We start from the raw sequence: 117,126 nt of genomic DNA on the forward strand, positions 1-117,126 counted from the left end.
ACCGCCAGCCTTGATTTAACAAAAGGATGACAGATTTTGAGAAAGGGACATTAAAAATTGCTGCTTCAATAAAAACACTAAATTGCTTCACCTGCATGTATCTGATACTGAGTTGACATATACAATTTACATTTCAATCTTTTCTGTGTTCCCATTCTACTGTTTACAAAAAGTAAAACATCATTTATTCAAAAGCAGAACTGAAATGCCTTATATTACAGTGTATATAATTCAAACTATAACATGGGGATTTCTGCAGCATGAAAGTGGACAAAGGGGTATGATAGGAGAACATATAGTGAGGTTTTTTGTAGTTCCTTCGGCATCATACTCACTCATCTAAGCTCTCCTGACAGCTGTGCAATTGGGCTACTGTGTTGAAATGCTGCTACTCTGTGAGTTAAGGCAAAAAAAAAAAAAAAAAAAAACATTGCTAAAGGACACATTAACAATGGCTGATGAGGTATGGTAGAGTAATACTCACTTTTCAACACATCAGAACATCAAAACCGAACGATAGCCCCCAACATGACATTTAGGTTGCTGCTTTTTTGCCTTTTATTCAGTCCTTTAGAGTAGAAAAGGAAATGTGACAGATGACAAAAGCTCCGGGCCAGATCAAGACCAAGGACACAGCTTTGCAATATTCACCTCCACCAGAACACAATGACACGTGAGTTTGTTAAAAAGGGACTATAAATAAACCTGCAAGCTAATCTGTGCCATGTCCAAAGGAGAGAACACAGAGTTCAATTAGAAAAATGTGGATGGATTTTATCTTTGGGGTGTGTTCTTGTCTTTTAAATGTGTTGACTTTTAAGCACACACATTATACAATACTAATTTAGGGTTTGATGTGAAAGATTAAGTAAGACAGATCCTCTCCTTTAGTAAACAGTTTCATCCTTCACAGATTTTAATTATTAACTCACTATGAAAAAGTGAGCAATGAACCAAAACGCAATAAGTGTTTGTTTTTTTGTTTTACTTCACAATATATTATTAAATATTTCTCCTAAAGCATTTGCATTGCATATAATTTACATGTTTGTGATATTAATACACAGTAATTACATAACTGTTCATTTTTGTGTGTTGTTTTTTGTATAATGCAGAACCCTTTTAGATAAGAATCCCCAGAAAATAAAATAATCAGTGATATACAGTACGAGCAGACGTATGGACAGATGGTGTTGTTGCTTCACAGTTTGTATATTTTACTGTTCATACTATTACCAAACTGTTTCATTTCATCCATAGGGTTTACTCATCACTAGCATTTGTTACATAAGCTTACAGATGGGTTTGTTACAGTCCACGCTTTCTGGCTGGTTTAGTTGAAATTCAGTTCAATTTACAGACATATTCGTAAATTTTCATTTGAATAGCATTTATCAGAGCTCATCAAAAGGGTCCATTTCAGACAGGCTTCTGCTGTTGTTTGATATCTGTTTCTAATGTGAAGTCTTGTGTCACTTCAAGTCTGGTTTTTGTCACTTCACAGCTGTATGTGTCTTGAAATGACTCCCTGTCTTGTTTCCAAGATAATGTTTGGTCTCTGTGCTTAGTAGGTGGAATGAGAACCTGTCTGACAGGAGATTTGTCATGGATGTTGACCATGTACTGATGCTCCATCACTCCCTGGTCTGCTGTGTGGGTATTTGTGACCTTGCAGACCTGGACACGAGCTCAGATCAGCCTGCTCTTTGGAAATAATAACCACTCTCACAGAAATGGGTTGAAGGTTAGGACAGAAATCCAATAATAAACTTGGCTAAGTCTTTATTCTTGTATGCTGGTTCCTGCATTGATGTTCCTGATTTGTCAATAGATCCACTTTCTGATAGTGCTGACTTAGTGTTGCTGACGGTCAACAGCTTTGTACAGTAAATGTCAAAACCCGGTGGTTTCATTGACTGCCCTTTAGGCCCCACAGCTCCTGTTGATTCCAACAATGATTGTTATGTTTTTTTAATATTGTGACATGCTGAGGCAGACAGCAGAGTTAAATAGCTAAACTGTTGGAAACTTTTGATTTTCTATGTAGTTTTATTTTCAGCTAATTTCACACAAGTGAAAGCTTTATGTTTCCAGCAGGAGGCCTTGCAGATTGAAATCTGAGTTGTATATGAAACCACTTTGTGTACTTCAGGAATCCAAACTACATGAGTGTTGCTGAGTTCCATTACAAAGGTGGTCAAATCTGACAGTATTTTTGATTTAGGAAGTAGCTGCAATGAGAGGAGACATGAATATAGTCCAGGCAACGTCTCTGTTTTTTTTTTTTGTTTTGTTTTGTTTTTTTTAACTCCCTCTCTCTCATTCTGTCTCCCTCAAAACCAAATCCCTGTTTCAGCATGATTTGGTTTAGGCAACAGTTTGTAAGTGTTTAAGAGATATGATGAGTTTTTGACAACTTAAGTGTAGGTTTTCAACCCTGTTGGACTGGTGATGTTTGAAAAACATCACGAGGGTTGAGAGGTTCAGTGTTAGATTTGAATATAAAAGCCTAATATAATAGGTGATTATATTCATTTTAATGTAGTTGAAATTATAATATAACTGACTATGATAGCCACAACAGTGATTCTGTTGGTGTGCAATTACTTGAAAATAAGAATTGTTTGGGGGGGTTTGCATTAAATTTAGATGCTTGTATTCACAGAGAGCAAGTTGCATCACTATGTTTCTGCTCAGAACAGACATTCTCTTTTATTAAATTATCATATCTTGTGTTATTATGCATTACCATCATCTATGTATATCAAGTGTGGATCAGTTATTATTCACCAGAACAAACAAATCATACACTGTTTAATGTTTGTCATGTTTTTAGTGGACTGTAAGTAAAGAGTAAAGAATCAAGAGATTGCTCAGCATAAAACATAAGATTTTTATATGTATAAATGTCCAGGTATAACCCATTTTATGAAGTTGGTAAAAAAAGAAAATAATGTGTTTTAACTTAACCCTTTCATGCATGAATTATAAGAACCTAAGTTGAGTTTGTTTGTTTGTTTGTTTGTTTGTTTGTTTGTTTGTTTGTTTGTTTTGAGTGTTTTTATTCCTCCTTAGGCATGAAAAAAACAATGAGATTGAGGGTTTTTTTTTCATAGATTTACAAAAATGTCCACTCAGCTACACCATGAATTTTATTCTTGAAGCAAAGCATGTATTTAAAACCCAATATCATAAAGTGATATGAAAACAGTGAAATGAAACCATGTTTAATGCAGCTAATCTGATGTTTTCTCACATTTTAACATATTCTAATACTAGTTATTACTCACTTCATGGAGATAATAGGCAAAAAATAACAATTAACAATTGATTTCCACTCAAGAACCAATCAAGAACAGCAAAGTGACAGTAATGGTATGAACTGCAGTTTATGAGATGGTGCATAAGTGTCCACTGTGTTGGCTGATATGGAACTAAAACAACAAAACCCATGAACCCAGCTGGAGAAGAACTGTCCACTGGAGTGACCACTATGCATGAAAGGGTCAAATAGTCTTATATACCATCACCTTCATAAAATAATTGCCCAAGTAATTCTTTGACAAAAATGACTTTTTAGCCCAAATCATGAAATACTCCATTTCTAGCTAAGTTTTCTGTGTTTCTTCAAAAATCTGAAAAGATTACTCAGGCTTGGGAAGGTGATGAAATATCACTCTCAATTAAAGTTTTTCCCCTTTGCCTAATCATGTTAGTGCAACTTTAATCATTTTTACTGAGCTGTTAGATTAATGATGTTGTAACACCATGAGTAAAGTACTCTGCAGGGTTGATGATGATCCCAGCATTACAGAGCTATGACATAGAAGATGGAATGTTGATAATAGACTAGGGCACTGAACACTGTGGAGAGAAATGTGATGTGAATGGACATGTCATAGAAAAATTAATTTGACTGCTTTACGAGGTTTCTATACAAAATACTGCAGCATGCAAAGGAAACTCAACAGATTATATTTTAAAAAGATGGGAGAAAGAATTGAATATTGTTATATCATATGAGCAATGGGATAATATGTGTGAATCTGCTATTTCAACCTCCTCTTCAGCCTACTGGTGAGAATTTTGTTGGAAAAATTTAGTTTGGTTCTTTATAAAGCCAAATCCACAGTTTTGTAGAAACTTAAACGCTTCTATATGCTGGAGGGGTTGTGGGGACACAGAGGTAAACCACACCCACATTTTTTGGTCCTGTGTGAAAATTACAACTTTTTGGTAAGATGTTGGAATGAAACTAGAACAGATTTTGGGTTTTATATTACAGCTACCCACTTCAGTCAGGAGACCTTCCTGATGATGATAAATAATAAGTATCAGTCATATTATAGTATACAGTTTAGATATGCTTTGACCAGGAAGATTATTACTGTTAGGTAATGCACACAGAGGTGAGTTTCAGTAAGGGTGTTAGGTGTCGGGTTACATAAATATTTCTGTGTATTTATTTGGATTTGATGTTTTATTGTTGTATAGGTATGTTGTGTTTGTATATAGTGGTTTATATAGATTAGATATGGGGTTAGGGATGTATAGTTCATTGTGTTTTATAGACTGTGTGTGAATGGTTCCCTTGGGAAGGTAGTACATTTTCCCGCCACTGGAGGCAGCACTGAGTATAAAGCCTCGCAGTTGTCTTTGGGGTTTTTTTGGGACTTGGTTGGTGTACGGATGCAATATGTGTGTATTGATAAATTGCTTTCAAAAATCATTGAAAATAAAACCTGAAAAAGAAACCCTTTGAAGCACCTCAGACTCAAGTTAGTTTATCACTTCGTTGAAGCCTCGACTGTTCAGCCAGCCTTGACAAGGGTCATCGCTCATAAGCCACTTTTACATAGAGATCCCAGATTGCACCTTTTTTCCACCATTAGGCCCTTTCCCACCGCAGGAACTTTTGCAGGAACTTTCTGTATTACCCTGCACTTTCAAAGTACCTGGTGCGTTTCCACCGAAAATTACCCTGGTAACTGACCCTCCGCCGGCCCCGAATTTACCCCGAAGAAGTTCCTGGTATAGAGGTAGTACTTTCCAGATTACCAGGAACTTTAAGGGGCGGAGCTGTGTGCTGCAGAAGGCTGAGTGGTGGACTAGACTCGCAGCATTTCCGCATTCTGTTCACCGACAATATTTAAATAATTTAATTTCCACAAGTTTTGGATTTTGATAATTCAGAAAATGGACCAAAAGAGAAGTTACAATAAGTGGACGGACGACAAGGAAGTTCAGACGGACTTTGAATTGCCGACACGAAACAAGCGAGTAAAAGCTGTCGGAGCCAAAAGACACAAGCCTAAAGAAATACGAGAAAAGAACAAGAAATTTATGCAGGATTAAAAGAAAATAAAGGACCACAACAGTCGCAGTGGATCTGACTGTCGAACAAACCAATGGTCTGTATATCAGAAATATTCTGTTTAGTTGGTTCCATGCTGTAATAGTAGTCAGCGGCATCAGCTGTTTAGACAACAGTGAAGTCCAGTTAACCTAATGCTAATACTAATGCTAATGCTAACTGGTCAACAGTCTGACACTAAACCTAAATCAGAGAACTGGATGTATTCATGTTGTCGCTGTGAGCTGAACACTGATTCATTCTGTATGTTTGTGATTTCCACCTGAAATGGACCGGACGGACTCGCCTCTTTTTCTGAACCTGTGGTTCGTTTGTGTCCTGGTCCTCTGTCTACTGCTGTTTACAACGGCCCAGGTCAGACAGGTCACATCACACTGGTAGGAATCTGTCATCATGTGTTCTGTTATTCATTTTAGCATTTTTATTACTTTTACTGTAGGAAAGCAAAAAAGGGACCAGGACCATGGAGTTCCAGACCGGCTGTCCTGGACTAGCTGGACCAGACCCTGGTCCAAAAGCCTGAACCTTTCACATGTGTTTATTTCCCTTTTAATCTCAAGGCACATTTTGTTTTGTTTCAATTTTTAATAAAAAAAAATCTAACTTAATACTGTCTGTTCATTTACAAGGCATCAAAATATGAGTGTAAGTACTTTTATCGGTAATATGCTGTCAAATTAAATGCAGTCATTTGAGTAAATCTGTCTGACTTTAGGGTTGAACCTGGACTAAATCTGTAAAACAACAGAAATGAAACAGAACCATCCATCACGCTGAAAGTTAGATGTGATTTAGTTTAAGGAATGAGAAGTGGAAAATACATGTTCTACCATTTTTAAATACAAATTCAGGATATGTAATGATGGTTAACTTCATTTAAAATGTATTCCAGATGGATTAAGTGATTCAACAACCAGTAAAATATTAAACCCAAACTGTCCACTTCAGTACTGTGTACTTTTATTGAACTAGAGGTTAGTTTGTGAATGGACATGAACTGGACTACAGTTTCTATTACTGCTTCTTTATACATCATCAACCTGATTTGAATAAATTACCCTGAACTTTCGGGTGCGGTGGAAACACAGTTACCAGGAACTTTTTTACCCCAGAAAGTTCCTGGTAAATAAGTTCCTGGTAATAAAGTTCCTGAGCCTTTTGGTGGGAAAGGGCCTATAGACCGATTTACACAGCCAAACTAAAGGAGTAACAGAGGTGAGCCAGGCTCGACTTTTACACAGCAGACCTGCGTTCCGGAATCAAAGTTGCGGTGACCAGACTCTGCGTACGGTGGAACATCTGAACTTAATATATTTCTTAAGACTGTGATTAAAGAGCACCACCAAACACATCTCAAATTCTTGCATATCAAAGTGAACTGAATTCTACAGACTGTTTCTTGTTCAAATTTTGAAGTTGGCACAGATTTTACAATAAACTAATTATTGAACTGGAATGGATTATGGTACACTTTAAGTAACTGTACATATAAATGTGTTGTGGTATTTACGCTGTTAGTCCGGATGAATTGAATTTACTTAAAGAATTTGAGTAAACCATTTACCTTAAAAATTTTAAGTAATGAGTAATGGAAACTTGAGTGTATTAAACTTAAATGCTTGATTTAAATGGAATTACTGTTAAGTACAACACACTAAAGGCCAAATTAATTTAATTTAAACTTGTTGCATTGTCAATGCATCAGTAAATCATTATATTAACTTTCAATATTTTACAGTTTAAAGTTTTGAAGATATTACTCAAGCTAACATAATGTTATATGAATGTAATGTGGGCAGAAACCAGTTCAATGTCATTTGCCTGAAAGAACAAAATTTCCACTTTGGTCAAGCTTCTAAATATATTATTAACCAGGTACATGTGAAGCTGAACAGGAAAGCCATTGTTCAGCCTATGGCTCTCACTCATGGTGCAGCTCTACAAAAATACAAAAACAAACACAAAAAGGCCAATAAACATTTCCATACACACATTAAGTCAAAATGAACACTAACACCACAACCCCGCTGAACCCCTGCACATAGAAATAACACATTTTCAACAACATGCCCAATACCCACAATGCAATGCAGAGATAAAAAGGTGTGGTCGTGACCAAAACTTAGTGATTTAATTCCATTCAACTTAAACTTTTTTGTACTTTCGACTATGTCTACAAATTAGTAGAATATTCTCAACATTTTATAGTAATGTAATAAAACTTAAATCATTAAAGTACATTGTAATTAAAGCATTTTAGTAAATAAAAAGTCTGGGCTTATAGTATACTCAGTAATGTCTGAGTTGTAATTACTTAAAAAGATCAACACAAATTGTTGTCTTAATTATAGTTTTTTAGAATGAAGGAGATAAGTGAGGTGAAGCTAATTACACGCTGCAGTCTCATCACCACATGTCACTAAATACTGTATAGTGAGCATTTGTGATGGACTTTTAACAAATTAACACAAAACTTAGAGCCTTAACCAGGGGTAAAAAAAAAAACAAAAAAAAACGCTAGACACACTAAAGGCCAAATCTGAATAGCAAATGACAGTTGAAGAAAGGAAGTGTTACCTGTGGCTCAAAATGGTTATTTTTTTATCAGAATGTGGCAAATCATTAAGTAATCTAGAGATACAACATATGATTACAATGATATATATAAAAAAAAAATTAAAAAAAAAAACTTTGAGTAAAATAAAGCAAAAACAAACTCGGACGCTTTTATAAGAATTTCTGATGACAATATAAATAAAATTTATGTTAAAATAAAATAAAACATTTATTGCAATGATGTTTATTGCAATATAGAATTATAGAATTACATTATGATATTTGTCATTATTGTCTCATAGCCCAGATCCTGGTTAGTGACAAAACCCATGGATTTGCTAAAATGAACAAAACAAGAATTGTAATGTTAAGGTGATCAAGTTGATGACATCCTTGACTTTCAGCTCTTCCACAGAACCACAGGAAAAGGCCTCTTCCTGTTCCTGTTCTTGTGTGTAGCCCATGTGTCCATGTAATCTCGGAATACATACTAAGGCAGCCTCAAGACCTGCTGGAGACCCATTTAGCTGCCAGTAAAGCAGCATATATGATTATGTCCTCTAAATGTGATTTGTATAGAAGGGGAGATGAATTGCACTTGGAATGGTTCTAATTATGTTTTATGGGGGCAGCCACAACAACATCAGTGGGAATGTACTTCCCTTGCTATATTACATTACATTCTGCTTCAGTATGAATTATGCATACCATATAAATGTAAAAGTGGATTAAGTGCCACAATTAACAGAAATTAAATTAAGCTGGTAAAAGCTGCAAAACTACACTTCTCATTTGGCTGCTAGACTTACAAAACCTATATGTAAACCTAAATATGTAAACTAAATACTGCATTTTGTTGATGAAATATTCCATCTGGTTGTACAAAAAAGCACCATGAATGCAAAGTGCAACAAAAAACAGTAATATAATGTCATCTTTTATTTTATTTTTTATTTTTTTTAATAAAAGCTTTTGCAACAAATAAAGTGCATATTGGGTTGAGAGGATGGCTTTTTGAGTCAACTCTGTCATCTTTAGCAGTGCATTTCTAGCAAAGTGTTTTTTTTTTTTTAGAGAAATATCGATAGCAGCAGTGCTTTATAATTGGGCTTTATACATTCCTGCCATCTCTAAGGTACTTCTTAAACATCTGGTTCTGTCACAGTCAGTCTCTACTGATTATTTCAACAGACTACATTAGTCCATTTATTTTCCAGTCATGACATATAAGTCCTTGTAAAACAACCCAAAACTCAACAATATATTACTTTGATGGTACATAATCTTGAAGTTGTTTTAATGGTTTCTCAAACTCTGTCTAGCATTCATCTTGTCTCAGTCAGAGGGTTCTTCATCCCTGGAGTTCCACAGGGCCGACACCTCACATGTCAATTTGTTCAACACCTCAATGTTCCTCAAAAAGCGGATGGTGTGAGATTAGCGCAAGCAACACCAGAGCCCATTTTTAGCTGGCTATAACAAGTGGCACAATGAGAACAGATGAGACACAGCATGAGGAGCATGACATGGGCGAGTCAGAAGCAGTGCCTTAATAAAATCCCACCTGATGTCCCAGCCTCAAAATCCTGTACCTTGTTAAAATTTCCCGACTGAGCCCTTAGAAAAGTAGTTACATCTTCCTTTATCACTCCGTTATAGCTGTGCCTCTTGTTAGTGCTGTGGCCAGATACTGCCACACTGAAGAGCAGGCTCTTACAATAGACCTTGAATCAGAGTGTAATTCAAAGTGTTTAACCTTTTCATAAACAAAGCAGTGCATTCCATAGTGTCAGTGTGTGGAATTCACTGTTACTTCTGTGTTATTTTTTCCTTTCAGGGCATTGCACTTATTTGCATTTCACTCTGATTCTTTGCAAAATAAAGTGCATAAATCTTTTAAGTTTGCTCTTAAGTATTTAAACTGGAACACCACCTCTCAGCAGAATTTCCTTCTTAAGGCAAAGCCACATTTTTCTGCCAATTTAAAGTCAGTAATCCCTCCCACGCCCCCATCTCCACTGTAATTATACTGCATTGAGGTTTAAAAAAACACAAAATACAGTTTTAAAGAAATCTGCAACACAAGTAATTGCACAATTAAAATACAAGGCTAAGCACAGGTTATGGTCAGACAATTGTCCTTGCTCAAAGCCGCTTGTCTTTAATGGGCTCCGAATAGCCTTGTAATTAATTCAAATTATATTAAACAATACACCATTAAAAATTTCATGATGCAATTTTATTCTTTGTCTCTATCCAGTGATGTGCCCATTTTGACAGAAAAAAATGATGCTCAATTCTGCCCCCAAATTGATTTGACCATGCTTGGACCTGTTATGTCATTCTAAATGGATTTAAAAGAGCATTTTCTAGAGGATTAAAGGGCTGCTTGGTAAAATCCACTGCCTCTTGCAATGCTCTTTCAAAAGTCAGTTCATTTAAGAAGGTCAAAATACCTTGGAGAATCTGACTACCTGGGAATAAATGACTTTAAACTGTCTATATTGAGGATTTTTATTCATCTCAGAGAGGGTAGTTACATAAATGGCTCAGAAATTATTAAGTGTTGGGTCTCTAATATCTCCAAAGATGTTTTATTACATATACAGAATTTGTGTCAGACTTATGATTCACAAGATGAACTGCTTTAATTCAGTCTCACCAGAATTTATATGGAACTGAACTTCTGCCAAAGAAAAAAAAAAAGTGAGCGGTGGTCATTTGGTCACAGTCTGATTCCAAATCAAATTAAAGTTCCTTGTGAAGTTTACTTATGATTAAAGGGACTAAAGGTACATTTCCTACAAGTGTCTATAACTCCACACTATCCAAGTTTGGCCTCTGAGCAGGCAATAATCTTGTCAAAGAAATCCAATTAAATGCACCTGGATCCTGAGGAAACAGGGGAGACTGGTGCCTTTTAAAAAGCTATTTCTGTAAGCCGCAGGCTACCGGGGGCTACCGGGGCTACTGGGGCTCTGCTCCTAATAGTCTGAAGGAGCTGGGGTTTCCTTTCCCAACAAACAATACACTGACGTGTGTAGAACCATGTGCATGCCCATCAGATACTTCACATTGGAAATGATCAGTTCTTGAAGAAATGCAGTTCATACTGCATAAGCATAAAAAATAACCACAACATAAACTGCAATGAATGCAATGAATTGCAATCTCAAGATAAAATATATAGACAAAAGTAATGGGACAAGTTGAATTCAGGTGTTTCTTTTCTAACATAGGTCTGGGATACAAAACAATAATGACAAATGTCATAATATAGTTTTATATTGTGATAAATATTATTGCATTGCAATGGTTAGTTTTGTTTTGTTTTTTGTTATCTTTGCTCCCAAAATGCCTCAGAAATAGTTTTTACTTAATTTTTCTCAACATTGATTTTGATTTTTGTTTTTTTTTTTATCAATGAATCTTTGTGCTCTGACTTTAAATCATATTTTTCTACCACAACCAACCATCTTCTTCTTCACATCTCACTTAGGAAGAAAAATCCCCCATTAAGCTTTGAGGAAATATTGATGTTATGAGCTGTAGCCATGATGTGTCCCAATATTTTTGTCCATATAGTTTATAAACATCAATATTTCCATAAGGTTTAAAGGGAGATTTTTCTTCCTAAGTGGACAGCTTTTGATACATAAAATATAATTTTTTGTAACCAATTTTATTACACTCCTGTTTGAATTATAATCAGATCGTATTTTGGTGATAAATCAAATATTGTTCATCCTTATATTATTTAAGATATATCAGTTAAGATTTTTTTCTTTTTTTTACATTCAGCTTTTCTCTGTCAGTCATGCCTGCTACAATAATGTCGCAAATTCAGCTGAACATGGAGAAGTGAAAAATTTACATATTTTAATTCAAGACTTAATTTATACCTACTTTAGTGACACACGCATTATATGCATCCCATTATTATAGTGCTCTGAATGGTTATGCTCTTTTACATTTTTACACAGGTTTGCTTACAGCAGGTGTGTGGATGGAAAATAGAGGCTGTGTTGATGCTGGCGCTCTGCAACTGGTCCTGATGAGACAGTTAATTAAAAACAAGGAAGCATAATTTGAAGACCAGATAAATGAATATGGAGTCTTATCAGCATGGGTGGCTGGTGCTGGGGCACAAGAGAATGAACACATTCAGGACAAGTTAATAAAATTGAGAGTAGAAGTAAAATTTTGATTATATCATGCATGTATTGATTATTCATAAGGTTTCTGATCATAATGGTTGACTTGCATTTTAATATTTTCTGCAAATGATAATAATTATTTTCCAAAGGACAGAAATGATTGAGTCATTCATGAGAATCACAACCCAGCTCCTAAGTGGATGCCCAACAACAAATACAGTTTATTCAGCCACAGTGTAACTGCTGTATTGGTGCTTTCCATTACCTATGGGATGATAAGATGTGATTTGGTTAAATAACTGACTGTCTTTGTGGCTATTTGGATCACACACCACTAAAGCAAAATCAGATGGAGAAACTAGGTGGAACTGTGGTGTGTCGAACAGAACAAATATTGTGATATTTGGATCAGGTTAATCATCTGCTTTAGTTTTATTCATAAAATAAAACATGCTTAGTGTGAGTGTGACAGACCGCAGTGGGACAAATAAGAGTGAATGGTTGGATGTTAATGAATTTTTTATATAGATGGAGTTATAGAAATGCATTTTTTTACTGTTTTTTGTATGTTTTAGTTTTTATTAATGTCTGTTTTTTAACAACGTCAGCCTGCCCAGGGACTACAGGTGGAAATTAGCACTAGTGCTACAACCTGGCACACTACATCTCTCTTTTCTAAGGTTATTGTATATTGTGCATTGTCTCTGTCTAAATAAATAACTAAAATTAAATGAAATAAAATTATGTTTTACATCCCAATCCCCCCTATGAACCAGCTGATCAGATGCTCAAACCTACAGGATGATACTTCATGGAGTATGTAAGTATGAGGAATGATTTTACAACCCTGCAATGTTGCAATGTTCCCCATGACAGTCATTTCATTTTAAGTCCCCATGACTGAAAAGATGGAAAATAATCTCTAATAATCTAAGTGATATGGGATGGCACATATTCAACTCCCACGTATTTTATATTGCCAGGACAAATTTACAGTCTAATATTTAATGTGTTTTCTTCAGACAGATTAAAACATAATGGCATTAAACAATATTTCTCTGCATAAATTAATGTGGAAGTGAAATGGTGTCATTTTGCACCAATAAAAAAACACTATATAATATTTGTAGTGTTTTATCTGTGCAAAAAAAATGTCAAACATTACCACAGAGTAAAAATCTGTCATTTCAAGAAGTTGCAGACAGTTGCTCTTGTGGTCTTCAACATGACTGAATGGCCTTTAACACCCCCCTCCACCAATCAAAAGAAGAGGAAAAAAGAGCAGGGAAAGATGAATAAGGAATGGGGGAGACCAATCACCTCTGCGCTGAAGGCTTTTCTAAGCAATTGAAGCTGAAATACAATCACGATGTGGTGAGGTGTCAGGGTGTCACAGGAGGCAGCTAATTGAGGGCAGCCCCTTGTATGCCATGCAGTGATTAAGAGGGAGATGCCATTAGAGGATTGGAACAAGTTTAATTGGGTGTGTTGAATAACTTGATAAGTTTTGAGGCTCCTTTTCATTTGATCTTTACATTTCTAGTTATCTAACATGAATAATGGTCAAATTCTTATGATCATCTCCGAGGAAAGAGGAAGAGTATCCACATTAAGGTGATGCAACAAGGATGTCTGTAATTGGCCACAAATCAAAGCATCTCTTTTACATTTGCACCTGCTTTTTTTAATAGAATAGGCTGTGATGTCTCACTCTTTGAAGAGAAGGCTGGTTTTTCATTTGGAACATAGAGTTATAACTGGGTTTGTGACAGACAGGATCAAAACAAAAGACCTGCCGGAAAGCAGATTGCAAATTCTCTCGGTGAACAAAAGATCTGAAGGAAATGGTTACAACTTGTTTTTGTTTACTCTAATCCTGAAAAATGTCTTAATTTGTAATGTAGTTCATGCTAATTACACTGTATAATAAATATGTTACTGCATGGAAGTGTCTGAAAGCATTTGAAATAATTAGTTTTTTAATCATCAATAGTAACATTATTTTATCTGCAATCAATATTACTTACAATATAATGTACGATAAGCCTCAAATTTATTCTACATCAGAGTATAAGGGGATATTACTTTGTATGACGTGATGGTGTCTTCCTCTACAGCTGTCAAACCTGGAAAGTAAAACCAATTCACAGCAAAGGGATAAATTCACACATTTCCACAAAGAAGACACACACACACAAAGAGAGAGAGAGAGAGAGAGAGAGAGAGAGAGAGAGAGAGAGAGAGAGAGAGAGAGAGAGAGAGAGGATACACTGGTTTCCATAGCAATTGTTGGCACTGTCACATGGTTACCTAGAAACTAGTCCTGTGATGCCTCGCAATTTATTTGTTTATGTATGGCAAGTCTCCAGCTGTCGCTTACACAGAACAAAGCCATATCTTACCATTTCATTTCAGATAAAACACTGTCACAAATACATGAAAGGTCAAACTTTAAGATATGTTAAGTGTAATGCGAAGGGTAAAATATTCTTGTTTATCACACATTATGCATCTGAGTACTATCATTTTGTCTAAACAGTGGGAAAACATTGGATCACTTGCAGGTCATGAGGACCACACACAGGAAAAGTCAACCTCTGATAATCCGTTTTGTCCAGGTAGGTCAAAGATCAGAGCCTGCTTGCAACAGATTTATTTTATTATCGATATAGATATTATATATCATAGTAGATAAAGACTAAATGGAAAGTTATGCTGCAAAATCCATTCAAGTATGAACTGTGCAAAGAATTACACCTTAATAACAACAACAAATCTATGTGACAACACTTATCTATTTTTTCCACGATTTGATTTCCAGTTTTGAGGTGTAATGCATTATAACAACTTAAATTATATGACTCACATGAGAAGACTTGACAATGTCAGAATAAATCCCAGTGCAATTGCATTTTCTAGCCTTGCTATACTGCTATATAGAAACCCTGGCTTTTAACTGTGAAATTGCAGATTAGAACAACCAAACCATTTAATACGCTTTTCACCAATCCTGCTGACACTGATGAAAGGATAAGGTTGAAAAATGTCAGCCACATCACAGGGAAAAGCATGGGCAGTGTGAGAAAGAGAAAATTAAGCGTGTTTACATGACAGCAAGGGGCAAGAGATTGCACAGGATGACAAGAGGCTTTCAGCTCATTGGCGTAATAAGAACCCGACTTGATTAAAATCCCTCCTCCCTCTCATTGTCTAACTTTCTCCAATTCACAGATACTGGAAGTACAGTTCTCTGCTGAACAATTGTAAACCATAACTTCCCAATTGTTACTTTCACTTCAACAACAAATCTCAATCACAGAAGGCCATTTATTTACCCAATTTATACAACTGTGTTTAACGTATGTGCAGTTACCACTCTGCTTTGAAACAAAACAAATGCAGAATGATACAGAACAGCGAAACTGCATGTTCACTTTACACTCTGCTTCTCCTCAACTGTGACATTACCAAATCCTGTTTTAGAGTGCTCTCTAGTGTTCTGAAAAGAATACTGAACAGTGATTACAGTACACTGTCAGTGTCTGAACTGAAAATGAGACAGCGTTTGTCTCTCAAGCCAAAATTTAACAGTACCACAAGTTCTTGGCAATAAATCTGACAAGAATAACAACACAAGAGACTATTGTTATGACCTGGCTCAGAGGCCACAACGAAGAAGGGGAACACACCATAAATGAAGTTTAACACAAGAATGCTTTTATTAAATCAAATTAAGACAGATTAAACCAAATTAAACCAAATTAGGCCAAATTAGGAAAAGACAAGCTAAAGTATATTACAGAATGTAAATGAGTCATCAGTAATGTCAGTAGTGTAGGTGTGCATGGGTGAATGTGTGTTGATATGAATGTTGAAAAGTGCAGAACAGAACAAAACATTAAAGCAACACAACCAAACCAAGGGCTGAAGAAGCAAGGACCTGTGAGGGCAGCAAGCAGAGAGCGAGTGAGATCTGCAGGCAGACTATTTAAAGACAGAAACTCCTGGGCGCCACAAGAGTCCCTGATTTCCCCATCAGGTGCCTGTTAGAAAACAAGAGCTGGAATAACACATAGCACCTCCAAGAGGACCCCAGTGGCTGTAACACTATATATATTAAAAGTAACATAAACCTATCTAAAAACAAATTTAATTCAACAGACTTCCACAGGATATAAATGATTAATCCATGAAAGGTTCAAAGTGTTAAGACTTAAAACAACAAATGACAAATTAAGACATATCTGACTTCTGACCTCCAGCTATCAACTGACTCAAATGAAACTTCCACAGGCACTACAGTGTGGTAGTTCTGTAGACTGACAAAGGCGTGGAAGAGGGAACTACAAGCTTCCTTTTTGGAAATACCTATTTTCCAATTACCATTTTATATGAACAATAATTTAAGTATCTGAAATTTTCTAGATAAAGACAAAATCATCTCAGAAAACCAATAAATATAGCCTATAAAATAAATGGGAATGGATGTTTTTTGGAGCAGCGTTATGACGTCTGCTCCCAATTTTTCATCAAATCTGTAAAACCCGAGTGATAGCCTAAGTATCATGAATCCATTAGTCTTTATGTGATTACGCACCTGAATCATTTTCCTCACGGTAAACAACTTTGAAGTGTACTCCATCACAAGCTGTTTGTTTACAGACCAAACCAATATGTCACTTGGGCCTTTTTGGAAATTTTGTTGCGAAGTGCATTGTGGAAATGGGAATTCCCCGCAGCCGAAGTATGGCAGATACAAACACAGAAACACTTTCATTGTTACTTGCTGCTGTGGCTGCGTGGAATTCCGAAAAGGCTGGAGTGATGGTTTGGTGTCGGTTTGGTATGTAAACAAACAGACTGCTTGTGTTGGAGTACACTTCAAGTTGTTCTCCATGAGGGAAGTAATTCAGATGCATAATCAGTGAAAGACTGATGGATTTGTGATACTTGGAGTATCACTTGGGTTTTACAGATTTGATGAAAAATTGGTGACGACTGTCATATGCTGCTTTAAGATCTCTAATACTGGCAGGATAGCGCACAGAAGAATTTGAAGTCATTATATTGGAATTCTCAAATGTCATCTTGGTGGTCAGGCACAAACTAGTTACTGTAGAAAATTGACATTTCAAAAACACTCTCAGCACATAGCAACAAAATGTGAGTTGAAAACTTTACCCAGGTCCTTTGTGGAAAGGTCCCAAGACACAATTAAAAAGACCGTGACAACTGTTCAACACAAAATCACATCATTTTCTCATGGAAGCATGAAGATGCTCTTGCGTTTTGAACAGCAGCCGTACAAACTTCATAAGACGGCCGTAAGAAACTATTGCTCCCTCCCTCCACAAATGTCTACAAACACCAGAAATCGTATGAACCGGGAGATTCGTAAGAACCCATCATTCGTCAGAAACTTTGTGACTGAGGTGTCACTCCACAATGGAGTTACAACAAGACTGGTTGTCTTATTCCATTATTATAAAAGAAGTGTAATCATACTTTTCCAGGTCTCATTACTGTGAAATCACAGACATTTAAATGAACTCACGTGGGATCAGATCATTCCAGCCCTCACACATGGGTACACAGACCTTATACCACCCTTTTCTCTTTAGTCTCACCCACCATCTTTACGCAGTGGCAATATCATAGTCTATTAGGTTTATCCGAGATGCGATTATTGCTAGTTGAAAACTTTACCCAATACCCCGCCTTGCCGATCTGAAATATAATCGATAATGGCAGTCTTCGATGGTCTCTCAGGAGACTTAAAATACTGCTTAAAATAAAATGTTTTTAAAATGCCATGTCGGTGATGATGCAGGAACTAGTCAAACTGTGGAAAATTGCCTTTTCATAGATATTCTAGGCACATCGCAATAAAATGGTGTCTCCTATAAGAATGGGTTGGAAATATTGTATTATAAAGGCAATTGTCATAAGGCAGAGTGACGGGAAAGGGGCGTGTCCCATTGAGAACATGGGTGTAGCCATTTTTTCGATCCAAAAATGGAACGGTCCAACAATTGGCTGATACTGACCCACAACTGGATGACCTTACTCCAAAATGGAGTTACAAGACTGGTTGTCTTATTCCATTTTTTTAAGGAAGGGTAATTATACTTTTCCAAGGCTCATGTCTTGAAATTACAGACATTTAAAGGAACTGGTGGGATCAGATCATTCCAACCCTTACACATGGGTACACAGACCTAATACCTTCCTTTTCTCTTTCATCTCACCCACCGTCTTTGCATAGTGGTAGTATCGTAGTTTGTAAGGTTTATCCAAGATGCAATTATTGTTACTTGAAAATTTTACCCAATACTCCGCCTTACTGACTTGAAATATAGTCGGCAATGGCAATTTTAGTAGTCTCTCAGGAGACTTAAAATACTGTTTAAAATAAAAGATATCTGAAATATTATGTTGGTGGTGATGCAAGAACTAGTCAAACTGTAGAAATTTGACATTTCAAAAGCATTCTTGCCACATCGCAATGAAACAGTGTCTAATATAAGAATGGGTTGGACATATTGTATTTTGAAGGCATTAGTTGTCATATGGCAGGGTGACGATGGGAAAGGGGAGTGTCCAATTCAGAACATTGGTGTAGCCATTTTTTGAATCCAAAAATGGAACAGTCCAAAAATTGTCTGATACTTACCCACAACTGGATAACCTTACTCCAAAATTGAGTTACAAGACCTGTTGTCTTATTCCATTTTTTAATACTCATTACTTGAAATCACAGACATTTAAAAGAACTTGTGGGCTCACATCATTCCAACCCTCACACATGAGTACACAGATCTTATACCACCCTTTTCTCTTCAGGTTGACCACCATCTTTGCGCAGTGGCAGTATCATAGTCTATGAGGTTCATCCGAGACGCGATTATTGCTAGTTGAAAACTTTACCCAATACCCCGCCTTGCTGACTTGAAATAGTCGGCAATGGCAATTTTTGATAGTCTCTCAGGAGACTTAAAATGCTGTTTAAAATAAAATGTCTCTAAAATGCCATGTCGGTGGTGATGCAGGAACTAGTCAAACTGTGGAAAATTGACTTTCCATAGATATTCTAGGCACATTGCAATGAAATGGTGTCTCCTATAAGAATGGGTTGGAAATATTGTATTATAAAGGCAATTGTCATAAGGCAGGGTGACGTGAAAGGGGAGTGTCCCATTGAGAACATGGATGTAGCCATTTTTTGGATCCAAAAATGGAATGGTCCAACAATTGGCTGATACTGACCCACAACTGGATGACCTTACTCCAAAATGGAGTTACAAGACTGGTTGTTTTATTCCATTTTTTTAAGGAAGTGTAATTATACTCTTCCAAGGCTCATGTCTTGAAATTACAGACATTTAAAGGAACTGGTGGGATCAGATCATTCCAACCCTCACACATGGGTACACAGGCCTAATACCTTCCTTTTCTCTTTCATCCCACCCACCATCTTTGCACAGTGGCAGTATTGTAGTCTATGAGGTTTATCCAAGACATGATTATTGCTAGTTGAAAACTTTACCCAATACCCCGCCTTGCTGACTTGAAATAGAGTTGGCAATGGCAATTTTTGATAGTCTCTCAGGAGACTTAAAATACTGTTTAAAAATAAAATATTTCTGAAATCATGTTGGTGGTAAAGCAGGAACTAGTCAAACTGTGGAAAATTGACTTTTCATAAATATTCTGGCCACATCACAATGAAATAGTGTCTAATATAAGAATGGGTTGGACATATTGTATTTTGAAGGCAACAGTTGTCGTACGGCAGGGTGACGACGGGAAAGGGGAGTGTCCCATTCAGAACATGGGTGTAGCCATTTTTTGGATCCAAAAATGGAACAGTCCAAAAATTGTCTGATACTTACCCACAACTAGATAACCTTACTCCAAAACTGAGTTACAAGACTTGTTGTCTTATTCCATTTTTAAAGGCTCATTACTTGAAATCACAGACATTTAAAAGAACTTGTGGGCTCACATCATTCCAACCCTCACACATGAGTACACAGACCTTATACCACCCTCTTCTCTTTCGTCTCACCCACCATCTTTGCGCAGTGACAGTACAATAGTCTATGAGGTTTATCCAAGGCACGATTATTGCTGTTTGAAAGTTTTACCCAATACCCCGCCTTGCCGACTTGAAACGTATTCAACAATGGCAATTTATGATAGTCTCTCAGGAGACTCAAAATGCTGTTTAAAATAAAAGATTTCTGAAATATCATATTGGTGATGATGAAGGAAGGAGTCAAACTGTGGAAAAATTACATTTCAAAAACATTCTCACCACATTGCAATGACATGGTGTCTCTGATAAGAATTTGTTGGACATATTGTGTTTTGAAGGCAATAGTTGTCATAAGGCAGGGTGATGACAGAAAAGGGGAGTGTCCCATTCAGAACATGGGTGTAGCCATTTTTTGGATCCAAAAATGGAACAGTCAAACAATTGGCTGATACTGACCCACAACTGGATGACCATACTCCAAATTCCGTTACAAGTAGTGATGTTACAAGATGTGCCGAGGCTTCGAAGCGCGTGTCAACTAACGGCGTTTCCATGAAGCACGTATCGAGGCTAGCTTCATTTAGGGGCGGAGCCGAAAATTATGACGTCCGAAGCCTCGCTGTCCGGCTGTACCATGTGACTGCTTCAGCAAGTAGTTCAGAGGTGGTTCTATGTGATTCAGGTTTGACCGCAGAATAAACCCCCAAAGCTTCAGTTCAAAATGTGGGTTTTTGATTTGAGTTATGGTCAGTGCAGAGTTTGAACAAAGTTTGGATACTAGAGTTTGGATAGAGTTTATCTAGTTTAGAGATTGTTTGAAGAGTTTAGAGAGAGAGAGATCATTTGAAGATTTAGGAGAGTGAGAAGAGAAGGATGAGTAAGAAGATGGAGCCAGTGAAGAAGAGGAGGATTCCCCTGTGTGGGAATATTTTAGTTTGATAACTCCTAATAAGGTCAACTAAATCTAACATTATTTCAGACAAATAAGGTTTGCTTATATGGAGTACTGGGAGAGACAAAAAATTACTGTACCCCAATTTATGTAATGTTGTTCTTGCATTTTTGTGCATGCCAACATCTTCTGTACCATGTGACAGGGTGTTTTCAAACGCCGGAGAGGTTGTGTCAAAAAAAAAAAAAAAAAAAAAAAAGGATCACTTTAAACCAAAAACTGTTGAGAAACTGTTATTTCTGAATGAAAATAAATAAAATCTCCCCTGTTCTGTACATCATTGTCCAAGTTACACAAGCATGTTCAGTGTCCTCTTCCTAGTTCCACAAGCACTTTCACTGTCCTCTGCCTGTTTAAGTCATGACATTATCTTAAAGTGACAAAAAAAAATAAAAAATTATTACACAACCTCCCACATTTACTACCATTTGAGGGAAATTTACACACAGAGAATACATTAAAAAATATTTTATTATACACATATGTGATAATTTATGTAGAGAAATTATTTGGTCGTACGTTTTTTGTTATTCATAGTCATTCCACAGAGCCATAACAGACGCAAAAATTCAATGCATCACACATTCTGTGGTTCAGATCCAGCTGCCTGTGATTATACACATGGCCAGTAGGTGGTTTCGTGTGCACATGAAGCTTCGAGAAATGAACCCTTTCTCGAACCAACTGGCTCAAGTGGTTCAATGCCTCATGAGGCTTCATCTCACCATCTCTAGTTACAATACTGGTTGTCCTATTCCATTTTTTTAAAATGTAATTTTACTTTTCCAGGTCTCATTACTTGAAATTTCACACATTTAAATGAACTCACGTGGGATCAGATTGTTCCAACCCTCACACATGGGTACACAGACCTTATACCACCCTCTTCTCTTTTGTCCCACCCACCATCTTTGCGCAGTGGCAATATCGTAGTCTATGAGGTTTATCTGAGACGCGATTATTGCTAGTTGAAAACTTTACCCAATACCCTGCCTTGCTGACTTGAAATAGGGTCAGCAATGGCAATTTTTGATAGTCTCTCAGGAGACTTAAAATACTGTTTAAAATAAAATGTTTCTAAAATGTCATGTTGGTGGTGATGCAGGAGCTAGTCAAACTGTGGAAAATTGACTTTTCATAAATATTCTGGCCACATCACAATGAAAGTGTCTAATATAAGAATGGGTTGGACATATTGTATTTTGAAGGCAATAGTTGTCGTATGGCAGGGTGACGACGGGAAAGGGGAGTGTCCAATTCAGAACATGGGTGTAGCCATTTTTTGAATCCAAAAATGGAACAGTCCAAAAATTGTCTGATACTTACCCACAACTAGATAACCTTACTCCAAAATTGAGTTACAAGACTTGTTGTCTTATTCCATTTTTAAAGGCTCATTACTTGAAATTACAGACATTTAAAAGAACTTGTGGGCTCACATCATTCCAACCCTCACACATGAGTACACAGACCTTATACCACCCTTTTCTCTTTAGTCTCACCCACCATCTTTGCGCAGTGGTAGTATCGTAGTCTATGAGGTTTATCCGAGACGCGATTATTGCTAGTTGAAAACTTTACCCAATACCCTGCCTTGCTGATTTGAAACATAATTGACAATGGCAATTTTTGAAAGTCTCTTAGGAGACTTATAACACTGGTAATAATAAAAGACTTCTGAAATATCATGTTGATCATATAAGAACTAGTCAAACTGTGGAAAAATTACATTTCAAAACCATTCTTGTCACATTGCAATGAAATGGTGTCTAATATAAGAATGTGTTGGACATATTGCATTTTGAAGGCAATAGCTGTCATAAGGCAGGGTGAGGACGGGAAAGGGGAGTGTCCCATTCAGAACATGGGTGTAGCCATTTTTTGGATCCAAAAATGGAACAGTAAAACAATTGGCTGATACTGACCCACAACTGGATGACCATACTCCAAAATTCCATTACAAGACTGGTTGTCTTATTCCAATTTTTTTAATGTAACTTTACTTTTCCAGGTCTCATTACTTGAAATTTCACACATGTAAATGAACTCACATGGGATCAGATCATTCTAACCCTCACACATGGGTACACAGACCTAATACCTTCCTTTTCTCTTTCATCCCACCCACCATCTTTGCGCAGTGGCAGTATTGTAGTCTATGAGGTTTATCCGAGACATGATTATTGCTAGTTGAAAACTTTACCCAATACCTTGCCTTGCTGGCTTGAAATAGTCGGCAACGGCAATTTTTGATAGTCTCTCAGGAGACTTAAAATACTGCTTAAAATAAAATGTTTCTAAAATGCCATGTCGGTGGTGAGGCAGGAACTAGTCAAACTATGGAAAATTGACTTTCCATAGATATTCTAGGCACATCGCAATGAAATGGTGTCTCCTATAAGAATGGGTTGGAAATATTGTATTATAAAGGCAATTGTCATAAGGCAGGGTGACGGGAAAGGGGCGTGTCCCATTGAGAACATGGGTGTAGCCATTTTTTGGATCCAAAAATGGAACGGTCCAACAATTGGCTGATACTGACCCACAACTGGATGACCTTACTCAAAAATGGAGTAACAAGACTTGTTGTCTTATTCCATTTTTTTAAGGAAGCGTAATTATACTTTTCCAAGGCTCATGTCTTGAAATTACAGACATTTAAAGGAACTGGTGGGATCAGATCATTCCAACCCTCACACATGGGTACACAGACCTAATACCACCCTCTTCTCTTTTGTCCCACTCACCATCTTTGCGCAGTGGCAATATTGTAGTCTATGAGGTTTATCTGAGACGCAATTATTGCTAGTTGAAAACTTCACCCAATACCCTGCCTTGCTGACTTGAAATAGGGTCAGCAATGGCAATTTTTGATAGTCTCTCAGGAGACTTAAAATACTGTTTAAAATAAAATGTTTCTAAAATGTCATGTTGGTGGTGATGCAGGAGCTAGTCAAACTGTGAAAAATTGACTTTTCATAAATATTCTGGCCACATCACAATGAAATAGTGTCTAATATAAGAATGGGTTGGACATATTGTATTTTGAAGGCATTAGTTGTCATACGGCAGGGTGACGACGGGAAAGGGGAGTGTCCAATTCAGAACATGGGTGTAGCCATTTTTTGAATCCAAAAATGGAACAGTCCAAAAATTGTCTGATACTTACCCACAACTAGATAACCTTACTCCAAAATTGAGTTACAAGACTTGTTGTCTTATTCCATTTTTAAAGGCTCATTACTTGAAATTACAGACATTTAAAAGAACTTGTGGGGTCACATCATTCCAACCCTCACACATGAGTACACAGACCTTATACCACCCTCTTCTCTTTAGTCTCATCCACCATCTTTGCGCAGTGGCAGTATCGTAGTCTATGAGGCTTATCTGAGACGCGATTATTGCTAGTTGAAAACTTTACCCAATACCCCGCCTTGCCGATTTGAAACATAATTGACAATGGCAATTTTTGAAAGTCTCTTAGGAGACTTATAACACTGGTAATAATAAAAGACTTCTGAAATATTATGTTGGTCATACAAGAACTAGTCAAACTGTGGAAAAATTACATTTCAAAAACATTCCCGTCACATTGCAATGAAATGGTGTCTAATATAAGAATGGGTTGGACATATTGCATTTTGAAGGCAATAGTTGTCATAAGGCAGGGTGAGAACAGGAAAGGGGAGTGTCCCATTCAGAACATGGATGTAGCCATTTTTTGGATCCAAAAATGGAACAGTCAAACAATTGGCTGATACTGACCCTCAACTGGATGACCATACTCCAAATTCCGTTACAAGACTGGATGTCTTATTCCATTTTTTTTAAAATGTAACTTTACTTTTCCAGGTCTCATTACTTGAAATTTCACACATTTAAATGAACTCACGTGGGATCAGATTGTTCTAACCCTCACACATGGGTACACAGGCCTAATACCTTCCTTTTCTCTTTCATCCCACCCACCATCTTTGCGCAGTGGCAGTATTGTAGTCTATGAGGTTTATCCAAGACATGATTATTGCTAGTTGAAAACTTTACCCAATACCCTGCCTTGCTGACTTGAAACAGAGTTGGCAATGGCAATTTTGATAGTCTCTCAGGAGACTTAAAATACTGTTTAAAATAAAATATTTCTGAAATCATGTTGGTGGTAAAGCAGGAACTAGTCAAACTGTGGAAAATTGACTTTTCATAAATATTCTGGCTACATCTCAATGAAATAGTGTCTAATATAAGAATGGGTTGGACATATTGTATTTTGAAGGCAACAGTTGTCGTACGGCAGGGTGATGACGGGAAAGGGGAGTGTTCAATTCAGAACATGGGTGTAGCCAGTTTTTGAATCCAAAAATGGAACAGTCCAAAAATTGTCTGATACTTACCCACAACTAGATAACCTTACTCCAAAATTGAGTTACAAGACTTGTTGTCTTATTCCATTTTTAAAGGCTCATTACTTGAAATTACAGACATTTAAAACAACTTGTGGGCTCACATCATTCCAACCCACACACATGCGTACACAGACCTTATACCACCCTCTTCTCTTTCATCCCACCCACCATCTTTGTGCAGTGGCAATATCATAGTCTATGAAGTTTATCTGAGACGTGATTATTGCTAGTTGAAAATTTTACCCAATATCCTGCCTTACCAACTCGAAACATATTCGACAATGGCAATTTATAATAGTCTCTCAGGAGACCCAAAACGCTGTTTAAAATAAGATTTCTGAAATATCATATTGGTGGTGATGAAGGAAGGAGTCAAACTGTGGAAAATTTACATTTCAAAAACATTCTCGCCACATTGCAATGAAATGGTGTCTCCAATAAGAATGTGTTGGACATATTGTGTTTTGAAGGCAATAGCTGTCATAAGGCAGGGTGAGGACGGGAAAGGGGAGTGTCCCATTCAGAACATGGGTGTAGCCATTTTTTGGATCCAAAAATGGAACAGTTAAACAATTTGCTGATACTGACCCACAACTGGATGACCATACTCCAAAATTCTGTTACAAGACTGGTTGTCTTATTCCATTTTTTTAAATGTAACTTTACTTTTCCAGGTCTCATTACTTGAAATTTCACACATTTAAATAAACTCACGTGGGATCAGATTGTTCCAACCCTCACACATGAGTACACAGACCTAATACCACCCTCTTCTCTTTTTTACCCACTGGCCATCTTTGCGCAGTGGCAATATCGTAGTCTATGAGGTTTATCTGAGACGTGATTATTGCTAGTTGAAAACTTTACCCAATACCCTGCCTTGCTGACTTGAAATAGGGTCAGCAATGGCAATTTTTGATAGTCTCTCAAGAGACTTAAAATACTCCTTAAAATAAAATGTTTCTAAAATGTCATGTTGGTGGTGATGCAGGAACTAGTCAAACTGTGGAAAATTGACTTTTCATAGATATTCTAGGCACATCACAATGAAATGGTGTCTCCTATAAGAATGGGTTGGAAATATTGTATTATAAAGGCAATTGTCATAAGGCAGAGTGATGGGAAAGGGGCGTGTCCCATTGAGAACATGGGTGTAGCCATTTTTTGGATCCAAAAATGGAACGGTCCAACAATTGGCTGATACTGACCCACAACTGGATGACCTTACTCCAAAATGGAGTTACAAGACTGGTTGTTTTATTCCATTTTTTTTAAAATGTAATTATACTTTTCCAGGTCTCATTACTTGAAATTTCACATTTAAATGAACTCATGTGGGATCAGATCGTTCCAACCCTCACACATGAGTACATGGACCTTATACCACCCTTTTTTTCAACAAGGTTTAGTTATGTCCTGACTCCAACCCCCACCCATCTATACCCCTCTTCACACCTCTCCTGTGTGACCTCCCCTCTGCTGTTACTATCAACACCTCAGCTCCATTCACACCTTTCTTTTCTGTCTCCAACCCCCGCCCTCTTATGTCCTTCCCTTCATCCCCCCCAGGTCACCAGCCTCCCCCCTGCTGAGACCACCATCACCTCTGACACTTGCTCATCTCACTACACTCCCCCTCCCACAGAGAACCCCCTCCCGTCATCTCCCACCTCCCTCTCCATCACTATCGACCATGTGAGGTGGGAGTTCAAGACGACGAAGGCCAGGAAAGCCACAGGCCCAGACGGCATCTGCTCCAGGCTGCTCAGGGAATGTGCATACCAGCTCAGTTAGGTGGTTCTGTACCTGTTTAACCTGAGTCTCTGTCTAGAGAGAATCCCTGGCCTGTGGAAGACCTCCTGTGTGGTTCCATGGTGAGGGTTGTCCTCTGCCACCTCCGCTCCCAGGTGAGCTCTGCACTGGACCCTCTGCAGTTTGCTTACCATCCGGGCATCAGATCAGGTTGGATGCCGTCATCTACCTGCAGGGTCCTTTCTCACCTGGAGTGCCTTGGGAGCACTGTGAGAGTCATGTTGTTGGAATTCTCCAGAGCTTTCAACATCATTCTGCTTCTGTTGCTGCTGTGGGGGAAGATGGAGGAGGTAGGTGTGGACCAACACCTGGCTGCATGGACCAACGACTACCTCACTAACAGACCACAGTATGTGAGTGTAACCCTAACCCTGATCAATCATCACCAAAGTTTGTGTGGACATCTCTAGTCATGACCACTTTCATTTCTGTAAAAATCATGATAACCCCAATTTTATGGATGCAATCCGTGATAAGCCTTCTCCTCTCCATGGGTGCACATTATAGAGATTATAGAGCTGAACGTAGCTTAAAGTCTGAAAACTGAAGTCAATCATCACCAAATTATTTATGGACTTCTATAATCATGTCCACTTTCATGTCTCCAAAGATCAAAATGAAAACCCCAGAATTATGGATATTGTCCATGTTAAGCCTTTTCCTCTCCATAGGGACAAAAAAAAAAAAGTAACAAAGTTTAATCTTAGAGTATTGATTTTTTGTCATTCATTTATTGATTTTCTGAACCACTTTTTCCTCCTGAGGTTCACGGGGGTGCTGGAGCCTATCCCTGCACTGTACATGTCCATACACAATTTGGTGATGACTGATCACTGTTTTCAGACAGTACAACACTTCTGTGAGCCCAAGACCTGACTCATTACTACCCTCCTGTTATTCTTCCGCATGTAACAGAATAAAGCAATAAGGTAGAAGTTAGAGGAACACTGATATATGAAGTAATGTTAGTCAAATTATTAAAATATGACCAGCCTGTCTTTTATGTGTTTGGGATCATGTGCTGTCCATGGTGCTGAATTACACACTCCTGAAGAGAATATGCAGGGAAACACTGACCTACACTGTTAAACATAATAAGAGTTAGGAGTCATAATAAGACATCAGCACCATGGACAGCACATGATACCATCCATCCATCCATCCATCCATTATCCACCGCTTATCCGGGGCCAGATCGCGGAGGTAACAGTCTAAGCAGGGATGCCCAGACTTCCCTCTCCCCAGACTCCTCCTCCAGCTCTTCCGGGGGGACCCCGAGGCGTTCCCAGGCCAGCCAAGAGACATAGTCTCTCCAACATGTCCTGGGTCTTCCCCTAGGTCTCCTCCCGGCGGGACATGCCCGGAACACCTCCCCAGGGAGGTGTCCAGGAGGCATCCGAAACAGATGCCTGAGCCACCTCAGCTGGCCCCTCTCGATGTGGAGGAGCAGCAGCTCTACTCCGAGCTCCTCCCTGGTGACTGAGCTCCTCACCCTATCTCTAAGGGTGCGCCCAGCCACCCTGCAGAGGAAACTCATTTCGATTGCTTGTATCTGGGATCTTGTCCTTTCGGTCATGACCCAAAGCTCATGAGCATAGGTGAGGGTAGGAACGTAGATTGACTGGTAAATCAAGCGCTTCGCCTCTCGGCTCAGCTCCTTCTTTACCACAACTGACCGGTACAGCGACTGCATCACTGCAGACGCTGCACTGATCCATCTGGCACATGATACCAAACACATAAAAGACAGGCTGGTCATATTTTAATCATTTGACTTGACATCACATTACTTCATATATCAATGTTCCTCAAACTTCTATCTTATTACTTTCTTTTGTTACTTACAGGCTTAAAAATAACAGGAGGGTAGTAATGAGTCAGGTCTTAGGCTCACAGAGTCTCATACTGTCCGTAGAGGTGCCGCCTCTGTATCCATGGCCTCACCCATCAACGTCTCTGTCTTCTTCGGGACATTCTAAAATGCTTAATGTAAAAAAGCTTAAAGTAGCTTAATGTCTGAAAACAGTGATCAGTCATCACCAAATTATGCATGGACATCTCTGATGCTGGGATAGGCTCCAGCACCCCCACGACCCTCTGGAGGATAAAGCGGTTCAGAAAATGAATGAATGAATGAATAAATGAATGAATGAATTATTGACAAAAAACAATATTCTAAGATTAAACTATGTACTAACTAAATTGTTTTGTTTTTTTTAATTTGTGCCTATGGAGAGGAAAAGGCTTCACATGGACCATATCAATAAAATTGGGGTTGTCTTGATTTTTGCAGAGGTGAAAGTGGGTGTGACAAGAGATGTCCATGCATAATTTGGTGATGATTGATCACTATTCTCAGGCATTATTTTTTTTTATGTTAAGCATTTTAGAATGTCCCTCTTCTTCTGCTGCTGCCAGACCAAAACAGTGGCCACAACCACTTGATCTTCCTTTTCTTCGTATTGCGGCTGTAGCTGTAGAAGTTTCAGTTTTGTGGGCATTATTGCTGTCTTGAATGCGATGATCGCGACACAGGACTTTTAAGAGAGTACACAGCCACTGATTACATACTGATCTAAATATTCTGAAACTTTGTCCAATATGATTGCCTATAGAAGGCTATATAACATTTTCAAACGGTTGTATTTAACCCTTCTGCAGCCCTCATCTCATATTGTGCATACTACCCCCACCCCTACATTTTTTCAGTCAAGTTAGAGGCTCTGAATTTTTAGTTCTGTAACAATGTAGCAACAGACTGAAATGGAAACTGTATCTCTGGCTCCATCTTATGGCACTAATGAGAAAATACACACAATCAAAATACATTGGTATGGATGTGAGTCACTTCATCTGTTATTGCTCTGCGGGCCGCAGACTGCAGCCCCTCAGTCCTTATGTGAGGCCAAGTATGACCCACATCCCCTGTTTTTTCTCCAGGTCCTCCTCCTCCTCCCCTTCCTCCTTTGCTAGCCAACTTCCTTGTGTAGACTTACATCTTCCAAGCGTAGCTGGACTTGGCATCGCAAGCCACCCACATCTTGATTCCATATTTCCCTGGCCTGATGTGCATGTATTGTCTGAAGGGACAGCGACCTTTCAGATACGGGAAAAAAAATTTATACATTTGAATTGAACTGTTTTTTTTGTTTTTGGTGCAGTTTATTTTTTTTATTATTTCTCTCTTTGTTTTTCTTTCTTTCTTTCTTTCTTTCTTTCTTTCTTTCTTTCTTTCTTTCTTTCTTTCTTTCTTTCTTTCTTTATTATTTACCTTTGAAATTAAACAGTTGTTCATCCACTGCTACTTCGGACCCTGGGTTGTACAGGTACGACAAGCGCTAAACCCATTCACATTCATAGCTTACTTCCTGACTTCACCCCTAAACGAGCTGAACATTCAGCTCAGACTCACCGACAAAGCAGCATATTTGGGCTCAGCTGCACACCAGAAAACCACAGCTGAACCTAAATGACTGCTGTTATACCATCAAAGCATCATTTATAGATGGACTTGGACTCGTAACTGCGCAATATTCCCTGTGTGCTCCCGGACACACAACCACCATGTCTGATCTGTTTGTCTGTTGTACCCATGTCAGTCTAAGACTTGGTCCTAATTGTGTCAGTTTTCCGGCGTCGTACTAATGCACCTATTGTATCACAACCCCTTGTGTCAGACCCTCATGGACTTTATTCTCACTATATGTGGTCCCTGCTGTACATAGCTGCTCATGTCAATAAAGATGATGTTTTCTATTATTTCACAATTAAATTGTAAGGTTTTTCCACAGATATTTATTTCCTTTTATATTTCTTGAGGTTCAGTGAAACTTATGTTGAAGTTATACCACAATCTAAATGTAATTAACCTCTTGGAAGAACTTGTTAAGCTTTATAGTTTGGTTGCTTAAACAAATGAGTCAAGTTTTCTGTTTTGTAAAACCATCAGTAATAAAATAGAACTCAATTATCACACATAACTAATATAACTATGATGCATTCTAATCCATGAGGCTTATATGAAAGAAAATTTTACAAAAAATTTCATGTATGGAAACAATTTTTTTTAGATGTTGGAAGAGGTTTTACAAATATTACAGTAGCATTAGTTAACTACTTCCTTGCTGATCAGTTTACACTTAAATACTAAATCTACTGTTTCTAAGTCTACCGTTTGTTGTGGACGCCTTGAGAAACGTTTGAACTTTAACCCTCCATGGTGACTGAAGCATTTAAAAAAAAAGGATTTGTTTGACATTGATTGACCACGTAAACCTGGAGATATTATTAATAGATAAATAGATACCTTTATATGTTTTCATAGAAAAAAAAAATTTCCCCAAATTGAATTCTATTATTTTTGTGTATTTATGGGTCCAGTATGTTAATAACTGATACTAACTCTGGACAGCCTACTGGACACTAAAAGACACAATGGACAGGTGTGAAACTGTGTCCGCAGGTTGGACAGTAAGGCAAATACTGACAGGTTGTGTTGGAGCACAGGAATCTACTCCTCCAGGTCGAACAGACATAGTGACATTGAACAGTCGAAGGTCACTCCTCCTGGACGTGTCGCCAGTTCATCACAGGGCTGACATATAGAGACAAACAACCGATCCACAACTATGGGCAATTTTTTTTAGCTTTTTTAACTTAACCAATTAACTTATCAGTACATGTCTTTGGGTGGTGGGCAGAAGCCGGAGTCCACAGAGAGAACCCACCAGACATGTGGAGAACATGCAAACTCCATGCAGAAAGACTGTCGGAATCAAACCCAGGACCTTCTTGCTGTGAGGCAACAGTGCTATCCACTGCACCACCATGCCGCCCCTCTATCAATCAATCAAATTTAATTTATATAGCGCCACATCACAACAAAAGTTATCTCATGACAGAGAGAGGGAGGGAAAGAGAGTTTGGGGGAGGAGGGGAAAAGGGAGGAAACAGGGTTTGATAAATCCCTGCCACTGTAAATACATTTTAATAATATCTCTACAGTCCAATATATTGACAGGTTTGGCAGAACTTCAGAGCTCCTTATTCAAAACACAAATGATAATTTTAGGTCATTTTTGTAATATTTGAAAGTAGAAATACCAGATTTAGTCTCTCAGTAAAAATCTGTGAATATTACATATACAGGATGGTTAAAGAATAAGATTTTTATACTGTGCATGTTTAAGGTTGAGCTCTGTCTATATTCTTAATGTTCAGTTTACAGCAATACATCTTATTCCAAATGAACATATGAACATCTTGTGTGTGTAACATTACAGATCTGTGAGAACCATAAATCTGTGTGAAAAAAAAAAAAAAAAAAAAAAAAAAAAAAAAAAAAAAAAAAAAATATATATATATATATATATATATATATATATATATATATATATATATATATATATACAGGGTGAGGAAGCAAAATTTACAATATTTTGAGGCAGGGATTGAAAGACAGTGTATGACCAGTTAGTTTATTGAAAGTCATGAGAATTTTTTTGCCACAAGAAAATTTCCATAATAGAAAATGTTTTTATTCTATGTGTCCTCCTTCTTTCTCAATAACTGCCTTCACACGCTTCCTGAAACTTGCGCAAGTGTTCCTCAAATATTCGGGTGACAACTTCTCCCATTCTTCTTTAACAGTATCTTCCAGACTTTCTCGTAATAGTTTTGCTCATACTCATTCTCTTCTTTACATTATAAACAGTCTTTATGGACACTCCAACTATTTTTGAAATCTCCTTTGGTGTGAGGAGTGCATTCAGCAAATCACACACTCTTCGACGTTTGCTTTCCTGATTACTCATATGGGCAAAAGTTTCTGAAAAGGTATGGATAATAGTGTTAGGTATGATTATGACATCAATATATGTTTGGTTTCAAAACAATTGACGTAGTGCCTGCTGAGAAAAAACAACTAAATGTTCATTGTAAATTTTGCTTCCCCATCCTGTGTGTGTATATATATATTTATCTATCTATCTATCTATCTATCTATCTATCTATCTATCTATCTATCTATCTATATATATATCTATATATATATATATATATATATATATATATATATATATATATATATATATACAGTACAGGCCAAAAGTTTGGACACACCTTCTCATTCTTTGCATTTTCTTTATTTTCATGACTATTTACATTGTAGATTCTCACTGAAGGCATCAAAACTATGAATGAACACATGTGGAATTATGTACTTAACAAAAAAGTGTGAAATAACTGAAAACATCTCTTATATTCTAGTTTCTTCAAAGTAGCCACCCTTAGCTCTGATGACTGCCTTGCACACCCTTGGCATTCTCTTGATGAGCATCAAGAGGTAGTCACCTGAAATGGTTTTCACTTCATAGCTGTGCCTTGTCAGGGTTACTTAGTGGAATTTCTTGCCTTATTGATGGGGTTGGGACCATCAGTTGTGTTGTGCAGAAGTCAGGTTGATGCACAGCTGACAGCCCTATTGGACAACTGTTAGAATACATATTATGGCGAGAACCAATCAGCTAAGTAAAGACAAACGAGTGGCCATCATTACTTTAAGAAATGAAGGTCAGTCAGTCTAGAAAATTTCAAAAACTTTGAATGTGTCCCCAAGTGCAGTCGCAAAAACCATCAAGCACTCCAACGAAACTGGCTCACATGAGGACCGCCCCAGGAAAGGAAGACCAAGAGTCACCTCTGATGCTGAAGATAAGTTCATCTGAGTCACCAGCCTCAGAAATCGCAAATTAACAGCAGCTCAGATTAGAGACCAGATGAATACCACACAGAGCTCTAGCAGCAGACACATCTCTACAACAACTGTTAAGAGGAGACTGCGTGAATCAGGCCTTCATGGTCAAATAGCTGCTAGGAAACCACTGCTCAGGAGAGGCAACAAACAGAAGAGATTTATTTGGGCCAAGAAACCCAAGGAATGGACATTAGACCAGTGGAAATCTGTGCTTTGGTCTGATGAGTCCAAATTTGAGATCTTTGGATCCAACCACCGTGTCTTTGTGCGACGCAGAAAAGGTGAACGGATGGATGCTACATGCCTGGTTCCCACCTTGAAGCATGGAGGGGGAGGTGTGATGGTGTGGGGGTGCTTTGCTGGTGACGCTGTTGGGGATTTATTGAAGATTGAAGGCAACCTGAATCAGCATGGCTACCACAGCATCCTGAAGTGACATGCCATTCCATCCGGTTTGCGTTTAGTTGGACCATCATTTATGTTTTAACAGGACAATGACCCCAAACACACCTCCAGGCTGTGTGAGGGATATTTGACCAAGAAGGAGAGTGATGGAGTGCTGCGCCAGATGACCTGGCCTCCAGTCACCGGACCTGAACCCAATCGAGATGGTTTGGGGTGAGCTGGACCGCAGAGTGAAGGCAAAAGGGCCAACAAGTGCTAAGCATCTCTGGGAACTTCTTCAAGACTGTTAGGAAACCATTTCAGGTGACTACCTCTTGATGCTCATCAAGAGAATGGCAGGAGTGTGCAAGGCAGTCATCAGAGCTAAGGGTGGCTACTTTGAAGAAACTAGAATATAAGATGTTTTCAGTTATTTCACACTTTTTTGTTAAGTACATAATTCCACGTGTTCATTCATAGTTTTGATGCCTTCAGTGAGAATCTACAATGAAAATAGTCATGAAAATAAAGAAAATGCAAAGAATGAGAAGGTGTGTCCAAACTTTTGGCCTGTACTATATATATATATATATATATATATATATATATATATATATATATATATATATATATATATACATATATATATATATATATATATATATATAATAAAATCGATCGACATTATCTTCTCAACTCATAAAAGAACATTTCATCCTTGCTGTATCATAAATAGATCCAAAATCATCACATTCACAGTTATCACTTGTCAGGAAAATTTGTAATCTGAAAAGTCAGACAAATATAGTGGAACAAAAGGAATAATATCTGCCTCTGAGATACAAAGGACAAGTAAAAATACCTCAAATTTCTTAATAAATACTGTATAATGCAGTATTTATAGGTCACTCATATTATGACTATGTACTGTACAATATGGAAAGGCCTGAGGATTTCCACTGACATTATATTAAATATATATGCATGTCATGTTTTTGCACATTTGAATGAAAAATTGACAGATGTTTACTGGTTTTTAAGGTACATCAACAACTCAAAAACACTTAACTATGTTTGAGAACCAAAAAAGGAAAAAAGCTGTTCCCTTCTGGTTAAAAGAATAAATCCCACTGCAGCCAAAGATAAGCTCTTTTTTGTCTGATAAATGCTTATTCTCTTTGAGATTTCATTTTTCCCCACTGCTGTTCACAAATACACATTTTAAAACATCCACATGATTCTAAAGCAGGTTCACCAAAAATTGTCAAGTTTCAATAGTTTCATCTACAGCTTGTACATGAGAAAATAAACTTTAAACTCAAAGTATGAGCTCCAAGGCCATACTTAGATTCATAAGACCCATTCTTACTATGGAAGACTAATCCCAACGATTTTTTCCCAAAGTGCAGGATTCACAGTCATTATATCACATCACCTTACATTACGGTCAGTTTACTTTGGTTCATTTAGCTTTTACATCACCTTTAAAAGAAACAACAGTACCAGTACAAATATAATGCCACTTTGTCACCTTTTTCTTATCCGGTCAATGCAGTGACAGGTAGATAGCACATTGTAACACACTGATCACAACTGTGAACTGCCCACTTTTGTGACATAAACCTGGCAGGCACTTACATATCTGGGACAAGGTGCACAAAGTAAAGAAGTATAGCATTAAACCAGTCTTTTTAAATACAGTTAAATCACATTTTAACCCCACTCTTGATGAAAGTTAATTTTGTCACACCACAATGTTGAACTCCAGTAATACCTCCAAGTTAGCTTTTTAAAAATGTACAAAATTATCCTCTGACAAATTTAAGGGGCAGCCTCAACCCATCTCTGTAAGAGATTTAAAGGTTCAATTATTATTATCATCACCATATATTATTTAGTGACACCTAGAGTTTGCAGATTGCAATTGACTGAAAACACAAATTAAAACTCAAAGCCGGTTATTTTGGCAAAATAACACTATGCCTAATAATCTCCATAGCCGATAGTTTACAGCTCTGTTAGTTTAGCTCTGTTTTTAGACAGAAAACAGTCACAGTGCAACAACAAATCACCTCTACTGTATACTGTGCACTTTGTGTTGCACTTTGTGTTGAACTGTGGATCCACAAATGGCCAAATTAGCAAAGATAATAACATCACATAATAATAACTTAATACCTTCATAATCCTCATGCTCAAACACACCTGTGTAGAAGAAATACTGCGATTGCAGCATCAAAGTCCTTTCTTTTCATTTAGAGCCCTCATTAGAGCTATTCTTCTGTTTCCTGGTGATTTAGTTAAGGGATGTAAACATTATAAATATGCCATAGCAGGTGACTGTAATGCAGTGGCGGCTGCTCGTCTTTCAGACAGGGGAAGCTCATTGTCGGCTTACATAAAAAAAAAAAAAAGAAAGAATTAAGAAAATGCTCAGTGACCTTATCGTACCAGTAGGCGTCTTTCCCAGGGACTGGACCAGTGTCCTCTCAATATCCATCAGAGCTAGGCTGCTTAGATTGCCTTGGCACATTGTGTTGTGGGTGTAAGACTTCAGCCTTTTTAAACTACAGATGCTCCTTTCACTCCGACCTAGCCGACAGTTTGACTGATTTAACTATCTACAAAACGATATTAAACTCGAAAAAGAAATGATTAAATTATGTAACTGAAACAAGAAAACGCTGAAATTATGTTAAATTGAAACAAGGAAGTACAATGAGTGGGTTTTATTTACAGTGCAAGAAATGAACGAGTAATTTCGTAGTGGTTTCTCTCTCGATTTCACAGCAGAATGTGCGACGGTATTAAACTGAACTGTGTCAGTGAAGGAGTAGATCTGAAAACAGCTGTCAATCAAACGGGATTCAGCCTTTCGACCGATCCTCCAATCAGCACGTGGGATTCTGGCGTCCAGCCCGGCCAAGCTCCGCCCACAGCTCCATTCACCCCCAGAGACGCCCGGCGTCCGGGGGCGGGACAACATTGTGGTATTTATCCAATTACCATCCAGTTTTGACGCAATCAAAAAAACTGTTCCACTCAGTCCCATTGAAGCCCATAGTCGCCCGCAGTCTACGGACAAATGCACTGAGCAGAGATCGAATGAGAAAACAGCGCAACGGGAATGGATGAGAAGTGAACAACATCGCGTCCATTGGTTTGTGATAAAGCTGATTCTGAACGAACTCATCTTTGAGATGAACGTGTTCTAACACATTTATAGTCAATAAAATGTCAACACAACTGAACATATTTAACCATTTAATTTTCGTAATTTTAGGGGAAGCCGGGCTTCCCTTGCAGTCTATGAGAAATCGCCACTGCTGTAATGTACCTTAACAATGGATGCACCTTTACATGGCACTTAAAAATGAATTATTGTGTATTTCTGGCAAAACCTGGACTTAAAAAGTATGTGTAAAGATGTTAGCTTGACTGAAAACATGTTCTGCACATGTACTAGCGCTCTGCACCACATTCAGACACCTCTGGGTTGATGACTTGGTAGCTCACTATTGACTATTGTTGTGGTCTGTGATGTCATAGGTCAAAGTGCATATTGCCACCTATCATAGCCAGTGTTGGAGAAGCTACACTATATTGCCAAAAGTATTGGCTCACCCATCCAAATAATCAGAATCAGGTGTTCCAATCACTTCCATGGCCACAGGTGTATAAAATCAAGCACCTAGGCATGCAGACTGCTTTTACAAACATTTGTGAAAGAATGGGTCGCTCTCAGAAGCTCAGTGAGTTCCAGCGTGGAACTGTGATAGGATGCCACCTGTGCAACAAATCCAGTCGTGAAATTTCCTCGCTCCTAAATATTCCACAGTCAACTGTCAGCTGTATTATAAGAAAGTGGAAGTGTTTGGGAACGACAGCAACTCAGCCACGAAGTGGTAGGCCACGTAAACTGACAGAGCAGGGTCAGCGGATGCTGAGGCGCATAGTGCGAAGAGGTCGCCAACTTTCTGCAGAGTCAATCGCTACAGACCTCCAAACTTCATGTGGCCTTCAGATTAGCTCCAGAACAGTGCGCAGAGAGCTTCATGGAATGGGTTTCCATGGCCGAGCAGCTGCATCCAAGCCATACATCACCAAGTGCAATGCAAAGCACCGGATGCAGTGGTGTAATGCACGCCACCACTGGACTCTAGAGCAGTGGAGGTGCATTCTCTGGAGTGACCAATCGTGCTTCTCCATCTGGCAATCTGATGGATGGGTCTAGGTTTGGCGGTTGCCAGGAGAACGATACTTGTCGGACCGCATTGTGCCAAGTGTAAAGTTTGGTGGAGGGGGGATCACGGTGTGGGGTTGTTTTTCAGGAGCTGGGCTTGGCCCCTTAGCTCCAGTGAAAGGAACTGTGAATGCTTCAGCATACCAAGACATTTTGGACAATTCCATGCTCCCAACTTTGTGGGAACAGTTTGGAGCTGGCCCCTTCCTCTTCCAACATGACTGTGCACCAGTGCACAAAGCAAGGTCCATAAAGACATGGATGACAGAGTCTGGTGTGGATGAACTGGACTGGCCTGCACACAGTCCTGACCTCAACCCCATAGAACACCTTTGGGATGAATTAGAGCGCAGACTGAGAGCCAGGCCTTCTGTCCAACATCAGTGTGTGACCTCACAAATGTGCTTCTGGAAGAATGGTCAAATATTCCCATGAACACACTCCTAAACCTTGTGGACAGCCTTCCCAGAAGAGCTGAAGCTGTTATAGGTGCAAAGGGTGGACCCACGTCATATTGAACCCCATAGACTAGGAATGGGATGTCACTGAAATTCATATGCGAGTCAAGGCAGGTGAGCAAATACTTTTGGCAATATAGTGTACTTTGCAAGCGTAGGTACAAGTAGTTCAGCGTGGCAGTGGTTCAAACAAACTACAGCTAGAAAAAGTAGTTTTAACAACAGTTTTTTTAATTTTCAGCTTTAAATTGAGAATGTACTGAATGTACTAATGTAATGTGGTGTATATAAAACAATATATGGCCATGGCTGGGGCAGCACAGTGTTATCACGGGTGATGCTGGCAGGAGGGTTGTCCAATGTAGTGACGACCCCATGACATAAGTAATCATCATACTTTTGTGAAGCATTCCAGTGCTGCCAGGGTAAGCCAATCAGAAACACCTTTAGCTATGACATCATGACATGATCATGCCTTCAAAGCAACTCAGGATGACAGAAAAAGGGACTGTCTTGAGTTCAACGGTGAAAGACAATTAAGATTACAAAAAAAAAATCTAAAAAAAAGCCAACTTAATTTTATGTTGTTGCCTGAAATTGTAGTTTGTAAATTGGGTAGAGTAGTTCAACTACTTTTTGGGGTAATTTTTTGTAGTTTAACTACTTGACACGGCACAAAATTTGAATGTAGTTTAACTAACAGCAAGATACAGCAAAATGTAGTTAAACTACATAGTTACATGTAGTTTAAGTCTCCCCAACACTGATCATAGCAGAGGCGACATGATTTCAACAATAATCAATTGCATTTAAGTGCATGTAGACTGAGACAAAGACAAGAGTCCAATTAAAAAGCTTAGCAGATCAATGGTTATGAATATGATTGTGCAGAATTCTTAAAAAACAAAGAAAGAACCCATCCATGTGGAAAAACATCCATGTTCATGTGGAAGGGACAATACATGACACTGTAACAAAATGAAAACCATACAATCATGTGATACATTATTGAATATAACTATGAATATCATAATCTTAACTTTAGGCTTATTTTAAAGTTTATTGCAACATCATTTAAAATTCAGCCATGATTATGATTAAAAACATACATTTGTTGGTGTCCATGTTTTTTTCTCATGCAAGACACATTCCAAGTTTCATTCAACTTTATGCAGATGAAACAGTCATTTACTCACATGGTAACGGTATTTCACAAGTTGCTTAGGATCTCACACAGTCCATGGTCCATGTCGCAACAAGGTAAACCTTTTATAGGGCACTCATAGAAATACTCTGAAATCCAATATTTCAACCTTAGTTTGTTACTGGAGGACCTAACGAGACTATTATTTTGTGAATTTTTTCAAAATTTTTTTATTGTTATAAAGTGTTATAGTATCGATATACTACACAGGTATTGCAATTTTTTTCAACATACAGTTACTTTGATCTAAAATCAACATCTACAGTACAAGAAAGGCACTGTGCTTCTGAGTTTTCCAGGGGACCACATGGAGCTACTGTTTCCCACATTGTCCCAGGTGAACCCTGAGCACCCCCTGACTGTGCAGCTGCAGTAGGAGGTTGAACTCAACAGGCATGGCATGAACTCCTTTTACCGGTGGTTTGTTATCGTAGTAGTGGTTATTGAGGGGTTGGAATCCGTGTGGGTGGTTACTGAAGGGCCAAAAGCCATACAGGTGCACATTGGAACAAATTTCCAACGCCAGGCTAACCATCATTAAACCAGTGCTGGGCCGGATTGCCTTCAAGCCCTGTGTACGCCAGAACTCGTCTAGACTCTGGAGGTACTTGGGGTTGAAGAAGACGGTCTGAATGGGGATCTCAAAGTCTTCAATGGTGTAAAGAGCCCGCAGGCACACAGGAGTGTTGACAGTATAGGAAAAGGCAGGAAGGAGCAGCATGGAGTTACCATACTTATGCAGACTTTCCACAAATGGACGGCGATGTCCTGATAGAGACCCATATCTGAAAATAATGTGGTTGAACAAACATTCACATCTTTTACTGACATAAAAGTACCTATCTCTCAGTCTCTTCATTACTACTAATACTACGAATGCTTTTGACTGCTTCCTTCAGGTGTCTAAGGGCATTTTCATGCAGCATACTCGAGTCCGTAACATACTTGGATACATTCACAGCTTTCCCACAGATGTTGCGTTCACAAGCCCTTAACCCTAACCCGAGCTCGAGTACGAATGGGTGTTACAGGGCCGAAACAGTCGGTGGCAGTGTAGAAGGAATTCTGTCGCTATCCAACAAACGTGGAAGTCAGAAGAAGACAAACCCTTACGTCATCAACCGAGTGACTGTTCTGTTCACAGGCAATACTTTTCTATCTGTTAGCCTGTTTGAGGCAAAGTGAAGAAGAGCGACCTTCGTTGTCCCTGATATATCACAGAGTGGTTCGGTCAGTAAGGTGAGCCTGTGTCACACAGATCTGAGGCTTTTTCAGGAGACAACGTGGTCTCATGGTCTCATGTTGATTAACTCACTTCGATTGTTGGAATGGTGATTAGGTCACATTCGGTTTCGGGCACGGATCGCATTCACATGACAATGTATCGTGCCAAAGTCTTGGCAGTCCATACTCAGGACTACCTTCTCAACTGGACTTGGGTACAGTACTCAAGCACGGAACGGTTGCATTCACATGGATTAAATTAAGCGGACTTTGGTGTCCAGCATATTCAGAGTGTATTCACACCTGTCTTGTTTGGTCCGTTTAAAACAGACCAGAGTTTGTTTTCTCCCTTGGTTCAGACCTTTTGGGCTGGTGTGAATTAAAAACCACCGAACTCTGTTCCGGACCAAACAAGCGAGCCGAGACCCAGCTGACGAGGAGATCTCAGCGTGGTTCCATACGAACCCTGGTGCAGTTTGTTTGAGGTGTGAAAGCAGCCCGGACCCGATCCGACACAGTTGGGGTTTTTTGTACCTAACGAGCTCCCATCGTGTGTCGAGCATTATGGACAACAGAGGTTTACCAGAGACCAGAGAACCGCTCAGAGTGAGAATAGGATACGAAGCTGAAAATGAGCCGTGGTCAAACTTGGAGCTCGGAAGAGACATCTTGGAAGAGACATCTTTTGGACACCTGGGCAGATGTACATATAACACAACTGCCAAATTTTTTAAAAAATTTAAAAATTTGGTCCAGACCAAAGCAAGTGAACTATCAGACTTTCCTGGTGTGAATACACCCTCAGATACGGACTCGAGTACACTGTGTGAAAACGCCATAAATCACCTCTTTGTTCTTCCTCTTTGCCTCCTGCCTCGCATCTCCATCTTCATCATTCCTCTACCAGTATATTCACTAACTCTCCTCTTAGTCTCTTTAAAATACAACCAAAAAAAAAAAAAAAAATAGGAGGAAATAATGGGCACAGCATTAAAGACTCACAAAACATATAAGTGGCCTCTAGGTTCTATAGGAAAAAGTCAGGTTTAGAGTGATTTCTGCTCCCATGACAACAAGTAGTCCAAACAATAAGAAACACTGGACATGTGTTGAATGAATCCTTGTAAAACAATTGAATATCAGTTCAGTAAATTTCACATGGTCTGTACAGAAGAGTTCGAGACATGTTAAGTACAACAGACAGACACACTAAACACTGAATATTTCAATCTGGGTTTTTTTTTCCCCTGAAATTCTTATTTTTAATGCAATTTCTGTGGTAGACTGAGAAGTGTGTACATACATTATATAATATCATTATACTCTTGCTAAAACAACAAACCTACTTGGGGTCTACAACATTTACACAGTATTATATAACAGAAGTAGTCACTGTAGTGGAATGGCCCCTGATTTTCTATTGTATTTTATGCTTTTTCATTAATATCCATTTTCAATTCCAGTTTCAGATGAAAGTACAAAAGCCAAATTGCATAAGAATTTGCAATAACATACAATATATTGAAACAAAATACAATCTTATGTATAGTATGTGACAATTAAATTACTAATATCAGTATCAGTCCATTACGTTACTGTTGAAGCTGTTGAATGTGATTGAAATACTTTATGCATAAACTGGCTCAGAAGAAAAGAAGGGAATGTTTTGGTTAGCACTTCTGTTAAAAGTTTTTGGACTTTTTTAGGCATTTTTCAAACATTTAATAAAATGTGACCAGTTTACAATGAAAAATGCTTATTTTAATGGAGTGGTTACCAACTCCTACACATCTGAAATGGGAGCCAGAGACACACTGTGTCTTCAACTGTTATAGTTTAATCTGATCTGAATCATGTTGTATAAGATCATCGTGTCTTTGTGGTTCTGCTGTCTTTTATCTTCATCTAATACTAAAGTCAGCTTTTCATGAGCCCAGATAAAAACTGAATGAGCCATACTTGTAAGACTGCATAAAATAGAGATACTAAGTGATAAAAGGTACAAGTATATCAAATGTAAGCAGAGCACATGAGTACCATGAAAATCTGACTCACTTTTCAATAAGAATGCTTGGGTTTGCAGTCACAATTTCAGTCTTGCTGCCCACATGTGCCTTAAATTCATTCTCCACAGGAGGTAGGTTGCACCTATGATACATATAAATGTTCATTTTATTAGTTAAGTGTCATCATTATAGCAGTCAATTTGTGTCAACACTGCTCTCACCTGATGACAAACTGGGCTGAATCAATTGCCTTTCCACAGCTGCTGTTGGCCAGGATCCCTCCGCTTCCAACCACAGCACATGTGTCCCATGTTTTATTTGAAAACGGAGACTCCTAAAATCAACACAAAAATGTACACGTATTGGAGTTCAAATCATGTGTGACGCAAAGAGCTCTGCTAGGAATAATTATTTCTAGGTACCTGTTTCACCTTCCTTCTAAACTCAAATGCATGATTGCTTATCAGACACAGAAAACAACAAAAGTCTAAAGGACAGTGTTGTGTAAGTTATCTCCAAATTGAAATGCATTACAGATTACTTGTTACCGTTATTTAAAAGTAATTCCTTACCTTACAATATTACTGTAATGCGTTACATGACTCCTGTATTACTTCTGAGTTACATACAGATTCTCATAGATCATGCATGTGCAGTAGAACCTGACCCCCCCAATACAAGAGATAGGAGAGTCTTGGGATGCATACATTTGCACCCCGAAGTACATGTGAATGGATAGTTCAGTAAGTAAACGCTATGGGCTACAGTCTAAGGTCTACGATGTTTAAATCCCAGCAGGAATGCTTGCAATTTTTTCAACATTGTACATGTTCAAACAGGGGGCGTGGCACCGAGGACGCCGGTAAATAAATCCATAATTAATAAGGAATTCTGACTAGTCATAGAAACATTAGCTTACCCTGTCATTGCTGATCACAGGGATCATGCTAACTAGCTTCTTGAAAGCAGGGCTAGAGATAGTAATGAGCATATGTCCATGTCACCAGTGTACGGTCTTCTGCCATATTCACCCACTGGCTGAACACCAACAGGAAACAGAACTGTCCTGCCGTATTTTTTATTCCTTAAGGTGTCAGGGTCATGATGTTTGTTTTTTGTTTAATTTTCTTCCATTTGAGCAATTAAATTATGGCCAAAAAGTGTGTCGTAATGCAAGCGCTATTGAACATGTACTGTGTAAAATATTACTGAAAATTGCGTTACAGCAAAAAGTAATCCATTATTAATGTAATGGATTACTTTACAACACATTACTCCCAACACTGCTAAAGGATAGCATGTTAAAGTAACAAATGGTAGAAAATTCAATAGCTACACAGTCCTGAAATCCAAAATTACGTCACAATAATTTCAAGAAATAAGAGCAGACAGTAGTGACAGTAATTGTAACGCCTTATGGAAAGTTTTTCAGATTTGACACAGAAATTCAGTTGGACCCAACGATGAACTTATTAGTTTTGGATGGCCAAAGGTCAAGGCAGATGTGACATTTTCAACCACAACTTTAGCATGAACCCATAACAATGCATTGATGGGGGATGCATGTGATTGAACTTGGTTTACAGTAGACTGTAGCATGTAGCATCTGTTCTGCCTGGTACTACTGTCTACCTGTACATCTTGCTCCTGATAAAGAGTTAAGGATTTCTAATGTTTTAATGGCATAACATAAATATATCTATAAAATGTGCAGTTGTTATGGTGATTTGTGGTTTTACTGGGGCTGTTTTCTGTCTAAAAATAGTGATAAGCTAACCGAGCTATAATGTAAACTATCAGCTGCAGCACATGAATATTATAAGACAGACTGTCATTTTGAGCAACTCTAAAAATAACCACCAATGTAGTTTCAATTCGAAGAAAAAAAACTTGATGATACCAAAATACAAATCAATGAGTTCTATAATTGTCGGTGGTTTTGGTAGAATAAGTGTGTTTGGAGAGTTTGGAATATTAACTACATAGAACGCCTTTAGGAGAGACCTCACATTATTATTTTGTCCATGTTAAATAATAAAATCTAATTCAGTTACATGTTGGAAGACCACATACAAATGTTTGCATTCTAAAACAGGTTACATTGTGTCAAATTACTAGGCTCCCCCTGTTTTTTCAAAAATTTCTGATTTCAATCATCAGATCCAGAATAGAATAGAATAGAACAGAATAGAATAGAATAGAATAGAATAGAATAGAATAGACTTTATTTGCCATTTGCACAGATACATAGCAGTATAGGCACATTGGAATTCTTGTGCGTTTCCCTGAGTCAGAAAAGGGAGCTTGAACAAAAAGTAAATATATGATATGACAAAAAACAGACAGATATAAAACATTGCTAAAACATACAAGAAAACAGCTATTGTACATGCAGCTCAGATACACATTTGTAAAAATACAGTATTATATACAAAGAGGTAATAGTAATGATAATAGGAGTCCTAAGAGGTAACAAACAAGTTATTGCACATTTGAATTAAAAAGTACTATGACGTATAGCAGGTTATTGCACATTCATTTTAAAGTCCTAGTAGGTAGATCAGTTTATTGCACATTCAATTAAAATGCTGGGAGGTAGAGCAGGTTATTGCACATTTAGTTAAGAGCATGGTATTTGTCTTGGTATTGTCTGTGTCAGTGTGGGAGACTCGTGTCCTGGGGTACTTTCTAGCCTCCTTAATGTCTTGTGTCACGAGTCTGACTGTGGCTGGGAAGAAGCTGTTGTGGAGGCGGGTCCTGCAAGCGCTGATGCTCGCCGGCCTGCAGTGTCTGAGGTTGTAGATTGTAGATTACTTAAAGTGTAAAATCTATGTCAATTGTGACCAAGAGCGTGTCACACGAGCAGTAAGAAGTAGAGGTAAGATTGGGCCTAAAAAATCCAGCCCGACCCGATCCAGGCCCGCGGGTATTAAAGCCCGACCCAGCCCGAGCCCGACCAATTAACTTGATTTGCAGGCCCGAGCCCGAAGCAAACCCGAAATTTCATATTTTATTTGTGAGGACTCGGGAGGAGGAGGGGTGATTTATGATAACAAATTAAAGCCTGTCTTTTGTAACGAAATCTAAGTTAAACAAGACTGTATAAACATTTACATCTTTTATATTTCTGTGTCTGCAGAGGTTACATTAACCGACAATTTTCCATCATTGACGGATTTTTTTAAGAGTTGACGGGAAAAATTTAAGGCCGTCCGTCATTTTGACGGGTTGAAAATTGGGCCATAAACCACAGCAGCAGTACGTCCTTAAGAATCTAGCGCGGCACTTTAAGAGAGAGAGAGGCAGAGAGACAAAGAAGAACAATGACGGGTGGATAATAGACAGAGACAGGAAGGAGTTCTTTGAATTGTCATTGCAAGAGTTTAGTACAGTACGTGTTGTGATGAGGCGACTTCTGTTTTTTAGCGGACCACGGTCTCTCGTGGCCAAAACTACTCACGGTCAAAGTCAGCGAGAGAGAAGCCCGGCCCGACCCGACCCGAACGTAATGATTGACATTTTAGGCCTGACCCGGCCCGAAATTCAGGTCGGACTCGGGCTTAAGATCTTACCTCTAGTAAGAAGTGTTATTCTCTTACCAAATGTAAACTTGTTATGTGGTTGTGTATATCAGAGAAGAAACATGTGAGCAGACACATGGCTAACAGCACTACATGACCAGTGACAAACACAAGTAGCAGCTGTTGTGTTCCTTAAAGACAAGCGTCATACCTTCACAAATGTCTTGAAAAGCTCCGAGTTCACCTGATAGACCTTGTTTCTTTCACCATCATACACAAGCTTTGATCCCACTGGGGTGTTGGCCTGGGTGATAATGGCCTTGTCAATGCCATTGCACTTGGTCTTCAGCTGAGACCTAGGAACGACAAGGATTTAGTCACATAACAGAGGTGAGAGAATAAGAGGTCTAGAAACCATCCACTTCCATGTGCAAAAGGTCAGTTTAATGTAAAAAGAGTCTTGGTTCCTTTAGGTGAAGCCCCTCATTTCTATAACACACACAACCTTAAAACACGTTAAATTTAGACCACATGGTTGTAAGTTCCTTTGATGCAATGCACTTTTCTGCCTCTACTTCTCCTTCCACATGTATGGCTATTCTTCTTTCTTACCATACAAGAACAATAGAATTGCCATTTAGACACAAAAAAAAACATGTTTAAAAATTAGGCAAACATTAAGGGTGTTGTTGAAGATAGGAGCAAAAACATTTTATACTGTATAGAGTTAAACTGGGATGAATTAACACCTAAACAAAAGCAACCTTTACTTGTTGAAACACAGCAGCAAGAAATCACTAATACATTTTAATGATTTCTTGAATCAATATTAAGTATCACTAGAAGAAATATAACTATAAAACACTGAACAGACTTTGGAAGAGTAAGAAAATTACTTTTTAAAGTCACTGATTTCAATGATTTCTTCATAACTTCCACCTGGGCTTGATGGGTTTTAAAATATAAAGTTCAATGATATCTGGAAGATATCTACATGATACGCCCACACTCTGCTTTAATATATTATGTCAATATACTAGTGGATTTTTCACTCTTTCTGTACAGTTCTTGAATGCTAACAGTGGAAGTAAATAACTTGTGTTAACAAAATGACACTGATAGATATAGACCATTTCAGTGTTGGTAGACAGTGATGATGCATCTTGTGGGTGGGGCCTAACTGGTGGCAGAAAGTGACAGCTGTGGTGTCAACAGTACATGGAAGCCAGTGTCAGGAGCACGAAAATCAGGAGAGAGACAGAGTAATGGAAGGTACGGCCTCCTCTGATTATTTTAATGGTCTGTCGAGAGACAAGGTGTAGTACAAAGATAAGCTGACCATTAGCAGTGGGGTGAGGTCTCCTGATCCATACTCACTGTGGGCTCAGTGGGTCACAGAGCCAACCAAATGGACCAAGCTACAGTGGCCGGACATCTGTTTATATCTGGTTGAAACACCCAGCGTTTACACAAAAGAAAAACTCAATGCATACAAATTCCTCAATGCCTATAACTTTGTTGCACTGAACATTTTAAGGGTAGGAACACCATGGTAACTTGCACAATTCACAGGAGAAAACTTACATACACAGCCTGTGTCACTTTTTATTAGTGAACATTCTGTTTGACCCTTCAGTTTAAGTGCACAAAGAATATATAACAGGTTGGAATATAGAACAAACATTGTACTTTGTGGTCATGTCCAGCATATTGAATACTGAGATTTGTGTGATGGTTTCGTGTGTTGAGGACTGACGTGCTTCCTAGTCAGCAACACGGACACAAAACGCAGTTTTACAAGATGTGGGCGATCATCGACAAGTCGACCAACTATATACTGACAGCCAACTGCACTTGCATGGCTGGGTAAGTGTTGTTTAATGTACATAATGATATGAAATAGGCACTGCAGAGCCCAGAATTCCTCATGATTTCATCAGTCCAGTCCATCCATTTAATGACTTGTAACCATAAGCGTCTATGGTTTGCCTCAAAGGGCGTCTTCAACGACGGTATTCGGTAAAAGTGAAGGTTGCTTTTTTCAGCATTTCTATTCTGACAACCTACAGCACAACAAGACATTTTTCCTCCTCTTTTCTCTCTGTTCTCTCCGATCTCTCGATTTATCTCGGTTGATACACAGTGTTTTTCTGACACCAGATCACATGTGCAACTGTGGTGATGTAGACCATGTTGTCGACCCTGAAGTGGTCTATGAACCTCATGAAAATATGTTAAAATGTAAAGTAAGTCTACCAACATTTTGCAAGAGTTTTAGTGGATATAACATCTGCTCATGTTTTTTGGGCTCAGCAAAAAACCCTTTTCTGATTGTTCTTTGTGGGATCTTTTTGAAAATTGCAGTCATTCATTAAAGACAAATAATTTTTTGATCCCTTCTGTACGGTGGCCCAGAGGTGCAACAGGCCAAAAAATTATCCACTAGACGAAAAAAATTATCTACTACAAGAAAAAAAAAGAGAGAACAGCCTAAAAAAAATTATCCACTAGACGAAAAAAATTATCTACTACAAGAAAAAAAAGAGAACAGCCCAAAAAAATTATCCAGTATAAGAAAAAAAAAAAGAGAACAGCCTAAAAAAATTATCCACTAGATGAAAAAAATTATCTACTACAAGAAAAAAAAGAGAACAGCCCAAAAAAATTATCCACTATAAGAAAAAAAAGAGAACAGCCTAAAAAAATTATCCACTAGATGAAAAAAATTATCTACTACAAGAAAAAAAAGAGAACAGCCTAAAAAAATTATCCACTAGATGAAAAAAATTATCTACTTCAAGAAAAAAAAAGAGAACAGCCTAAAAAAATTATCCACTATAAGAAAAAAAAAAGAACAGCCTAAAAAAAATTATCCACTACATGAAAAAAATTATCTACTACAAGAAAAAAAAAAGAGAACAGCCTAAAAAAATTATCCACTAGATGAAAAAAATTATCTACTACAAGAAAAAAAAGAGAACAGCCCAAAAAAAATTATCCACTGTAAGAAAAAAAAAGAGAACAGCCTAAAATAAATTATCCACTAGATGAAAAAAAAAAATCCCCTATAAGAAAAAAAAGAGACCAGCCAAAAAAATTATCCACTAAAAGAAAAAAAAAGAGAACAGGCAAAAAAAATTATCTACTAGCCCAAAAAATTATTCACTATAAGAAAAAAAAAAAAGAACAGGTGAAAAAATTTATCTACTATGAGAAAAAAAAGAGAGCAGCCCAAAAAAATATCCACTATAAGAAAAAAAAAAACATCATCCACCTTTTCAATTACGGGGGCGCGGTTTACCCGAAAGGTGTCTTGCTTTAAAATTAAGACCACCACAAAAAATAAAAGGATAGGCTGAAAAATTTTAAGGCTTTCGGCTAATGTGGCTAATGCTAAGGAAGTACCCCACCGGAAGTGGAGGTCGTGCGCTAAAAAATAAAGTTATTTTAAAATATAGATATTTCCATTAATATAGTTTGCAAAGCAGTTAAATGATTAAATACGGTTCCAGTGTCTGCTCCAGGTTAGGCATGGGCGTTAAATGGTTAAGGTTAGGGTTAGGGTATGGTTGGGGTTAGTTTTCAGTGGTAAATGGCCCTTGGGTGCACTGTGTGAAGGTTCGTTGCTAAGCTAATGCTAACGCGAAAAGTTGACGGCAACTTTGTGTTATTTTATTTTGAGAGGAGGAGAAGAGGAGCTTCCTGTAGAGCTCCACTATCATGGCATCGCCCATTTGTTTGCAGGTAGACCTCTCCTCCTCAACTCAAACGGAGTGTCTTCACTAACACTAGATCAAGAAGGACATTTTGTGGAGATAAAGATGTGTGCCGTGGTACCGCAGTGCCTCGGCACCTGGCAACGAGCTGAGCTGTGGTACCGAGCCATGGTACGCGGTGCCGTGCTGGGGTACCTGGCACCGAGCCGAGGTGCCACGGTACCTCGCGGCACCAGCCGAGGTGCCACGGCACCAGGTGTCGGTGCCGCAATATGCACTTGCTGTCTCTCAACAAATGGGTGATGCCATGATAGTGGAGCTCCACAGGAAGCTCCTCTTCTCCTCCTCTCAAAATAAAATAATTTTAGAACTTCTTGTAGCGAATATTCATCAAAAATGATATTGAATGTCAGGCAGTTGAACAATTCAACACCGTAATCACACAATTGTTTACTCGCACTGGTAGTTCACATAGTTGCCGTCAACTTTTCGCGTTAGCATTAGCTTAGCAACGAACCTTCACACAGTGCACACAAGGGCCATTTACCACTGAAAACTAACCCCAACCATACCCTAACCCTAACCTTAACCATTTAACACCTATGCCTAACCTTGAGCAGACACTGGAACCGTATTTAATCATTTAACTGCTTTGCAAACTATATTAATGGAAATATCTATATTTTAAAATAACTTTATTTTTTAGCGCACGACCTCCACTTCCGGTGGGGTACTTCCTTAGCATTAGCCACATTAGCCGAAAGCCTTAAAATTTTTCAGCCTATCCTTTTATTTTTTGTGGTGGCCTTAATTTTAAAGCAAGGCACCTTTCGGGTAAACAGCGCCCCCGTAATTGAAAAGGTGGATGATGTTTTTTTTTTTCTTATAGTGGATATTTTTTTGGGCTGCTCTCTTTTTTTTCTCATAGTAGATAATTTTTTTCACCTGTTCTTTTTTTTTTTCTTATACCGAATAATTTTTTGGGCTAGTAGATAATTTTTTTTTGCCTGTTCTCTTTTTTTTTCTTTTAGTGGATAATTTTTTTGGCTGGTCTCTTTTCTTTCTTATAGGGGATTTTTTTTTTTTTCATCTAGTGGATAATTTATTTTAGGCTGTTCTCTTTTTTTCTTATAGTGGATAATTTTTTTAGGCTGTTCTCTTTTTTTCTTGCAGTAGATAATTTTTTTGTCTAGTGGATAATTTTTTTAGGCTGTTCTGTTTTTTTTTTCCTTATAGTGGATAATTTTTTTGGGCTGTTTTTCTCTTCTTTTTTTTTTCTTGTAGTAGATAATTTTTTTCATCTCGTGGATAATTTTTTTAGGCTGTTCTCTTTTTTTTTCTTGTAGTAGATAATTTTTTTCATCTCGTGGATAATTTTTTTAGGCTGTTCTCTTTTTTTTTCTTGTAGTAGATAATTTTTTTCGTCTAGTGGATAATTTTTTGGCCTGTTGCACCTCTGGGCCACCGTACTTCTGAATAAAGCAGTCACTTACACATATATTTATCAATTGAAACATACAAGTCACAAGTTGCAGTTTGTGGAAAAACTGTTGATATATAAGACTGAAAATACATCGCTGATCTTAAAGTTGAAACTTTTTGCTTTGAATTTTACTCCTATTCATACACACTAGTAATAACCTTTGACCAGGGGAAACGATTACATACTGAGTCCCAGTGACACTTTATCAAGAATAAATCACATTGTCACAATCACTTCATGAGAAGAGGAAAAAATATTTTATTCTAATTTTATAAGAAAAAAAGTGCATGAAAACATATAGATTCCATCCCTGAAATTCACTGAAGATGTCTCTCCAGTTTCAACATGACCAGACTTATGATTTTCACCTCTTTTAATATTTTTCAACTTGTTTGTGAAGACTGAGCTCAAATATACCAAAACTTGTGGCCATTTTGGTGTTGGTGAAGTGTATCACATGGAACAAGAGGTGTAGTTTAACACAAGACTAGATGTTTCTTTATTATTTTTACCACAACCTGCAACTTTTCGGCTCATGGAATTATCTTTAAAATTGACAAACATCATATGTGGAAATAGCCTCTCACCACTGAGCCCTGTTAACATTTTTTTCAAGATTAAATCGAATGTGCACTGAGGAAGTGGTGAGACTTCAGCTCTCTATGGCACAATATTTGAGGATCATTTTATTGCAGTTTATGATTTTTTAGTTTACCTGAATTTTTGGTAATTTACTTCCTGTTTCGTCCAGGTCTGAGAATAGTTCTTTAACACTTTATCAATGACTGTTCTGTAACACACAAACACACAGTTAGGTGGCGACATGCTACAGTTTGATAAATAGATAAAGACTAGACAAAGATAAAGATGTGAATGACTTCGCTCTCACTTGCAGCCATTACAGTTGTAAGAGGGCGCAGAGGGGGCTTTTTTCTCACTTTCCTTCTGAGCAGGTGCATTAGGAGGTTCCACATGACTGAAAATAAACAGAACAGAGGAGTAAAACATTGAGGCCCAAGATAAAACAGCTGTTCTAATGTACTCTTAACCTGGAATCCTCTTTCTGTTGTCAATGCCATCGTGATTCTTGTTTTATTGTTTATGTCAATACAGAAGGACATCCTGCCATAAGAGCACATGAAGTTGCAATGCATGTGTTATTTCTTTTATCCCAAGATCTCAAATCCTAACAGATCTCAGTGCTTTTTCTGGCTGCTCAGCTGTTGCCTGGCCGCACAACACTTTCCCCTCCTGCTCACTAATACCCTGCCTACCCAGGGATTAATTTGGAGTCTTAACATTCAATCTTTTTAAAAACCTTTCAAAAATTTGTTAAAAAAAAAAACTGCAAAAATTAAGAGAAAGGTATATGTAAAAAATACATTTGTGTGAATTTTAAAATGAATCGGTGAATAGTGTCCAGGAGATAAAAATCTCAGATAGTAGGATGGAGGATGGATGGAATTCCCAATATATCTATGTGTCTAATAAAAAACTTTTATCTTCTTGGGTGAGTAAAAGCATGCCTCCTCTGTTATCCATCTCCTTCTGTCTGCTTCTTGTTCAGACAAACCTTGTGTGCACGGCTGCTTTGTCTTTCCTCTCTGTCCTGTCTTTGTTTAAATCAGTCTTTTGCTGCTTTTCCACCTTTTCCTCTCCCCTTTGCACAAAAAGAAGACACTAACATGACTGCCCAGTACTGAATGAACTTGACTTGCATGTGTCAGGAAACACGTTCAACACCATCTCACAGAGTTTCTCAACACCCATAAAGTCTCACACACACAGTTTGATGAATAGATAAACAATGATGTAAGTGACTTCGCTCTCACATGTTGTCAGAGGACACAGAGGGGGCTTTTTTCTCACTTTTCTTCTGAGCAGGTGGTCTGTGAGGCTCCACATGACTGAGAAGAAACAGAACAGAGGAGTTAAACATATAGTCAAGAGATAAAACAGATGATCTAATTTACTCTGAACCTGGGATCCTGTTTCTGTTGTCATGATTCTTGTTCTGATTTTTACGTCAATATGGAAGAAAATCCTGCCAGTTCCAATGCATGTGTTATTTCCTTCATCTCAAGTCAAACAAAGTTGCATCATAATTTCATAAGTTGCAGCTTATGGTCAACTAATGTGTCTTGTGACTTCTGCATCTGCTGTACCTAAACACCCACACAAACACAACCATCATGTTTTGCATTTGTAGGACAGACGGATGGAGGGTCAGACAGACAGATATACTTTATTCATCTAAACTAGGAAACTATAGTGCAGTAGCAGCATGACACACAATAAAAATAGAATACAAGAATAAAAAATAGAACATGAGAGCAAACACACTATACTAAAGAAAATTAGAAGTACAAAAACAACTGGTACAAGAAATCTGGACAATCAAACAGTAAGGTGCAACAATGAACTGTTATGTGCAAATTAAAAGTGGAATTTTTCAGTGGGAAACATGCAGTGTTGGGCAAATTACTTTTAAAAAGTAATCAGTTATAGTTACTAATTACTTTCCCAAAAAGTAACTGAATTAGTAATGGAATTACTCCTTCATAAATGTAATTAGTTACCAGGGAAAGTAATTATTGCGTTACTTTTTTGGAAAAATCTTCAAATACGTAAAAGGAAACTGATTTTTGAGCATTTTTCACAGGCCAGTTGCATAGAGTAAAACAGCAGACAGGTACGTCATAACATGAGTTTGGTGAGGCTGGGGTCCACCAGGGCCCAGCTCTTCCACCACAGAAGTGCATATCTGCATTTATAGGAAGAAGATGCTCCTCCAGTTAATCCCACATCACTTTTTTCAGTCACTCCTCCCTGATCCAGCTGTAAATGCCTTCAGTCCAGTCAGTCGGACTCACTGATAACTCCTCCCTTAAATTAGCTGTGCACGTAGCTGCGTAGTTCAAGTGAATGTGGTGTGCTGCGGACCGCTCAAACTCGGACATGTCATTAGTCATTCAGGTGAAGGCAGCGTGGATAACTCAGATTCATCTGGCACACAGGTGAAGCATGAAGGCAGTGTGGGAAAGTTGAATATAAGAACGGCTCGTAAATGAACGGCTCGTAACGAATCGGTTCTTATCGTTCACTTAAAGCTATACCTACCGATGTGGCATTCCTCACAGCACTTAGTAAAAGTTTGAACATGAACAACCCGCCTCCCTCCAAAGCCCCGCCCCCTTCCCTCTGCCTAAGCTCTGAGGCTCCTCCTCCTCTCTCCTGATGCGCGATGGAAACAGGAGGAAGCAGAGGTGGAGGTCCGGTCCGTTTTGGCGTGTCCGCGGACCCCTCCCTCAGTAATCAGATGCATCATCCACCTGCCGCGGGCCCGCGGCTCCTGTTCCATCAGTAGACCTGGTCTGTGCAGTACTGGGTCAGTGTCGTCACTGCAGTGCCCAGGGGATGGGCGCGCGCACTGTGAACGCGCGGCCTCCGCGAATTTTCCGTGGACATTTGAGGTTTCATAGTCCATACAATTATCATCCTACATCATCTTACATTGTGTGACATCATGTACATGTACCTGTATGAGTTCCACCGTCATAAAAGCTGAGCTTTATGCAGACCTGCTCAGTCCAGTACAGCTGACTTCCGGACTTTTATCTCCATCCTTCATTCATCAGACTCCCGTTTGTGCCCCTCAGTCGTTGTTTCTGTTCATAAATCCGTTTTTCCCCTTCCACATGTGCATGTCAGTTCTATCCAAACACATCCTAGACAGTAGACTGTGGTCAGTGACAGGGGAAGCAGCGCGAGTGAAGCGTCAGATTCAGAGGGACACATATCGGATGTGACACGGAGATAATGGATCGGATGCTGGACGGCCGTAATAGATGATTGACAGGAGGCTCAGTCAGGTTCGGCCAATTATTTTACTCGGACCGACTAAAATGATTGGTCAGACTTTTATTAGAAATATATGAGAATTAAACATTTTTGAGTTTCAATACCTGGTGGATTTCTTTTACATTTTAGTTTGACACACACTTATTAGGAGCATTTTAAGATGACAAAAGAAAAGTGTAAAAATGCCACATCATACAGTATAGCTTTAAAAGAGCCGTTCAAAAGACTCGACTTGTCCATGAACGTCACATCTCTCATGCCTGGCTGAGCGAGCCAGGACGGATAACAGCTGTTAGATATCAGTGCTCAGTAACGCGCTACATTTCACTACCGGTAACGACGTTGTAACGTTTCAAATAGTAATTAATTAGATTACCCATTCCTGAAAAACATTTTTAACGCCGTTATTCCCAACACTGGGAACATATACGTAGGTAACATTAAAGTGCAAAGTGAAAATGATGTTTATGACCAAGGTTTTAACATCAGACAGAGGTGAGGTTATTGTCCAGTGAAATGACATGTGGCAGGAAAGATTTCCTGTATCTGTGTGTTCGACAGCAGAGCTGTAACAGTCTGTTGGAGAAGGTGCTTCGCTGTCTGTCCAGTGTGTGGTGCAGAGGGTACTCAACATTGTCCTTGATGGAGATCAGTTTCTTCATCCTCTTCTCCACCACAGTCTCAAAATTGCCCAGCCTCAGACTAACTACAGAGCCAGCCTTTTCATGATCCTATCAAGTCAAAAACTGCATTTAAACCACCAAAACGCTGTAAAATGCAGCGTTCAAATATAAAATGCTGTAAAATGCAGTGTAAATTCCCACAAAAACGCAGTTTTTTACGGCGTCATGTACTGTTTTAAGGGCGGCGCAAAAAGCACCATCTTATGATTCTTTAAAACGCCGTATTTTACGGCACTCTGTCACTTTTGACGGCGTAAAAAGTGGTGTTTTCTAATATTATTTTCATCTCCACCCCCTGGCTTTCACAGTCACTAAAGTTGAACTCTCATCAGCCAATAAGTAAAGAGAACAGACAGACCACACCAGTTCACCTCTGATCTCCTTCGCTGCTGATTGCATCTGTTTCTTACCTGCTATAAGAAAAAGCCTGTGCACGTGCACGGCTGCTGTTGTCATTCATATTTTCACACAGACTCACCATATTAAAGGGTGACTGACACCACTGGGACAGCCTCAAACATTTAATGTACAAAAGATTAATGTAGTTTAGTGCCCGAAAACTGCGATTAATCACTTCCAGATTTTGTGAGGACATCTCTAGTCATGCCCACTTTCACCTCTCCTGAAATCAGAATGAAAACCCCACTTTTATGGATGTTATTTGCATTAAAAATTTTCCTCCCCACCAGTGCACATTATAGAGAAAAAGCTTAACGTAGCTTCATGTCTGAATACAGCTATCAAACATCGACAGGGAAACAGACAGAGACAAACAGACAGACACAAACTGACAGACACAAACAGACACAGTCAGACAGACAATTTCTTTAACAAATCTGGTGATGAAAATTTTTAATGAAAATAGCATCCATAAAAGTGGGGTTTTTGTTGGATGCTATTTGCATTAAAAATTTTCCTCCCCACAGGTGCACATTATAGAGAATACAGACAGGGACAGACAGACAGATAGACACAAACAGACACAGACAAACAATTTCTTAAACAAATCTGGTGATCATCACCAGACTGTGTCTGTCTGTCTCTCTTGATGATTGATAGCTGTATTCGGGCGTTAAACTACGTTAATCTTTTGTACATTTAATGTTTGAGGCTGTCCCAGTGGTGTCAGTCACCCTTTCATCTGCATTTTACAGCGTTTTATATTTGTACGCTGCATTTTACAGCGTTTTGGTGGTTTAAACGCCGTTTTTACGGCGTGTTGTGGGAGTGGCAAATAGTGATAGAGATGGCCTGCCATACTGTGTCCACCTTCACGACCAAGCTGTAGTCGGATCTGCCCAGGAGTGGGGGTGTGTATGCATTGCTGGCATTAGCATACAGGACATCCACTGTTTTATTGTCTCTGGTGGGGCAGTCAACATATTGGTGAAAGTTATTTAATTTTTTAGTTTTGTCCAGTTTTGAAACACAACAGGAGCTTCTGCTACTTGTCGGCCTCCTGGCAAGGTACCATGTTGATCATGGTCTAAGATTTTTAAAGAATAGCAGTTGTGAGAGTCTGTGAATTTCTTCAAACAAACCAGTGAATAAACACACGACCAGACCTTTGACTCCGAGTTACATGTCAGTGAGAGACTGTTGTGTCTTTGCATGTCCACCGCATTCCTTTAGCTTGTACTTTAGCTGGAGAAGAAGCCGTTTTAGCGGTATTGTAACATGCAGTAAAGTGTAAAAGACTGCTAGATTTTGAAAGATCTGGAAAAAAAATGTGTGGACCATTTTTGGCTTAAGGTTTACAGGGTTAAAGAGTATGGTGCACGTTATTTGTTCATTATATTACATTCTGCTGCTCCTTACAAAGGCACTTTTACTGTTTTGCTGCTTTAGTTTCTGTCTGTGTAACATTCTATCGTCTGTCTTCATACTTAACATACTTTTTGCTTTTTTCAGCTGCTTACCTGTCAGATGAGATGAATGTGGTCAGCTCAAAATGCCTGAAAAATACCTCTCTAAATTAAAAAAATTAAAGCTGTTCTTCAACTGTTGGGAGTACAGATAAAAGAATGGGCTCTTTGTAAAGGTAACACCCTGTAGTTTGTACTATAGCAGTCGCTTTTGCCATTTATGTGACAGGTAAAAAGCTGCACACTTTTTTTTCCCCTCTCGTCTGAATTTTTTTGTGAAAACAAGGGTGTATAAAGTAGCATTTGGTAGGTTTGGACTGACATACACCATTTACCAACAGACCAATGTCTTGACAATTTATATTTCAAATTAGAGAGCTTTATCTGTAAAAATGTCAATTTTAGAGCATTTTTTCTGTGGTAATGTTTTTGCGTTTTACAGATGGACCATTTGGGGAATCCAAGTGACCAAATTTGGATAGGTTTGGATAATGTCTGGAGAAAAAAATGAATATAAATACAAATAAATAGAAATAATAACTCTATAATTCATATATTTTTATTTATATATTTAATATATGCAATATATATTTATAATATAAATAATAAAAAAAACTACAAGGGCGCATAATTTACAAACCAAAACAAGCAGCAATCAACATGTATTTACACTGGCTCTCTGCCACATGTACATACATCCCCATGTTAAGCAGCTCGTTGGCTATCCGCCTCAGATTCATCACATGACCTAATTTGTTGCAACAGCAGCGGCGTGAGCTGGGTGTGACCGTTTACATGTCTCTGACACTTGGTTGGATTTCCCTCCTGTCAGTAACCCCTGGGGTGCTTTAGGTTGGCCAAGTGAGATGTCAGTCAAAAGGTAACAAGTTAGTCTGTCAATCTTTATTGGTATCACTGGCAAAAAAAAAGTTAATTACAGAGGATCTTCTTGATTAGATCTTGATTAGAGCTGAATATGATCAACTGGCTGATTTTACATGCTTAGAGAGGTGAGGGAGGGGGGCCCCCCATTACTTTGCAGAGCCCTATGCAATGTGTGTAGTGTGCGTATTCGGAGAACCGGTACTGGCCGGTACTGTGTCAAATTAAAGCCTTGTTCCTTTTTTTTTGCTGTTCAACTTTGCAAGTGAAATACAAAGAGTTGAAAGAGAGCTCCTCAAAATGCAAAATCCACCAGGGGAAAATGAGTTAAACATAGGAAGGATAACAATTGCTCTATGTAACGATGATTCCTGTCATTTCCAATGATAAAGCAGGGATCCTTCCACAGGTAGAAAAGCTACTACATATAAAAGCAGAACTGTCACCACAAGTTGGAGTTGGAGTGAGGAAGAGATCATGCAACAGTGATATTTGTGCATTTCTATTAGTTTGAGTAGCATGTTATTGCTTTAGGTCATGTTCAATTTGCGCCCCCCCCATGGCAGGCATGTTTTCGACACACTCCCGACACGACTATATTTATTGTTGGGTTTTTTTTTTTTAAACACATTGTATTGTTTTTAGACATATAAAACACAGAAACAAGACCCCTCACCCCAACCCCTTAGACAGTACATGTCAGAGTTACAGACTTATACACACAAATGAAAAGACGAAAAAAAAAAACAAAAAACAATACACCAGTCATCATCCTTATACTATTACACTTTGTGTCATACAGAATTTGGGGGTTGCAAGGCTAAGCCTTCTTCCATTCAGAGAAATGTCTGCCCATCAATAGTAGATTTTTCAGATCTGCAGGTATATAATCTAAGAAGGGTGACCAAACTTTTAAAAATAATTTGTCCTTGCCCTTTACAACAGCTTATAACCTTTCATGAGGGAGGATATTAAAGATCTCTCTATACCAAAGTGTGACATTAGGTAGAAGAGTTTTGATCCAGTTTTGCAGTATGCACTTTCGATCAATTAGAAGGAGTTTTTTAAGGAGCTTATAATGTAATGCGGTGAGATCCAGGTCTCTAGAGGGAGGGCCTAGGAGGAAAACCCCAGGGTCTTTCTTAATTTTTATTTTAAATATCCCACTAACCACCTTTGAAATAAGTGTCCAAAATCTAGAAATAAGTTTACATTCCCAAAAATAATGATAATATGTCCCCCTTTCTAAGTTGCACTCGGTACACAGAGGAGAAATGGACTAATCAATTTTGTTTAAAACAGTGGGAGTAATATGCAGCCTATGAAGTATTTTGTACTGAGTTTCTCTCAGTTGGTTACAGGTAGATGTAGACCTGATCAGACGTATAGCTGCCTGCCAATCATCCTCAATATATTCATCAATGAGAGATGTCTGGTAAGTGGTATCTGACGGAAGAACCAAGGAGTGAGTAAAATGCTGCTATAAAATGTTTTCTGTTTTTGCACTTTAGAAGAAAATTTTCAACCTCACTGTAAGAGATATTAGACAAGAGAGAGGTGGTCTGTGAAGACACAAAATGTCTAATCTGTAAATACCCCAAAAAAATGGTGCTTGGGAATATTGCATGTCTCCTGTAACTGCTGGAAGGACCATAAGGTGTTATCCCTAAATAAATCGCCAAATACATGAATTCCCATGTCCCTCCAAGAGAGGACCATGGGTGAGCTGACACCTGCAGGAAAGTCAGGGTTTTGGGTTATGGGAGACAGTAAAGACTTCACATTTCTCCTTCCCAGGTATTTAGATATATCATGCCATATCCTGATACTGCTGTAAATGATAAGATTGCGTTTTACTTGTGGATTTATCTTTTTTGCCTCGTATGTGATTAAGCTCGATGGGGAATGAGGGTGGCAGGCCCAGGAATCAATACAGGCTTCTCTGCTAATTTATGAATGTAACCAAAGCCAAAAGTGGCGTGCATCACAGGCCCAGTAGTAGAACAATATTATACTAGGCATAGAGAGACCACCCATGTCTGTAGGTAATTGTAGTATCTTAAGCCTCTGCCTAGGTTTTCTGCCTCGCCAAATAAATTTGGAAAATGCCTTCTCTAAGTCTAGGTTGATCTTCTTTGATAAATACAGGGTGGGCCAGAAAGACTCACCCATCGGTTTTTCTTCACTATCAAGAAATGCTTGCAGACAAACATCACAGACATTGAACACAGTTTCTATACTTTATTCTCTGTCACCAAAAACATCTACATCTCAATATGGCCACCCTTTGCCTTTATCATAGCCTGGAGAAGACTTGGCACTGCCTGGCATGAGCGCCGCACTGTCTCTGCATCAAGTTTTGACCATGACTTCATCAGAGCTGTCTTCAAAGCGGTGACACTGCTGTGAGATACTCTTGAGACTTCCCTCTCCAGGATAGACCAGATCGCAAAGTCCATGGGATTAATGTCCGGACTTGATGGAGGCCACATGTTCTTGTCCCAGAAACCAGAAAAGTGTTGCTTGCACCAGGCCTGTGTGACATTGGATGTGTGTGCTGGTGCACCATCTTGTGTGAAGATATAATGGTTTCCAAACGCGTTGGTACACCAAGGCAACACTTTTTCTTCAAGCATTTGAAGGTACACCTGGCTGTTCACTTTCACACCCTCCTGAATGAAGACTAAAGGAGACTTTGAGCCATCAGAAGCAACAGCAGCCCATACCATGACTCCAGCTGGCTTCTGATGACGAAAATGGGTTCTGCGACCTTCGGGTAGGTGCTGTGCACTCCGTGCATAAACCCTGTCATTCTGGGTATTCACCACTGCCTGAACGGTGAAGATCTTCTCATCAGACCAAACCAGGACTTTGTCGGCGGCACTCTGAATCTCCTGCAGCATCATTGTCCCCCTGTCAAGCCGTTTTTTCTTAGAAGCAGCTGAAATCAGTTGTCTGCGTTGCATTTTTAGTGCTTTCATTCCGAGATCCTGTTTGACGATTCTTCTCAGTGACGTTCTTGAGATATTCATTTCCTTTGCTGTTGCCCTCATGCTCCTGCGAGGATTCCTTTGGATTCTCTTCCTCACCCTGTCAACAACACCTTTGGTCCGGACTGAACGTTTTCTTGCCAGTCTCCTTGTATCGTTTCATGACATTGTAGACCGTCTTTCGACAAACATTCACCTTTTCCATGATTTGCCTTGTTGTCAGTCCAGCCTCCTTCAAGGCCACAATCTGGTCGCGCTTACTCTTCGACGCCATACTCGACAATCATTAGGAGTACACAAATGAACTCAGGTACAACAAAACCTATGCCTTTTAGGGGGCACTACCCAAAATTTGATGTTTCTAGGACAAAAGCTGAGCAAGTAAAATAGAGATAAACAGTGGGTAAATCTTTCTGGCCCACCCTGTATAAAGGGAGCATTTGCAAAGGGTATAAAAGTCAAGGGAGCAGACTCATCTTAATCAGACTGATTCTACCAAACAGAGAAAGAGGTAGGTTCTGCCATCGCTCCAGGTCTCTTTTAACTGAAGTGCAAATTGGGGCAAAATTTAATTTTCGCAAATCCTTCAGGTCTGAGGACACTTTTATCCCCAAATAAGTAAAGCCGGATCTCGCCCATTTAAAAGGAAAACTCTCCCGAACATCCGTAGTATTTAGAGTTCCCAGTGGCATAGCTTCAGGTTTATTAAAATTTATTTTATAGCCCGATATATTACTAAATTATTAAAAATATCCATAATTGCAAAAATTGATAGCTGAGGTGAGGCCAAAAACACAAGGACACATCTGTGTACAAGGCGATTTTGTGTTCCTTATGTCCTATTGTTATTCCCTTTACATCGGTATGCAGTCGGATGGTTTCGGCTAACGGTTCCAATGCTAAGGCAAAAAGGAGCGGACTGAGAGGGCATCCGTGACAGACACCCCTTGCTATTGGGAAGAGTTCAGAGCGACGCCCATTAGTTATGACAATAGCTGTAGGTGAATAATATACAGTTTGGATCCATTTAAGGAAGCCCCCCCCCCAAACCAAATCTCCCCAGAACATCAAACAAATGTCCTCATTCAACCCTATCAAAGGCCTTTTCCGCATCTAAAGAGACGGCCAGTGCCTTCTGTTTGTATTGTGAGGTACATTGTGTAATGTTCAAAAGCCTTCTCACATTACTAGATGAATAGCGTCCGTAAACAAAGCCTGCCTGATCTGAATATATGAGTGTGGGGAGTAATTTCTCTAGTCGCTTGGCCAGGAGTTCTGACAAAAGTTTGCTGTCCACAGATATTAGACTGATTGGTCTGTAGGAACCACACGTCAGGAGGTTTATCCCTCTTCAGAATAACCGATATATTAGCAGTGTTTAATGTAGGGGGGAGAAAACCTCTATTAAAGGAGTCTAAATACATATCTGTAAGGGGGCCGACTAGTTGCTGACTGAAAGTTTTGTAAAATTCAGGGCCAAAACCATCTGGCCCTGGAACTTTACCTCCCTTGAGAGTGAGTATGGCTTGCAAGACTTCCTCCTTACTAATTGGCTTGCATAAATCTGCTTTCTGTACATCTGAAAGAGACAGTAGTTTTATTTTATTAAGAAATTTTGCCCTGGTCTCGGATGAGGCATGAGGGCATTCAGAACTATAGAGGTCTTTATAAAACATTTTCATTACTTCATTTATATCAGATGAAATGAGGTGCCTCACTCCATTTCTGTCTATGAGAGAAGGAATTACACTAAGCTCAGTTTTACCATGAGCAAGGTGAGCTAGTAACCGGCCTGGTATATTGCCTGATTCGAATAGTCTATGTTTGGCAAAAAAATCTGTGTCTCTGCTTTTCTGGTTAGGAATTGATTTAAAGCAGAATGAGCTGCATCCAGCTGTTTCGCCAAAAAGCTGCTGTAAGATTTCTTGAACTGAGCTTCCAGATCATCTATTGTTTTCTCTAAATCATGTAGGATATAATAGCCCCACGTATATATGCTTTGCCAGCTTCCCACAGCGTGGAAGGACTAATATCTGGGGTTTTATTTATAGAAATGAACTGCCGCCACTCAGATGTAATATACTCAGTAAAGGAATGGTTACTTAGAATGGTTATTTAGTAGGGTAGGGTCAAGCCTCCAGTGCCTGCAATCTGGATCTTTGTAAGGGGGAGAGACAGTCACACTGATAGGGGAGTGATCAGAAAGAAACTTGATAGTGATTGTACAGTTCAGTATTCTGCCCAAAACTGTCCTTGAAGACAAAAAGTAGTCTATTCTGGAAAAAACCTGGTGGGGGATTTGAGAAGAATGTATAGTCTTTATCTTGGGGGTGTAGCACCCTCCAAAGATCATATAAATCTAAATCTTTACAAAATTCGGCCTTTTTTGTACTTTTTTTGGAGAGGGTAGATTGTGTGTGTGTGGGGGGGTGTTATATCAATATTCGGGTCACATGTACAATTAAAGTCACCTCCTAGAAGTAAGTATGGGGAAGAAAATGTTGCCAAATCTGAAATAAGCTGTGGAATAAAAGAGGCTTTATATATTGTTGGGCCATAAATACACCCAAAAACATGTTCCCCATAAAGGTAGCCAGACAGAAGTACATAACATCCCTCGTTATCTGATATTATTTTATCGAGAGTAAAAGGTTATTGTTGTTTTTATTGTTTTTTAGGGTAGTTAATGTTCAGTGCATGTACTCAGCCGGCAAGCCATATCATCACAGGCTTGAGTAGGCAGAGCAGCCAACAACCAGCACACCCAAGACAGAAATGAGGCAAGATAGGCAGGCTACATGCTAGGCTAAATCTCAAAGATTAAGCCATGCAAGTCTAAGTACACATGACAGGTACAGTGAAACTGTGAATGGCTCATTAAATCAGTTACACAACCACCATTACCTAGGATTCTGTTAGCAAACTTCTGCTCTCTCTACAACAAGATGGATGAACTGAGAATGACAACATCCCAACGTGAGATCAGAGTGCTGTGCTCTGATTTTTACAGAAACCTGGACTACTGCAAGTATGCCAGGCTCGGCCATTCAGCTACAAACCCACTCCCACTACAAACCCACCCAGTCCGCACATCTGCCTCTGGTAAAAACAAACGCAGCGGTGTGTATCTGTACATTAATAACAGATGGTGTATGGACATAGTGGAAAAACACTGTTGTGTGGACATCGAAGTGCTGATGGTGATGTGCAGACCCTTTTATTTACCAAGGGACTTCAGTGTTGTGTTTATGCTGGCTGTTTACATCCCGCTGTGGGCCGGTCAAACCACAGTGCTAGGACTTCTGCACAACATCATCGGACACCGCCAACCTATTGCAACCCAATACATGAGCTTTCTGATGAGGAGAAACAACATTCTGGATCACGTCTGCAGCAGCATAAGGGATGTGTACAAAACTGTGCCTTGCCCCCACCTTGAACAGTCCAACCATATCTCTGTTTTCCTGTATCCAGCATACAGGCAGCTCCTCAAACAAGCCCCCCCAATAAGTAAAACTATTACAGTTTGGAATGAAGAGACTGATGTGCTTCAGGACTGCTTTAATGATACAAAGTGGGAGGTGTTTAAGACTGCTGCTTTGAGAGAGGACTGTTCTGTGGATTTAGAGGAATGCACATCAGTGGTCAGTAGCTACATAAGCATGTGCATCGACAGTATTGTCCCCACCAAGCGCTGCAAAATATATCCCAACCAGAAACCATGGATGAACTGTGATGTACGTTCTATGGTGCATGCACACTGCAGACCGATCAGTGGTCTGCAGTGTGTACACGTCATGTTTTAGTATCTGGTCCCCAGTCCTGGAACCTCGGTGGAGGTGATACCAAAAAAGTAGTACTGGGTACCAGATTCCAGGTCCTTTTTCGTAATGGAAGCGCAAAAAAGGCCGAGCCGAGTTGAGTCGAGTCGAGCCGATACCACGTAGTGGAAACGGGGCATAACACCCCCCCTCTGCCGCTGGGTCCTGGATTTCCTTACAGACAGACCCCAGGCAGTCAGAGTTGGTACCAGGACATCAGGCATAAAGACAGTGACCACAGGGACCCCCCAAGGCTGTGTGCTCAGCCCACTCCTGTTCATTCTCTTCACCCACGACTGCGTCCCCTCCCAGAGCAACACCTACATTATCAAGTTTGCTGACAACACAACCGTTATCAGGCTGGTTACTGGCAAAGAGGAAGCAACCCACAGGGAGGAAGTGGCTCAGCTGGTGTCCTGGTGCTAGGAAAATAATCTCCCCTTAAACAATGAGACGAGTGAGATGATTATCAACCCAAGGAGGAAGAAAGACCAGCATGCCCCACTGCACATCAACGGGACTCAGGTGGAGAGAGTGAAGACCTTCAAACTCCTCAGCACTCACATCAGCGAGGATCTCACCTGGGCTCACAACACACAGCATGTTGTCAAGAAGACTCAAAAGAGTCTCTTCTTCTCAAGAAAGCTGATTATCCTCGAAACTCCTCAGCAACTTTTACAGATGTACAGTGGAGAACATCCTGACATGTTCCATCACAGTGCAGTATGGATGCTGCACCATTCAGGACAGGAAGGCTCTCCAGCATTTCATCAAAACAACACAGTTCATCTGTTGAACTACCTTCCCACCACTACAGGACATTTGCATTACCCAGGTCTCAAAGAGAGCACACATTATCAAGGATCACACACACCCACAGCACACTGTTCACGCTCTTGCCATCTGACAGATGCTACAGGAGCGTGAAAACAAAGACAACCAGGAACAGTTTTTATTCACGGCAATCAGGCGACTGAACCACTGACTGACTGCAAGTCATATATGTACATGTCCTTGCATATTTGCACAACAGTAATAATATTTGCATTCAACATCTTACGACTGTGACAGTATTTTGTATCTTGCACAATCAATCAATGTGGGGGTTTTTTGCACCTTGATGCACTTACTCTTTGCACTGAGTACTTGCTTCATTTTATTCTACCTATCTATTTTTTCTTGCTTAGTGTACAGTTTATTTCCTTTATTTTGTTCTAGTTTAGTTTAAGTTGTTTTAACTGTGCAGTTTATTTCCTTTATTACTTCTGCCAAGGAGGTTATGTTTTCATCAGGGTTTGTCTGTTTGTCTGTTAGCAAGATAACTCAAAAAGTTATGGAAGGATTTTGATAAAATTTTCAGGAAATGTTGATACTGGCACAAGGAACAAATGACTAAATTTTGGTGATGATCAGGGGGTGGATTGATATGCCTTGGCAGAGGTCTGCACTCTCTGAGTGCTTTTCTAGTTTTAGTTCAGATTAGTTTAACTGTTAATGTTAGTCATGTGAAGGGAACTCGCAAAGCAAGAATTTCATTGCTTAGTACTGGTGTGTATATGACAATAAACTTCTTGAATCTTGAACGTTACAACACACTGCTACTTTAACTTTTACTTCACTGCATTTCCTAATTCGATTGCAAAGGCTACTTCTACTCCAATACAATACATTTTTAATGCACAGTATCAGTACTCATTAGAAAAAAATAAATTAAAGGAAGCTGGATCAGGAAGCTGATTTGTCATTGGGTCTAATCACATAATGAACAAGTGCAAACAACGGTCCATACTCAAAAAATATGATGATCTTAATGAGTATGACACATGTTATTTGTTCATTATATTACATTCTGCTACTCCTTAAAAATGCACTTTTGCTGCTTTAGTTTCTGTCTGTCTGTGTATCATTCTATCATCTGTCTTCATACTTAACATAACATAACAACAACATTTTTGCTAATAGTAGCCCTATGTGCTTACATAATTAAGGTTTTCAACTTCCAGTGGAGTATTTTCAAAGCGTGTTATTAATCCTAACAGATCTGAATGCTTTTTCCAACTGCTTACCTGTCAGATGAGATGAAAGTGGTCAACAGGGTCCACAGAAACAGGGCAGTGAGCAAGAAACCCAGGAGTAACTGCAAGCGCTGCCCCCTTATACTCCCCCTCTCCCACACTAATCCACTCATCCTCTTGTTCTAGTTCACCTTCCTCAACACTGCCCCACTACAGGTATATATCACCTTGTCGCTGTTGTTCGTTGCAATATCTACTGTTCCTCCTCCCCTCTCTGTCTGTAAACCTCACACTCCTACAGTTGCCTCACAAAGCTGGTAATTGTCTTTCTGGTTTAGCTGGTGTCTACCACATTAATGTAGCCCAAAAAATGCCACTGGGTGTGACTTGGAAAAATGGAATGGATCACTTTAATTTTTTCAAACACAAATGGTTATGCACTGTCACAAAAATAAAACAATCTGTAATACTCATCACCACATAGCGATAAGTTATTACAAAAAATAATAATAATACTTTGGTCATTCTTTGGTTGCTATTATTAACAGTGTAATCAAAAATGATTAAAAATGTATCTTTGAGTTTAAACCAATAGTTATCACAAATAGGCCACATAATAGATTTCACACATTTAACACATTTCTAAACAAAACTTTGCAGTACTTAAACTAACAACTTTAGTCAAGGTTAAGACTCACCTGTTCACTGCTGCCTTTGACTAAAACGCTTTTGACTTTTTAAATTTTATATTCTCCTTCGAAAGTCTGCACTGCAACTCTTACTTTAATATGTGTGTGTTTTTATATTTTTGGATTTTATGTGTTGTTTTCTTACTCACTGTTTTTAATCACCTTTTACATGTTTCTTTTATAATATTTTAAATGTGTTTCTTTTTCCCTGTCGTTGTATTTCAATGTCCTGTGTGAAGCACCTTGAATTGCCTTGTTGCTGAAATGCATTATACAAATAAATTTGCCTTGCCTTGCCTTAAGAAGTGCTATATCTGATTTGCCTATGTGTGCCAGCAGCCTGACCACACAGCACTGGCACGTCCAGGCACATGTGTAGCTAGGCCTCTGGTCTACCACTGTAGAATTCTGAAGTTTTAAGTGTAAAATTATAATCAAATGTTAGATTTTGTAAAAGGATCTCATTTTAAGTGGCATTAAATCCTGTTTCCTATAGTTTGTCATCTAAAAGTCTTAGATGCAAAGTAAAAAATGAAGATCTGCACTTAAGCAACAGATAACCTCAGATAATCTATAGCCCTTTAATTGCATCCAGTTAACCCTTTATAGAGCACTCATAAAAATACTCGGTTGAGAACTACTGGTCCACTCTAAAGTTTTTGCACAAACGGACGGACGGACAAACGGACAATGATCTGATGACAATATCCTGTGGGAAGATCGAGGGTGAAAACCGCCAGAAAGCCGGCACGAGGGAGAAACACCAAGCAGCAAACAAAGGAGAAGAACTTGCGGATAACAAAAACACAGTGTACGTGACAAAAATCATATTGTGGAAAAAAAGAAACGACTCCCTTCAGCACCGGCTGAGTCTGTGTCTGGCTGGAACATTCTGCCATAACGGGGTGAAAGAATGAGCTCAAATGCAACAACAAAACAAGAACCTGAATAACAAAAGAAACCCTGAAAGTGAAAATAGCAGAGCCCACAGTGCTGTCACAGGAAACCAGGGTGATGAGAATGTCCAGGTTATGGCAGAAGGAAGTGAAGTCAGAGTCCAGGTGAATCTGTGGTGAAGCAGTATCAGCAGCAGAATGTTCCAGCACCGCACCTGAGCAGAGGAGCCACTTCAGTAGGCTCCGAATGGAGATCTGACTCAGGTGTGGTACTAGCAGGTGAAGATAATTAATTAGTTGGAGGGAGGGGTCTGTGACAACACAGGATTACAGACATTTACTAATATGGCTCGAGGGGAGGACTTCAGCTGAAGAGCCACACATTCAAAAGTAGAAAAATTGCTGAAAGATAATTTTTTAAATTGGAAAGAGTTTTGGAATAAATCTGCCACTCCACCTCCTCTTCGATTCACTCTGGCTTCACTAATAAAACTATAGTTGGGAAGGGTTGACTCAATGAGAACAGCTGGGCTGTTGTTTTGATCCAACCACGTTTCAGTTAACCCTCCTGTATCCGGGTGTGCTTTTTAGGCACACTTTGCACTTCGTGTTAAAAAACTTCATATTATTTTTTACAATTTAAATAAGGTTAGAATTCAAAAGTTGTTCATTTTTGCATGATCTTTAAAATTCTGGCCACCAACTAAAATGTGCACATTGTAAACAAAAGAAAATTACAAGACTAGCATCTGTCTGCCAAGTGTGCCTAAAACACACTCTTTCTTCCATTATAACCACTGTTTTTGATCCCAAAGCCACAAAGGCATAAATCCTGCTTTTACTGATATCTGGGCTTCATTTGAGAGGTGAGGGTCTAAATTAATTTATTAACATTGTTAATGTTGCTGTTAATCTTTGACATATGCTAGGCTGCAAAGATCAAATATGAGATCAAACTTTTATGTAGAATTTTGAAAAACAAAACAAAACATATTTTGTGTTTTTTTTGCATCAAAAAATGTAGTGACATAATGATAAGAGATCGTTTAAAGGGTTAAAAAAAAAATCTAAAATGAATGATTATTTGATATGTATGATTAGGGCTGACCTTGATTAACAAAAATAAAATCAAATTAAAGCAGAAAAATAAATCAATATATAATATTTAATAGTTTGATTTATAGGTGTGCATTTTACGCACACTTGGTGACAGATGCTCATAGTTTTGAACATTTGACCTAGTGCCAGAAATAATAATGCAAATTAACCAATGTTGGATGAAAAAATCAAATAATATGTGATCCACTTTTTATGTAGTATATTGGAAAAAAATATTTTTGTGTGTTTTTGGCAAAAAAAATTGTTTGTTTACATTACAAACACGGCATTTAACAGGTTGAAAAATATGACAATTATTGAGTATTTGTTATTTTTTTATTTACGGCTCAAGTTGATGAAATAGAAAAAAAGTGTAAAAGAATTAAAAACAAACTGTATGAAAATTTTTTTGACATTATTCCACAAGTGTGCCAAAAAGGCACACTTTGTGCTTAGTAAGGGCCTCGGTGGACGGGATACCGGAGGGTTAAAAACATAAAATCAAGGTTGTGTTCTGTGATAAAATCATTGATTAAAAATGTTTTTTCCAGCCAACAATCTGATGTTGAGTAAAGCAAGTCTTAATGTCGTAGGAACATCCTCTATAATTGTTGGGACAGACTGTGATTCACAGGGAATGCTTTTTAATAACATTTCATCCTTGCTGTATAATAAATAGATACAAAATCATCACATTCACAGTTATCACTTGTCAGGAAAATCTGAAATCTGAAAAGTCAGACAAATATAGTGGAAGAAAAGGAACAATATCTGCCTCTGAGATACAAAGGACAAGTACCTCAGCTTTCTTCATAAATACTGTATAATGCAGTATTTATAGGTCACTCATATTATGACTATGTAGAATAAGGAAAGGCCTGATGATTTCCACTGACATTATATTCAATACATATGCATATTTTTGCATATTTAAATGACAAATTGACAGATATTGGCTGGTTTTTAAGGTACATCAACAACTCAAAAACAATTCACTATGTTTGAGAAACCAAGAAGGGGAAAAAAGCTGTTCCCATCTGGTAAAAAGAATGAATCCCACTGCAGCCAAAGGTTAGTGTTTTTTTGTCTGATAAATGTTTATTCTCTTTGAGATTTCATTTTTCCCCACTGCTGTTCACAAATACACATTTTAAAACATCCACATGATTCTAAAGGAGGTTCACCAAAAATTGTCAAGTTTCAGTAGTTTCATCTAAAGCTTGTACATGAGAAAATAAACTTTAAAACTCAAAGTATGAGCTCCAAGGCCATACTTAGATTCATAAGACCTACTCTTACTAAGGAAGACTAATCCCAAAGATTTTTTCCCAAAGTGCAGGATTCACAGTCATTATATCACATCACCTTACATTACAGTCAGTTTACTTTGATTCATTTATGTTTATGTTTACGCATTTGGCAGACGCTTTTTTCCAAAGCGACTTACAGGGGAAAACCAATTAAATCACTCAATCAATCAAATTTTATTTTATTTTAGCTTTTACATCACCTTTAAAAGACACAACCTAGTACCAGTACAAATATAATGCCACTTTGTCACCTTTTTCTTATCCGGTCAATGCAGTGACAGGTAGATAGCACATTGTACCACATTGATCACAACGGTGAACTGTTCAGTTTTGTGACATAAACCTGGCAGGCACTTACATATCTGGGACAAGTTGCACAAAGTAAAGAAGTATAGCATTAAACCAGTCTTTTTAAATACAATTAAATCACATTTTAACCCCGCTATTAATAAAAGTTAATTTTGTCACACCACAACGTTGAATTCCACTAATACCTCCAAGTTAGCTTTTTAAAAATGTACAAAATTATCCTCTGACAAATTTAAGGGACAGCCTCAATCTCTGTAAGAGATTTAAAGATTCAATTATTATTATTATCACCATATTTTATTCAGTGACACCTAGAGTTTCAGATTGCAATTGACTGAAAACACAAAGTAAAACTCAAAGCTGGTTATTTTGGCAAAATAACACTGTGCCTAATAACCTCCATGTGCTGCATCAGCTGATAGTTTACAGCTCTGTTAGCTTAACTCTGTTTTTAGACAGAAAACAGTCACAGTAAAAAGACAAATCACCTCTTCTGTATACTGTGCACTTTGTGTTGTCAGTAGCTGCAATAAAGATCTGTTTGGAATCAAACAAACAAGGTCAGAACTGTCACAGTTTAATCTGAACTGTGGATCCACAAATGGCCAATTTAGCAAAGATAATAACATCACATAATAATAACTTAATACCTTCATAATCCTCATGATCAAACACACCTGTGGAGAAGAAATACTGTGATTGCAGCATCAAAGTCCATTCTTTTCATTTAGAGCCTTCATTAAACCTACTTCTCTGTTTCCTGGTCATTTAGTTAAGGGATTTAAACATTATAAATATGCCATAGCAGGTGACTGTAATGCACCTTAACAATGGATGCAACTCGCTATAAAAGAAAAATCATACAATCATACAATCATGTGATACATTATTGAATATAATTATGAATATCATCGTCTTAACTTCAAGCTTATTTTAAAGTTTGTTGCAACATCATTTAAAATTCAGCCATGATTATGATTAAAAACACACACTTCTTGGTGTCTGTAGTTTCCTCTAATGCAAGACACATTCCAAGTTACATTCAACTTTATGCAGATGAAACAGTCATTCACAGTTTATTCACGTGGTAACAGTATTTCACAAGTTGCTGAGGATCTCACACAGTCCATGATCCATGTCGCAACAAGGTAAACCTTTTATAGGGCACTCTTAGAAATACTCTGAAATCCAGTATTTCAACCTTAGTTTGTTATTGGGGGGCCGAACAAGACTATTATTTTTGAGACTTTTTTTTTTTTTTTTACATTTTTTTATTGTTATGTAGAAAATCAAAGTCAGTGAAGTTACCATATTTGGTTCCTTACCTGTAAGTGGCAAAAAAGAAAAATAAAATAAAGAGCATTACAACAATATAAGCATTGATCCAGACACCTGTCAACATACCCATTATCACTGTGAACATCATTCCTTACATTAGTACCATTACAAAGCAGGTACACTCACTGTTCATGTTGAGGTGGACCTTACAGACCCTGTAGACCACATTTGACCTGAGATTGTTCCTTACTGTCCTCACTGTATCTGTTACTGTCACTGTCTTGTAATGTGAATGTATGCAGAAATTACCGAAAATAGTCACTTGCCCGATAAAGGATTGAATCAGTGCTACTTACAACTTAATGTAGGTAAGACACTGGCTATATTTTTCACAAGAAGTTACAAATTGTACCCTACTTTAAATATCTTTAAGTGTGATTAGACAACAAACTAACATTCAAATCACACGTCAAGAAAGTCTGTAATCAAGTCAAATTCAGTCTTTCCAATTTCTGCTTTATCAGGCCACAGTTATCAACAGAAGCTGCCAAAACGTATTTGCACACCATGGTACTGTGTCAGATTACATACTGTCCAACAGCTTGGTTATTAGCACACGTCACTACACACAAACCATTAGAGTCTCTAAATAAACACACAATAAAAATACTTGATAGGAAACCAATTCACTATCACCACTGCCCCATATTGCATGAGTATAACCTCCTAAGGTGGGAAAACATGATCAAACATACAACTTCATGTCTTCTCCTCCACTCAGACAGTTTGTAAAAATAAGAACAGCCTTATATCATATTTATTAAAAAACGGGGGAGCCAGAGGGGACAGCATAGTTCCACTGTGAAAAAGTGCATTTGGTCAGGCCTCATTTGCAGTTACAGCTGCACATGACTGAACTCTATTCCAGTGGCAATCAGAGAACTGACATCTTATACACCCATATATCCAATGAGTTTCAAATGCATCTAAAAAATTGGTACATTGATAACTGGAGCTGCCAACATTAGGATATTTTAGTCCTGTCTCTGGTGTTTTTTCTAATGTGTCTAAGTGCAATGTGTATTTTATAAAATGTTTTACTTACATTGTCTAATGTGTAATTAATTGCAAATTTTTGTATTGCAACACTCATCTTGTACTGGTCTATATTTGGGTATTTTAAATGTATATTTTTTCATAATCGCATGTTCATAACCTTGTGCTACATTTTAGGGTGACAACTTAACATCTGTCCAAGGACTGTGGATGAAAGATAGGCATTAAGCTAACACTAGTGCGTGTTCCCAGTAAAATATCTCAAACTGTTAAAATTTATCAAATGAGTGGTATGAAGATCTTATGACCCAAGCCTTGTTTTTGTGAAAACAGGAGTTGATAATGAAGTGAAACCCACTGATGGTAAATAGAAACACATAGGTCATGATTGTTTTCTACTGATGATACTGGGGAGTAAAAAGTCAGAAGGGAAAGAATTTTTGAGACTACAGTAGTTAATAATATCAAAAATATACAGTGATGAGGAGATTGTCAATAATTTTAATTTGTCCAGCTGAGGATTTAATGTTGAGGACTAAACAGGTTTTGTAGTAAAACAAATAAATGTTGATGTCTATCTGTAGCCATATTCAGAGTCTGTCTTTGTTAAACCAGCCTCTGAGAACCATAGTTTTTTTATACTCACTGTTTGTATTTATTGCTGCTCTTGCTGAGCCAACTGCATCAAAATTTCATTTTTGATGTAAAATCTGGAATGACAAATAAAGTGTTAAGTTTAAAGCTACGTTCAGACAGCAGGTCTTAATGCACAATTCGAATTTTTTGATGAAATCACATTTTTTTGTGTGCTCGTTCATATTACACATTAAAAGTGACTTCTATCAGTTTTGAGTATGAACTGAATGTGACATGCACAAAAGAGGTCCTGACATAATGCAGAACCACTAAGGCACACACACTGTGGAAGTAACACTCCTGGGACGCAGAATTGTGATGTGTGTCCCATTTCAATGACGTAAAAGTCTGATAAATGCAACTTGGCCGTTCAGGCTGAAGTCGCTTTGCAAAGTATCAGATACGTATCGGATTTAGAAACACATATGAAAGTAGTCTGGGTTGGATTTGAAAAAATCAGATTTGTGCTGTTCAAACTGTCTTTAACAGATCGGACACAGGTCACATATGGGCAAAAAAATTGGGTTTGGGCCACATTTGCCTGCAGTCTGAATGTAGCCTTAGTTTGTTTACCACATGAAAAATAGAGCTGACATCACCTTTGCTCATCTTATTTAACTTCTGTCATAAAATAACCTGTAATGCCTTGTTAAACAGTGAATGCTACATATTTTCCTTCAACAGCTGTCAGGATATTTGTCGGTAATGTGTGATAGAAATCATACATTCAGTGTGCAGGTATTGCAATTTTTTTCAACATACAATTACTTTAATCTAAAATCTACATCTACAGTACAAGAAAGGCACTGTGCTTCTGAGTTTTCCAGGGGACCACATGGAGCTACTGTTTCCCACATTGTCCCAGGTGAACCCTGAGCACCCCCTGACTGTGCAGCTGCAGTAGGTGGTCGAACTCAACAGGCATGGCGTGCATTCCTTTTACTGCCGGTTTGTTATCGTAGTAGTGGTTATTGAGGGGTTGGAATCCGTGTGGGTGGTTACTGAAGGGCCAAAAGCCATACAGGTGCACATTGGAACAAATTTCCAACGCCAGGCTAACCATCATTAAACCAGTGCTGAGCCGGACTGCTCTCAAGCCCTGTGTACGCCAGAACTCGTGTAGACTCTGGAGGTACTTGGGGTTGAAGAAGACGGTCTGAATGGGGATCTCAAAGTCTTCAATGGTGTAAAGAGCCCGCAGGCACACAGGAGTATTGGCAGCAAAGGAAAAGGCAGGAAGGAGTAGCATGGAGTTACCATACTTCTGCAGACTTTCCACAAATGGACGGCGATGTCCTGATAGAGACCCATATCTGAAAATAATGTGGTTGAACAAACATTCACATCTTTTACTGACATAAAAGTACCTTTTTCTCAGTCTCTTCATTACTATTAATACTACGAATGCTTTTGACTGCGTCCTTCAGGTGTCTAAGGGCGTTTTCACGCAGCACAGTCGAGTCCATACCATACTTGGATACATTCACACCTGTCCCACAGATGTTGCGTTCACAAGGGTGTGCCGTGGCCCAAGCTCGAGCATGAATAGGTGTTACAGGGCCGAAACAGTAGGTGGCAGTGTAGATGGAATTCTGTCGCTATCCAACAAACGCAATAGTCAGAAGAAGACAAACCCAAACTTCATCAATCGAGCGACTGTTCTGTTCACAGGCAATCAGTGGTGTAGTCTACGTGATACGCAGGTATACACCATATACCCACTAGAATAGGTCCCAGATTTCCATATAACCACTGAAAATTGCACAAAGATACATATCAGCATGGTTTTATGACATGCTTTGACTTTCCCAATCATAAATTTGCCTACTCTGTTACGAAGCAGACATTTCTGGACCATAGGGACTTCTGTCAGGCGTGACGTAGACCTGACGTTAGCTAATAAGGAATCAGTGAATGTACATGGTGGGCACGAGTCAACTACTTGAATTAGTCCAACAGCGTTTTACACTTTTGTTTCCTGTATCTGCGCTCTCTTTACTAAAGAATCCCATATAAGGCCATACACAGCTGCTTTACCTGATGGTGGGGAAGGGGAGCCTGCTGACACTACATCGTACAGTAACCGCTGTTGGAACAGCAGGCGATAGGCACATTGAACTCTATCTAAAACTAGCTAACTGGTGGTTTGGTTGAAATGAAGGAGGTGAGGCTGCTGCTGCTCTGTGTGCGTGCGTGTGTGTGTGTGTGTGTGTGTGTGTGTGTGTGTGTGTGTGTGTGTGTGTGTGTGTGTGTGTATGCGTGCGTGCGTGTGTGTGTGTGTGCGCGTTGTAGATGAGAACTGGACCTGACCAGCCTTGTGGAGAGTCAGACGAGGGAATTTAAAAACAGTCATCCTTAGAGTGGAGAAAGTTAGGTAAATACTAGACAGCATTTAAAGCTGATAGAAACAATTTAAATGTACAAAGTTAATGCTGTATTCAAATGTTAGTATAGTTAATTCATAAAATTGTTTATCAAAATGAAATGAATTCATTGTCATCTTAAAGGGCCATTAATTAAGACGCCATGTACACCATTAAATGACTAACTGATAGGTTGGATATAGTCACATAATTCGAGCTACTGAAAGAATGGAATTTTTGCCTCCGTTTGTCTATTTTTCTTAGCCATGGCTGAATATTGTAAAAAGTTCATTAACCTGTAAAGACCCAAACATCCATCAACAGCCAAACCATCTACTGATCTAAACTGTTTAATAACTGTTGATACATTAATCCTATCAATACATGTAAATAATTGGTGTAAAATGAAGTTATTCATCTTTTCATGGTCATTAGATATGACCCATTTGGATGTTCAGAGGCTCTGTAGTTACCATAGAAACACCGTCATCTTCTACAACATTGATTCACTAGTAAAACCATGACGCTGGATGGAGACACTTGTTTTATGTTCAGTTAATGGTATATTTTACTGAAAAAGTCACTTTTTTCTTCAGTTGTCTCTGTTTCTGATATAATCAACTTTAATCTGATCTTTTATGAGCATCTACATGATCATTAAATTAAATATTGGAAAATACCTGATTTACGCTGATAAAATACAAAATACAGAAAATAATATTATAAATTAATGGTGATAAATCACTAAGCAAAGGTTCGATATAGAGAAAATGTCATTTGAGAACTGACATAGAAGTAGTGCTGGGTCTTTATGGGTTAATAGGTTTTGGCCCTGTTCAACAGGTTTTGATGCTAATATGGATGCAAAAAGGACCACTTGTATGAAAATGTTAATTACTGATGTTTTTGTTTACCTCCAGGTTGTGCTATCTGCAGTGCAACAAAATCGATTGGCATCCCTACAGAGGAAAGGATGTCTACATCTGAGGAGCATACTTCTTTATTTGAAACTTATTTGTCTTGTCCAGCTGTTAATGACTGTTATACATCTTGTGTTGCTTACAATAGATTTACATTTAGATAAATACATAACCAGTCTTTCATGATCTCAATTATGTGTGGATTCATACTTTATGAGTTAATGAGTGTGGTGGTTCTTGTGTGGGGCTGTTTTAGAGCAGCTGCTACTCTGGGAGGTGTGCTGCAGGGTAGCTGTTGCTCTAGGATGCTGGGAGGGGAGAAATCTGAGTATACCCACTAGAACACAGGTGTCAAACATAAGGCCCGGGGGTCAAATCCGGCCCGCCAAAAGTTCCAATCCGGCCCGGGGGATGAATTTGCAAAGTGCAGATGATGTTAACAGTCAAGGGCGTCAAACTCGAAAATAATAACATAATAACCTTGAAATAATGACTCCAAATTTTCTTCTTGGTTTAATGTGAAAAATAATATGACATGTCTAAAACAATGGCGACACCAATTTTTTCCCTTTGATTTACTGCAAAGAACATTAAATTCTGATATCCTTTAAAAATAAAACGTCAATAACCTGAACAAATATGAACAACCTGAACTGTCTAAAGAAAAATAAGTGCAATTTTAACAATATTCTGCCTGTTTTGTGTCTTGGTAGATCTGATCTGTTAATGCACATGTATTAATCATAAGTTGAGGCATAATATTGATCAAATTTTTCTTCTTAGTTTTCTTCAGAAATTTCAATTTTTTCAGGTTATTCGGATTGTTTTTGTTTGGATAGTTTGTAAAATGTACGTTATCATAATTTAATATTATTTTTTGCATATAAAGAATTTGGAGTTGTCATTATTTATAGGCTATTATGTTCTTATTTGACTGGTCCGGCCCACTGGAGATCATATTGGGGTGAATGTGGCCCCTGAACTAAAATGAGTATGACACTCCTGCACTAGAATAAACTAGACTACACCAATGCAGGCAATACTTTTCTATCTGTTAGCCTGTTTGAGGCAAAGTGAAGAAGAGCGACCTTCATTGTCCCAGATATATCACAGAGTGGTTCGGTCGGTAAGGCGAGCCTGTGCCACACAGATCCAAGGCTTTTTCAGGAGACAACAGGCGCGCTGTCTGTGTTGATAAACTCACTTCCATTGTTGGAATGGTCATTAGGTCATGTCTGGTCTTGGGCATGGATCGCATTCACACGACAACGTACCATGCCGGAGTCTTGGCGGCTCGTACTCAGGACTACCTTCTCAACTGGACTTGGGTACAGTACTCGAGCGCGGAATGGTTGCATTCACATGGATTAAATTAAGCGGACTTTGGGGTCCAGCGTACTCAGATATGGACTCGAGTACACTGTGTGAAAACGCCCTAAATCTCCTGTTTGTTCTTCCTCTTTGCCTCCTGCCTCGTATGTCCATCTTCATCATTCTTCTACCAGTATATTTACTAACTCTCCTCTTAGTCTCTTTATTAAAATACAACCAAAAAAAAGAAGGAAGTAATGGGCACAGCATTAAAGACTCACAAAACACATAACTGGCTTCTAGCTTCTACAGGAAAAAGTCAGTTTTAGTGTGATTTCTGTTCCCGTGACAAGTAGTCCAAACAATAAGAAACACTGGATATGTGTTGAATGAATCCTAGTAAAACAATTGAATATCAATTCAGTAAATCTCACATGGTCTGTACAGAAGAGTTCGAGACATGTTAAGTACAAGACAGACACACTAAACACTGAATATTTCAATCTAGGTTTTTTTTTTCCTGAAATTCTTATTTTTACTTGCAATTTCAATGATATTTTCCTGCAGAGATTGAGAAATATGTATGTACATTACATAATATCATTATACTCTTGCTAAAACAACAAACCTACTTGGGGTCTACAACATTTACACAGTATTATATATCAGGAATAGTCACTGTAGTGGAATGGCCCCTGATTTTCTATTGTATTTTATGCTTTTTCATTAATATCCATTTTCAATTCCAGTTTCAGATAAAAGTACAAAAGCAAAATTACATAAGAATTTGCAATAACATACAATATATTGAAACAAAATACAATCTTATGTATAGTATGTGACAATTAAATTACATTATGTTACTGTTGAAGCTGCTGAAGGTGACTGAAATATCTTATAAGGAAATGTTTTGGTTAGCACTTCTGTTAAAAGTTTTTGGACTTTCTTAGGCATTTTTCAAACATTAAATAAAATGTGACTAGTTTACAATGAAAAATGCTTATTTTAATGGAGTGGTTACCAACTCCTACACATCTGAAATGGGAGCCAGAGACACACTGTGTCTTCTACTGTTATAGTTTAATCTGATCTGAATCATGTTGTATAAGATCATCATGTCTTTGTGGTTCTGCTGTCTTTTATCTTCATCAAATACTAAAGTCAGCTTTTCATGAGCCCAGATAAAAACTGAATGAGCCATACTTGTAAGACTGCATAAAATGGAGATACTAAGTGATAAAAGGTACAAGTATATCAAATGTAAGCACAGCACTTGAGTACCATGAAAATCTTACTCACTTTTGTACAAGAATGCTTGGGTTTGCAGTCACAATTTCAGTCTTGCTGCCCACATGTGCCTTAAATTCATTCTCCACAGGAGGTAGGTTGCACCTATGATGCATATAAATGTTCATTCTATTAGTTAAGTGTCATCATTATAGCAGTCAATTTGTGTCAACACTGCTCTCACCTGATGACAAACTGGGCTGAATCAATTGCCTTTCCACAGCTGCTGTTGGCCAGGATCCCTCCGCTTCCAACCACAGCACATGTGTCCCATGTTTTATTTGAAAACGGAGACTCCTAAAATCAACACAAAATGTACACGTATTGGAGTTCAAATCATGTGTGACGCAAAGAGCTCTGCTAGGAATTATGATATCTAGGTATCTGTTTCAGCTTCCCTCTAAACTCAAATGCATGATTGCTTATCAGACACAGAAAATAACAAAAGTCTAAAGGACAGTGTTGTGTAAGTTATCTCCAAATTGAAATGCATTACAGATTACTTGTTACTATTATTTAAAAGTAATTCCTTACCTTTCAATATTAGTGTCTCAGAATTGTAATACATTACATGACTCCTGTATTACTTTTGAGTTACATGCAGACTCTCACTGATCATATGTGCGCAGTAGAACCTGACCCCCCCCCCCCAATACAAGAGACAGGAGAGTCTTGTGATTTGCACCCCGAAGTACATGTGGATGGATAGTTCAGTAAGTAACGCTATGGGTCCCTAAACATCAATCTTAATTTTGCTTGATGTACTGTACATTGTACTGTGCTGTCAAATGACAATAAAAGCTATTCTGATTCTGATTCTAAGGTCTACGACGTTCAAATCCCAGCAGGAATGCTTGCAATTTTTTCAACATTGTACATGTTTAAACAGGGGGCGTGGCACCGAGGATACCAGTAAATAAATCCGTAATTAATAAGGAATTCTAACTAGTCATTAGCTTACCCTGTCGTTGCTGATCGGAGGGATCATGCTAACTAGCTTCTTGAAAGCAGGGTTAGAGATAGTAATGAGCATATGTCCATGTCACCAGTGTACGGTCTTCTGCCATAGTCACCCAGTTACTGAACACCAACAGGAAACAGAACTGTCCAGCAAATAAATTATGGCCAAAAAGTGTGTCGTAATGCAAGCGCTATTAAACACGTACTGAGTAAAATATTACTGAAAATTGCGTTACAGCAAAAAAAAGTAACCCATTACTATTGTAATGGATTACTTTACAACACATTACTCCCAACACTCCTAAAGGATAATATGTTAAAGTAACAAATGGTAGAAAATAGCGACACAGTCCTGAAATTCAAAATCACATCTACATAATTTCAAGAAATAACATCAGACAGTAGCGACAGTAATTGTAAGGCCTTATGGAAATGTCTTCAGATTTGACACAGAAATTCACTTGGACCCAAGGATGAACTTATTAGTTTTGGATGGCCAAAGGTCAAGGCAGATGTGACACTTTCAACCACAACTTTAGCAATTTACCCGTAACAATGGAATGATAGCAGATGCATCTAATTGAACTTGGTTTACAGTAGACTGTAGCATGTAGCATCTGTTCTGTCTGGTGCTACTGTCTACCTGTACTTCTTGCTCTGACAAAGAGTTAATATTTTCTAACGCTTTAATGGCATTATATACATACATACATACATACATACACATATATATATATGTGTGTGTGTGTGTGTGTGTGTGTGTATAAATATATATATATATATATATATACATATATATATATATGTGTGTGTGTGTGTGTGTGTGTGCCATTGTTATGGTGATTTGTGGTTTTACTGGGGCTGTTTTCTGTCTAAAAATAGTGCTAAGCTAACTGAACTATAATGTAAACTATCAGATCCAGTACATGAATATTATAAGACAGACTGTTATTCTGAGCTACTCTAAAAATAACCACCAATGTAGTTTTAGTTTGAAGAAGAAAACTTGATGATACCATAATACAAGTGTGTGCAAACAATGAGTTCTATAATTGTCGGTGGTTTTGGTAGAATAAGTGTGTTCGGAGAGTTTGGAATATTAACTACACAGAACGCCTTTAGGAGAGACCTCACATTATTACTTTGTCCATGTTAAATAATAAAATCTAATTCAGTTATATGTTGGAAGACCACATACAAATGTATGCATTCTAAATCATGTTACATTGTGTCACATTACTAGGCTCCTCCTGTTTTTCCAAAAATTTCTGATTTCAATCATCAGATCCAGAATAGATTACTGAAAGTAGGGATGCACCAATACCACTTTTTTCCAGACCGAGTACGAGTACGAGTACTTACATTTGAGTGCTTGCCGATACCAAGTACTGATACGAGTACTTAATAATCCCATTCCAGCTCTTAGTTCCTTTTGTAAATGTGTTTTATTGTCGTTATCATTAGTCTGACTGGAAAAAAGTGCTGCTACTGACATTTAATGTATTGGAATGAGTGTTTCTCAATTAATCCACCAGGGGGCTGCCACTCTTAATTAACCATATTGGACAAATACCCCGAAGAAGAGCAAAGTTTTTTGAGAAGAAGAAAGTCAGTAATAACAAACGTGGAGACAACAGAGGTAACACTAACGTGATACTAATATTGCAGCGTTTTCACTGGTAAGGTTTAACAGCTTGGCTTCAGCAGGTAGAGAAAAGACAAATGAGTGATAAGTTTAGTTTTCACTTCTGCTGGCGGGGGTCCACACCACTCCGTACCCCTCTCCCTCTGGGCACTCATCCGGCAGCACCTGGAAAACGGATGGAATGTACGCAAAGGATGGACAGAACGCTGCATCTGTATCTGTCTGTGTCTTTAACGTTACTGTCAGTAAGCGTTACTTTTATCACCATCATTTATTTGGTTAAATCTCCACACTCTCCACACATTATTCCACCGCCATGTACCTGCTGCACTGAACTGTGAATGTCACATGGCCGTAAGTGGTATCGATGCATTTGTATCGGATATCTTTTACGAATACGAGTACACACACTGAGTATTGGAGCCGATGCCGATACTCGTATCGGTGCATCCCTAACTGAAAGTGTAAAATCTATGTCAATTATGACCAAGAGCGCATTACAAGAACAGTAAAAAGTGTTCTTCCCTTACCAAATGTAAACTTGTTATGTGGTGTGTGTTCTCCCCCCGTCCTGTAGGTGTGCTGTGCCCGTTTTGTTTCTGTCTTGTTTCATGTAGGTGAAGCTGCTGATTGGTGGAGCGTGATTCCCCTTTAAAAATGGCCCTGGATCCATCAGTTGTCTCTCTCCTTGTCTACTGCCAGCTCCCAACTGTGTTTCCTGTGTGTGGTCGTCAGTCTTTGTGCCTTCGTGTGATAATTCATATTTGTAGGTAGTTGTAAATAGAGTTTTTGTAAAATGATCCTTTTTCTGGTAGGGGAGGTCGGCTCTTTTATTTTCACATTTTCTCCTGCTTTATCTTAGGGAGTTTAGGTTAGTTTTCTGTATTTTATTTCTTACATTTATTTTGGATTAGGTAATTTAGTTTGAACTGTGAAGAAGATATGTGTGTATATATATATATATATATATATATATATATATATGTGTGTATGTATGTTTTTTAGCTGCGCCCTCCCCTAACCCTTCTTTAGTTGTTAAAAAAAAAAAATATTATGAACTTTAGTTTTGACTGACTTGTGTGCTTGGGAGCTGGGACGGGAAAAAGTGTGAGCATACTATGTTCGCCCTGGTAAACCCCTAGGCTGTGGCGTAACGGGTTGTGTATATCAGAGAAGAAACATGTGAGCAGACACATGGCTAACAGCACTACATGACCAGTGACAAACACAAGTAGCAGCTGTTGTGTTCCTCAAAGACAAGCTTCATACCTTCACAAATGTCTTGAAAATGTCCGAGTTCACCTCTTGGACATTGTTTCTTTCACCATCATACACAAGCTTTGAGCCCACCGGGGTGTTGGCCTGGGTGATAATGAACTTGTCAGCGCCATTGCATTTGGTCCTCAGCTGAGACCTGGGAACGACAAGGATTTAGTCACATAACAGAAGTGAGAGAATGGGTTAGTTGACCATTAGCAGTGGGGTGAGGTCTCCTGATCCATACTCACTGTGGGCTCAGTGGGTCACAGAGCCAACCAAATGGACCAAGCTACAGTGGCCGGACATCTGTTTATATCTGGTTGAAACACCCAGTGTTTACACACAAAAAAGCTCAATGCATACAAATCCCTCAGTGCCTATAACTTTATTGCACTGGACATTTTAAGGATAGGAACACCATGGTAACTTGTACAATTCACGGGACAAAACTCACATACACAGCCTGTGTCACTTTTTATTAGTGAACATCCTGTTTGACCCTTCAGTTTAAGTGCACAAAGAATATATAACAGGTTGGAATATAGAACAAACATTGTACTTTGTGGTCATGTCCAAGATATTGAATACCGAGATTTGTGTGATGGTTTCGTGTGTTGAGGACTGACGTGCTTCCTAGTCAGCAACAAGGACACAAAACGCAGTTTTACAAGATGTGGGCGATCATCGACAAGTCGACCAACTATATACTGACAGCCAACTGCACTTGCATGGCTGGGTAAGTGTTGTTTAATGTACATACTGATATGAAATAGGCACTGCAGAGCCCAGAATTCCTCATGATTTCATCAGTCCAGTCCATCCATTTAATGACTTGTAACCATAAGCGTCTATGGTTTGCCTCAAAGGGCGTCTTCAACGACGGTATTCGGTAAAAGTGAAGGTTGCTTTTTTCAGCATTTCTATTCTGACAACCTACAGTCCAACAAGACATTTTTCCTCCTCTTTTCTCTCTGTTCTCTCCGATCTCTCGATTTATCTCTGTTGATATACAGTGTTTTTCTGACACCAGATCACATGTGCAACTGTGGTGATGTAGACCATGTCGTCGACTCCGAAGTGGTCTACGAACTTCATGAAAATATGTTAAAATGTAAAGTAAGTCTACCAACGTTTTGCAAGAGTTTTAGTGGATATAACATCTGTTCATGTTTTTTGGGCTCAGCAAAAAACCCTTTTCTGATTGTTCTTTGTGGGACCTCTTTGAAAATTGCAGTCATTCATTAAAGACAAATAATTTTTTGATCCCCTCTAAATAAAGCAGTCACTTACACATACATTTATCAGTTGAAACATACAAGTCACAAGTTGCAGTTTGTGGAAAAACTATGGATATATAAGACTGAAAATACATTGCTGATCTTAAAGTTGGAACTTCTTGCTTTGAATTTTACTCCTATTCATACACACTAGTAATAACCTTTGACCAGGAGCAACGATTACATACTGAGTCCCAGTGACACTTTATCTATCAAGAATAAATCACATTGTCACAATCACTTCATGAGAAGAGGAAAAAATATTTTATTCTAATTTTATGAGCAAAAAAGTGCATGAAAACATATAGACTCCATCCCTGAAATTCACTGAAGATGTCTCTCCAGTTTCAACATGACCAGACTTATGATTTTCACCTCTTTTAATATTTTTCAACTTGTTTGTGAAGACTGAGCTCAAATATACCAAAGCTGTGGCCATTTTGGTGTTGGTGAAGTGTATCACATGCAACAAGAGGTGTAGTTTAACACAAGACTAGATGTTTCTTTACTATTTTTACCACAAACTGCGACTTTTTGGCACATGGAATTATCATTGAAATTGACAAACATCATATGTGGAAATAGCCTCTCACCACTGAGCCCTGTTAACATTTTTTTCGAGGTTAAATCGAATGTGCGCTGAGGAAGTGGTGAGACTTCAGCTCTCTATGGCACAATATTTGAGGATCATTTTATTGCAGTTTATGACATTTTAGTTTACCTGAATTTTTGGAAATTTACTTCCTGTTTCGTCCAGGTCTGAGAATAGTTCTTTAACACTTTATCAATGACTGTTCTGTAACACACAAACACACAGTTAGGTGGCGACATGCTACAGTTTGATAAATAGATAAAGACTAGACAAAGATAAAGATGTGAATGACTTCACTCTCACTTGCAGCCATTACAGTTGTAAGAGGGCGCAGAGGGGGCTTTTTTCTCACTTTCCTTCTGAGCAGGTGGTTTGGGAGGTTCCACATGACTGAAAATAAACAGAACAGAGGAGTAAAACATCGAGGCCCAAGATAAAACAATTGTTCTAAGGTACTCTTAACCTGGGATCCTCTTTCTGTTGTCAATGCCATCGTGATTCTTGTTTTATTGTTTATGTCAATACAGAAGGACATCCTGCCATAAGAGCACATGAAGTTGCTTTATGAAGTTATGATATGAAATACAATGTGTTTTATTTTTTAGATCTTCTAGACATTAAGTGTATTTGTACAAAGTAATGGTATCGGATCGGTGTCGCCAATACCAGCCTGAATTTTACCACATCGGATCGGAAAGCAAATCCGTGGTATTGAACATCACTAACACAGTTTGATGAATAGATAAAGATGTAAGTGACTTCACTCTCACTTGTTGTCAGAGGACACAGAGGGGGCTTTTTTCTCACTTTCCTTCTGAGCAGGTGGTCTGTCAGGCTCCACATGACTGACAAGAAACAGAAAGTAAAACAGAACATGAACATGTGTGTGATTTTTGAAATGAATCAGGTGAATAGTGTCCAGGAGACAAAAACCTCAGATAGTAGGATGGATAATGGACAAAATTCCCAATACATCTATGTGTCTAATAAAAATTTTCAGTCTTCTTGGGTGATTAAAAGCATGCCTCCTCTGTTATTCATCTCCTTCTATCTGCTTCTTGTTCAGACAAACCTTGTGTGTACTGCTGCTTTGTCTTTCCTCTCTGTCCTGTCTTTGTTTAAATCAGTCTTTTGCTGTTTTTCCACCTTTTCCTCTCCCCTTTGCACAAAAAGAAGACACTAACATGACTGCCCAGTACTGAATGAACCCAGAGTTTGTCGCTTGACTTGACTTGCATGTGCCAAGAAACAGAATCAACACCATCTCACAGATTTTCTCAACACCTTTAAAGTCTGACACACACAGTTTGATGACTAGAAAAACTAGAAGCACTCGTAGAGCGCAGACCTCCGCCAAGGCAGATCAGTGCCCCCCCCGTGGCCCCCCCACCCCCAGTCACTACCAAATTTTAATCATGTGTTCCTTGTGCCAGTATCAACATTTCCTGAAATTTTCATCCAAATCCGTCCATAACTTTTTGAGTTATCTTGCACACACACAGACAGACAAACAGACAAACCAACGCCAACAAAAACATAACCTCCTTGGCGGAGGTAACAAAGACATAAGTGACTTTGCTCTCACCTGTTGTCAGAGGACACAGAGGGGGCTTTTTTCTCACTTTCCTTCTGAGCAGGTGGTCTGTGAGGGTCCCCATGACGGAAAAGAAACAGAACAGAGGACTAAAACACATACTTGAAAATGAGGGAAAGTGTTAATGTTGGATGCTTCTGTTGAAGTGTAACATGTTCATGTAACGTGAATTAACATGCAAGTTTTCATTTTTATAATAGTTCTTAATAATTAAACAATGATACTCTCATGTCTTGTATACTTTATGAAGTTATGATTTGAAATACACTATTTTTTTTTCTTTTCTGTTGTCAATGCCATCATGATTCTTGTTTCATTGTTTATGTCAGTACAGAAGGAAATCCTGCCATAAGAGCACATGAAGTTGCTTTATGAAGTTATGATATGAAATACAATGGGGTTTTTTTGGGGGTTTTTTTTTTTTAGATTTTCCAGACATTAAGTGTATTTGTACAAAGTAACGATATGGGATCAGTGTCGCTGATGACAGCCTGAATTTTACCAAATGGGATCGGAAAGGAAATCCGTGGTATCGAACGTCACTAACATACAGTTTGATGAATAGATAAACAAAGGTGTAAGTGACTTCGCTCTCACCTGTTGTCAGAGGACACAGAGGGGGCTTTTTTCTCACTTTCCTTCTGAGCAGGTGGTCTGTGAGGCTCCACATGACTGACGAGAAACAGAACAGAGGAGTAAAATAGATTATCTGACCTCTAATTTAGTCTGAGTCTGGGATCCTGTTTCTTTTGACATGATTCTTGTTTTGTTGTTTATGTTAATACAGAAGGAAATCCTGCCATAAGAGCTCTAGAAGGTACAATGCATGTGTTATTTCTTTCATCCCAAGATCTCATATCCTCACAGATCTCAGTGCTTTTACTGCTCAGCTGTTGTTGGACGTGTACCAGATGAAAGTGGTCAGCAGGGTCCCCAGAAACAGGATGGTGAATATGAAAGAGAAGAGTGACCTCCCCTCATATTGCCCCCTTCCCACTCTAACCCACTCCCTGTTCAGCATCTTGCCTTCAGGAAAACGCACCGGAGCCTCAGTGTCTGCTCCACAAGACTGTTGAACAACTCTGTCCATCAGGCTGTCAGGATGCTGAACACTGTCCATTACCTCCCCCTCTGCCCCCCAGCCCTGGACTGTAACCCACCCCCACATTTATACAAGGCCTATACGTGCTACTGTTATGGTCAAATCTGCTGCTATTTGGTTCCATTATGCACCTCCTCACCTCGTAACCGTTACTGTATTGCACTACTGCTGCTGTTGTAACCAGATTTAATATACAGTCACGGAAAAAATATTATTAAACCATCAAGTCATCAAAAACAATGGTTATGGAGTCAAGTACAACTCCTGTGTATATCATGTGACTAAAACAGACAGAAAAGAAACCATGGAATGCCTAAAAGCACTGTTTTGGCAGTACAATGCCATAGATATTGATGTAAGAACTTAAGTGATTTTGGTTATTATCAAGAAAACAATGGAAAATGGCTAGATATCAGCTCTTAAATTAAACTCTTATGAACTTTTTTTCTTGATACTATATTTATCCAAACAAATGTACCTTTAGTTGTACCAGGCATTAAAATGAACAAGAAATCGAAGAAAACAAGGGTGGTCTAATAATTTTTTCCATGACTGTATACCTACAATATTCTATTATAGTTTATCCTTTATGCCACTTATTTATTCATATTCTATTTTTACCTCTTTTTTTAATTGCATAGCATTTAATAACAAGGTGAGAGAGTAACAGTAGCTCCATTCTTTGTGTGTCCTGTGAAAAAAATAAAGTGAGAAAAAGGCACATGTAAAGAATGTGTGTGTGTGTGTGTGTGTGTGTGTGTGTGTGTGTGTGTGTGTGTGTGCGTGTGTGCGTGTGTGTGTGTAGTTTGAAAAGAATTAAGTGAATTGTCTGAGTTGAAATTTGCACAAAAAAAATTGTAATCCAAAAATTTTAATTCAGCTATCAAACTGACCACTGCACCTTTCCTTGTGATAAAGAACATGTGTGTGAAATGTGAAAAGAACTGAGTGACTTGGGTGAGAAATCAGCTGGACACAAAGCAGTACCTCCATTTTTTGTATGTCATGTGAATGTAGTGAACTGACAGTAAACAAATGAAAAATTCAGCAGAGCTTACAGCTGCACAACACATTTCCCTCCTATTCACTGATATCCTGCTCACTCAGGGATTAATTTTGAGTCTTAGTTTTCAGTCTTTTTCAAAATTTTCCAAAACTTTGTAAAAAAAATAATAAAAAATAAAAAATAAATAAAGGCACATGTAAAGAATGTGTGTGGAATTTTAAAAGAATCCACTGAATAGTGTCTGAGAAATTGGTTGGACAGTTTTTCTAAGTTGAAATTTGCACGAAAAAAAAAAAATTTAATCCAAAAATTGAAATTCATCCATCAAACTGAGCACTGGACCTTTCCTAGTGGTAAAGAACGTGTCAAATTTGAAAAGAATCGAGTGAATCAGATGAGAACTCAGCTGGACAAAAATCTCATATGGACAGACAGAATTCCTGGTATATCTATAAATTTATATGGTGTATTATACCCCTACCCTCTGAGGTGGGCAGGGGTATAATAAAAATCTTTGAATGCAGATCTTCAGTCTTCTTGGGTGAGTAAAAACATGCCTCCTCTGTTATCCATCTCCTATCTGCTTCTTGTTCAGACAAACCTTGTGTGTGCTGTTGTTTTGTGTTTCCTCTCTGTCCTGTCTTTGTCCAGGTCCGTAGTGTTTAAATCAGTCTTTTGCTGCTTTTCCACCTTTTCCTCTCCCCTTTGCACAAAAAGAAGACACTAACATGACTGCCCAGTACTGAATGAACTTGACTTGCATGTGTCAGGAAACACGTTCAACACCATCTCACAGAGTTTCTCAACACCCATAAAGTCTGACACACACACAGTTTGCTGAATAGATAAACAATGATGTAAGTGACTTCGCTCTCACATGTTGTCAGAGGACACAGAGGGGGCTTTTTTCTCACTTTTCTTCTGAGCAGGTGGTCTGTGAGGCTCCACATGACTGAGAAGAAACAGAACAGAGGAGTTAAACATATAGTCCAGAGATAAAACAGATGATCTAATTTACTCTGAACCTGGGATCCTGTTTCTGTTGTCATGATTCTTGTTCTGATTTTTACGTCAATATGGAAGAAAATCCTGCCAGTTCCGATGCATGTGTTATTTCCTTCATCTCAAGTCAAACAAAGTTGCATCATAATTTCATGAGTTGCAGCTTATGGTCAACTAATGTGTCCTGTGACTTCTGCATCTGCTGTACCTAAACACCCACACAAATACAACCATCATGTTTTGCATTTGTAGGACAGACGGATGGAGGGTCAGACAGACAGATATACTTTATTCATCTAAACTAGGAAACTGTAGTGCAGTATCAGCATGACACACAATAAAAATAGAATACAAGAATAAAAAATGGAACACAAGAGCAAACACACTATACTAAATAAATTAGAAGTATAAAAACAACTGGTACAAGAAATCTGGACAATCAAACAGTAAGAATAAGATAAGTAAGAAGTGAAAATAAACTGTTATATGCTAAATAAAAGTGGAATTTTTCAATGAAGAACATGTACATAGGTAACATTAAAGTACAAAGTGAAAATTATGTTTATGACCAAGGTTTTAACATCAGACAGAGGTGAGTTTGTTGTCCAGTGAAATGTCATGTGGCAGGAAAGATTTCCTGTATCTGTGCATTCAACAGCAGAGCTGTAACAGTCTGTTGGAGAAGGTGCTTCGCTGTCTGTCCAGTGTGTGGTGCAGAGGGTACTCAACATTGTCCTTGATGGAGATCAGTTTCTTCATTCTCTTCTCCACCATGGTCTCAAAATTGCCCAGCCTCAGACCAATTACAGAGCCAGCCTTTTTCATGATTCTATCAAGTCTGTTGGTGGCGCTGGCTCTGATGGTGCTGCCCCAACAAACAGCCGCAAAGAAGATGGCGCTGGCCACAACAGACTGGTAGAAGATCTCCAACATCTAGTTGGTCATGGTTAAGGTGTCTTTATTTGTCTCTTTTAGCAGAAATTTGTCTTGGACGGTAAGTGAAATAAAAGTGCAATGCATTATCACACTGGTTAAGAACAAAAGTGCAATGTACAAATTCAGCATTATGTATAAAAATAATGTTACACACGGTTATCTGGATGACCTTTCTGACTTCCTGTCTTTCTGTTCATCCTGGGTAATCTGCTCATTAATGAGCTTCACTGACAAAGGGATGAATGAGGGTTTGTACTTGTTGTGTTTACATAGTGGAACCTTGTACCTTCTTCCTAAGTTAAGTTGGGGTGCAGTGCATGAGAGGTATCTGATAAAATATTGTCTGTCTGTCTGAGGGTCATTTGTTCAAACAGGTCTTGGGGGGGGGGGGGGGGTGGAGGTGCTGGAACACTGATGACTTTTCCTGCTGTCTTTAACAGATTAAGTATCCGACCTTTTCACTTCAAAGTCAAATTTCCAAACGGGATCTCAGCTTCCTCTGCTCTGCTCATCTCCTTCTTGTTGGATTTTCAGTCCAGTGTGTTGCTGACCACCACCCCCAGGTATCTATAATCCTCCACCTCCTCCACAGCCTCCCCTCTGATCTGCAGTGACTGTGAAGATGTCCTCTTCTTCCTGAAGTCAATCACCATCCCTCTGGTTTTGATGACATTCAGCCTCAGGTGGTTCTGTTCAGTCCACTCCACAAAGTGGTCTGTCAGTGTCCTGTACTCTCCCTCCTCTCCCTCTCTTATGCACCCCACAACAGCTGAGTCATCAGAAAACCTCTGCAGATGACATGACCCAGAGCTGTGGTGAAAGTCTGTTTAAGGTGACGAGGAAAGGGGAAAGCCCAGTCCCCTGTGGAGCTCCTGTATCACTGACCACCACATCAGACAGAACACTGCCCAGACCGACAAGCTGTGGCCTGCCTGTCGGGTATCAGTAATCCAGGAGATCACTGAGCTGCTGACACCCATCACCTGCAGCTTCTCCCCCAGTAGCAGAGGCTGGATGGTATTAAAAGCAGTGGAGAGATCAAAGAATGTGGTCCTCACAGTGCTTCCCCCACCATCCAGGTGCATATGGGCTCGCTGAAGCAGGTTGATGGCAGCGTTGTCCACTCCCAAATGGGGCTGATAAGGAAACTGCAGAGGGTCTAAAAACGTCTTCACCTGTGGCCTCAGCTGGGCTAAGACCAGTCTCTCCAGGACCTTCAATACATGAGAGGTGAGAGCTACTGGTTTGTAGTCGACCAGGTCAGATGGAGCTAACTTCTTAAGGCTGGAACCAGACAGATCATCTTCTACACCACCGGCACTCTGTCCAGACTCAGGCTCAGGTTGTACAGGTGTTGCAGTACAGAAGACAGCTGGCTGGCACAGGTCCTCAGTGTCCTGGAGGAGATGCCATCAGGAACTTCAACTGGTGGAGTCTTTCCAGCTGTCCCTTAACCTGGCCTGTAGTCACTGTTATGCAGGGGAGGGTGCTGTCGTCTTTGGAGGGTGGGGGTGGAAGCATGTGGGACAGTGTGGGTATTGGGGGGTGGGTGACAGTCGGTCGATGAGCTGAACCTGTTGAGGAACCACTTTAACTGGTTAATTGTACCTCCCCTTCATTCCTGTGATTCCTGTCTGCACGTCCTTCATACTGATCTGCTGGAGTTTGGTCTCCAGCTCCCTCCTCTAGGTGGTCTTGCATGTCTTCAGCATTTGTGTGAGTTATTGTTGAGTTAACAGTGAACGGTCCAGACTGGTATGGTGCTGTTCTCACAGAATTTGCTGTATTCTGTGATACAAACAGTCATGTGGTCAATATCCCCCTCAAGCAGATCACAGAGTACATCCCAGTCCATTGTCTAACAGCAGTTCTGAAGTGCATCAGCAGCCCTGTGTTCACCTTCACAAGCGGGATATACTGAGGGGTTAACAGGAACAAGCTGTAGTCTGATCTGCCCGGGAGCGTGGGTGTGTATGCATTACTGGCATTAGCATACAGGAGATCCAGCGTTTTATTGTCTCTGGTGGAGCAGTCGACATAATTGTGAAAGTTATTTAAAGCTTTGTCTAGTTTTGTCCAGAGGCATGGTTAAAATCTCCTGTAACGACCATAAATGCGTCCAGGTGTTCTGTCTGTAGTTTAGCAATGGTGGAGGTGATGACTTCGCTGCATCAGCTGACGGGGGATGTAGATAGCGATCACTATGATGGACGTAAACTCTCTCGGGAGATAACGAGGGCACATTCCCACAGTGAGCAGTTCGAGTGTAAACTTAAGGAAAGGAGAAAAAACACTAACAAAAGTAAAAAGATAAGAAGACAAAAACACAACAGGAGCTTCTGCTACTTGTCGGCCTCCTGGCAAGGCACCATCTTTTCATCATGGTCTAAGATTTTTTAAGAATAGCAGTTGTGAGAGTCTGTGAATTTCTTCAAACAAACCAGTGAATAAACACATGACCAGACCTTTGACTCTGAGTTACATTTCAGTGAGAGACTGTTGTGTCTTTGCATGTCTACCTCATTCATTTAATTAAATGATCAAAAACCTGTCTAGTTTGATTGCGGAAGTGTATTACTATGGGTGTAGTTGACTGTTATCAAGTTTGAGATGTACTTTTATTCTCCTTTATGGTTCTACACCATTGTATCTCAAGGGCAAACCTTGATTTTTTTTTTTTTTTTTTTACTTCACTACATTTGTCTGACAATTTTATGGAATGTTAGACAAATGTAGTGGAAACAACTGATGATTCTGGATGTTTTTGATAAACTGAGAGACTATGTGTTAATTTTATGGGCTTAAAGAATTTCGCATATTGAGTTATGTAAACACTTTATAACCCTCTTGGATTCGCTGCATTGTCAAAGACGGATTGTTTTAGTGATATATGGTTCTCACAGGACAGTGAAGCTATAAACATGATGATCTTAACTCTTTAAAACCTGATGTGTCATCGCTCACACCTTGCGCATATGCGTTTGGATGGCTATAGGTCTTTCACTGTTGGAAAAATTCCAACAGTTTCTGAGATCTGAGACATTGCACTTTATAGGTTTGATTGGGTCATTACAGTAATTTCACTCATGCTTGTCCTAGAAGCTGGAGAAGAAGCCATTTTTGCAGTATTGTAACATGCAGTAAATTGGAAATGATTGCTAGATTTTGAAAGATCTGGAAAAAAAAAAAGTGCGGACCATTTTAGGCTTAGGGTTTAAAGGGTTAAAGAGTATGGTGCATGTTATTTGTTCATTATATTACATTCTACTGCTCCTTACAAAGGCACTTTTACTGTTTTGCTGCTTTAGTGTCTGTCTGTGTAACATTCTATCATCTGTCTTCATACTTAACATACTTTTTGCTTTTATTGGCTGCTTACCTGTCAGATGAGGTCAAAGTGGTCAACAGGGTCCACAGAAACAGGACAGTGAGCAAGAAAGTGAGGAGTAACTTCAAGCGCTGCCCCCTTATACCCCCCGTCTCCCACACTAACCCACTCATCCTCTTGTCCTACTTCGTCTTCCTCAACACTGACCTGCTACAGGTTTACGTCACCTTGTCACTGTGCTTTTGCCGTATCAACTGTCCCTCCTCCCCTCTCTGGTTGTAAACCTCATACTCCTACAGTCGCCCTCACAAAACTGTGAATTGTCTGTCTTTCTGGTTTTGCTGGTGCCTACCACTGTAGAATTCTGCACTTAAACAATACATGGCCTAAGATACTCTATAGCCCTTTTCAGAGCCGGTTCAGACCTCTGTGGGGCCCTAGGCAAAATTCTGCTAAACGGCCCTCCTACCTGAACTTCAAAATAGAAGCTTTTTCTTTAAGCCCTGCAAGGCCGTAGGACATGGAAGATACACAATGTTTTTCTGCCACCAGATCGAATGTGCACCTGTAATAATATATGTGAAGCATCCTAGCAAACAAAAGTTAGTCTTTAGCCTCTTATCATCTGGGGTGATTTTGCTCAAAATGCCTGAAAAATACCCCTCCATATTAAAATGAAAGCTGTTCTTCAACCATTGGGAGTACAGATAAAAGAATGGGCTCTTTGTAAAGGTAACACCCTGTAGTTTGTACTATAGCAGTCGCTTTTGCCATTTATGTGACAGGTAAAAAGCTGTACTCTTAGAAACATGAAGAAATTTAGATTTTTTTTCCCCTCTTGCCTGAATTTTTTTGTGAAAAGCAGCAGTTGGTAGTTATGGACTGACATACATCATGTACCAACAGACCAATGTCTTGACAATTTATATTTCAAATTAGAGAACTTTATCTGGAAAAATGTCAATTTTAGACCATTTTTTTCTGTGGTAATGTTTATGCATTTTACAGATGGACCATTTGGGGAATCCAAGTGACCAAATTTGGATAGGTTTGGAGAAGGTTTGGAGAAAAAAAATGAATATAAATACAAATAAACAGAAATAATAAATATATAATTAATATATTTTTATTTATATATTGAATATATATAATATAGGTTTATAATATAAATAATAAAAAAAACTATGAGGGTGCATAAAAACAAGCAGCAATCAACATGTATTTACACTGGCTCTCTGCCACATGTACACGATACATCCCTGTGTTCAGCAGCTCATTGGCTATCCGCCTATGACTTCAGATTCATCGCATGACCTAATTTGTTGTAACAGCAGCGGTGCAAGCTGGGTAGGATCGTTTACATGTCTCCGACACTTGGTTGGATTTCCCTCCTGTCAGTAACCCCTGGGGCACTTTAGGTTCGCCAAGTGAGATGTCAATCAAAAACCGGTTCTCCGAACTGGGAGAACAGGTACTGGCCCTTTCCTTACCACATATATGTTGTGTCAAATTAAAGCCTTGTTCTTGTTATTGGCTGCTCAACTTTACAGGTGAAGTACAAAGAGTTGAAAAGAGAGCTCCTCAAAATGCAAAATCCATCAGCGGGAAAATGAGTTGAACATAGCAAGGATAACAAATGTTCTATGTATTGACAATTTAATATGATGTGTCTGGGGATCAATGTCATTTCTAATGATAAAGCAGAGATCCTCCTACAGGTAGAAAAGCTACTACATACAAAAGCAGAACTGTCACCACAAGTTGGAGTTGGAGTGAGGAAGAGATTATACAACAGTGATATTTGTGCTTTTCTATTAGTTTGAGTAGCATGTTGTTGTTTTAGGTCATGTTCAACTTGCCCCCCCACTGCTGTGTATATGACAATAAACTTCTTGAATCTTGAATGTTACTACACGTTACCACTTTAACTTTACTTCACTGCATTTCCTAACTCGATTACAAAGGCTACTTCTACTCCAATACAATACATTTTTAATGCACAGTATTATTACTCATTACAAAATATAAATTAAAGGAAATTTGTTGTTTTCACCACTTAGATTACTGGTGACTGCAACACGGTCAGGAAGCTGATTTGTCATTGGGCCTAATCACGTAATGAACAAGTGCAAACAACGGTCCATACTCAATAAACATGATGATCTTAATGAGTATGACACATGTTATTTGTTCATTATATTACATTCTGCTGCTCCTTAAAAATGCCCTTTTACTCAGGGGCGTAGAATTGCGTAGGGACGCTAGGGACATGTCCCTACCAATATCCAGCCACTACTGTGTTGTCCCCACCAATACAACCGCTGTCCATAGCATTTAGTCTGATGTAATGATTATGATTATGGCACACAAAGGGTTAATAGTCGGTCTCTGCTAGAAGTCCCGCCTCTAACCTAATTATCACTCTCCGATTGGCTCTTCGGTTTTGCTATCGTACATGTGATTGGCCGTCCCCGCTGTTACTCCATCTACTTGTAAAAGCTACAGTTACCCGCTAGTTGGACAGGACAGGAGACAGTTCATATGTATCTGCAACTGCTTAGCGTAAGTTGTCAACATGTTTGTATTTGTTCTGCCTGGATCACGTCAGCTAGACAGATTTGAATATCAGAGGTGTCATTTACATTTACATTTGTACATGTGTCTGTTTGCCTGTATGTGTGTGCACGTATGCGTGTCTGTGCATGCACGGCCCTGTAATTTCTCAGGTGAGCTCTCCCTGCTCACAGTGTGTGTGTGTGTGTGCGTGAGTGACAGAGACAGAGCGGAGCTGAATGACAGTGTCAGACAAGTGTTGTACTAAGCATCCAGGTAAAGGTTGCAGAATTTAACACCATGAAAAGGCCTTCCAAGCCCTTAGTTGCACAGTTTAGAAGCAGAGAAAAGAGAAGGCAGAAAAATAATCCAATTACAGAGGTATGTAACCTTGTATAATGTTAAAAAAATGTTTGATGGTCCTAGCAACAGCTAGCTGAACTGAAATGAAGCAAAGTTGGCTAATAATGGAACTGTAAATGATTAAGATATGAGATATCTGCTAAGGTGTGTGGTTTACTGCTGCTGAACTGGGTTATATATGTTTCTATGTGGTTTACTGCTGGTTGGCTGGTTTCTATATGTTTGTTTCTGATTTATTGATGTTTCTATGTGGTTTACTGCTGGTTGACTGTTTTATATATGTTTCTATCCAACTTATTTATGTTTCTATCTGGTTTATTGCTGGTTGGCTGGTTTATTTATGTTTCTATGTGGTGTACTGCTGGCTGCTTTGTGCATCTCCTGTTTTTTAGAGGGGGGGGCGCCAAATTCATATCTCACCTGGGGCGTCCAAATAGCTAGAACTGGCCCTGTGTGCGAGTGTGCTTGGTAATTAGGATTTGATTTGAGCCAAAGGGTAAGTTAGTTAAAGTGTATAGAACTGTAGAGGCTAAACAACACATTGAATAAAAGACACTATTTAATGCCGAACAGATACACTTTTGAAAAGTTATTTTTACCTTATTTTCATTTATTTGTATGGAAGACAACTTTTTAAAAAAGACAAATAAAGAAAATTTGCAGGGAAAATACAATAAAACCTCAGATTCTAGATGCTCATGTAATTTTATCCGTGTTTTTGGGGAATAAATTACAATAATAATGATCACTGAAAGTAAAAGCCTTTTTTGCTCAAGCAATAACTAGGAGGCACGGTCGGCTCGACGGGCTCTGATTGGTCCGTTGAGCCGACCAGCTGATAAATGACACGTCAACAGCACATCAGATGACGCTTCTGAGGAAGACTGGAGTCACAGTCGAAACTGTCAAGCAGGTAACATCTAAAAACTATACCTTGTCTGAACAAAAGAAAAAAGAAAAGTGTAACTACATAAACAGAAGACAAAATGAACGTCATTAACCTTATCCAAGAAAGTTTTGGACACGACGGTGTCAAGGCTCTCCGCCGACTGGAAAAGTTGGAAAAAACGCAAGCCCGCCAGAAAAACAACCTACGATTCAACCTGCGATGCAGAGATGAGGACATAACACCGGCAAGCCTCAACATAAAAAGCCCTAACCCAACCAAGAATGCCGAAAACATCATTAAAAAAGCAAGAAAAGCCCTCATCAGGGAACGGATAAGAACAACGGTAAGCAAGAGGAAAAAGGGGAAATGGACCATTTCAAGCACCACTACACACTGGAGAAGAACATGGAGGAAGAAATAAACACACACCTGAAACGCACATATGAACAAGAGTTTGGCACCACAAAGCAACGTCAGATCAAAAAACTGATCAAACTACTAGAAAGAAGAAATAAAAACAGACAAATACACTTCAAAGCCAACGAAAAATGGTTGCGGAACCTATCAAAATGCACCCTCACGGAACCAGAAAAACAGTGTAAACCAAAGGTCTAAATTTTGCCATGACACCCAAAAAAAATACCACATGATGAGCATATCCTCGCCACAGAATTAGCATGCCATAAAATCCAAGACCAGGGACAGAAAGCAGAACTCCGGAACGCGGGAGCAGGGATCCTCAAATCAGCCAAACCTCCACACAGAAACATCACAAAGGAGGAAAAAATGGCAATAAACTCACTCAAACGGGACAAAACAATCACCATCCTACCATCAGATAAAGGCAGAACCACAGTTATAATGGACACGGAAACATACGAACAACAGATGGAAAACATGTTAGGAGACCGAAACACATATGAAATACTGAAAAAAGACCCCACAGAGGAGAAGAAAAGGACACTAAAAACACTACTGAAACCGCTACTAGAAAACAATAAAATAACACGAGATGCTTACGACCACCTAATACCCACAGCTAATATCACCCCCCCGGATATACAGAACCCCCAAAATACACAAAAAGAACATCCCTCTACGCCCAATAGTAGACAGCATCGGTTTGGTCACCTACAACCTTTCCAAAGCCATAGTGGAAATACTCAAACCCCTCCTCGGCACAACACAACACCACTGTCAGAATTCAAAACAACTGGCTCAAAAACTCAACAACATAACTGTAGAAAAAGACAAAATCCTCATTTCACATGACGTAATATTTCTTTTCACCACAAGAACGCCTAAAACAAGACCGGACCCTCAAGAAACGCACAAACCTAACAGTCGATGACATCTCCACACTCCTAAACTTTGTTGTCAGATCCACCTATTTTCAGTTCAAAAACAAAATATACAGACAGAAAGAAGGCTTCGCTATGGGAGACCCAGTATCTGCAATAATGAGCAGTTTTTTCATGGAGGACCTGGAAACCAAAACCAAAGCCATCCACACAGCACCCACTAACTGCAAACCATCACTCTGGAAAAGATATGTAGACAACATCCTGGAATAAATAAAAACCGGACACACACAAGAACTCACAGACCACTTAAACAGCATTGACAATACTGGAAACATACAATTCACCCACGAAGAACAAACAAACCGGACCATATCATTCCTGGACATGAACATCCACCACAGAGAAGATGGCAGTATAAAAATCACAGTTTACAGAAAACCCACACACACCAACCAATACCTCCTGTGGACATCAGAACACCCCACAGCGCACAAACTATCAGTTGTCAGAACACTATATGAACGGGCCACCATCATAACCGACGAACTAGATAGACAGGAGGAGGAAAAACATATACAACATTCGCTTACACTCTGTCACTACCCCAAATGGGCCATTAACAAAGGCAAACAACAAGTCAAAAACAACGAAAAGAAGAGCAAAGATAAAAAAACTAAACATACAAAAAAGACCGACAACAAACCCAAAGATTTTATAACCATACCATACATCCGAGGGATAACAGAACCAATACAGAGGGTAATGAAAAACACCATATCAGTGTTACTGTAAAACCACACACAAAACTCCGTCAACTACTCGTACACCCAAAGGACAAAACAGCACCGGACCAAAAACGTAATGTCATATACGAGATACCATGCAAATCATGCAACAAAACATACATCGGGGAAACAGGATGATCATTCAACACAAGGAAAAAAGAACACCAAAAAGAATGTGAAAAGGAGACAGTGGGGAGATTCACACAGACTTAAAAAGCAAAAGCTTAACAGGAGAACCTAAAATCAGCAATCACGGACCACTGCAGAAGACACAACCACATCATGGACTGGGATAAGGGCACAATCATAACATCTGAAATAAACAAACTCAAATGTTGGATCAAGGAGGCAATAGAGATCAGGAAGCGGGCAAGCGGTACCATCAACCGGGACGAGGGTGCGTACACCCTCTCTCACACCTGGGATTCCCTCCTCCAGAGACCACCCAAGGCAGAGGAGGCGCGGTCGGCTCGACGGGCTCTGATTGGTCCGTCGAGCCGACCAGCTGATAAATGACATGTCAGCAGCACGTCGGATGACGCTTCTGAGGAAGACTGGAGTCACAGTCGAAATGGTCAAGCAGGTAACATCTAAAAACTATACCTTGTCTGAACAAAAGAAAAAAGAAAAGTATAACTACATAAACAGAAGACAAAATGAATGTCATTAACTGTACTCTATGATCATTGTATTTCTAATCTGTTCATATGTCTGGCATCAACATATTTATGTCAGGTGACAGAGAGTAGAGAGGAGGGAGGAGGTAGAGGAGGTGGTAGAGGAGGAGAAGCTGTAAAATCACAGGTGAAGTTAAATAATAATGGATATGTTAGTCATGAGAATAGAATTGCAGAATGCATTAAATTCTTGTATTGTCTTTAGATATTCAGATATGTATTCTAAACATGTCGATTATGAAGTTTTTTTTTCTGACTATGATTGTTAACTTGTTTGATCAGCTCTACATGATGTGAAATAATGATTGCAAATGCAAAAAAACATCAACTTTCAGGAGAGCTGCCTTGGAGCACTTTTGTGTCCCCACCAATGTCAGACTCAAACCAACTCCCTTGCTTTTACTGTTTTGCTGCTTTAGTTTCTGTCTGTCTGTGTATCATTCTATCATCTGTCTTCATACTTAACATACTTTTGGCTTATAGTAGCCCTATGTGCTTACATAATTAAGGTTTTAAACTTGCGGTGGAGTATTTTCAAAGCGTGTTATTAATCCTAACAGATCTGAATGCTTTTTCCAACTGCTTACCTGTCAGATGAGATGAAAGTGGTCAACAGGGTCCACAGAAACAGGGCAACGAGCATGAAACCCAGGAGTAACTGCAAGCGCTGCCCCCTTATACTCCCCCTCTCCCACACTAATCCACTCATCCTCTTGTTCTAGTTCACCTTCCTCAGCACTGCCCCACTACAGGTTTATATCACCTTGTCGCTGTTGTTTCTTGCAATAGCTACTCTTCCTCCTCCCCTCTCTGTCTGTAAACCTCACCCTCCTACAGTTGCCTCACAAAACCGGTAATTGTTTTGTTGTTCTGGTTTCTATCACTGATGTAGCAAAAAAAAAATGCCACTGGGTGTGACTTGGAAAAATGGGATGGGTCATTTTAATTTTCCCAAACACAAATGGTTATGCACCTTCTCAAAAATAAAACAATCCGTAATACTCATCACCACACAGATAAGTTATAAAAAAAAAAAAAAATACTTTGGTCATTCTTTGGTTGCTGTTATTAACAGTGTAATCCAGGGTTTTTCAACCTTGGGGTCGGGCCCCCACTTGGGGTCGCCTGGAATTCAAATCAGGTTGCCTGAAATTTCTAGTAATTGATAAAAAAAAACAACTTTCAAATAAAAAATATATAGTGAGTTGAAAGAAACAATCATAATACATAAAAGACATGACAAACTCTGAAGCTGAAACTGAAGCACTGTGGTACTGTTTATCTTGCGGCCGGTTTAAGCTGTTGCAGCTCTTTCATAATTCAGTTTGAGTAAGTGTTTGTTCAGTATTAATTTTCAGCCCTGTAAATGAAAGCTGGACTGACTGTACATATCCTGACAAAGGAAAATAAAATTCTCCCTTTGTGCAGTAATCTACACCTGGCTTTTCTGCCTCCGTCCATAACAATATACAACATATAGCCTAAATGTCGTCTAAAATTAACATTTATTTGCAACATAGTATAGCAAACTATTACATGATCAAAAACAAATTCTTTTTAGCAAAAAAAGTCTCCATTTTTGAATGTCTGGGGTTGCGAGAAATTTGTGACGTTAAAATGGGGTCACGAGCCAAAAAAGGTTGGGAACCACTGTTGTAATCATTCTTTAAACTTTTAAAATAAACAATAGGCATACAGACAACAATCAGACAGATAACTTATCAGTGATGAAAGTGAGGAAAGAAAAAAAAACCTGAACTTTTCTTAGCGTTTCATTCTGCATGCTCTTAGGTGCATTCTGGTGCACTTGGGGATCAAAAACCTGTAAAGCAATAAGGTTCAAAATTAATGAAAAAATACATCTCACACAGGAATATGGCCAAACATTTTATCAAATCTTGATATCTCTACTTAAACATTCTGTTACACTAATTCTCTTACTGATGTACTTCAAACATTGTCATGGGTAGATTATAGACAGATGAAGTATCTGTGGTAAAAACATTGGTCTCGTAGAAACATGAGAAAAGAGGCTGATCAAGAATAGTAATCTCATTTAATATAATGTTCAGATATGGCATCTCCAGGCTTTACATCTGTCACTAACTACTACACTACAGGATAACAGTCACCAATGTATTCCTTTCTTTGCTTTTGTCCATATATCTCACCATGCTCATATATCATACATACATCATTATAATATTTCTCTTCTGCTGCACAACAGACACCAGTGTCTCACATATACACTGTTCACTGACAAACAGTTACCAATTATTTCTTCCTTTGCCTTTTCTGTGCTGGTTTTGAGCTAAAACCAGCGTCACTAAACACTTGCACAATGTGCACCATGCTGCTCCTAGAATTTAAAATGTGTACATTAATCATCATGCATTCGGAAGTCCTACCTCCAGCAGATACAAAACTGGAATGTACACACAATGTGAAGCAGGTGCCCCTCTGACAAAGGGGGTCATATTCGCATTGAAGAAGAAGATGACAATGAGAAAACAATGTTTCTAAGAAGGCTTCTAAGAAATATTGCCATTTATGCAAACTGTTTCCTTATTCTACATAATCTAAAGAGCTTCAGATTAGTTTTAGTGGGACCTGTTATCTGATTGCAAGGAATTTGGATTAAATGTATCTTATTGGACTGTCTAGTTGTTTCTACTTTGTTCAATCTGTGACACGTTAGTGTCGGTATCTCCCTGGGCCTCAGGTTGATAAGTGCTTTATTGTGACTAAAAGTCCTGGGACAGCAGAGGCCCTGGGTGTCCTAGTCGCTGATAGCAGACAAGAGCTTGGGTTGGGTGTTTGGTGTGGGGGGAGATGGCTGCTCCAGCAGCTTCTTCAGACGAGGGGGTTGGGGGGTCTTGATAGGTTTGGCAGACACCAGCGGGGGGGTCGAGTGGGAGGTGTTTGGGTGGGTGCAGAAGCGGAAGTGGAGTTCTTGGAGGGCAATGAGCATAATGTCTGAAGGAGCATAGAGGTTTGTAGTACCCGTGGTGATCTTGTGATATGCGGAGTGAGTGGAATCATCTTTAGTCCTGTTTTCACCAGGTTCTCAAGGTGGTTAGGAAAGTGAAGGAAGGAGGAGATGAAAGGGACAGGGATTTTGCAGACAGTGTGGATGTGGCCGGTGGGTCCCAGTGCTGGGGTAGGGGCTCCTGCAAAGATGTTGGAACTGAAGAAGCTGCTGGAGCTGAACTTGTGGATGCAGCACGTGGGGTCCTGGGCTGTGGTGAAGAAGCTGCTGTAGCTGAATCCTTAGCTGGGTCCTCGACTGGCAAGGCAGAGGGGTCGTTCCATGGCAATTCAACCAATGGTCCCCACATGACCCTCTCAGAAAATTCAGGAAAAATTCACACTTGCTCACCTACCAGATAAACGAACACAACCAAAATTTTATTGTCATATCTGTAATAGTTTAGGAGATACAGCCCTTTGAAAATTAATGTTAGTTTTTTTGGGGGTTTTTTTTTTTAAATTTTGCAAATTTGCTTTTCAGCCAACTTTGAGGAGCTATTTCTCCTTGGGTATTCAAGCCACACTGCTGAAACTTACTGTCTGGGGTGAAATCCCCCTGAAAAGACCATATTTTGCATCAAAATAATTGTAGGTGCCTTCATGTTTGGTCCATGAGGCCTTGAAATCAGGCGAAAAGGCTTATTCTTCTAAATGTCCTCTCTTCAGGCTTGCACTGTGCCATAATGGATGAATGTAGAGACCTAATTTTTTTTGCATGGATTCTTATGGTCAAGATGCAACAATATACTGCAAAAAGATTACATTTCAATGAAAAGCGTTGCTGTGAGGCAATGAATAAAATGTGTCGATTTCAATTTTTCACAAAAATACTCTTTATTTGAGCACCCAAATTACCATGTGGCCAGTTAATGAACATTTTTGAAATATTTTTACCATGTCTTCATATATGTTTCAAGATGTTGTGCACAAAATTTTAGCTTTGGGATAGAACTGGTTCTATTTTTAATATTTTTTTACTGCATGACTATATTTTCTTCAAATTGTATACAAATGTAGGCGTAAATGGTATTTTTAACAGTATAATGGCATTGATTATTGCACAAGTTATGATAATACTTGAGATATTTGAACTAGGGTGTGGAACTGCATGATGGTTCAGAGAGAATAATTATAGATTTCCCAGAACTGGCTCAGGTTGATGCCTGTAGTAAAAAATGTGTGGTGTTTAAACTATAATGAAATATATATTGAATCATTGAAAAATATTTTTTATTAGTAATCTTTTTTTTTTTTAATCAATTACTAGAAATCTCAGGCAACCCCATTTGAATTTCAGGCAACCCCACTTGGGGTCATGACCCCAAGGTTGAAAAACACTGGGTTAAAGCCTTGTTCTTTTTTTTGCTCCTCAATTCTGCAGGTGAAATACAAAGACTTGAAAGCGAGGAATGCCCAGCTCTGTAAAACACTCCATCAGGGGGAAAATGAGTTGATCATTGCAAGGATAACAAATGTTCTATGTAACGATGATGTAATATGATGTGTCTGAGGATTCCTGTCATTTCTAATGATTAAGCAGAGATCCTCCTACAGGTAGAAAAGCTGCTACATATAAAAGCAGAACTGTCACCACAATTGAGTTGGAGTAAAGCAGAGATTATGTAACAGTGGTATTTGTGCATTTCTATTAGTTTGAGCAGCATGTTGTTGCTTTAGGTCATGTTACTGCACGCTGCTCTTGAACAACAGAGGTCCAAAGTCAAAGGCCTCCAGTTGGAACAGCCAAAACATCAGGTGACAAAACAAACTAGTAATTACAACTTAGTACGAGTGTTTATTAATGTAATCACACTGTAAACAAGACTGCAATGTGGAATAATTGAGTGAATTTCCTCCTGGGGATCAATAAAGTTCATCTGTATCTGTAATAAGTATTGAAGAAAAACTGTCAGACACCAGACACTGAAAGAAACACAGCATAGTGCTGTCACTGCACTTATCAGAACTCAGGGAGAAAGGAAGAAGTTTTAGTTCAGTCCTTCAGTCATTACCAGTGTTGTATAGTAAGAAAGTAATAATACTTCACTACTGTACTCAAGTATGTTTTGGGAGAATTTGTACTTTACTGAGTATTTTTTATTCTGCTGGAAAAATGGTGCAAACAAGTCAGTTATTCTTTTTATCTGTCTTCTTTTTTTCTTGAACAGGATGTCAGCTTCCACCTCAAATGTTGCAGGATCAGGATGTATTAAACATCCTAAAGTCAAAAGCTTTTGTGAATGACTGACTATTTTACTTCAGGTAACATTACCTAAAATAATGTGTTATATTACTTTTAGTTAAAGGAGGTGTTTATAGGATTGTGGCCAAAACTGGTATTGCAATCACATTCAAAATACTATAGAGCGGGGTATCCCCTCCCCCTACCCCAGACAAGGGGTTGCCAGATCCAGCATGACCGTCTAATACAAGGACCTACCATGGCGAGCGATGAGTCCTACACTGTTATAAATAGGCCCGGTATTTGGGACTGGGCCGAGGTCTCTTTACCCGCTAGCTCTCACCGGGCAGTGAAACCGCCTTGGCCCAGGACCAGCAACACCACCGTGGCCCAGGACCAGCTCTTGGTGGCTCTTACCGGGAGATGAGACTGTGGGCCCCGGCTGCAGGAGACCATGGGAGAGCTGGCATCTTCAAATTCTTCTCCACTTTCAGCCATGTCCATGTTTCAAAAGTATGCCCCATACAGGCAGTTGATATACTGACATCAGCACACGCATAAACATGGTGACATCAGCTGGATCAATGACAAAATAAGTTACAATAGAGGGTATGCGTTTATGTCACTTCCCCTCTGGGACACAGCCCTCTAAGTTGGACTGAGTGGCAAAACAAACCGGCTCAACATGGCATGAGTGTAGCAGTAACTACAGCAAGACCGGGAAAAATGTGGAATATAACATGAAATTAAGCACAGTTGGACTCGACATGGATCCATACAAGCTACCAAACAACAAGTGGTCTATGAACATCAATATGTAGCCGGAAATCACGTATCCTGACATTTATATGTACCTGATTTCAACGCCGGGAAAATACACAATACAAAGCCTGAAAGCATACAAAGGCCTCGATGCTTGGGCATACTTCAAAGCTGGATTTGTTGGCGAAATTAAAGTGACGAGAACACCGATGGATATTCTGGTTGTCTATGAACAGGTTTGTATGTACATAGCCGATATATAAATTGTGAGTTAGCTATTGTCAGGCATGCTTTGTTTGTAGCTAATGCTGCCATTCACTAATTGTACAAGTGAGACCTATCGAAAGCATGAATGAGCCTCCTTTGAAACCTTGGATTGCTTAGGAGAAGACAGGGGCAGTTTTGACTGTTTTTTGTACATGCATGGCAGGACAAGAGACGTGTTCACATGCAGCAGCGTTGATGTTTGCCGTTTTGTCAGGGATGAGGATGTGTGACAACACGCCGTATACTTCACTGCCTTGTCAGTGACTTAAACCAACGGCAGCAAAGAAAATCTGTACTGAACTGTCCTCTATAGATATGGCATGTCCCAGAACACAGAGGAGAAAGATCTTAAGTCAAGTTGACATGCATGAGGTCAATGAAGCTACATCTAGGAAGTCAAGGCCCTGCGATGCTACACCCAAACCTACAGAAAATGAACTTGCGAGCTTTCTGGGTAAACTGAAGCAAGCAAACCCAAGGGCTGCTGTGCTTTCTGCAGCTCCAAAACACTCAGAAGATTTTGTCTGTATGGCTCTGAGAGATGGCTATCCCAGGAATGATTCTAGGATCAGAGGTTTAGGGGTGCTGAGCACTCAGTGCAGGCTGGCCAGGCTACAGAAATTTCACTGTTTTGTACATTTTAACGCGATTTCAGACCATCGTTCCCATATTTGTGAAAGAAAAGCATAACATTTTTTGGGTATGAGAAACCATCAAATCTGATAAAATCTGATAAACCAATATATATGTGGAGTAACACTTTATCACATACCGTCAAAACATCAGCAAACCAGCACTTTCGTCATTTGTTTTCCAATTAATCTGATTAAAATATGTAACATTTAGCACATTTAATCTCTGAGGTAGATAATTTCTAAAAAACTGTAGACCAGTGTACATGTTAAGTATCTCTCTGCTCTCCTCTCTCTCTTTGTGCTTTAATCAAAAGGCAAATAACCAAACAGTGTGTTTTATATCTAATAAGAGATATAAACTGGTACATTTATCCATCTTACAACATCATTGTAATACAATATTTGGTTGCTATGGAAAATGAGGTTACACAAGTTGATCTTACACTCTTATCTGAATCTGGCTCTTTTTTTTCTTTTTCTTTCTTTTTTTTTTTTTTTAGAAAAAAACAAACAATCGTATGTTCCTATCTACACACACACACACACACAAACACAATTGGAGTTAATGGGCATCCAGTCAGTTTGCCAGTCAGATAAAGACAGTAGCACCTTGTCTTTAATATAAACACATGTACATGACACAACAACAGCTTCTCTCAGTGTGGAGTGGGTCAAAAATTTTCGAGACAAGATGGGTGGGGGGGTGCTGTATTTTTGTTGTTAAAATATTACGTTTCAACCATGTACTGTACATGGTTTTGACATTTTTCTAGCATGTTAAGAATGGACATCAAGTAAACAAGAAAAAGAAAAATTTCAGCAACCTTAAAATATTTTAGGGGATCAGCACCCCCAAAATGGGCTAAAAACACCCATGGGCTATCTTACTCCCTTAGGACAACTTTATGAAGCAGAGAATGCTGCTTTGACGTACAGTGAACTTATTGAAAAATGTGACAAGGTGTTTGAAGATTTGAAAATGGCAGATGCCTAGTGTATGCTTGTAGAGCAGGAGACAAAGGGACAGGCTTCATCAAGAATGTGGTACACCTACAGATGTGGCAGGAGAACAGCTTCCAGTTTTGGTGCAGTTATCAAGAGCAATGAAAGTCAGCCTCCAAAATCACTTGTGAAAGTCATATGCTACCCAGAGTCAGAAACATTTACAAGTGCAGCAACAAGGTGCTATTTCACAACATGGACAAATTATTAAATTTGAATGTTCTCTACTCAAAAGATGGAGCTAGTGAATGATAGAATCTCTAATATAACCTGATAAAAGTAATTATGTGCATGTATATGTATGCCCTAAGTCAAACCTAACGCTATATTTTATCAAGTATTTTCAGGTGGGGCATTCATCAGGAAAACAAGGCGGTAACACTTTATTTGAAGGTCTGGTGTATAATGCATTAAGCATACATGTACAAGACATTATAATGCATTATAAAAGTTATTACAACAGTTTATGATCATGTACAATAACTTATACCAAGGTTATAGTATTATAAGTGTAGACATAATATATTATAAATTCTGCTTTCATAATGTTTTATACCTCCGTACCAATGTGACAACAGTGTTTGAAGGAAGAATCTCAAGTCCTGGGATATAGAACACATTATAACCATCACAACTCTAGCCAGTAATACAGACACAGAGAACTGCTCTGACATGTAGTTTCTGAAACTGAATAATGCCTTATAAACATCAATAATAAGTTACAGGATGACTTTAAGAGCTTTTAGTAAAGTGACAACACTGTATAAGGTTATTAGCAATTGTATGATATTATAACACAAGTATGATGACTTATGAGCAGTAAGTAAAGTGTAAGCCAAAAATTATACATCAAAGTGTTCTTAACGACTATTTTGCAAAAACAAATCATTAAACGTACAGAGACAGCACACAGAAGTGTTACATGTTGCTTTGTACATAAAAAAAATAATGTGGCAGCTCTAAATCTTTGCTAATTCAAACACACCCTTTTTTAAAAAAAAAATAAAATAAAATAAATAAAATAAAAATTAAATCCCTAAAATAGACGGGTATGGGGACAAGTGACAAAACCTAATAAAAGTTCCCCACCTAAAAAACAAAATTCCTCCACACTGCTTCTCTGCCACAATCCAAATCTTCCAATGTTTATCTGATAACTTTTATTTGAAAACCAAGTATGTGAGAAACTAAACAATGCACTTTCAAGAACAAACTGTAAGCTTACTGTGCAATGGGCAGTAAAGTACCATTCTCCTTCACTTCACTTATGCGTTCTTTAATCTCAGCTGTAATAGCTGTACGACACCTATCCACAAATGTGGAGAGCTTTTCGGATTTTTCATTCCACTGGCCTGGAGCTCTGAAAGCTTCAGGGGCTGAGAGGCTGAGCTCTGCAATGACTGCTGTTCTGGCGATCATGTTGCAGTCAATGCCAACTTCCTCAAAGGTAGATTTCATAGACCCCTCCCTCACTGTAGGTCTTCAGCACTGACTTGTATCTTTTGATGATGTCTCTGCAGTTTTTCACAGAGAGAAAACAAATAATTAAATAAAATAATAAAATAGAAATTCATATTTTCATTTCATGCCAATCCCTGGAGCAGAATGCCAGTCTCCCTCCCCTTTAAAAAGTTCAAATGCCATTGTAAAGAGAATGCACATACTGCTACATAACTGACACAAGAGTAAACATATTGTTGTACATACAACTAACATCTTTTATTCTGTTTTTGACTCTTCTGTCATTTCATGACTGCAACAGTAATATTACTCAATTACCCCTCTGGAATCAATAAAGTTTTCAGATTCTGATTATGAACTGGTAATATACTAAAAGTTGTCCCCCAACATGAAAATGGAGGGTGGGACTATGGATCAATCTCCACCTATGGATACATACATGAAAACACATGGTTTCAGGAAACCCACCGTAATGAACAATGGTTTCTATGAGTGGTACGAAGGGTGACCTAACACCACTGGAGGAGGCAACCTGCATACTCATTTAGATTTTGATGTATGTATATAGTATACACTGATACACTAATTTCCCCAGTGTCTTATCTTTATGTATTTATTGCACATTTATGCATAACACGACTGGTTTCTGGTTTGGGGCTTCCACTCAACTTTGGAGTTCTCTTCTTTATTTTTTTCTTCTTCTTGGAGTCATCTTCCATGGATGAATCAGACAATGATGAATCAGTGGCTAATGTTGAAGCAGCCTCAGGTTCTTCATCAGAGATCAAGACTCTTTTCATCTGATTTTGCATCTTACAAGACTCTCCTCCAATATATCAGACATGCACACTTTTAAAACTATTATAGTCAATAAAATAAAGTAAGGATGGGGTCATCACTTCAGTTCCTCAGCCATGTTTACAGCCTTGTGTTCCTTCATTGGATATTTTTTTTTTTGTTTTTACAGATTTGAAATCCTATGTCCTCCTTACCAAAATACATTGAGTTGTCTTTATTGTCAAAATACAGGGAATTGTTTGAATGGGGGAACCCTTGGCTTATGAAACATGAGACCTAAAGGTGTTCATCTGTGAATGTTTTGGATTCATTGTGGTTTCATCTTTATCTAGTAGCAGTTTGGGACAAATAGGATGTTGGGTACTTCCAATAATATAAAAACGTACCAAAAAAAAAAAAAAGTACAATTTGGGTGCCTAAATTACAAGTTACAAACACTGCAGAACAATCCAAGATGGTGGGTGTCAAAATTCATTTTATGTGTGAAATGAAATGGAATGACCAATGAGCAACACAGCCTGGCATATAACTGATCACCTGAACTGGATGAAGAGTAATGATGAGTAATTCTCGCATTATTTCGCCTTTGCTGATCAATTCCCGCTGAAGGTACTCCTTGTCTGATTTCAGCATTGCAATTGTTTCCTCTTTGAGTCTCCCTCATTCTTTTTCTGCCTCTAGTTGAAGTTTTGTCAAGGCCAGCTCATGTTTGATTGTAGGCGCTGCACACAACACAACAGCACACATTACAAATAAAATTAAGATTTGTTAAGTAACAGTTAAAACATGGTTTTGGCTCTAAATTACATGTTTGTATATCATGAACAAAGCCCTCACTGAATAATGCAAGTTAGACAGTTTACAGAATAAGAAGCAACCTAAAATGGAAATACCCGTCCTCTCTTCATCCCCAGCAGGGGTGGAAGTAACATCTTTCGTAGGATTCAAAGCACCCCTTCTTGTATGCATGTCTGTACATAAAACATGATTAACAGAGGGTTAACATTAGCAGCATTATGATTTGGCTAATGTTGGCTTGAAATTTCTTCAAATGTTTACAGAAGATGCTACCATGTTCACACTACACACTAACTTAATTTACATTAGCTTTGTTCAACATGTTGGCTGGATTAGCTTGAATATGTTAGCCATGTGTAATACTTCGCCTTGATAGTAACGTTAAGTTTGGCTAACAAAAACTTGGGGAAAACTAAAAAATAATAACTTTGTATGTATTGTTCATGTTTTTACATTCTGCACTGAAATATAGGGTATTACCTGAGACGTTGGTTTGATGTGCCGTTCACCAAGGACCGTTCAAAGCTGCAGTCAATTTGGTCTCCATGTTGTCCTCCTGATGCCCTGCGCTACGTTTTTTCGGAACGCAGAGCTTCTGAATTCTGCTAATTACTATATTTTGTTCACGCTGTAAATAAATTCAGTTGGTTGATTTCAATTTCAGTTATAACATAACATATAACATAACTTCTAAACTAATGTTGAAATACACGTAAAAACATCAGAACATATTACCTGTGAAAGACAGCAGAATTTACGAGTTCCCAGTCAAGGATTATGCTTAGGACAACTATTAAATTCACTTTTATCATTTTACAAATCCTTTTTCCGGGCGTTCTGACTTTATTTGAACACAGCAGTCCCAGAGGGCAATTTTGAGTGTGAGCGAAGATCGTCAGTAAGACAGTTAGGGATGTCTGAATGAATGTACGTGTGTATGATTTTTATTTTATTTTATTTTTTGAGTAACATACTTGCCCAAAATGAATTAGGAGATCACAGTAAAGGACACAGTTTACATCTTTGCCTAGTATAACCTAGATTTAAAAGGCGACATCACCTTTTTAAGATCCCACAGATAATAGACCTATCCAGTGATACATATGATAGGAGCAGTGAAACTCTGGGGCCCACAGTTGGGTGAACAAACATATGTAAACATTGCCTGTAGAGAACATACTCCTACACACTAATCAACAAAACAAAGGAAAGAATGATGAAAAAAGAGAAAGAAAAAAGAAGGAAAGAATTAAGCCTAAAAAGGCTCCTCGCCACCACAATTCCTACACAGACTAGAAGGCAGGCACCACTTTTAACTATATAGAACCAAAAACTCTGCACAGCAGCAACATAACAATCTGGACAGCTCATCTACGGTGTATGCTGTCCTCATCAGTTATTTGAAAGAGAGAAAAGACATCAGTGACTAAGAATTTCATGAACTAAAACAAATACAGTTTGTGGTGTTTTCCATTCTGTAATGTTATTACATGTGCAGATGCTGAGGTCCAAATTATTCATAGACTTCTGATTGCCTGTTCATGTTATCATGTTTTCATTTTTCGTTTTACTTAGATCAACCACTTCTGTCAAAGGTATTCTCAGGGACCGAGGCTGAGACAGACTGATATGATGGAGGATGGGATTGCCAACAGCAGTCACACTTTGACAAAGATGGCTTCCACTTTGAGAAAGGTGTTGTATCAATGATATAAAAGGGATTTTAAGCTACAGTTTTTGAGGTTGTAACTTTTTGTTAGCTCACAACCATTTCTTTCCTTTGGATCCAAATACCATGTGAATGCAGCTTTTTTTCATAGATTCCAATTTGAGCATTATTGATGTGACTGTAAACTAGATAAATTGTGTTGCACTTCACACAAATCCTGCAAAATGACTAATTTCACTATTTCACTTTGATCCATTTGATCTGATAACATTTGGAAAGTCTTGATGAGCTGCATGTTTGAATTAATTCATCCCCACCTCAGTTAGCAGAGGGCTAACTGGGAATTAGCCAACTCCACTGGTCTGGTGCACATTCAAACAGCTAAAATATATTTTGTTGGGGAAGGACATCACATTTGGAACAATTTACCTGTCTGAGCAAGTTCTAATATCAAATGTCCATTTCTCAAGGTCTGCATTACAGACAAACTCAGACACCTACGAAAATTGAAGATTGGTGGAAGTCATTGCTTTGTGATGCTAGACGAAAGCAAATTCTCTCACAAGAGAAAAATAAGTCGTCTGTGCTAATTGTTTATTTTGTAAATTCTTCATTTGTTGTGTGTTCATTTAGCTCAATAACAGTATTAGGCTATTGTTACTGTGTCTAATAGTTTGTAAAACTGCTTATTCTTTAACATCATGCAACTGTTATTATTGTGCACAGTCTTGTTCTTCTTCTCTTTCCTTAGGTTAAATTGTAATCTTTTGTAGTGTAAATTTTAAAAGGTAACCAGCTGATTTGAAAAGTGGCCTCAAAGAAAGTTTTCTAACTCCATCTTGAAAGATTTGTTTTACAGTATAACAGAGGATGCTTTGGACCAGCCTGGAGCTACACAAAAACGTGGGTTCTGGGCTTACTTGAGGTGGGGCAACCATCAAGAAGACCCATAGTGAAGGTGATGAGAGGTCACTCTAGAGAAGATCTCCTGCCAACCATTATCCACCATGTGAGAGGAGGCTCACAGATTGTCTCTGATGAATGGTGAGCTTACCAGGGGGCACTTACAGATATGTGGTTTGACCAGCACACAGTATGCCAGTGTTTTTCAACCGTGGGGTCGCCAGGAATTCAAATGGGGTCGCCTGAGATTTCTAGAAGTTGATGAAAAAAAAAAAAAATTACGAATAAAACATATTTTTTAAATGATTCAATATATTTTTCATTATAATTTAAACACCACACATTTTTCCTACTAAAAATCAAGTTCAAATAAAATGCAGGATAAAATATCTGAGAGGGCATATCTCGATTGATCTGATCATGTGACCGCATGTGTTACTACACTTCAACCTGCCTGGACACAGTCGCAGTCAAAAAAAAAATGGCCTGAACAGAGAATGGAAAGATTTCTTCGCCCGCCTGGCCCCACTAAGACATCTCAAAGAGAAAGATGTCTCCGTTTTGAATGTCTGGGGTCGCTAGAAATTTGCGATGTTAAAATGGGGTCACGAGCCAAAAAAGGTTGGGAACCTCTGCAGTATGCCATAAGAGGCATTTTGTTGACCCAAACACTGGAGCACACACTCAGCATTTGGAACGTGCATGGCAGACATTCAAGGTTGAAGTATGGAGGCCCCGTGGAAACCGTACCACAAAACTTTTGACAGAACATTAAAGAGTGATTGAGTGGG

At 38.7% G+C, this 117,126-nt stretch overlaps 1 protein-coding gene and 13 non-coding genes across 20 annotated transcripts; 13 read left to right on the forward strand and 1 right to left on the reverse strand.

Moving 5' to 3' along the window:
* The first annotated feature begins 17,719 nt into the window (after positions 1-17,719).
* Positions 17,720-17,860, forward strand: LOC115421710 (U4 spliceosomal RNA). Its single transcript, XR_003935727.1, has one exon. It is a non-coding gene; the product is annotated as a U4 spliceosomal RNA (small nuclear RNA).
* Positions 17,861-18,340: 480 nt separating this feature from the next.
* On the forward strand, positions 18,341-18,480 carry LOC115421712 (U4 spliceosomal RNA). The gene has a single exon (XR_003935729.1). It is a non-coding gene; the product is annotated as a U4 spliceosomal RNA (small nuclear RNA).
* A 460-nt stretch (positions 18,481-18,940) lies between these two features.
* LOC115421699 (U4 spliceosomal RNA) lies at positions 18,941-19,079 on the forward strand. The gene has a single exon (XR_003935716.1). It is a non-coding gene; the product is annotated as a U4 spliceosomal RNA (small nuclear RNA).
* A 480-nt stretch (positions 19,080-19,559) lies between these two features.
* Positions 19,560-19,700, forward strand: LOC115421706 (U4 spliceosomal RNA). The gene has a single exon (XR_003935722.1). It is a non-coding gene; the product is annotated as a U4 spliceosomal RNA (small nuclear RNA).
* A 460-nt stretch (positions 19,701-20,160) lies between these two features.
* LOC115421711 (U4 spliceosomal RNA) lies at positions 20,161-20,301 on the forward strand. Its single transcript, XR_003935728.1, has one exon. It is a non-coding gene; the product is annotated as a U4 spliceosomal RNA (small nuclear RNA).
* Positions 20,302-21,984: 1,683 nt separating this feature from the next.
* On the forward strand, positions 21,985-22,125 carry LOC115421729 (U4 spliceosomal RNA). Its single transcript, XR_003935743.1, has one exon. It is a non-coding gene; the product is annotated as a U4 spliceosomal RNA (small nuclear RNA).
* A 459-nt stretch (positions 22,126-22,584) lies between these two features.
* On the forward strand, positions 22,585-22,725 carry LOC115421703 (U4 spliceosomal RNA). The gene has a single exon (XR_003935719.1). It is a non-coding gene; the product is annotated as a U4 spliceosomal RNA (small nuclear RNA).
* Positions 22,726-23,206: 481 nt separating this feature from the next.
* LOC115421704 (U4 spliceosomal RNA) lies at positions 23,207-23,345 on the forward strand. Its single transcript, XR_003935720.1, has one exon. It is a non-coding gene; the product is annotated as a U4 spliceosomal RNA (small nuclear RNA).
* A 480-nt stretch (positions 23,346-23,825) lies between these two features.
* Positions 23,826-23,966, forward strand: LOC115421698 (U4 spliceosomal RNA). The gene has a single exon (XR_003935715.1). It is a non-coding gene; the product is annotated as a U4 spliceosomal RNA (small nuclear RNA).
* Positions 23,967-24,427: 461 nt separating this feature from the next.
* On the forward strand, positions 24,428-24,568 carry LOC115421697 (U4 spliceosomal RNA). The gene has a single exon (XR_003935714.1). It is a non-coding gene; the product is annotated as a U4 spliceosomal RNA (small nuclear RNA).
* A 482-nt stretch (positions 24,569-25,050) lies between these two features.
* Positions 25,051-25,190, forward strand: LOC115421707 (U4 spliceosomal RNA). The gene has a single exon (XR_003935724.1). It is a non-coding gene; the product is annotated as a U4 spliceosomal RNA (small nuclear RNA).
* Positions 25,191-25,649: 459 nt separating this feature from the next.
* LOC115421709 (U4 spliceosomal RNA) lies at positions 25,650-25,790 on the forward strand. The gene has a single exon (XR_003935726.1). It is a non-coding gene; the product is annotated as a U4 spliceosomal RNA (small nuclear RNA).
* Positions 25,791-26,273: 483 nt separating this feature from the next.
* Positions 26,274-26,414, forward strand: LOC115421700 (U4 spliceosomal RNA). The gene has a single exon (XR_003935717.1). It is a non-coding gene; the product is annotated as a U4 spliceosomal RNA (small nuclear RNA).
* A 13,787-nt stretch (positions 26,415-40,201) lies between these two features.
* Positions 40,202-103,654, reverse strand: LOC115421315 (alpha-2,8-sialyltransferase 8E-like). Of its 7 annotated transcripts, none has more exons than XM_030137136.1 (13): positions 103,416-103,654; positions 91,869-91,943; positions 91,593-91,694; positions 89,481-89,555; positions 88,875-88,931; positions 88,060-88,116; positions 54,118-54,192; positions 53,175-53,261; positions 53,001-53,075; positions 47,298-47,442; positions 43,787-43,899; positions 43,615-43,707; positions 40,202-41,120 (listed from the first exon to the last, which is right to left on the reverse strand). In XM_030137136.1, exons 1-13 carry the CDS (start codon positions 103,535-103,537, stop codon positions 40,649-40,651), a joined length of 1,548 nt encoding a protein of 515 aa, XP_029992996.1. In that variant the 5' UTR covers positions 103,538-103,654; the 3' UTR covers positions 40,202-40,648. The 7 variants fall into 7 exon arrangements, with proteins under 7 accessions (XP_029992996.1, XP_029992993.1, XP_029992995.1 ...); XM_030137133.1 differs by having other exon boundaries at positions 88,060-88,134; XM_030137135.1 differs by lacking the exon at positions 103,416-103,654 and adding an exon at positions 96,309-96,573 and having other exon boundaries at positions 88,060-88,134.
* Positions 103,655-117,126: the final 13,472 nt, after the last annotated feature.

Source organism: Sphaeramia orbicularis, chromosome 6 (assembly GCF_902148855.1).
Source record: "Sphaeramia orbicularis chromosome 6, fSphaOr1.1, whole genome shotgun sequence".
NCBI lineage: Eukaryota > Metazoa > Chordata > Actinopteri > Kurtiformes > Apogonidae > Sphaeramia > Sphaeramia orbicularis.

Excerpts from the sequence above, each read along its gene's own strand:
- LOC115421315 (XM_030137133.1), bottom strand. The coding sequence starts at position 103,537 with ATGAGTGGATTAGTGTGGGAGAGGGGGAGTATAAGGGGGCAGCGCTTG. Across the intron at positions 91,695-91,868 it reads TCTGTGTCCTCTGACAACAT|GGGAGAGGAAAAGGTGGAAA; the intron begins GTGAGAGCGAAG and ends TTTTGTGCAAAG. Across the intron at positions 89,556-91,592 it reads AAAACAACAGCACACACAAG|TCATGTGGAGCCTCACAGAC; the intron begins GTTTGTCTGAAC and ends GTTTCTCGTCAG.